Source organism: Oncorhynchus clarkii, chromosome 25, assembly GCF_045791955.1.
Source record: "Oncorhynchus clarkii lewisi isolate Uvic-CL-2024 chromosome 25, UVic_Ocla_1.0, whole genome shotgun sequence".
Taxonomy (NCBI): Eukaryota; Metazoa; Chordata; class Actinopteri; order Salmoniformes; family Salmonidae; genus Oncorhynchus; species Oncorhynchus clarkii.
In genome coordinates, this window is record NC_092171.1 from 36,791,483 (window position 1) to 36,905,440 (window position 113,958).

The 113,958-nt window shown below is 41.3% G+C and overlaps 4 protein-coding genes and 1 non-coding gene across 6 annotated transcripts; 3 read left to right on the forward strand and 2 right to left on the reverse strand.

Moving 5' to 3' along the window:
• Positions 1-594: 594 nt before the first annotated feature.
• LOC139383422 (taxilin beta b) lies at positions 595-14,709 on the forward strand. 2 transcript variants are annotated; one of them, XM_071127965.1, is made up of 11 exons: positions 595-688; positions 2,364-2,604; positions 3,008-3,099; positions 6,088-6,258; positions 8,390-8,584; positions 10,600-10,719; positions 10,968-11,042; positions 11,188-11,280; positions 13,592-13,687; positions 13,983-14,236; positions 14,270-14,709. In XM_071127965.1, exons 2-11 carry the CDS (start codon positions 2,373-2,375, stop codon positions 14,610-14,612), a joined length of 1,671 nt encoding a protein of 556 aa, XP_070984066.1. In that variant the 5' UTR covers positions 595-688; positions 2,364-2,372; the 3' UTR covers positions 14,613-14,709. The 2 variants fall into 2 exon arrangements, with proteins under 2 accessions (XP_070984066.1, XP_070984065.1); XM_071127964.1 differs by having other exon boundaries at positions 13,983-14,709.
• Positions 14,710-25,424: 10,715 nt separating this feature from the next.
• LOC139383783 (solute carrier family 22 member 3) lies at positions 25,425-41,415 on the forward strand. The gene is made up of 11 exons (XM_071128354.1): positions 25,425-25,856; positions 30,415-30,518; positions 30,816-30,970; positions 31,960-32,128; positions 32,514-32,631; positions 33,056-33,171; positions 33,890-34,104; positions 34,764-34,872; positions 40,471-40,583; positions 40,896-40,995; positions 41,273-41,415. Exons 1-11 carry the CDS (start codon positions 25,425-25,427, stop codon positions 41,286-41,288), a joined length of 1,647 nt encoding a protein of 548 aa, XP_070984455.1. The 3' UTR covers positions 41,289-41,415.
• Positions 41,416-55,082: 13,667 nt separating this feature from the next.
• Positions 55,083-57,063, reverse strand: LOC139383717 (dual specificity phosphatase 23b). Its single transcript, XM_071128272.1, has 4 exons — positions 56,888-57,063; positions 56,054-56,335; positions 55,342-55,834; positions 55,083-55,275 (listed from the first exon to the last, which is right to left on the reverse strand). The coding sequence occupies exons 2-3, from the start codon at positions 56,321-56,323 to the stop codon at positions 55,649-55,651; spliced, it is 456 nt and encodes a 151-aa protein (XP_070984373.1). The 5' UTR covers positions 56,324-56,335; positions 56,888-57,063; the 3' UTR covers positions 55,083-55,275; positions 55,342-55,648.
• A 9,483-nt stretch (positions 57,064-66,546) lies between these two features.
• On the forward strand, positions 66,547-66,629 carry trnal-cag (transfer RNA leucine (anticodon CAG)). Its single transcript has one exon. It is a non-coding gene; the product is annotated as a tRNA-Leu (tRNA).
• Positions 66,630-68,349: 1,720 nt separating this feature from the next.
• LOC139383371 (guanine nucleotide-binding protein G(I)/G(S)/G(O) subunit gamma-2) lies at positions 68,350-96,098 on the reverse strand. The gene is made up of 3 exons (XM_071127889.1): positions 95,659-96,098; positions 76,146-76,267; positions 68,350-69,460 (listed from the first exon to the last, which is right to left on the reverse strand). Exons 2-3 carry the CDS (start codon positions 76,230-76,232, stop codon positions 69,332-69,334), a joined length of 216 nt encoding a protein of 71 aa, XP_070983990.1. The 5' UTR covers positions 76,233-76,267; positions 95,659-96,098; the 3' UTR covers positions 68,350-69,331.
• Positions 96,099-113,958: the final 17,860 nt, after the last annotated feature.

Sequence of the window (113,958 nt, forward strand, 5' to 3'; positions counted from 1 at the left end):
TTGGTGTCAGTAAGTTTCCCTGTCTTTCTGTGTTCGTGTCAGTTGCGTCCCTGTCCCTCTGTGTTGGTGTCAGTATGTTCCTCTGTCCCTCTCTCTGTGTTGGTGTCAGTTGTGTCCTTGTCCCTCTCTGTGTTGGTGTCAGTTATGTCCCTGTCCTTCTCTCTGTGTTGGTGTCAGTTGTGTCCCTGTCCCTCTCTGTGTTGGTGTCAGTATGTCCTCCTGTCCCTCTCTCTGTGTTGGTGTCAGTTGTGTCCCTGTCCCTCTCTCTGTGTTCGTGTCAGTTGCGTCCCTGTCCCTCTGTGTTGGTGTCAGTATGTTCCCCTGTCCCTCTCTCTGTGTTAGTGTCAGTTGTGTCCTTGTCCCTTTCTGTGTTGGTGTCAGTTGTGTCCCTGTCCTTCTCTCTGTGTTGGTGTCAGTTGTGTCCCTGTCCTTCTCTCTGTGTTGGTGTCAGTTGTGTCCTTGTCCCTCTCTGTGTTTGTGTCAGTATGTTCCCCTGTCCCTCTCTCTGTGTTGGTGTCAGTTGTGTCCCTGGGGTTTATTTTGAGGTCTTTTCACAGCTGTTCTATATGTGGGCCAGACCTCCCCCCCCCCCCCCCCTCTCTCTCTCTCGCTCTTTTCCTCCTTCTCATTTCTCCTTGTCTTTCTCATATACCCAGGACCTTCTGGTAAGACCTTCCAGGACCTTCCGGTAAGAATCATTTCAATATCTCGTATGCGTTTTGTGTTTTGGGTGGGATGTTTTCCTTGGTGTTCCTGTGGCATTGTGGGGATTTGTTTGAAAGTATTTTGGATAAGCTATTTGTATTTTTTGGAATGGGTAACAGATTCGTCATATTTGTGAAGTAGTGTACAGTTTGTGTTGCGGTGGACCACTTGTTCTTTGACATTTTTACGTGAACTTGTCAATTACAATATAGGCCTACTGTTGTATCAAATTAGTGTTCGGTTCCAAAAGTCATTGGTGGAATGGATTAGGCAGGCTGCTTGGAGGGCGATGTCCAATCACACTGCTCTATCTGAAAGATTCATTAGAAATACACACACATGCAAAAGAGTCACATTTTTAGACAGGAAGCTGTGGAATATAGTATCACAATAAAAATGGATGTGTTACTTCTTCTGGGCAAAATGCAACTGCAACACTGCTGTGTACTCACTGTTCTGGGTATTAGTTTCATCAATCCATATACTACTACAATTTACACCAACTAAAGTGAGGTTTTGAAATAAATAAATAACATGACCATATTAAGAAGTTCCTAAAATAGCATGTGTGCCCAGAACAGGTGGCAAGTGCTCTGACAACTCAGCTCTGCCTGTGAAAGCACTGAGCAGCGGGAAGTGGAGAATGAGTAGAGGCTTTGCACCCAGGCAGCAGACTAATTATATGCACATAAACAGGCCACAGTCAAGCTCTACCACCAGACTTCAGTTGATATATTATAAGTTGTGAATCTGATTGACTATGTCATTTAGGGTCATTAAATAGATACACATCAAGAGAAAACAGTTTTAATAATATTGGAAATGATGTTAAAGCTATTCTGTTGAAGTTTGGATTGACCTTGGCTTGAATGTTTTCCCCTTATGCAGTAGTATAATAGTAGAAGTATATTAGTATATACTGAGTGGACAAAACAGTAGGAACACATGCTCTTTCCATGACGTAGACTGACCAGGTGAATTCAGGTGAAAGCTATGATCCCTTATTGATGTCACTTGTTAAACCTACTTCAAATCAGTGTAGACGAAGGGGAGGAGACAGGTTAAGTAAGGATTTTTAAGCCTTGAGACAATTGAGACATGGATTGTGTATGTGTGTCATTCAGAGGGTGAATGGGGAAGACAAAATATTTAAGTGCCTTTGAACAGGGGTATGGTAGTAGGTGCCAGGTGGACTGATTTGAGTGTGTCAAGAACTGCAACGCTGCTGGGTTTTTCACGCTCAACAGTTTCCCGTGTGTATCGAGAATGGTCCTCTACCTAAAGGACATCCAGCCGACTTGACTCAAATGTGGGAAGCATTGGAGTCAACATGGGCCAGCATCCCTGTGGAACACTTTCGACACCTTACAGAATCCATGACCAACTATTTAAGGCTGTTCTGAGGGCAAAAGGAGAGTGCAACTCAATATTAGGAAGGTGTTCCTAATGTTTTGTACACTCAGCGTATTTGATTGCTTTTATTACCCGAGCATGAGGAACCAATCGGGGGATTTGCATTGTGAGTGTGTGTAATAGCGCATAGTCTCTAGGTCTTGTCTCATTAATGACCATCCTTCATGGGAACATTGAACTAGAATATAACCACATTAGTTTTAGTCATTCTAATTATATTCTGTATCATTCTCTTTTGTTGTTAGTCTATCAGAATGGAGACTTGTCAGGTGAGTGGCCAGGGGGAGCCAGCCCAGGGTCAGGGTCAGGTGGACTTGACAGAGGACCTGAGCAAGCAGCTAGAGGACATCATCAGTACCTACCAGGAGGCCAGCGAGGAACCCACGGAGCAGGAGGAGGTGGAAGAGGAGGCACTGAAGGAGCAGGTCACTAAGAAGAGCTCTGCTAAGGACCAGAAACTAGAGAAGAAGATGCTGAAAAGCCTAGGTGGGTTCTTTTCTTCTTCTTCTTTGGTTTTATTCAGCTTCAACAGTTCTTGTGTTACAGTGTATCAATAGTTCTAGTGTTATAGTATCAATAGTTCTAGTGTTGCAGTATCAATAGTTCTAGTGTTGCAGTATCAATAGTTCTAGTGTTGCAGTATCAATAGTTCTAGTGTTGCAGTATCAATAGTTCTAGTGTTGCAGTGTATCAATAGTTCTAGTGTTACAGTGTATCAATGGTTCTAGTGTTACAGTGTATCAATAGTTCCAGTGTTACAGTGTATCAATAGTTCTAGTGTTACAGTGTATCAATAGTTCCAGTGTTACAGTGTATCAATAGTTCTAGTGTTACAGTGTATCAATAGTTTTTGTGTTATTAACTGTACTATAACAAGATCTCTGTTCAGGTAAAGAGGCCATGCTATTGATGCAGAGTTTGAACAAGCTCGGCACTCCAGAGCAGAAACTGGAGGCCATCATCAAGAAACATGCTGAGCTGGTGAGCGGGGCATGCTGATCCATGAGGCAGTGTTGATCCATGCTTCAGAGTTAGTGCTGATGGAAAAAGTACCCAATTGTCATACTTGAGTAAAAGTAAAGATATCTTAATAGAAAATGACTCAAGTAAAAGTGAAAGTTACCCAGTAAAATACTACTTGAGTAAAAGTCTAAAAGTATTTCTTTTTAAATATACTTAAGTAGCAAAAGTAAAAGTAAAAGTATAAATAATTTCAAGTTCCTTGTATTAAGCAAACCAGACGGCATCATTTTCTTGTTGTTTTTTAATCTTGGAGCACCGATCCCTTTAGTGGGATCATTTTCATCAACATCCGGTGAATTGCAGAGCGCCAAATTAAAATTAAATAACTACAAATATTTAATTTTCATGAAATCACAAGTGCAATGTACCAAAACACAGCTTAGCTTGTTGTTAATCCACCTGGCGTGTCAGATTTCAAAAAAGCTTTACGGTGAAAGCAAACCATGTGATTATGTGAGGACAGCTCTCAGCAGACAAAACATTACAAACAGCTAGCAGCAAAGTAGATTGGTCACGAAAGTCAGAAAAGCAATAAAAATAATTGCTTACCTTTGATGATCTTTGTATGTTTGCACTCACGAGACTCCCAGTCACACAATAAATGTTTGTTTTGTTCCATAAAGATTCTCTTTATATCCAAAAAGCCTGAAACTATGTCTAAAGACTGTTCACACCCTGTGTGAAGGGGTGTGGCAGTTTGAGAGAGAGGGAGAGGGAGAGGGAGAGAGAGAGGGGGAGAGGGAGAGAGAGAGAGAGAGAAATGGAGAGAGGGAGAGAGAGAGAGCTATGATCCTTCCCACAGGGCACGTCATGACAGCGGAGAGAAATGTTTGTAGTTTTTAGTGTGATATCTGAGTGAGACTGACTAATAAAATCAATCCAGGCCCCCCGGGTGGTAATTCAACCGGGATTACCAAATTAAGATAGCTTGCCGCTAGACTAACGTACTGATCTAAAAAATGTTAGCTGACATGGGCTAATTGAGTGACTATCAGTGACTGACATAACAAGAGAGAACTGCTGATGCACAACAACATTTCGAAATTGCACCTTGTGTATTCTACTATTATATTTCGCAACATTAAACAGAGACCCCGACTGATTCCAAATAAATATAACATTTAATCCGAGGGTTTTCAAAAGGTGGGCCATCTCTGGTCTAGACGTACAGTGGATTCAGAAAGTATTCAGACCACTTGACCTTTTTCACATTTTGTTACGTTACAGATTTATTGTAAAATGGATTAAATAGTTTTTTCCCCTCATCAATCTACACACAATACACCATAATGACAAAGTGAAAACAGGTTTTTAGACATTTTTGCATGAAAATAAACTAAATATCACATTTACATGAGTATTCAGTCCCGTTACTCAGTACTTTGTTGAAGCACCTTTGGCAGCAATTACAGCCTTGAGTCTTCTTGGGTATGAAGCTACAAGCTCAGCAAACCTGTATTTTGGGAGTTTCTGCCATTCTTCTCTGTAGATCCTCTAAAGCTCTGTCAGGTTGGATGGGGAGCGTCACTGTACAGCGTCACTGTACAGCTATTTTCTTATTAATTTTTTTTTTTAAATACATTTGTTTTACCCCTTTTTCACAGCTATTTTCACGTCGCTCCAGAGATGTTAGATTGGATTCAAGTCCGGGCTATGTCTGGGCCACTCAAGGACATTCAGAGACTTGTCCTGAAGTCACTCCTGCGTTGTCTTGGCTGTGTGCTTAGGATTGTTGTCCCGTTGGAAGCTGAACCTTCGCCCCAGTCTGAGGTCCTGAGCGCTCTGGAGCAGGTTTTCATCAAGTATCTCTTTGCTCCATTCATCCTTCCATCAATCCTGACTAGTCTCCCAGTCCCTGCCTCTGAAAAACATCCCCACAGCATGATGCTGCTACCACCATGCTTCACTGTAGGGATGGTGTCAGGTTTCCTCAAGACATGACGCTTGGCACTCAAGCCGAAGAGTTCAATCTTGGTTTCATCAGACCAGAGAATCTTGTTTCTCATGGTCTGAGAGTCCTTTTGGCAAACTCCAAGCAGGCTATTGTGTGCCTTTTACTGAGGAGTGGCTTCCATCTGGCCACTCTACCCTAAATGCCTGATTGGTGGAGTGCTGCAGAGATGGTTGTCCTTCTGGAAGGTTCTCCCATCTCCACAGAGGAACTCTAGAGCTCTGACAGAGTGACGGTCAGACTCTTCGTCACCTCACTGACCAAAGCCCTTCTCCCCAGATTGCTCAGTTTGGCCGGGCGGCCAGCTCTAGGAAGAGTCTTGGTGGTTCCAAACTTCTTCCATTTAAGAATGATGGAGGCCACTGTGTTTTTGAGGACCTTTAATGCTGCAGAAATGTTTTGATACCCTTCCCCAGATCTGTGCCTTGACACAATCTTGACTCGGAGCTCTACGGACAATTCATCCGAACTCATGGCCTGATTTTTGCTCTGACATGCATTTTCAACTGTGGGATATTATATAGACAGATGTGTGCCTTTCCAAATCATCTTTCCAAATCATGTCCAATCAATTGAATTTACCAAAGGTGGATTCTAATCAAGTTGCAGAAACATTTCAAGGATGATCAATGGAAACAGGATGCACCTGAGCTCAATTTAGATTTTTTTTAGCAAAGGGTCTGAATACTGATGTAAAAAAGGTATTTCTGTTTTTTTATTTGCAAAAAAATCATTTTTTTTTCTCGCTTTGTCATTATGGGGAATTGTGTAGATTGATGAGAAAAACAAATCTGTAACGTAACAAAATGTGGAAAAAGTTAAGGGGTCTGAATACTTTCAGAATGCACTTTATACTACATAGATTTGTTTTGTTTGTGAAGAGGAAAAATTATGTATGTGTGTGGGTTTGTGTTTCTGTGTCTTTATTTGTGTGTGTGTGTGTGTGTGTGTGTGTGTGTGTGTGTGTGTCTTTATTTGTGTGTGTGTGTGTGTAGCTGGATGAGCACCGGGGTGACCAGAAGCAGCTGAAGTTTCTGCAGAAGAAGCTTCTCCAGGTGATGAAAGAGAAGGACCAGCTCCAGAGTGAACACAGCAGGGCTGTTCTGGCCCGCAGCAAGTTGGAGTCCCTGTGTAGGGAGCTGCAGAGACACAACAAGACCCTCAAGGTGAGCCTCTCATTGTAGCATGATTTACACTACATGACACTACACTACAAAAGTATGTGGACACCTGCTCGTCGAACATCTCATTCCAAAATCATGGGCATTAAAATGGAGTTGGTCCTCCCTTTGCTGCCATAACAGCCTCCACTCTTCTGGGAAGGCTTTCCAATAGATGTTGAAACTGTCACGACTTCCTCCGAAGTCGGCTCCTCTCCTTGTTCGTTCGGCGGTCGACGTCACCGGCTTTCTAGCCATCGCCGCTCCATTGTTCATTTATCCATTTGTTTTGTCTTGTTTTGCACACCTGGTTTACATTCTCTAATCACACTGCATGTATTTATTCCTCTGTTCCCCCCCTATGTCTTTGTGTGAAATTGTTTGTGTGTTAAGTGTTTTGTAACGCGCCAGTTTGGCGTTCGTTATTTCCGTGTATTTTCACGAAGCTTGTTTGAATTGTTAAACATTTACGATTTGTGACTGTTTTTGCGCGCTTTACACTTTGCCTTGTTGGCTGGAGGTTTTTGAAGCAGCTGCGCCCGTCTGTAATCTTTCTCCTGCCGAAATAAAGTGTGCGCCTGTTCACAATTCTCTGCTCTCCTGCACCTGACTTCACCACAAGTACGCACACGCCTGACAGGAACATTGCTGCTGGGACTTTCTTCCATTCAGCCACAAGAAAATGAGTGAGGTTGGGCGATATGGCCTCGCAGTTCCAATTCATCCCAAATTTGTTCGATAAGGTTGAGGTGGGGGCTCTGTGCAGGCCAGTCAAGTTCTTCCACACCGATCTCGACAAACCATTTCTGTATGGACCTCGCTTTGTGCACGGGGGCATTGTTATGCTGAAACAGGAAAAGGCCTTTGCCAAACTGTTGCCACAAAGTTGCAAGCACAGAATCGTCTAGAATGTCATTGTTTGCTGTAGTGTTAAGATTTCCCTTCACTGGAACTAAGGGGCCTACCCCAAACCATGAAAAACAGCCACAGACCATTATTCTTCTGGCATCTGCCAAGCCCAGATTCGTCCGTCGGACTGCCAGATTGTGAAGCGTGATTCATCAATCTAGAGAACCCGTTTCCACTGCTCCAGAGTCCAATGGCGGTGAGCTTTACACCACTCCAGCCGACGCTTGGCATTGAGAATGGTGATCTTAGGCTTGTGTGTGGCTGCTCGGCCATGGAAACCTATTTCATGAAGCTCCCGACAAACAGTTATTGTGTTGATGTTGCTTCCAGCGGCAGTTTGGAATACGGTCGGGAGTGTTGCAATCGAGGACAGACGATTGTTAGGTGATACGTGCTTCAGTACTCGGCGGTCCCATTCTGTGAGCTTGTGTGGCCTATCAATTCGCAGCTTAGCTGTTGTTGCTCCTACACGTTTCCACGTCACAATAACAGGACTTACAGTTGACTGGGACAGCTCTAGCAGGGCATAAATTTGAGTGACTGACTTGATGGAAAGGTGGAATCCTATGACGGTGCCACGTTGAAAGTCATTGAGCTCTTCAGTAAGGCCATTCTACTGCCAATGTTTGTCTATGGAGATTGTATGGCTGTGTGCTTGATTTTATACACCTGTCAACAACAGGTGTGGCTGAAATAGCCAAATCCACTAACTTGAACGGGTGTCCACACACTTTTGTATATACAGTATAGTGTGCCTCAGTACCCATTACACTGTGTAACATGTCCAAGGTGAGGCTCTCCTCTCACTGACTAGTACTGCCAACCAGAATTGCATCAAATACTACTTTGAAATACCTGAACTGCTATTGATTTACTTTGCCCTTTAAAATGGAACCAATGGATTAGCCTTGAATGTTCAAACATCAAGCTAAATCAAAGTGTATCTCAAATACTTTTACATATTTATTTGATCCGGGTCTGATGCAACAACCAGTGGCCCTCACTAAGTTAAAATGATATGGCAGGTGTATGGTTAGTATGTAAATACACTGTCTGTGTATTCACTCCTTACATGAGTTTGTCTGGGAGTCCAACTGGCATACTTTTCCCTATGTAATGCACTACTTTTGACCAGAGTCTGGTCAAAAGTAGTGCAATACATAGTGAATAAGGTGCCATTGGGGACAAACCCTAATGGTGCATCATCTTGTATTCTGTGATTGTTCAGGAGGAGACCCTCCAGAGGTGTAGGGAGGACGACCTGAAGAGGAAGGACATCACCACTCACTTCCAGAGCACGCTGACGGACATCCAGGTCCAGATCGAGGAGCACAGTACCCGCAACACCAAGCTGTGTCAGGAGAACAGTGACCTGGCAGAGAAACTCAAGAGCCTCATCTCCCAGTACGACGCAAGAGAGGCGGTACGGAGCCCTGTTACAAACGTTCTGGATACTGTAGTGCAGTTTAAACTGAATGTGTTTACTTACAGTACCAGTAAAATGTTTGCACACAGCTACTCATTCAATGTTATACATAGTAGAATAATAGTGAAGACATCAAAACTATGAAATAACACATGTGGAATCATGTAGTAACCAAAAAAGTGTTAAACAAATCCAAATATATTTTCTATTTGAGATTCTTCAAAGTAGCCATCCTTTGCCTTGAAAACAGCTTTGCACTCTCTTGGCATTCTCTCAACCAGCTTCATGGGGAATGCATTTCAACTGTCTTGAAGGAGTTCCCACATATGCTGAGCACTTGTTGGCTGCTTTTCCTTCATTCTGTGGTCCAACTTATCCCAAACCATCTCAATTGGGTTGAGGTCACATGATTGTGGAGGCCAGATCATCTGATGCAGCGCTCCATCACTCTCCTTGGTCAAATAGCCCCTACACAGCCTGGAGGTGGGTTTTGGGTCATTGTCCTGTTGAAAAACAAGTGATAGTCCCACTAAGTGCAAACCAGATGGAATGGTGTATCGCTGTAGAATGCTGTGGTAGCCATGATGGTTAAGTGTGCCTTGAATTCTAAATAAATCACTGACAGTGTCACCAGCAAAACACCCCCACACATCACACCTCCCCTCCATGCTTCACGGTGGGAAACACACATGCAGAGATCATCTGTTCACCTACTCTGCATCTCACAAAGACACGGCGGTTGGAACCAAAAATCTCAAATTTGGACTCATCAGACCAAAGGACATATTTCCACCTGTCTAATGTCCATTGCTTGTGTTTCTTGGCCCAAGCAAGTCTATTATTCTTATTGGTGTCCATTAGTAGTGGTTTCTTTGCAGCAATTCAACCACAAAGGCCTGATTCAAACAGGCTTCTCTGAACAGTTGATGTTGAGATGTGACTGTTACTTGAACTCTGAAGCATTTATTTGGGCTGCAATTTCTGAGTCTGGTAACTCTAATGAACTTATCCTCTGCAGCAGAGGTAACTCTGGGTCTTCCTTTCCTGTGGCGGTCCTCATTAGAGCCAGTTTCATCATAGCGCTTGACGATTTTTGCGACTGCACTTGAAGAAACTTTCAAAGTTCTTTACATTTTCTGCATTGACTGACCTTCATGTCTTCAAGTAATGATGGACTGTCGTTTCTCTTTGCTTTTACCAAATAGGGCTATCTTCTGTATATCACCCCTACCTTGTCACAGCACAACTGATTGGCTCAATGCATTAGGAAGGAAAGAAATTCCACAAATTAACTTAAAAAGGCACACCTGTTAATTGAAATGCATTCCAGGTGACTACCTCATGAAGCTGGTTAAGAGAATGCCAAGAGTGTACAAAGCTGTCATCAAGGCAAATGGTGGCTACTTTGAAGAATCTCATATTATTCTACAATGTAGAAAAATAGTTTAAAAAAAAAACCTTGTAAGTAAGTGTTTGGCCAAACTTTTGACTGGTACTGTCTATTAACACACAATCACACATGTATTTTAAATAGTGTTTTTCATTACAATGATAATCTCAAAGATGCTTTAAAATAAAACAAATGTTACAATGTTAGGATTAAATTGTACACAACTTTTGTGTATTTTTCTAACATCCATCACACACACTTCACATCACACACATTTCACACACTTATAATCAATCCAATACTCAACTGAGATAGAAACCCATCATGATTGAACACAACAGGCCCATGCAACAATAGGGGTCACTGTGTGACAATATAAGCTTGCTCCTCCTTGAGTCAAGGCCATGCTCAGTGGTTCATTTGTCTCATTTCTCATTATTGTTAGTGTCTGATGAGCTTGGCTCGGGTTATGGGATGTCAAAGTTCACATTTCAAGCAAAAATATTACCACTAGGAATACACCAATGATACAAACCAGCCATTGCCACTCTTTTCCTGTGGAAACGCTGTGTAGTGTTTGTCTCAGTGAAAGTGGCCCAATCTACCTCTTGTTACCTCACAGAACCTGGAAAAGGTGTTTAAACATAGAGACCTGCAGCAGAAGCTGTTGGAAACTAAACTTGAACAGGCAAACATGATCATTGCAGAGGGAGAGGAGAAGCACAAGCGAGAGAAAGACCACGTAAGTTAGCATCTTGCAGCACTTGACTGACTTAATAGATTTTTACACAATTTAAAAATATTTTTTTTTCAGGTCATATTGACTATGAGAAGAGTTTCATCACATACAGTGTATTCATATGCTGTCAATTATTGAAGATCAGTGCATGGAATAAGCTACACACATTAAAAAACATAATGGAAAAATGTTATTCAGTGACAAGGTAAAGAATTCACAACTGATATATTTTCATTTTAAATTTTTTGAAGTTGATAAATAAGGCTGCACGGTCGCAGGTGAAGGTGCAGATTCTGAAAGAACAAGAGGAAGGGATGCAGGCCCAGGTAAATGGAGACGGTTTCTTTATCTCTGTCTTTCTTCCCTCTCTCTCTCTCTCCCCTCTTTCTCTCTCTGTCTGTCTCCCCTACCCTCTCTCTCTCTCTTTTACATACTGCTGCACACACTTAACTTTCTAATTTCTCCCTCCAGATTTCCATGTACTCCGAAAAGTTTGATGAAATCCAGGGGACGGTGTCAAAGAGCAATGGAGTGTACGCCAGCTTCAGACAGGACATGGAGAAGGTAGCCAAATGCTTACTCTCAGTATATCTCCTATAGTGATGACCTTATGTATAATCTTAGACCAATGGTGTTGCCATGGCACAAATACGTTCCATTTATTTATACCATGGCATTGTTGAATACTACTATCTGATTGGCTCTAAGGGCATTCTAGAGCTTGCATTATTGAAGTGACAATGTCCGAGAAGCTGGTGTTTGGAGGATATTGTTATGGGTGTTGTTAGAGCAAACCGTGCCAATATATCTTCCAAACACCGGCTTTGAGGGCATTATCACTTTCATACAACGGGTTACCAACATATTCAAATAATAATTGACGTATTTTCATTAAAAACGTTATTTTTATGAATTTATTCATACTATTTCATCCAAAAGATATAGTCCCGACTCACAAATGTAAGGTTGTTACCAAAGCCGGCTGGTCGTTCGTTCTATTGGTACGGTTGCCAGAGACACGACCCAGTCGTTCAGTCTTTTTGTTCTGTATCTATGGACGGGACCCAGTCGTTGGTTCTAAATGTTACATTGCCATACTGGCTGGCGACGTTCTCATCCCTTGTTTGCTAGCTACTTACAGTCACGTGAAAAAGTCCAGCCAGAAAAAACGCTAAGTAGCTGCATTTGCATTTGTTTAAGCTGTTTTCTAGTGACATTTATTTGGGTACATCCATAACAATGACCTAATGAGGTGCGATTTCGGCTGGCATAGAAAATCTGCACACTTGTCTTGTTCAGGGGAGCTAGCCAACAACACAGCTAACACAATCACTTCGAACTGAAGCTGGAAAGACTGCAAACTAGCTGCACTTGGTTTTGATGATGCCAGCTGATTCATGATTTTGACTGGCTGAGAAACGCTGCCTGCCTGTGTGTCTCATCCAGACACGTTCATTACTATGGGACAGCTGGAGATCGAATTTGAATATTGAAACAATGTTGCAAAGGTCGGAGAGACAGAAAACAAGGTTTAAACAAATTTCCGCTGTTGAACGCTAAATGTTAGTCTAAAAGAAATGTGAGATAATGTCTAGATGCCTTTTGTAGTGGAGATCAAGTTTATAATTTCCCTGGCTGGGCTGATGAGACAGTGGATTGTAAATAGACATTTTAACGTCATAGATTTAGCCGGTGGTAACTTGTGGAATAGACACCGGCTGGAATGTGTTTTCTTAATTAAAAGAATATCCAATTGGTAGTTACAGTCTTGTGCCATCGCTGCAACTCCCCTACGGACTCGGGAGAGGCGACGGTCGAGAGCCACGAGAGCCTCCGAAACATGACCCTGCCAAGCCGCACGGCTTCTTGACACACTGCTCGCTAAACCCGGAAGCCAGCCTGCACCAATGTGTTGGAGGATACACCGTACAACTGTTGTTGACCGAAGTCAGCATGCATGCACCAGGCTCACCATAAGGAGTCACTAGAGCGCAATGGGACAAGGACATCCTGGCAGGCCAAACCCTCCCCTAAGCCGGATGACGCTGGGCCAATTGTGCGCCGCCTCATGGGTCTCCCGGTCACAGCCGGCTGCGACACAGCCTGGGATCGAATCTGGGTCTGTATATGTCAGACCCAGAGGCTGGAAAGCAGTTTTAACCATACAGCATTCAGGATTAGAACCATGGGTATAATACCCATTATAAACTGGGTGGTTTGAGCCATGAATTCTGATTGGCTGATAGCGTGGTATATCAGACAGTATACCACGGGTATGACAAAGCATTTATTTTTACTTCTCTAAATAGGTTGGTAACCATTTTATAATAGCAATAAGACACCTCATGGCTTTGTGGTATATGGTCAATATACCCCCCCGTGCCTTATTTCTTAAATAAAGCACGGTAGATGCATGGTAGGTGGCTATAGTTCATTCTTACATGTTCTTTGTTTGAGCTGCTTTTGAAAGCAAAAGTCAAATTGAAAACATTATTGGCATTGTCAAATTCGATATTCATAATAGCAAGCTAGGACAGATGGTTTGGTTAGCTAAACTAGCAGCTGACAGTTACTGTCGTATCTAGTAAACTTGTGAGCTATTTCAGTAGATGTTTAACAGATTTCTACGTGCAAATGAACAAATTTCTAGCGGCAAATGTGTTCAATAATAGCCATTTTATAACAGCGATAATCAACTCTGGGCTCTATGCGTTCTCTGGAAAATAATGCAACTCCGTGGAAGGTTGGTTGAACTCTGCAAGCGTGTCGTGGAACATACCTTCCACGGAGTTCATTATTTTCTGTAGAGCGCATAGCCCCTTGTTGATTATCCCTTACTTTTAAATTGAACTGTCTTTTTTTTGTTGTCTTGTAGATGTCCAAGAAGATGAGGAAGCTGGAGAAAGAGTCTATCCAATGGAAAAGCCGTTTCGAGGGCTGCAACAAAGCTCTTATCGACATGCTCACAGACGTAAGACACCATACGCGTTTCATCCATTACCCAGTGTGCTTTTATGTTCCCCCTCTATCAAAGACATGAAAGACAAACAAGCAACAAAGACTTAAATATGACTGTAGATCTTCTTTGACTCATGGTGGAGATCGTGTTTGCGTACCAAATGGCACCCTATTCCCTCGTGCAGTGCACTACTCTTGACCATAGCCCTATTGGCTATAGACACCACATAGGGAATAGAAGGACATTTGGGATGATGGCTGTGATTTATCTTGACGAATCTCACCCTATATCTTTTTACCCCATTCAGAAAACTTTGAAGGAGAAGGAGTTTGAGCTGTTCACCTTGAAGACTCAGAAGCTGGAGAAACTGTGCCGGGCACTGCAGGAGGAGAGGAACAGTCTCTCTCATAAGCTCCAGGAAGCCAATCCAGCGGCTGCCACCAGTGTAGTGGAGACAAAAGAGAAGGAGAATCCAGGGGTACCTGCTACTGAAAAGCCCAGTGAGACACCCTCTGAAAAGCCGAGGGCTACTGAACCCCCTGCTCCTGAAACCCCTGCTCCTATAGAGACCCCCGCAGTCGTAACCCCTGTTCTTATAGAGACCCCCGCAGTCGTAACTCCTGCTACTGAAAATCCCGTTCCTGCAACCCCCCTGACCAGAGAGCTGGCTGACCTGAAGGCCCAGAAGGCCCGTCTACAGGAGATTCAAATGTCCTTCACCCTTTCCAACGTCGTGCCGCCTGAATTCTTTGACAACGAGGAAGAGGAGGAGACCACCACAGAGCCACATGGACACACTGAGGCCCCAGAGGCCAGTAACGAGGCAACCAAGGCCCCAGAGAAGAATCACATAGAGGGGTGTAACGGAGACAAGACAGCAGCTGAAGAAGACGAAGCCCAGGAGCAGAGAGATAGGGATATGGAGTCAGTTGACTAGACTAGGGTCGGTGTAGTTACAGTAAGTTACAATCAGAGATGGAGACCATGTGATCATAACTTGTTTGAATGGAATTTTTAACAATAAACAATAAAAACGTGTTCTTGTCCATTCATAAATCATTTATATTCACTTGTGTGCTGATACTAAATTAAAGCCCAGTCTTTCAGGCACTGGTGATGCAGCTTCTAGCCTACATAGATTAAATGATTATTATTGTACGTGATTACCAGATATGTTTACAAACAATAAAATACATGGATTATTATTCACCACCAGCCTCTTTGTGAACAAGAAAAAGGAAGCTGAGGAACTATGGACGAGAAACTACCAGTAAGACATCTAGCATAGCTACCTTTCCTAATGAGAACCATTAACTTTGAATGTAAACACCTTTGTGAGATCGACTTTATTAGAGCCAATGCATTTAGTAATAATCAACTTTATCTCATTCATCACATTATATTAACCTTTGAACAGCACACACAGAAGTTACGCAGATTATCTACTGTTATTGCTCTCTATCTCTCTCTACATGTAAGGAAATGCAGAATGTTGTTGAGGACTTTATACAGCTGGGAGTAGGCTGATATACAGTACCAGTCAGAAGTGTTTTTCTTTATTTTTAAAAATTTCTACATTGTAGAATAATAGTGAAGACATCAAAACTATGAAACAACATGGAATAATGTAGTAATAACCAAAAAAGTGTTAAACAAATTAAAAATATATTTTATATTTGAGATTCTTCAAAGTAGCCACCCTTTGCCTTGATGACAGCTTTGCACACTCTTGGCATTCTCTCAACCAGCTTAACCTGGAATGCTTTTCCAACCATCTTGAAGGAGTTCCCACATATGCTGAGAACTTGTTGGCTGCTTTTCCTTCATTCTGCGGTCCAACTCATCCCAAATCATCTCAATTGGGTTGACGTCGGGGGATTGTGGAGGCCAAGTCATCTGATGCAGCACTCCATCACTCTCCTTGGTCAAATAGCCCTTACACAGCCTGGAGGTGTGCTGGGTCATTGTCCTGTTGAAAAACAAATGATAGTCCCACTAAGCGCAAACCAGATGGGATGGTGTATCGCTGCAGAATGCTGTGGTAGCCATGCTGGTTAAGTGTGCCTTGAATTCTAAATAAATCACTGACAGTGTCACCAGCAAAGCACCCCCACACATCACACCTCCCCCTCCATGCTTCACGGTGGGGACCACGCATGCAGAGATCATCCGTTCACCTACTCTGCATCTCACAAAGACACGGCGGTTGGAACCAAAAATCTCAAATTTGGACTCATCAGACCAAAGGACAGATTTCCACCAGTCTAATGTCCATTGCTCGTGTTTCTTGGCCCAAGCAAGTATCTTCTTCTTATTGGTTTATTTTCAGCAATTCGACCATGAAGGCCTGATTCACGCAGTCTCCTCTTAACAGTTGATGTTGAGATGTGTCTGTTACTTGAACTCTGTGAAGCATTTATTTGGGCTGCAATTTCTGAGGCTGGTAACGCTAATGAACTTATCCTCTGCAGCAGAGGTAACTCTGGGTCTTCCTTTCCTGTGGCGGTCCTCATGAGAGCCAGGCTACTTTGAAGAATCTCAAATATAAAATAAGTTTTGATTTGTTCAACACTTTTTTGGTTACTACATGATTCCACGTGTTATTTCATAGTTTTGATGTCTTCACTATTATTATACAATGTAGAAAATAGTAAAAGTAAAGAAAAACCCTTGAATGAGTAGGTGTGTGCAAAACCTGCTGTATAGATCATACTAACAGCCCTATAAACAAACCTGCAGTACATACTGACAGCCCTATAGACAGACCTGCAGTACATACTAACAGCCCTATAGACAGACCTGCAGTACATACTAACAGCCCTATAAACAAACCTGCAGTACATACTAACAGCCCTATAAACAAACCTGCAGTACATACTAACAGCCCTATAGACAGACCTGCAGTACATACTAACAGCCCTATAGACAGACCTGCAGTACATACTGACAGCCCTATAGACAGACCTGCAGTACATACTGACAGTCCTATAAACAAACCTGCAGAACATACTGACAGTCCTATAGACAGACCTGCAGTACATACTGACAGTCCTATAGACAGACCTGCAGTACATACTGACAGTCCTATAGACAGACCTGCAGTACATACTGACAGTCCTATAGACAGACCTGCAGTACATACTGACAGTCCTATAGACAGACCTGCAGTACATACCTACAGTCCTATAGACAGACCTGCAGTACATACTGACAGTCCTATAGACAGACCTGCAGTACATACTGACAGTCCTATAGACAGACCTGCAGTACATACTGACAGTCCTATAGACAGACCTGCAGTACATACTGACAGTCCTATAGACAGACCTGCAGTACATACTGACAGCCCTATAGACAGACCTGCAGTACATACTGACAGCCCTATAGACAGACCTGCAGTACATACTGACAGTCCTATAGACAGACCTGCAGTACATACTGACAGTCCTATAGACAGACCTGCAGTACATACTGACAGCCCTATAGACAGACCTGCAGTACATACCTACAGTCCTATAGACAGACTTGCAGTACATACTGACAGTCCTATAGACAGACCTGCAGTACATACTGACAGTCCTATAGACAGACCTGCAGTACATACTGACAGTCCTATAGACAGACCTGCAGTACATACTGACAGTCCTATAGACAGACCTGCAGTACATACTGACAGTCCTATAGACAGACCTGCAGTACATACTGACAGTCCTATAGACAGACCTGCAGTACATACTGACAGCCCTATAGACAGACCTGCAGTAGTGGACATTTGGACAGTCCTATAGACAGATATGCAGTACATAATGACAGTCCTATAGACAGACCTGCAGTACATACTGACAGTCCTATAGACAGACCTGCAGTACATACTGACAGTCCTATAGACAGACCTGCAGTACATACTGACAGTCCTATAGACAGACCTGCAGTACATACTGATAGTCCTATAGACAGACCTGCAGTACATACTGACAGCCCTATAGACAGACCTGCAGTACATACCTACAGTCCTATAGACAGACCTGCAGTACATACCAACAGCCCTATAAACAAACCTGCAGTACATACTGACAGTCCTATAGACAGACCTGCAGTACATACTGACAGCCCTATAGACAGACCTGCAGTACATACTGACAGTCCTATAGACAGACCTGCAGTACATACTGACAGTCCTATAGACAGACCTGCAGTACATACTGACAGTCCTATAGACAGACCTGCAGTACATACTGACAGTCCTATAGACAGACCTGCAGTACATACTGACAGTCCTATAGACAGACCTGCAGTACATACTGACAGTCCTATAGACAGACCTGCAGTACATACTGACAGTCCTATAGACAGACCTGCAGTACATACTGACAGCCCTATAGACAGACCTGCAGTACATACTGACAGTCCTATAGACAGACCTGCAGTACATACTGACAGTCCTATAGACAGACCTGCAGTACATACTGACAGTCCTATAGACAGACCTGCAGTACATACTGACAGTCCTATAGACAGACCTGCAGTACATACTGACAGTCCTATAGACAGACCTGCAGTACATACTGACAGCCCTATAGACAGACCTGCAGTACATACTGACAGTCCTATAGACAGACCTGCAGTACATACTGACAGTCCTATAGACAGACCTGCAGTACATACTGACAGTCCTATAGACAGACCTGCTGTACATACTGACAGTCCTATAGACAGACCTGCAGTACATACTGACAGTCCTATAGACAGATCTGCAGTACATAATGACAGCCCTAGAGACAGACCTGCAGTACATACTGACAGCCCTATAGACAGACCTGCAGTACATACTGACAGTCCTATAGACAGACCTGCAGTACATACCTACAGTCCTATAGACAGACCTGCAGTACATACTGACAGTCCTATAGACAGACCTGCAGTACATACTGACAGTCCTATAGACAGACCTGCAGTACATACTGACAGTCCTATAGACAGATCTGCAGTACATAATGACAGCCCTAGAGACAGACCTGCAGTACATACTGACAGTCCTATAGACAGACCTGCAGTAGAGGACATTTGGACAGTCCTATAGACAGATCTGCAGTACATAATGACAGCCCTATAGACAGACCTGCAGTACATACTCCCGGGTGGAGCAGCGGTCTAAGGCACTGCATCTCTGCTTCTCAGTGGTAGAGGTGTCACTACAGACCCTGGTTTGATTCCAGGCTCTATCACAACCGGCTGTGATTAGGAGTCCCATAGGGTGGCGCACAATTGGCCCAGCTTCGTTAGGGTTTGGCCGTGGTAGGCCATCATTGTAAATAAAAATGTGTTCTTAACTGACTTGTCTTTTTTAAAGTATGCTGTTGGGGTACTGTATATTATTCTGTTTTAATCTTACTCCTGAATCGATAAGATAAATATAATAGTTTTTCTTCCGTGTATTTTTTAACAAAGATGATAGTTACATTGAAGTGCAAAGTGTAGGGATAAGCCTACAGATGAAATCATTCTTCAGTACAAACAAGGTGGTATAGCAAGGAGATTAGAATGCCATGAACCAAGAGGATGTGAGTTCAAATACCAGGTGAGAACATGTCAATTAATCATTACTTTATGAATAAGCACACACAATGTAGTCAAAGTTGGTCATATTTGTAAATTGAAAACACTATGTTAAAAGCACTATGTGTGTCCCTAGTGTTGCCCAAAGACAAAGAGATGTGATTGGATCAGTGGTTCACCATTCAGGGTCTTGTTGTCCTTGGCAACAGTAACAAGGGGTGATGTGTAATGAAACTAGGGCGCACGTGTCCTAGGTCAGTTTTTTGAGTGGGGAGAATATTTTTTTGCGACAATCAGGTGACGTCCCCGGAACAAACCAGGAACTAGACAAAAAACCTCCAGAGGACCATGACACAAGGTCCCAAGAACGTTCAAGGGGCCTTTAGGGGACCATGACATAACGTCCCAAGAACGTCCTAAAAACGTTCACGGGACAAACCGGGATCTAGGCAAAAACCTCCAGGGGACCATGAGACAACATCCCAAGAATGTCCTAAAAATGTTCACGGGACAAACCGGGATCTAGGCAAAACCTCCAGGGGACCATGAGACAACATCCCAAGAACGTCCTAAAAACGTTCACGGGACAAACCGGGATCTAGGCAAAACCTCCAGGGGACCATGAGACAACATCCCAAGAATGACCTAAAAACTTAATTGGGGACATCACCAGACAAAACCTCCAGCGTAACATGACACAATGTCCTGACGACTTATTAAGGCAAACATTTTGTGACGTCCCAAGGACATTGAAGCCAGATCACTGCTTTTTTGAATTCTTTCCCTCGAATAAGGGACTGATTTAGACCTGAGACACCAGGTGGGCGCAATTAATTATCGAGGGAGAACAGCAGTACTTGTAGAGTAAGATTTGAATACCCCTGGACCGTGGTCTCCAGTGCCAGAGAAGAACAGCAGCTGTTAGGAGACTACAGTACCTAGCTAAACTAATCTCAGAAGCGAGAACCAAATCTCACATGGTCTAACAGTCTTTTACAGCGCCTTCAGAAAGTATTTACACCCATTTACTTTTTTCACATTTTGATGTGTTCCAGCCTGAATTTAAAATGGATAACATTGAGATGTTTTTGTCACGGGCCTAACACAATACCTCATAATGTCAAAGTGGAATTATGTTTTTGGAATTTTCTATCAATGAATAAACCATGAAAAGTTGAAATGTCTTGAGTCGCAGATTCAACCACTAACACCAAGTAGTTTTTCCAATGGCTCACAAAGAAGGGCGCCTATTGGTAGATGGTTTAAAAAACAAAAAAAGCTGATATTGAATATCCCTTGGAGCATGGTGAAGTTAATAATAACACTTTGGATGGTGTATCAATACACCCAGTCACAGTCACAAGATACAGGTGTCCTTCCTAACTCAGTTGCCAGAGAGGAAAGAAACCATTCAGGGATTTCACCATGAGGCCAAAGGGGACTTTAAAATAGTTTCAGAGTTTAATGGCTGTGATAGGGCATAATTGAGGATGGATCAAAAACATTCTAGTTACTCCACAACACTAACCTAATTGACAGTGAATAGAAGGAAGCCTGTACAGAATAAAAAATATTACAAAAAATGCATCCTGTTTGCAACAAGGAACTAAAGTTATACTGCAAAAAAATGGCGCAAAGCAGTGATTTTTTTTGTCCTGATTACAACATTTGATGTTTGGGGCAAATTCAATACAACACATTACGTGTCGCGGCCGTCGTCGGAATGAGACCAAGGTGCAGCGTGGTGAGCGTACATTTTACTTTTATTAAAATGTCGCCAACAAAACAAGAAATGAAAAACAACCGTGAAGCTTACAGGGCTATAGTGCCACTAACAAAGATAACTACCCACCCTGAAAGGAGGGAAGTATGATTCCCAGTCAGAGACAATGATAGACAGCTGTCCCTGATTGAGAACCATACCCGGCCAAAACAAAGAAATAAAGAAACATAGAAAAGAAAACATAGAAATAAAGAAACAGAAAACAAAACATAGAATGCCCACCCCACATCACACCCTTACCTAACCAAATAGAGAAATAAAACGGCTCTTTTCAAGCATAGTGGTGGCTGCATTATGTTATGGGTATTCTTGTAATCGATAAGTACTGGGGAGTTTTTTAGGATAAAAGTTCAACGGAATGGAGCTAGGCACAGGCAAAACCTTGTTCAGTGTGCTTTCCACCAGACACTGGGTGTCAAGCCCTGACCATAGTTTGCTTTGTATGTTTATATGTTTTGTCTGTCCAGAGCTGCTAGAGCCGCCAGTCTGTCCTGAGCCGCCAGCCAGGAGCTGCCAGAGCCGCCAGCCAGCCAGGAGCTGCCAGAGCCGCCAGCCAGCCAGGAGCTGCCAGCCAGCCAGGAGCTGCCAGAGCCGTCAGCCAGTCCTGAGCTACCCTTCAGTCCCGAGCTGCCCCTCAGTCCCGAGCTGCCCCTCAGTCCGGAGCTGCCCCTCAGTCCAGTGGGGCCCTTTAGTAGGGTTGCCAGTCCAAGGTCGGTGGCGAGGGTCGCCGTTCCTAGGAGGCCACAGAAGTGGACTAAGACTATGGTGGAGTGGGGTCCATGTCCAGCGCCAGAGCCGCCACCGCGGACAGATGCCCACCCAGACCCTCCCCTATAGGTTCAGGTTTTGTAGCCGGTGTCCGCACCTTGTGGGGGGGGGGGGGGGGGTACTGTCACGACTTGACCATAGTTTGCTTTGTATGTTTATATGTTTTATTTGGTCAGGGTGTGATCTGAGTGGGTATTCTATGTTGTGTGTCTAGTTTGTCTGTTTCTGTTTTTGGCCTGATATGGTTCTCAATCAGAGGCAGGTGTTAGTCGTTGTCTCTGATTGGGAACCATATTTAGGTAGCCTGTATTGTCATTGTGGGTTGTGGGTGATTGTCTATGTTAGTTGCTTGTGTCAGCACAGTTCTTATAGCTTCACGGTCGTTATTCGTTTATTGTTTTGTATTCAGTGTTCGGTGCTTTCTTTAATTAAAATATCATCATGAACACATACCACGCTGCATTTTGGTCCGCTCCTTACGATGATCGTGACACTGGGAGATTAATTCACCTTTCAGCAGGACAATAACCTAAAACACAAGGCCAAATCTACACTGGAGTTGCTTACCGAGAAGACAGTAAATGTTCCTAAGTGGCCGAGTTACAGTTTCGACATAAATCTGCTTGAAAATCTATGGCAAGACTTGAAAATGGCTGTCTAGCAATGATCAACAACCAACTTGACAGATTTGAAGAATTTTCTAAAGAATAATGGGCAAATATTGTACAATCTAGGTGTGCAAAGCTCCGAAGACCTACCCATAAAGACTCAGAGCTGTAATCACTGCTAAAGGTGACTCTAACAAGTTTTGACTGAATACTTATGTAAATGAGATATTTCTGTATTTTATTTTCAATAAATTTGCAAAGAAATTGAAAAACATGTTTTCACTTTGTCATTATGGGGTATTGTATGTATAATGGGTGCGAAAAAAAGTCTGTAACAGAAAAAAATGGTGGAATAAGTCAAAGGGTATGAATCGTTTCTGAAGGCACTGAAAAGACTATCAAGACCCATGACAAAACAAACATGTTCTGTAATAGCTGATCAGTCCAGAGATAAATCATATGATGTTCCCTCATTTCTTGTCAGATACCCTTGTGAATTATAATTTTTTTGTATTGCTTACAGATTTTAACTTATGCATTTGAATAAATAGAATTTGAATATCAGAGCTTTGCTTTGACTTATAAATAGATTCAAGTCTTGGTAAATTGCATTTGTTATCATTAATTGCTTGCTGTTGTATACCTTTTTGAAAGTGTTTTGGATACCGTAGATGTCAGTCATGTACCCATGCTCTACTTTTGAGCTTGGTTCTTCTACTGTACCTACTATGGTACATAAAGGTGCAGACATGCGGCACAGTTTTGATTGTTGTTGTTTAGATCATGATTACGGATAACCTGGGTCAATTATTTCTAGGTAGTTCTTTAGTATCTTTTTTTAGTCTAGTGATCATTATGTATAAAATACTAATAAAACATTGTATTATGAAGAGCAGTACACCTGGGCATGTTATATTGACACGCTATTCTTTACGATATATTCAAGACAGCTGTATCTTAGAGAATGTGAATTCAGTGAATCTGAAATATGTCAAAGCACACAACTTTCAAAATGAGTCCTCAGATCTTTTATTGCCTTTAATGTAAAGAAGATCTAGAAGTTATAAAACTTAGACTTTAATAACAGTTGTGACCATTAAAGCCAGATGTAGTAAAAGGGCAACTCTGCTGAAGAGCAGTGACCCGTGTATGGTCTGTCATGCAAAATGAAGAGTCCTGTTTATTACATCCAGATGGGTAACACATAGCTTCATATGAGGACAAGGTCTCCTTTGAACGTCCATGTTATCTACAGGGGCTGTCTCAAATGTCACACTATTCCCTATAGCCTAGTGCACTAGTTTTGACCAGGCACCTTATTACCTATTTAATGTGGGAATAGGGTGTCATTTGTAAACATGCAAGGTTTGTCCTTGTCGAATAAAGAAATGTAATATCGTCCTGGAATATTGTTCCTTGTTTTGTTTCGGTACCATGACAACGCAGTGTGTAGGAAAGACAAAAAGGAAATGAACTTCAAGGGGATTTTTGGGGGGCATTTATTTGTATTCAATCTCACATTCTGTACAAATCCTCAAAACAGTTATGTATTGACTTGTGGTTGTCTTATTATTATGTCCCGTGCCCCGGTACTCAAGGCCAAGTTAGGAAAATAAACAAGCTGTCCGTATCTCTCTTGAAATGTTGCGCAACTGGACAGACGAGATAGATTTTTTAATTGTTTTATTTTATTTTTTATTTTACCTTTATTTAACTAGCCAAGTCAGTTAAGAACAAATTCTTATTTACAGTGATGGCCTACCAAAAGACAAAAGGCCTCCTGCGTGGAAGGGGGATTAAAAAATAACAAAAATAAATAGTCAAGATTACCTATTGAAACAGCCTTTGAATGCTTCGAATGGACTCTTGTGAGTTATATTGTCATGCTTTATATATTGAATTAAAGAAAGTTGTGACATTTAGTCAGTTGTTCTATGAAATGATTTTATGAAATAAATAAGTCTGAGGGGATATTGTAGTCTGCATTATTTGTAGACTGAATATGTTTACTTTCATTTGATGTTCAACTCATTATTGTATAATTTCTGTCACATATATTGTAAAATGTTCATGTTACATATTGCATGTTATATAGGCTAAATGCAATATGTTGCATATATATGTTGCATAGTGTACAGTGTATGGGCAGAGCACCAAGAAAAGGTCTCTCCCTTGAAGTCAACCACAGGCAGAAAACACTTCAGACTGTCAACCTATACAGATGTAGGATCTTAATTTGAGCCAGTTTGCTACAGCAGGAAAATAATAATGTAGCAACAGGACATTAGGATTATTATGTGGATTGTAATTAATGTACATTTCTGTTGGGGAAAATCAATTCTGAAATTTCAGAAAGTGTAAATTACAACCTGCAGAATCTTAAAAAAAATCTCAAATACACTACGAGTTTTACATTTCTTGCACTGCAGAAAAGTTCTGCAACAGGGTGATCAAGTTAAGATCATACATCTGTACACATCAAGTTCAATTTACATTAGCCTACTGAGCCCACAGTTCTGCTTAGGTCATGAAGCCCCTTTCTTGAGTGTCTTCTCCTTCTCTTTGAGGGACTTTGAACAAGTCTCTAGACTAGCCCCACCTCTACTTCTACATATGTAGGATATTCATTTGAGCCAGTTTGCTACAGCAGGAAAATGATCCTGAAGAAAAAGGAAATGTGAATTATTATAATTAAATGTTTTTTTTTTTTACGGGTTGTTAACATTTTGTTAGGGCAAATCAAGTCTGACATTTCAAAGTTGAAATTACAAACTTTAAAAGCATTTTTAAACATTGAATACGCTACAAGTTTGCATTTCCTGCTGTGCAGGACAATTATCAGCAGCAACAGAGTGATCAAATTAAGATTCTACATCTGTAGTAAGGTACAATTACGCATGGAGTCAACCTAACCAAATGATTGACTTGAACAAAAGAAGTGCCTTGTCAAATTACTTGACCCTCTCTTTAAAAGGATGATGAGCCCTCCTCGCCACCAGTGACATCTGTCAACCCAAGATAAAGAAATAAAACAATGCCGAATTTAGATGACCTGCTCGTCCACATCGGAGATTACGGACCATACCAAAGGAGAATCACTGTCCTCGGATCTCTGCCGGTGCTGACCTTCGCGTTCGTCCTCGTAGGAGTCGTGTTCTTGGGGAACACTCCCGTGCACTGGTGCCGGACCTCCGGGACAGAGCACATCCAGGATGAATGTGACTGGACAGACAAGGAGCTGCGTGAACTCACCGTCCCGCTGTTGGATGAGTCGGGACAGGGCGCATTGGGCACCTACAGCCGCTGCCAGAGGTTCGATGTGGCCTGGAAGTTCTGGAACGGCAGCCAGAGCAATTGCAGTGACCTCATCGACTGGCCCTTGATTTCTAATCTCACCCAGTTACCGGTAGTCGCGTGCGATAGCGGCTGGGTGTTTGATCCGTCTCGCACTACTATCGTTTCAGAGGTAAATTTGGTCTTCAAAAAACCCCGCTGTGTCTGGAAGTTCAGGAGCTCAAATTCTACTAAGAAATAATTGAACGAATGAATTAATGAATTCCTTTTATTTAACCTTCATTTTATCAGGGAGTCATAGTGAGATGAAATGTATATTTTACATGAGCCCTGAACTAAATTACAGAAAATACACACATCAATTTAAATACAAAATGCAAGAAGAAAGAAAAACATGGTCATAAAAAACAAAGATATTCATCAGTAAAAAGGTCCTCAATCAGCCTTCTGAATTGACCTATAGGCATCAAAACAGCACATTTCAGTACATTTTGAAGATTGTTCCTCAATTATGATGCAAGAACTAAAAGCTGATTTACCTAACTCAGTAGAGACCAACGGAATTTACAGAGTTATCCATCCCTGAGACCAGGGGTGGTAACTCGTATGTCTAAAGTTTAGTGATGATGTTAGGTACAGTGGGATTTTTTTGTAAAGGAAAACATAGCAATGTATCACCCCACATGACATCAAAGAGGGACAACCAACTTTCTAGAATGCAGTGATGAGTGCTAAACTGTTGCCCATAATGAAGTGCAGTGCATTATGATAAACTGCATCTAACAGCTTTAATGAAGTAGCAGCTGTGTTCATATAGATGACAGTGGAGGATGATGAGGGGAGGATGGCTCATAATAATGCCTGGAACGTCGCAAATGGAATGGCAACCGTGTGTTTGATACCATTCTAATAATTTCGCTTCAGCCATTACCACGAGCCCGTCCTCACAAATGAACGTGCCACCAACCTCCTGTGATAAATGCTGTCGTCGTAGTCTTGGACAGATAGGAACTTTGACTGAATAACCTGCTTTCTACTACTTATCGAGAGGCAGAACCTATTTCTATAGAAAATTATTTTTATTATCAGCTTCTTAAGTATATTTAAAACCAAATCATTTTAGACTTATTTACTGGGTGACTTTCACTTTTACTTAAGTCATTTTCTATTAACCCCTCAATATGCTTTTTAAAAGACAGCGTTTCATCTATCCAGGGACATGATCAATATGGACACCATCCAAAGTACATATGCTCAAATCATCAGAACTGTTTTTATGGTGCTCTAGACCTATATTCACTAATGTAGTACTACTGCACCGAGACTGCCGTGCAGAGCACAGAATAAATATCACTCCACAGAGAGAAGCACCAGATTGAATTTCACTCAACTTTCTAGAGTTTTCCCTGTTAGTTAAGACAATCGACGTTTCTCTTAACTGTGACAATTGTGATCGAATCAACACAATATTAACCTCTCTTTCAATGCAACATACCGAAACAAAACGAACTATGCAAGATATTTTGTTGTAGGCAGAACGCATCAGAGTTGGATTCTATTGCACCTGACTCAGCTGTACTGTGCACAGACTCGTGCGGAATAACCAATCAGCGCTGCAAGTAGGCCTTTATGCAAATAGTCCATTGCCATATATGGATCTGTGTCTTTTACTTGTACAGCAGGAGCGGTCGCAGGTAGATGCGCTTGTCATGAGATCAAAGAGAGAGCGGCATGTAGCCACATGTGCACATTTTGTTCATATCCTTTGCTAGCTAGTGAGTTATTAGCTCAGTTATATATCATTTGTAGTCAGCAATGGAAGTGATTGCTTCCTACAAGAGCACAAAACATGTGCATTTCTAGACATCTTTGAAAAGCAGTACAGGTGAATATATATTTTTTGTCTTAAAGGGGCAGTGTTGTATTTTGAGACTGGCTTGAATAAACTAAGTAGCCAATAGGCAGAGGGTAGAATAATTTGTCTTATTCTCTGTAATACTTGTGGTTTCTTCCATAAAACAACACAACAACATTTTCTGTCACCTCGTTATCTAAAGGAAAAGTGGATAAACAGGTTTATGTCAAGCCCTGCATATCTTTTTTCTTCAAAAGTCTCATGGACACCACACATTGGCTGCTACTGTAGGCTGAATGATAGAACAGCTATTTCCATGTTCAAATATTATGGGATGCATTTTCTCTATAGTTTTTGATGGTAGTCCAGTCTGGTATGCCTACATTACGATCAAATAGCCACGGTAGCCTACTTGTTAACTGTTAAAACTGTAACTTAAAGCAGGTACAGCCTCAGTGTTCACAGTAAAACTGTAACTTAAAGCAGGTACAGCCTCAGTGTTCACAGTAAAACTGTAACTTAAAGCAGGTACAGCCTCAGTGTTGACAGTAAAACTGTAACTTAAAGCAGGTACTGCCTCAGTGTTCACAGTAGAACTGTAACTTAAAGCAGGTACTGCCTCAGTGTTCACAGTAAAACTGTAACTTAAAGCAGGTACAGCCTCAGTGTTCACAGTAAAACTGTAACTTAAAGCAGGTACAGCCTCAGTGTTGACAGTAAAACTGTAACTTAAAGCAGGTACTGCCTCAGTGTTCACAGTAGAACTGTAACTTAAAGCAGGTACTGCCTCAGTGTTCACAGTAAAACTGTAACTTAAAGCAGGTACAGCCTCAGTGTTCACAGTAAAACTGTAACTTAAAGCAGGTACTGCCTCAGTGTTCACAGTAGAACTGTAACTTAAAGCAGGTACTGCCTCAGTGTTCACAGTAGAACTGTAACTTAAAGCAGGTACTGCCTCAGTGTTCACAGTAAAACTGTAACTTAAAGCAGGTACTGCCTCAGTGTTCACAGTAAAACTGTAACTTAAAGCAGGTACTGCCTCAGTGTTCACAGTAAAACTGTAACTTAAAGCAGGTACAGCCTCAGTGTTCACAGTAAAACTGTAACTTAAAGCAGGTACTGCCTCAGTGTTCACAGTAAAACTGTAACTTAAAGCAGGTACTGCCTCAGTGTTCACAGTAGAACTGTAACTTAAAGCAGGTACTGCCTCAGTGTTCACAGTCAACACGTGCTGGAAGTTGCACAGATTAATTTTTTTTACAGACATGTCGATATAGTTCGTCTAAAAAGTAAAGGACCCAAACCTTTTGTAATATCCAGGAAACCTGATTTAGCACCATCAGTAGATATGCATTGAGTTCTGTCTGTCAAGTAATTTATTAGCCAGTTACATGCAGCCTGGTCTAGGCCAATTAAGAAATGCCTCTGAATTAGCAGTGAGTGATCATCAGTACCCAAAGCCTTTGACTGGTCAAGGAAGAGGGCAGCAGAATGTTGCCCTTTATCCATACAATTAAGCACATCATTTATAACTAGGGCTGCAGCAGAGATAGTGCTATGACCTGGTCTAAAACTTGACTGGTGTACATTTAGAATAGATTTGAAAGATAACATAGACACAGACACTTGCATACACACAAGTGATAACATACACACTATACACACACATGATAACATATGCACTATACACACGATTACATATGCATAGGCCACTCTACTATAAAGGCCTGATTGGTGGAGTGCTGCAGAGATGGTGGTCCTTCTGGATGCTTCTCTCATCTCCACGGAGGAACTCTGGAGCTCTGTCAACATAGGTTTTTGCCAAGGCAGCCATCATTTTTTTTGCCAAGGACCCATAATAAATACAAAAAAATATTTAAAAAATCATAAATGGGTTAATGGTTCAGCAATGAGGGGGGCAGAGAGCTGCTGCGAAAATGGATCAAGCATATCGGATCAAGCATATCAGCCCAAGTGGATTGTTTTATATACATCAATCACAAGCACGGCATCTAGCACATCACAGATAGTAAATTGCTGAAATGAAAACAAAGATTCACTAGAAGTTGATGTGTTAACCGACAAGTCAGCTAGAGGCTGGGAGTGGGAAGAGCAGTCGATTGACTGACCAACGTCAATTAGACCACGGTTTCTCTCAAATAAAAATACTTCTGAGATAAAATGATGATTAAAAGCATCACTCATCCCATTCTTCTCATTTATGATGCCAGCGTCAGACAAAACTCGCTTAGGCAGGGAAGGAGAGGAATTTATACGCTTTAGTGCAATTTACTGTTTTCTAACATTTAGAAGGATCACCAGCAGAGTCAGAGATGGAGCTTTAAAAGTAGCTTGATTTAGCTTGTTTAATCGAGATAGTACATCTGTTTCTCAATTGTCTGAAAAATGACCAGTCCACTACAGAGTCTTTGGCCCAGGCCTGATTTCTCATCTGAATAAGCTCAGATAACTCAGAACAAAACTAAGAGTTAGATCTATCTTTCACTCTGAATTGTTTAAAAGGGGTGTGTTTATCTGCCAGAGAAACAAATAGGAAGGATACATGTTCTAGAGCCAAGTCAGGGTCAGGAATGAATTCATTACAATCTGTTGCAAGTGCATGGTCAGTAAATTTACTGAATAGCCTATTATTCAGGATAACTACAAATACCAACAAAAGTTAAAGTGCAACATTTATCATTGATAATTTGACAGCATGTCAGCATCAGTGAGAAGGGTCACTCCTTCATCTTAAACTAAGCATGACGTCACCCCCTTGAGCAAGGATCTGTTTTCTCAGCAATATAAAAGGTGCATTTGTCACCAATATACATCATGTTATCTATGTATTTACTCGTTTCTTTATCTATCCCAGTTTTCCTTAGTGTGTGAGGATTCATGGCTTGCAGATTTGATTCAGGTGTCCCTGGCTGGAGGGTTCTTCATTGGTGCTTTTGTCACTGGATACTTGGCAGACAGGTACACCAGCATTTTGTTTCAACACTGTGATGATAATAATACATAGCATCAATCAATGTAAATGCCACCAAAGCAGCTGTTTATATACTGCAAATAAATACTGTCAATATAACCTGTATTGGTATTATGGGATCATTCCCCTTATGCAGCAGAGTAAAAACACAGTTAGGTAGGTTACTACTGCCTTTCTGAAGTAGTAGCCTACCTTTCCTTAAAAGTAGTTATTCTGACATGCTACTTAATCGTTTAAATGATGTCAGTTGCATTCTTCCACTTTCATTATTCCTCCTCCAACAGGTTTGGAAGGAAGCCCTGTTTCATCCTGTCTATGTTTGGCCTGGGGGTGTCAGGGATAGTTGTGATGCTGTCACCCTCTTACCCCCTGCTGCTGCTCTTCAGAGTTCTCCAGGGCTTCTGTTGCAAGGGAGCATGGACAGTCAGCTATGTGTTTAGTAAGTTCTTTATTGAAATCACAGTGACTGGTATGGAAGCACCAGAATCCAGCCTTAAATGTGAAATACTGCTATGTAAAGGAGGTGTTCTGTGCTCTTTGTTGACTAGAAATGCAGTCACACATAACATCACTGAAACACATGGGTATTGTTTTTACAAAGTAAACATGTATTAATAATATATGCAAATGATAAATCACGGAACACAAAAACAGAACACAGAAACACAGAAAAATAGGAACACAGGAACACAGAAAAATAGGAACACAGGAACACAGAAAAATAGGAACACAGGAACACAGAAAAATAGGAACACAGGAACACAGAAAAATAGGAACACAGGAACACAGAAAAATAGGAACACAGGAACACAGAAAAATAGGAACACAGGAACACGGGAAAACAGAAAAATAGGAACACAGGAACACAGGAACACAGAAAAAACAGGAACACAGGAACACAGGAACACAGGAACACAGGAACACAGAAAAAACAGGAACACAGGAACACAGGAACACAGAAAAAACAGGAACACAGGAACACAGGAACACAGGAACACAGGAACACAGTCCATACAAGGTTTTTTATTATTATTTGTATGTATTTTTTAATTGAACCTTTATTTAACCAGGAAGGGCTCATTGAGATTTAAAATCTCTTTTTCAAGAGCGTTACAGACAAATAACATGAATTACAGACAAACAACATGAAAAACTACAAGTAATCTAGTAAAAACCAAAGAATTCACAAGAGTGTAACAAAATCAAAAACAGCAAATTAAAAACATTGACAGGTCAGGTAATCAGTCTCAAGATCATTCATTGGTGATTTAAAAATACCAATCGGGACAAGTTCTTCCAGTTTTTAGGTAGAAAGTCAGCGTCCATGTATTAGTGTTCAGAGGAATGATATGGGAGGTTTTGTGCTCCGTTCTGCTCCTGCTTTGACGTTTCTGTTATTGTGGTCTTTCTTGTTTTTGTCTTTGATAGTCATTGAGTTCTTTGGCTCAAACAACCGGAAGTTTGTCTCATTGCTGTCCCGCACCTTTTATTCCACTGGGATGGCCATCCTACCTCTCTTGGCATACTTATTGCCCTCCTGGAAAACCTTGCAGCTGGCCATGAGTCTCCCCTGCTTCATCTTCATCACTTACTTTTGGTAATATGTCAATATTTCCGCACGCACGCACGCACGCACGCACGCACGCACGCACGCACGCACACACACACACACACACACACACACACACACACACACACACACACACACACACACACACACACACACACACACACACACACGCACGCACACACACACACACACACACACACACACACAGCTGACAGGTGACAGGTGACAGTTGTTGTTCTGGCCACCAACCATTGTGACATGACTTATGAAATTGGAATGCAAAATTATACTTTATAAAAATGCAATCTACCTTGATGATCCTATAGTGTGTGGTGTCCAGGGGTTTGAGTAAAACCTATGAAATTAAGCTGATTATTATTAGAAAAGTATAAAAATATATTTTCCATTTCAGGCTCATTCCAGAATCTCCTCGCTGGTTGTTGTCACAACGAAGAACCAAAGAGGCTATGAGGATCGCTAAAAACATTACCAAGTGCAATAAGAGAACTGTCCCTGAGAATTTTAGAGAGGTTGCCTACTTTTGATGTCTGAAACATCTTGATGTGCTTCAGGGAGCACTCTTCGGAGTAGTGTCTGAAACATCTTGATGTGCTTCAGGGAGCTCTCTTCCGAGTAGTGTCTGAAACATCTTGATGTGCTTCAGGGAGCTCTCTTCCGAGTAGTGTCTGAAACATCTTGTTGTGCTTCATAGAGCTCTCTTCGGGGTAGTTTCTGAAACATCTTATTGTGCTTCAGGGAGCTCTCTTCAGAATAGTGTCTGAAACATCTTATTGTGCTTTAGGGAGCTCTCTTCGGAGTAGTGTCTGAAACATCTTATTGTGCTTTAGGGAGCTCTCTTCTGAGTATGGTTATGGTTAAATTATACACACACTGGGGGGTATCATCAGGCATATCGTCAGGCATATCACTTATCACATATCAGTCTTTTTTCAGTTTGATCTTCTGGAGGAGAAGCAGGAGCAGGAGGCAGAGATAAGTCGTCCGTCATTCATGGATCTGTTTAGGACGTCCAACATGAGGAGAAACACTCTGATCCTCATCTACGCTTGGTAAGAGACAAGCCAACTGGGCAACAAGATATCACAGTCTCACTTAAGTATTTAACGTTTGTCCAGTGCGGGGGTAAACGTCAAATTTGGAAGGTAAGGGTTAAGGTTTGAGACAGGGTTGAAACATAACAAATTTAAACCAGTGCCGAGCTCTGGGATTGAACCTGTGACCTTTCCTCTATCCCATCCACAACACATATATATTTTTTTGTCAATGGTTGTGTGGTGATGTCTACAAACAAAATGAATGCACAATGAAAGGTTTTGAATGTATAATTGGTTTCGTTACAAGTGTTTACCAGCTTGGATGTTTGTACTAAGAGTTTAGAAAATTCACCACATACACCAAATAACTGTCATGGCTGGTCCCAGACACATTGGAAATGGAATGTGCACTGTACATGATGTTTACTGTTCCACTCAAAGAGTTTATTTGTAAAAGACTAGGCTGCATACAGATGCCATTTGTATCATATCATGCTGCACTCAACTGTAGAAAAATATTTTACTTCATTTAATTGAACAAATGCCACACATCCTCCTCATCACCATGGAAATGAAATGATGTTGTGCCAGGTGAGTGTCGCATGCTGTGACGCCCGTCAAATAATACTTTATCTGTACATGAAGTCCTCAGATCAATTAATCCAAAACATCACCCTGTCTCTGTCATGGGCTACATTCCACATGAACCTCTTCCTGCTGATCTTCCTCCAAGGTTCACGAGCGCAGTGGTTTTCCAAGGGTTGGTTCTCCGCCTGGCGATCACTGGAAACAATATCTTCCGGGATTTCTTCATCTCTGCAGCCGTGGAGCTGCCCACCGGCCTCATCTTCTACCTGTTGGTGGACAGGGTTGGACGGAGACCTCTCATGGCTGTGTCTAACTTCATAGGAGGAGTCGCATGCCTCATAGTGCCCTTCGTCTCAGTAGGTGAGTTGGTATTTGAATGTATTATTTGAAATAGGAGAATGGAGACTTGTCCACTTTCTGCATTATTATATTATTAAGCTCAGAATGCAGATGTTATGGTAGAGGGGAGAAAGTGAGAAGTGGTTGGGGTGGGATTCAATCCCACGTTGCTCCTGGTGGTGGCATTTCAAGCTGAAGATGGAGGTCAACCAATTAAAACTCAATTACACAACTCTGATGATAACTGACATGGTGAAGCACCAATTAAAACTCAGTTACACAACTCTGATGATAACTGACATGGTGAAGAACCAATTAAAACTCAGTTACACAACTCTGATGATGACTGACATGGTGAAGCACCAATTAAAACTCAGTTACACAACTCTGATGATAACTGACATGGTGAAGAACCAATTAAAACTCAGTTACACAACTCTGATGATAACTGACATGGTGAAGCTCAGACTGAAAATGATGGATTCTGAGAGTTGCTTTTCCTTCCCCCTTTTATTCGTTTTTATATTCCTCTCTTTATTTCTGATCGTTTCCTTTCGTTATGAGATTATCTGTTGTATTCCCATCCTTAACATTTCTGGGATGACCATTCTGCATAATTTGGCCGTTAAAATATGATGGGTAGTTTAATCTATTCACCTTTCTTTTTTCATCTTCTATAGACTATCTGTGGCTGAAGAAAGCCATAGCAATCATTGGGAGGCTTTCTGTCGCCATTGGATTTGAGACGGTCAATTTTGCCAACTCTGAGCTGTATCCAACACCTCTCAGGTGAGAGTAGGACCAAATAACAACATCAAACTCAAGTCATTAATGCTGCTCAACCCTAACGTTCTTACAAACTGGATTACATACTGGTAGTCAATGCTGTAGTACTCGGTCTTGACTCGGTCTCGTTACCACATTATGACTCGGTCTTGTCTCGGTGTCATGCGGTCTTGACTCGGTCTTGTCTCGGTGTCATGTGTTCTTGACTCGGTCTTGTCTCGGTGTCATGCGGTCTTGACTTGGTCTTGTCTCGGTGTCATGCGGTCTTGACTCGGTCTTGTCTCTGTGTCATGCGGTCCTGACTCGGTCTTGTCTCGGTGTCATGCGGTCTTGACTCGGTCTCGTTACCACATTATGACTCGGTCTTGTCTCGGTGTCATGCGGTCTTGACTCGGTCTTGTCTCGGTGTCATGCGGTCTTGACTCGGTCTCGTTAACACATTATGACTTGGTCTTGTCTCGGTGTCATGCGGTCTTGACTCGGTCTTGTCTCGGTGTCATGCGGTCTTGACTCGGTCTTGTCTCGGTGTCATGCGGTCTTGACTCTGTCTCGTCTCGGTGTCATGCGGTCTTGACTCGGTCTTGTCTAGGTGTCATGCGGTCTTGACCCGGTCTTGTCTCGGTGTCATGCGGTCTTGACTCGGTCTTGTCTCGGTGTCATGCGGTCTTGACTTGGTCTTGTCTCGGTGTCATGCGGTCTTGACTCGGTCTTGTCTCTGTGTCATGCGGTCTTGACTCGGTCTTGTCTCGGTGTCATGCGGTCTTGACTCGGTCTCGTTACCACATTATGACTCGGTCTTGTCTCGGTGTCATGCGGTCTTGACTCGGTCTTGTCTCGGTGTCATGCGGTCTTGACTCGGTCTCGTTAACACATTATGACTTGGTCTTGTCTCGGTGTCATGCGGTCTTGACTCGGTCTTGTCTCGGTGTCATGCGGTCTTGACTCGGTCTTGTCTCGGTGTCATGCGGTCTTGACTCTGTCTCGTCTCGGTGTCATGCGGTCTTGACTCGGTCTTGTCTAGGTGTCATGCGGTCTTGACCCGGTCTTGTCTCGGTGTCATGCGGTCTTGACTCGGTCTTGTCTCGGTGTCATGCGGTTTTGACTCGGTCTTGTCTCGGTGTCATGCGGTTTTGACTCGGTCTTGTCTCGGTGTCATACGGTCTTGACTCGGTCTCGGGCAAATGAGGACTCGCAATTTCTTCACGAGATCAGCTGAGACCAGCGGAGTAAAAAACTCAGTCAGCACATAAAACCGCCTCACCAGTCCAAACATATACACCTTTCTTTAAACATTAATATCTTAACAGCTTTGTCTATTATAGACATGTTTGTGAAGTGGCGAACCTATAGGCCTTCAGTAAGTGACAGGTTGGTGATTCTGAAAGGACAGCATCCGTAATACCAGCGCGCTCATGTAGGAGAGGGCACTTTTTGTAAAACAGAAAGGGACAGTGTAGTAGAGGGTATACACAGGTATAACCGTGTACCCACTTTTTTTCAGTGGGCATTGCGTAAACTCACTTCTTAATCCCCACTGACGTGTATCAAAGTAGTGTAGTGGAGGTGTATAATTAGTACAAAAGAGAAATTGTGCACAAAGTAGCCTACCCAATCGCAAAGCACGTGGAATATATTCACATAGCCTAGTTTCAACAGAATCTGCAGGCAGCAAGAGTGTTTAGCTCTCAACTGGTTTGGGCATGGAATGACATCGATGTCAATCAGCCAGGACCTGAAAGACCCACCCACTGGGGAGTCAGGATCGGACAGGCCCACCTACTGGCTGGCTCCCCATTGGGTGGGCCTGCCAGGTCCTGAGTCCCCATTGGGTGGGCCTGTGTCCACCCAGGCCCATCCATGTCTACACCAACCATTGTTGCCTTAGTTAGCATTTACTGGTCGATATCATGAACTGAAAGGTCTTTCCTACCCTACCGGCTACCGATGTCATTCCATGCCAAAATCAGCCAGAACCTGACAGGCCCACCCAATGGGGGTCAAGACCTGACAGGCCCACCCAATCAGATTGATGTGGTTTAAGCATTGTTGAGGACTTAGACCATAAAATGCTTGCATTTTTTCTATAAAAACAAAATGGTGATTTTGAGAGTGAAAATCTGACAAATCTATAGGAAAACACAGGATCTTTCACTCAGGGGGCCTTTCTCTGTTATGGGCTACATTCTACATGAACCTCTCACTGCTGGTCTTCCTCCAAGGTTCACGAGCAAAGTGGTTTTCCAAGGGAGGTCCACATGAACCTCTCCATGATTGATTGGACATTGATTGGACATGACCGTTTGGTAACTTTCTGGCAAAATTAGAGTATACCCACATCTCCAGGCACCACTACACCACTCCACAGGGCTGATGGAAAGACAGCAGTCACACACAGCATGATGTTAAAGCACCACTACTCCATTGGATAGGGCTGATGGAAAGACAGCAGTCACACACAGCATGATGTTAAAGCACCACCACTACTCCATTGGATAGGGCTGATGGAAAGACAGCAGTCACACAACAGCATGATGTTAAATCACCACTACTCCATTGGACAGGGCTGATGGAAAGACAGCAGTCACACACAGCATGATGTTAAAGCACCACTACTCCATTGGATAGGGCTGATGGAAAGACAGCAGTCACACACAGCATGATGTTAAAGCACCACTACTCCATTGGATAGGGCTGATGGAAAGACAGCAGTCACACAACAGCATGACGTTAAATCACCACTACTCCATTGGACAGGGCTGATGGAAAGACAGCAGTCACACACAGCATGATGTTAAAGCACCACTACTCCATTGGATAGGGCTGATGGAAAGACAGCAGTCACACACAGCATGATGTTAAATCACCACTACTCCATTGGATAGGGCTGATGGAAAGACAGCAGTCACACACAGCATGATGTTAAAGCACCACTACTACATTGGATAGGGCCGAAATGTACAACTATTACTTCCCATTGCACAACAATGTCACATTTAGCACAAAGTAACCGGTGAGTTTGAAGTGGAACTGACAATGTTTTAAATACTTTGCAGATATGAAACAAACAGACAGTCATAATATCAGTCAAAAAGATACAATTCCCAATTTATCCTACAAAACTAACTTCATAAGAGGTTTTAAAATGTGTCCTATTTGACTAAACGTTCCATGACGTACAGTAAGGCATTGTTGTCAGAATAGATGGATGCAGTTTAATGCATGATTCATATAATTCACCAATACAAAACAAATATTGCTATCAGGTTGTAAATCACAGCTGGTCTGGGACATAGTTTGTTGCCTCCATTCGGGTTGCACTGTTTCAGTTTCAATGACTCAATATTCTGGACAAAAACGGACGAATGTAACTAAGGCTGGAAATGTCAATACAATCTAACTAGCAAGGGCAATGATCACAAGTCTCTTCAGTGTTAACTCTTTCCTTTCCAATAAAACCTCAAGAGATTAAATCAGAACATCATTGAAAATAATAATCTAATGATAATTATTATTATAATAATTATTTGGATAAATCCTTAGCCCTTCTCTAAAGGAGTAGAAGGCCCATTGTTCCCCACTGTGTTTGGGTTAGTAATAATTTGTAGAGTGGCTCTATTTTCCCCCAGAATGCATTTTTTCACTATTCTAAATGTCTAAAGAATCCACATGTTGTTGTGAAATATGAACACAGAAATACTGGACATTTAGAACTCTTATTATGGTGATTATTTGACAAAATTACAATCATGGTCTTGAAATGGACTCCCATTTTTTTGGTCTCGGTCTTCTCCGGTCTTGGTCTTGAGTCTCGCTTTAGGCGGTCTCGAACACAACACTGCTGTCATATATACAGTTAAAGTCAGAAGTTTACATACACCTTAGCCAAATACATTTAAACTCAGTTTTTCACAATTCTTGACATTTAATCCTAGTAAAAATTCCCAGTCTTAGGTCAGTTAGGATCACTACTTTATTTTAAGAATGTGAAATGTCAGAATAATAGTAGAGAGAATGATTTATTTCAGCTTTTATTTCTTTCATCACATTCCCAGTGGGTCAGAAGTTTGCATACACTCAATTAGTATTTGGTAGCATTGCCTTTAAATTGTTTAACTTGGGTCAAACGTTTCGGGTAGCATTTCACAAGCTTCCCACAATAAGTTGGGTGAATTTTGGACCATTCCTCCTGACAGAGCTGGTGTAACTGAGTCAGGTTTGTAGGCCTCCTTGCTCGCACACGCTTTTTTAGTTCTGCCCACACATTTTCTATGGGATTGAAGTCAGGGCTTTGTGATGGCCACTCCAATACCTTGACTTTGTTGTCCTTAAGCCATTTTGCCACAACTTTGGAAGTATGCTTGGGGTCATTCTCCATTTGGAAGACCCATTTGGGACCAAGCTTTAACTTCCTGACAGATGTCTTGAGATGTTGCTTCAATATATCCACATAATTTTCCGCCCTCATGATGCCATCTATTTTGTGAAGTGCACCATCCCTCCTGCAGCAAAGCACCCCCACAACATGATGCTGCCACCCCCACAACATGATGCTGCCACCCCTGTGCTTCACAGTTGGGATGGTATTCTTCGGCTTGCAAGCCTCCCCCTTTTTCCTCCAAACATAACGATGGTCATTATAGCCAAACAGTTCTGTTTTTGTTTCATCAGACCAAAAGACATTTCTCCAAAAAGTACCCATTGTCCCCATGTGCAGTTGCACACCGTAGTCTGGCTTTTTTATGGTGGTTTTGGAGCAGTGGCTTCTTCCTTGCAGAACAGCTTTTCAGGTTATGTCGATATAGGACTTGATTTACTGTGGATATAGATACTTTTGTACCTGTTTCCTCCATTATCTTCACAAGGTCCTTTGCTGTTGTTCTGGGATTGATTTGCACTTTTCACACCAAAGTACGTTCATCTCTAGGAGACAGAAATTCCTGAGCGGTATGACGGCTACGTGGTCCCATGGTGTTTATACTTGCGTACTATTGTTTGTACAGATGAACGTTGTACCTTCAGGCATTTGGAAATTGCTCCCAAGGATGAACCAGACTTGTGGAAGTCTCAATTTATTTTCTGAGGTCTTGGCTGATTTCTTTTTATTTTCCTGTGATGTCATGCAAAGAGGCAATGAGTTTGAAGGTAAGCCTCCAATTGACTCAAATTATGTCAATGTGCCTATCAGAAGCTTCTAAAGCCATGACATCATTTTCTGGAATTTTCCAAGCTGTTTAAAGGCACAGTCAACTTAGTGTATGTAAACTTCTGACCCACTGGAATTGTGATACAGTAAATTATAAGTGAAAAAAATCTGTCTGTCAACAATTGTTGGAAAAATTACTTGTGTCATGAACAAAGTAGATGTCCTAACCAACTTGTCAAAACTATAGTTTGTTAACAAGAAATTTGTGGTTGGTTGAAAAACTAGTTTTAATGACTCCAACCTAAGTGTATGTGAACCGTAACAGTAATATGCAATGATACACATTGGAATATGTGTAAACACTACTGTATGATCAAGTGTTTGAAAATAATAATGAAATCATATTGATATGACGTAGTGTACTGTATATCAAGACTAATATCGCTTGTATTTGACAGAAACCTGGGCGTGTCTGTGTGCTCATCAGCCAGTGATATAGGAGCTATAGTTGCCCCTTTCTTGCTCTACAGACTGGCCAGTATCTGGCAGGAACTGCCTCTCTTCCTCTATGGTATTTCACAATTGTATTTTACATTTTTCAAATATATATATATATATATATATTTGCATTTATTTTGTATTTTTGTGCCTTTTCCTTTGCAAAGATTCCTTTGCACCCCCACTCCCCTTTGTTGAGTGCCCTCCTCTTCTTTGCATATTTTGTATTTTAGAAATACATGCAGATAAATTGATGAAGAACATATTATTAAACTCTCACATTGACGTCAAAAGATTGATCTTACTGTGATATACAGCTCATATCTCTGCATCTCAGAACGGTCAGCTCCACTGCTTGATAATACCGTACCATGTCTATCTGTAGGTGTCATGACCGTGTTGTCCAGTGGACTGGTCATGCTATTACCAGAGATGAGAGGCATCGATTTCCCTGAGACCATAGAAGACGTGGAGAACTTAAATGGGTATGTTTGTGCTTATGTTAATGTTAATGTTACTGTTACTGTTACTGTTTATGTTAATGTTAATGTTAATGTTTGTGTTTATGTTTGTGTTTATGTTAATGTTTGTGTTACTGTTTATGTTAATGTTTATGTTTATGTTTGTGTTAATGTTTGTGTTAATGTTAATGTTTGTGTTTGTGTTAATGTTTGTGTTAATGTTAATGTTTGTGTTTGTGTTTATGTTTATGTTTATATTAATTAGCATTAGTCCCTTATTATGCACTCTCTGTGTTACCAGGAGGAGATACAGATAAGTCTCAAAAGGAAACGACGCCAACAGAAGTAACAGAAAATAATACTTCATCTAACATATTTCATATATTTTGGTGAATTTCATACAGTATACACACACATTTATACACGTACTGCTATCTGTTACTCCGCGAGTCTTGGGAGGAAGTGACATGTAAAGTAGAATTAAGAGGAGAGAGGAGCAAAAATGAAAAACTTTTTGTCTGTAAAATGTTTATAGCATCATAAAATAAAATGTTTCATACCATAACAATTGTTTGTTTAATTTTATACCTATGATAAATGTGATATTGAAAGTAATTGTGTACTGTAATACATTTTGGAAAATTAAAACTGATGGAATGATGGAATACAATAGCATTTTCAACATCCAGACGACAGTAGCAAATATTTTTTTTTTAAAATTAGGGAGTAGATCAGCTTTATTATTGCAGATAGATTGTGGCTTCTATCAATGTAATCGTCTGCAGCATTTCCAATCCCTCATATATAAACTACCGTTCAAAAGGTGTAGAACTCCTTCTCATTTAAGGGTTTTTCTTTATTTTTACTATTTTCTACATTGTTGAATAGTGAAGACATCAAAACTATGAAATAAAACATATGGAATCATTTAGTAACCAAAAAAGTGTTAAACAAATCCAAATATATTTTATATTAGAAATTCTTCAAATAGCCACAGATGACAGTTTTGCACACTCTTGGTATTCTCTCAACCAGCTTCACCTGGAATGCTTTTCCAACAGTCTTGAAGGAGTTCCCACATATGCTGAGCACTTGTTGGCTGCTTTTCCTTCACTCTGCGGTCCGACTCATCCCAAACCATCTCAAATTGGTTGAGGTCGGTAGATTGTGGAGGCCAGGTCATCTGATGCAGCACTCCGTCACTCTCCTTCTTGGTAAAATAGCCCTTTCACAGCCTGGAGGTTTGTTGGGTCATTGTTCTGTTGAAAAACAAATGATAGTCCCACTAAGCCCAAACCAAATGGGATGGCGTATAGCTGCAGAATGATGTGGTAGCCATGCTGGTTAAGTATGCCATGAATTCTAAATAAATCAGACAGTGTCACCAGAAATGCACCCCCACACCATAACACCTCCTCCTCCATGCTTTACGGTGGGAAATACACATGCAGAGATCATCCGTTCAGCCACACTGCATCTCACAAAGACATGACAGTTGGAACCAAAAATCTCAAATTTGGACTAATAAGACCAAAGGACAAATTTTCACTGGTATAATGTCCTTTGCTTGTATTTCTTGGCTCAAGCTATTTTTCTTCTTGTTGGTTTCCTTTTAGTAGTGGTTTCTCTGCAGCAATTCAACCATGAAGGCCTGATTCACACAGTCTCCTCTGAACATTTGATGTTGAGATGTGTCTGTTACTTGAACTCTGTGAAGCATTTATTTGGGCTGCAATTTCTGAGGCTGGTAACTCTAATGGACTTATCCTCTGCAGCAGAGGTAACTCTGGGTCTTCCTTTCCTGTGGCGGTCCTCATGAGAGCCAGTTTCATCATAGCACTAGATTGTTTTTGCGACTGCACATTTTCCGTATTGACTGACCTTCATGTTTTAAAGTAATGATGGACTGTCATTTCTCTTTGCTTATATGAGCTGTTCTTGCCATAATATGGACTTGGTCTTTTACCAAATAGGACTATCTTCTGTATACCCCCCTACCTTGTCACAACACAACTGATTGGCTCAAACACAATAATAAATAAATAAATTCCTCAAATTAACTTTTAAGAAGGTGCACCTGATAATTGAAATGCATTCCAGGTGACTGACTACCTTATCTTTCATGCATGTTAACATTAGAAGCCTGAATCTTGGTTTAGGAAGACCACCAAAAACACTGACATTTTCATCCCTAACTATAACATTTTCCGACAAGATAGAACTGCCAAAGGGGGCGGAGTTGCAATCTACTGCAAGGATAGCCTGCAGAGTTCTGTCTTACTATCCAGGTCTGTGTCCAAACAATTTGAGCTTCTACTTTTAAAAATCCACCTTTCCAGAAATAAGTATTTTACCGTTGCCGCTTGCTATAAACCACTTTCTGCCCCCAGCTGTGCCCTGGATGCCATATGTGAATTGATTGCCCCCATCTATCTTCAGAGCTCGTGCTGTTAGGTGATCTAAACTGGGACATGCTTAACACCCCGGCCATCCTACAATCTAAGGTAGATGCTCTTAATCTCACACAAATTATCAATGAACCCACCAGGTACAACCCCAAATCCGTAAACACGGGCACCCTCATAGATATCATCCTAACCAACCTGCCCTCCAAATACACCTCTGCTGTCTTCAACCAGGATCTCAGCAATCACTGCCACATTGCCTGCGTCCGTAATGGGTCTGCAGTCAAACGACTACCCCTCATCACAGTCAAACGCTCCCTAAAATACTTCAGCGAGCAGGCCATTCTAATCGACCTGGCCCGGGTATCCTGGAAGGATATTGACCTCATTCAGTCAGTAGAGGATGCCTGGTTATTCTTTAAAAGTGCTTTCCTCACCATCTTAAATAAGCATGCCCCGTTCCAAAAATGTAGAACCAGGAACAGATATAGCCCTTGGTTCACTCCAGACCTGACTGCCCTTGACCAGCACAAAAACACCCTGTGGCGTACTGCATTAGCATTGAATAGCCCCTGCGATATGCAACTTTTCAGGGAAGTTAGGAACCAATATACACAGGCAGTTAGAAAAGCAAAGGCTAGCTTTTTCAAACAGATATTTTCATCCTGTAGCACAAACTCCAAAAAGTTCTGGGACACTGTAAAGTCCATGGAGAATAAAAGCACCTCCTCCCAGCTGCCCACTGCACTGAGACTAGGAAACACTGTCACCACCGATAAATCCGCGATAATTGAGAATTTCAATAAGTATTTTTCTATGGCTGGCCATGCTTTCCACCTGGCTACCCCTACCCCGTCAACAGGCCTGCACCCCTCACTGCAACTTGCCCAAGCCTCCCCCATTTCTCCTTCACCCAAATCCAGGTAGCTGATGATCTGAAAGAGCTGCAAAATTTGGACCCCTACAAATCAGCAGGGCTAGACAATCTGGACCCCTCTTCCTAAAATTATCAGTCGAAATTATTGCAACCGCTATAACTAGTTTGTTCAACCTCTCTTTCGTATCGTCTGAGATCCCTAAAGATTGGAAAGCTGCCGCGGTCATCCCCCTCTTCGAAGGGGGAGAGACTCTAGACCCAAACTGCTACAAACCTATATCTATCTAAGGTCTTTGAAACCCAAGTTAACAAACAGATCACTGACCATTTCGAATCCCACCGTACCTTCTCCGCTTAGCAATCTGGTTTCCAAGCTGGTCATTGTTGCACCTCAGCCACGCTCAAGGTCCTAAACGATATCATAACCGCCATCGATAAGAGACAATACTGTGCAGCTGTATTCATCGACCTGGCCAAGGCTTTCGACTCTGTCAATCACCACATTCTTATCGGCAGACTCAACAGCCTTAGTTTCTCAAATGACTGCCTCGCATGGTTCACCAACTACTTCTCTGACAGAGTTCAGTGTGTCAAATCGGAGGGCCTGTTGTCCGGACCTTTAGCAGTCTCTATGGAGGTGCCACAGGGTTCAATCCTCGGGCCGACTCTTTTCTCTGTATACACCAATGATGTTGCTCTTGCTGCTGGTGATTCTCTGATCCACCTCTATGTAGACGACACCATTCTGTATACTTCTGGCCCTTCTTTTGACACTGTGTCAACTAACCTCCAGACGAGCTTCAATGCCATACAACTCTCCTTTTGTGGCCTGCAACTGCTCTTAAATGCAAGCAAAACTAAATTCATGCTCTTCAACCGATCGCTGCCCACACCTACCCACCCGTCCAGCATCACTACTCCGGACAGTTCTGACTTAGAATATGTGGACAACTACAAATACATAGGTGTCTGGTTAGACTGTAAACTCTCCTTCCAGACTCACATTAAACATATCCAATCCAAAGTTAAATCTAGAATTGGCTTCCTATTTCACAGCAAAGCATCCTTCACTCATGCTGCCAAACATACCCTGGTAAAACTGACTATCCTGCCAATCCTCGACTTCAGCGATATCATTTACAAAATAGCCTCCAACACTCTACTCAGTAAATTGGCTGCAGTCTATCACACTGCCATCCATTTTGTCACCAAAGCCCCACATACTACCCACCACTGCGACCTGTATGCCTCGTTGGTTGGCCCTCGCTTCATATCCGTCGCCAAACCCACTGGCTCCAGGTCATCTATAAGTCGTTTCCAGGTAAAGCCCCGCCTTACCTCAGCTCACTGGTCACCATAGCAGCACCCACCCGCAGCACGCACTCCAGCAGGTATATCTCACTGGTCACCCCCAAAGCCAATTCCTACTTCGGCCGCCTTTCGTTCCAGTTCTCTGCTGCCAATGACTGGAACGAACTGCAAAAATCACTGAAGCTGGAGACTCATATGTCCCTCTCTAGCTTTAAGCACCAGCTGTCAGAGCAGCTCACAGATCACTGCACCTGTACCTGTACAATAAGTAAATAGCCCATCCAAGTAAATAGCCCATCCAACTACCTCATCACCATATTATAATTTATTTTGCTCCTTTGCACTCCAGTACTGCTACTTGCACACTCATCTTCTGCACATCTACCACCCCAGTGTTTAATTTGCCATACTGTAATTATTTCGCCACTATGGCCTATTTATTGCCTCACCCCCCTTATCCTACCTCATTTGCACATGCTGTATATATACTTTTTTTCTACTGTATTATTGACTGTATGTTTGTTTATTCCATGTGTAACTCTGTGTTGTTGTTTGTGTTATTGGCTTGTTTATTGTTTATTCCATGTGTAACTCTGTGTTGGTGTTTGTGTCGCACTGCTTTGCTTTATCTTGGCCAGGTCACAGTTGTAAATGAGAACTTGTTCTCAACTAGTCTACCTGGTTAAATAAAGGTGTTCTCAACTAGCCTACCTGGTTAAATAAAGGTGTTTTCAACTAGCCTACCTGGTTAAATAAAGGTGTTCTCAACTAGCCTACCTGGTTAAATAAAGGTGTTCTCAACTAGTCTACCTGGTTAAATAAAGGTGTTCTCAACTAGCCTACCTGGTTAAATAAAGGTGTTCTCAACTAGTCTACCTGGTTAAATAAAGGTGTTCTCAACTAGCCTACCTGGTTAAATAACGGTGTTCTCAACTAGTCTACCTGGTTAAATAAAGGTGTTCTCAACTAGCCTACCTGGTTAAATAAAGGTGTTCTCAACTAGTCTACCTGGTTAAATAAAGGTGTTCTCAACTAGCCTACCTGGTTAAATAAAGGTGTTCTCAACTAGTCTACCTGGTTAAATAAAGGTGTTCTCAACTAGCCTACCTGGTTAAATAAAGGTGTTCTCAACTAGTCTACCTGGTTAAATAAAGGTGTTCTCAACTAGCCTACCTGGTTAAATAAAGGTGTTCTCAACTAGTCTACCTGGTTAAATAAAGGTGTTCTCAACTAGTCTACCTGGTTAAATAAAGGTGTTCTCAACTAGCCTACCTGGTTAAATAAAGGTGTTCTCAACTAGCCTACCTGGTTAAATAAAGGTGTTCTCAACTAGTCTACCTGGTTAAATAAAGGTGTTCTCAACTAGCCTACCTGGTTAAATAAAGGTGTTCTCAACTAGTCTACCTGGTTAAATAAAGGTGTTCTCAACTAGCCTACCTGGTTAAATAAAGGTGTTCTCAACTAGCCTACCTGGTTAAATAAAGGTGTTCTCAACTAGTCTACCTGGTTAAATAAAGGTGTTCTCAACTAGCCTACCTGGTTAAATAAAGGTGTTCTCAACTAGCCTACCTGGTTAAATAAAGGTGTTCTCAACTAGCCTACCTGGTTAAATAAAGGTGTTCTCAACTAGTCTACCTGGTTAAATAAAGGTGTTCTCAACTAGCCTACCTGGTTAAATAAAGGTGTTCTCAACTAGCCTACCTGGTTAAATAAAGGTGAAATAAAAAAATACCCTATGAAGCTGGTTGAGAGAATGCCAAGAGTGTGCAAAGCTGTCATCAAGGCAAAGGGTTGCTATTTGAAGAATCTCAAATATAAAATATATTTGGTTTGGTTTAACACTTTTTTGGTTACTACATGATTCCATATGTGTTATTTCATAGTTTTGATGTCTTCACTATTATTATACAATGTAGAAAATAGTAAAAGTAAAGGAAACGCTTTAATTAGTAGGTGTTCTAAAACTTTTGACTGATGTTGTATATATATATATATATATATATATATATATATATATATATATATATTATATTTAAGCTTATATATCCACTAGTTACAATTAGTAATTTCCTTAATTAGGTGCATGAGGGTGATAGTTTGTAGTGTTATTTCCCTTACGGTCCATTGAGGTACTTAAAACCACATTATAATCTCCCACCATAATAACAGAGTCATGTATTGCCTTTCAAAGACACGTGGATCATCCTTATTTGGACCATATAGAGTAATGAGCCAAATGTGTTTATGGTCCAGTAGCACATTTAAAAGGATCCACCTTTCTGGTGAACTAATCCCCCCCCCTCTCTGTTTTGAGATGAAGTTTTTACTAGTTTCTGTCACTCCCAATTCCTACCACCAGATGGCGTACTGAACATGTATGACATGTATGTGCTGCTGTGCTGCCAGGTCAACACAGCCCTCACCAGCTGTTCTCCCAGCTCTTCCACTCCACCAGCGCCTGGCTCTATGCACACTCACAAGACCATATATTCACACTATATACACACACTCACACACTACACTGACACTCTCACACAAAACCCCCACCCACTGACACTACATACAGTGCATTCAGAAAGTATTCAGACCCCTTGACTTTTTCCACATTTTGTTACATTACAGCCTTAATCTAAAATGGATTAAATGGTTTTTCCCCCTCATCAATCTACACACAATGTCCCATAATGACAAAACAAAAACAGGTTTAGACATTTTTGCAAATGTATTACAAATAAAAAACTGAAAAATCACATTTACATAAGTATTCAGACCCTTTACTCAGTACTTTGTTGAAGCACCTTTGGCAGCGATTACAGCCTCGTGTCTTCTTGGGTATGACACAACAAGCTTGCCACAATTGTATTTGGGGAGTTTATCCCATTCTTCTCTGCAGATCCTCTCAAGCTCTGTCCAGTTGGATGGGGAGCGTCGCTGCACAGCTATTTTCAGGTCTCTCCAGGGATGTTTGATCATGTTCAAGTCCGGGCTCTGGCTGAGCCACTCAAGGACATTCAGAGACTTGTCCCGAAGCCACTCCTGCGCTGTCTTGGCTGTGTGCTTAGGGTCGTTGTCCTGTTGGAAGGTGAACCTTCGCCCCAGTCTTAGGTCCTGAATGCTCTGGATCAGGTTTTCATCAAGCATCTCTCTGTACTTTGCTCCATTCATCTTTCCCTCGATCCTAACTAGTCTCTCAGTTCCTGCCTCTGAAAAACATCCCAACAGCATGATGCTGTCACCATAGGGATGGTGCCAGGTTTTCTCCAGGCGTGATGCTTGGCATTCAGGCCAAAGAGTTCAATTTTGGTTTCTCTTGTTTCTCATGGTCAGCGTCCTTTAGCTAACTCCAAGCGGGCTGTTATGTGCCTTTTATTGAGGAGTGGCTTCCGTCTGGTCACTCTCCCATAAAGGCCTGATTGGTGGAGTGCTGCAGAGTTGGTTGTCCTTCTGGAAGGTTCTCCCATCTCCACAGAGGAACTTTGGAGCTCTATCTGAGTGACAATCAGGTTCTTGGTCACCTTCCTGACCAAGGCCCTTCTCCCCCCGATTGCTCAGCTCCAGGAAGAGTCTTGGAGGTTCCAAACTACTTCCATTTAAGAATGATGGAGGCCACTGTATTCTTGGAGACCTTCAATCCTACAGACATTTTTTGGTACCCTTCCCCAGACACATTTCTGTCTCGGAGCTCTACAGACAATTCCTTCGACCTCATGGCTTGATTTTTTTCTCTGACATGCACCGTCAACTGTAACGTAACGTATAAGGCTGTAACGTAACAAAATGTGGAAAAAGGGAAGGGGTCTGAGTACTTTCCCAATGCACTGTACATGTTTAATTTGATTAGATTTGACTGTTACTTGTCTTGGCTTATTTGTGTTTTTTTTATTATATTATATTAATCGATTTATTGCCTCCTGTTGTTTTTATCCTGCTTATTTTATTTGACTGTGAAGGTCATAACATCAGATACATTATAAAGAAATTAGAAGGATTTATAATGGTTTATTCATGGAAGTTATTGTAAAGTGTAACAAAAAAAAAACAGGTTTGCTCAAATACCACTCATGTCTTCCTATATACCATGAACCCTGCGCTCCAGGGTGTGATTGACAGGGTGGTGTCTGCTGCCGAGGCCAGTGCTGATGAGGTGGTGCATAGTGAAGGGCGGGACCTCCAGCTGGAGGAGGGGCCAGACCTCCACCTCCCCTTCCTGCTCTCTGAGGATGGCTATGACACGGTCAGAGGCATCCCACAGGGCTTCAGAGAGTTCCAAGAGCATATCTTTAATGTACTACTTAAGTAGTTTCTTGGGGTATCTGTACTTTACTATTTATATATTTTTTAAACATTTTACTTTTACATCACTATATTCCTAAAGAAAATAATGTACTTTTTACTCCATTCGTTTTTCATGACACCCAAAAGTACTCATTACATTTTGAATGCTTAACAGCAGGAAAATGGTCAAATTCACACACTTTTCAAGAGAACATCCCTGGTCATCCCTACTGCCTCTGATCTGGCAGACTCACTAAACACAAATACTTTGTTTGCAAATTATGTCTGATTGTTGCAGTGTAAATTATCCGTAAATTAACAAAAAATTAAAAAATTGTACAGTTTGGTTGATATAAGCAATGTGAAATAATTTATAGTTTTACTTATAAAACTTGAGTATATTTTAGCAATTGCATTTACTTTTGATACTTACGTATATTTAAAAGCAAATACTTTTAGACTTTTACTCAAGTATTATTTTACTGGGTGACTTTCACTTTTACTTGGATAATTTTATTTTAAGGTATCTGTACATTTACTCAAGTATGACAATTGGGTACTTTTTCCACCACTGTAAAAGAGAATATGATTATGTTCACTTGTCATTAAGGTTTTCTGAACTCAGTAGGCTATAAAACAGTGAATTACTTTTAAAAACTGGTGTAAAACATCTGCATTGTTTGTCGGCTTTATTCAGGATGGAAAAAAGTAAACATCGTAAGTAAAATGCATGATATACATGTCACAAAACAACGCACTGTACAGCATGTATTGTGTATTGTGTGTTGTGCCTGTGTATAGTTATCTAAAATGTTCTCTCTTCCTGAATTACAATCTCTCACCCCCAATCTGGATTATCTTCTCCAACAGAGAAAACCATTTCTCTACCTCGAACCAAAACAGGTCCCTCATATGGGGAAAGAAGTCTGTTAGAAGCCCTTTTCTGAGTGTTTACAAACGCTAATGACATAGTTCTGTATCCGTTTTTAGCTTTATATCTCATTGTGATCTTTTCTCTGTTTCTTTCAATTATTAGACACCGGGAACATGACTATCTGGAGTATTTATCCCGTCTTAGCCGGTGTCCTGTGTGAATTTAAGTATGCTCTCTCTCTCTCTTTCTTTCTTTCTCTCTCTCGGAGGACCTGAGCCCTAGGACCATGCCTCAGGACTACCTGGCCTGATGACTCCTTGCTGTCCCCAGTCCACCTGGCCGTGCTGCTGTTCCAGTTTCAACTGTTCTGCCTGCGGCTATGGAACCCTGACCTGTTCACCGGACGTGCTACCTTGTCCTGGACCTGCTGTTTTCAACTCTCTAGAGACAGCAGGAGTGGTAGAGATACTCCGAATGATCGGCTATGAAAAGCCAACTGACATTTACTCCTGTTGCACCCTCGACAACCACTGTGATTATTATTATTTGACCCTGCTGGTCATCTATATAAGAAGGGCTTTATAAATCATTTTGATTTGACTATTACACTGAACAAACCCTTGAACAGAGGAATGTGGGTCAGCATCATGGCAGCAAAGGTACAAATTCATTAGTTCATCCATTCATGCAATAATCACTGATAATAATCTATATTTTTCCCCATCTAGAGAGCAGGATAAAACAACCGTGGGATTTATGTTGTCTATCAAGGGAGGACCAGCAGAAATGGTTAGAATACTACACTGAGTGTACAAACCATCTGGAACACCTTCCTAATATTGAGTTGCACCCCCTTTTGCTCTCAGAACAGCCTCAATTTGTCAGGGCATGGACTCTACAAGGTGTTGAAAGCGTTCCACAGGGATGCTGGCCCATGTTGACTCCAAGGGAAACTGTTGAGTGTGAAAAAAAACCCAGCAACATTGCAGTTCTTGACACAAACCGTTGCGCCTGTTGTGACTCAACAGGTTGCCAAGCAGAGGGCAGCATACCATGGTCTGGCTGACCTGCTTGATGAACCACCTTTGGTAACAACTAGATACAAGTAGAATAACTTCAGTAGCAACTATAGGTACAAGCAGAACAAGAATAAAAGGCAATATTTCTATTGCATTAGCGTTTTTTCCCTGAACAGTCCCTCAACAAAGGTTGAATGATCTAAGATCAAAGACAATTTGTATTTTTGATTCAGCTAATTGCATTTCATGGACTCCCATCATTCAGTAGTCGTTTTCCACAATGAAAAATGGTAGAGGAATAGCACACCTTGTAACTGGTGACATTTTCATGAATCTCTACGGACTGCTAGATGATCTGGATCTAACCAACTGGTTTATGATTCCCTCAGCATTGGATGGTAGTGGCCCTGCTAAGCCCAACGGTAAGACCCTGATCCTGTATGAGGGTTTGGAACAAAGCCCTGGGGGGTAATAAGGGGTAATAACCTTCACCATGGAGGGAACAGAACACAGAGAGAACAGGCCCTGCTGAAGAACAGACAGCTGTACTGCTCCAGCCCCAACATGATTAGTGAGTCTAACAATAGTGTTGTTATTGAAAATTGACTAACAATTAATTTAATGGGATAATTGCAATCTTATCATGGGTCGCATGTGAGGTAAATATAATATGCATGGTCTTGTATATCTGTATAGATAACCTACAATTGATCTTCTCAATAACAGGTGTGGGTTGCAGAGTCCAGGAGGACATCAGAGGTGATGCAGCCCCTGAGAATCGCACATTCAAGGAGCACCAACGTCTCTTATCCCTCAGATCAAATGACTCCACCGAAGTCAAAGCCTTGTAAGGAGGATCCTGAGAAGACGGGCTCAACATTCGATCAAGGCTTATCAATTAAGGCTCAACATTTTAAAAGCATAAACATATTTTGATTATTTAATTGACCTCCAACATGATTGGCACTACTTTTATTGATCTCACATTATTTCTGTATTTCGGCTGTCTTCTTTCAGGAATCTGTGGAGAAAATTGCTGCCCCACATCTAAGCCCAGGACAGACCTGTGCTGGCAGTGCCAGAAGAACAACTATCAGGTCTTCAGATCTGCCAATATGCCAGAAGCTGTTAAATCAGCCAAGCTGAAGAAGCAAGAGCAGCATCTCCTGCTTGTTCAGAGTGAGCGGTCTGTCTACCAGAAGATGGTTGCTGACAGTAAGACCACCTGTCAAGACCTGCAGTTGTCTCTGGGGGCCCTACTGAACCAGCAAGCAAAGTCATCAGGATACATTACAGCTTTGATTTTACTCAACAAGAAACATTTCCTCCTTTATACTGATTAAGGACATAGATGGATAAATAGATATACAGTACAATAAAATATAAAATAAAACATATTAATATATATATATATATTTGGGAGGCAGACAAATACATGTCACTAAACTGTGTAAAGACAGATTGACAGGGGTGAGACAATTAATTGTAATTTATCTTAATGTTCTTTTGTTGTTTGCAGGTGCACTATCTTTCTGACCCTATGCAGCCAGGTCCCATCTACTTTTTAACTTCTCGCAAGTGTGTCTTGTTTGGTGTCTGCCGTGAAGGAAAACCACAACAAGTCAACTACTTGATTGATGAAGGCATGTCATCCAGCACAGGCAGCAGCGCAGTCATCAACTACATGCACTATTTCTTCACCAACTACGGAGTTGGGGAAACACGTGTTGACCTGAATTGTAATAACTGCAGTGGCCAAAATAAGAACAAGTCAGTGTTCTGGTACTGTGCGTGGTGGACCATGCACAAGCTCCACCACAGTCTGGACCTTCACTTCCTGATCACAGGCCACAACAAGTTTGCTTCAGCCTCATCTAGCAGAGTGAACACTTCGTCTGAGATTACTGTGACAGGGGTCGACATCCCACAGCTGGTTGGACTGGAGGATGATACGGTGCTGGTGGAAAGCTATGGCTGGCAACAACACTTGACTCCCTACTTCAGGCCGTTGCCACAGATCAAGCAGTACCAGAACTTCAGGTGATTATAATTTTCATTGCATTGTATGAGGTTATTCTTCTTATCTAAACTTGGGAGGTGAATTGATGTTGTCAAAGAGGTTTTTGTTATTTCCTGTTTTACAACTTCGGTGTTCTGGAGCCTGGTGGTATTGTCGCCAAGGAGCATTCTGACTCAGTCGGGACCAGATTTCAGCTGCTGCGCAACGCTGACATCCTTCCTCCCATAGATGGTCTACCTGTACAAGCACCACCTGGACTGGACACAGCTAGACAAACTTATCTTTTTGAGAAGATATGGGAGTTTTGCAATGAAGAGGCTATGGGCATTTACATGCCCTGCACCAAAGTCAAGGGCAGGACAGGAACAGGCTCTCCGAATATAGATTATCTTATTCATGCGTGGTTCGGACAGACCACTCATCAGCACTATCTGTATTGCCTCACCACTTTACCCGATTGTATGCATACAACTACCTCGTCTATCACTACTGTTATTGTTCATGTACATACTGTATATCAGTTTATATTTGCACTATTTCTGATAATGCTGCTACGCATGTAACCGCTTGGCTGTATCATTTACACCTTCTGTAAAGACCCATCCACTTAGCAAAATATTGATATATAAAATGAATATTGATATGTGTGGTCGTAACATGATTTTGTGACATACCACACAGACTCACTAAACACAAATGCTTCGTTTGTAAATTATATCTGAGTGTTGGAGTGTGCCCCTGGCTATCCGTCAACAAAACATTGAAATAGGGCCATCTGGTTTAATCAAATCTGACTTCTAATTTTGATACTTAACGACCCAAAGAGGTTAATGTACTTTTGATAGTATTTTTTAAAAAGCAAATACTTTTAGACTTTTACTCAAGTAGTATTTTACTGTGTGACTTTAACTTCAGTCAATTTCTATTAAGGTATCTTTACATCTGGACACTTTGTTTACCTGGAATGTCTCCTTATTGTAGGCTACTACCACTTTAAGTCTTAATCTTTACTACACTACTCACTGTTCGGTGCATGACTGCACATGTGAATCCTTAAAAAGAGATGGGTGGGGCTGGCTTAAGAGTGTGTGAACAATGCTGAATGTGTTTAGACAATATAGACAAAGTAGAGCTCTTCAATAGGTACCAAAACATTCAAAGGCCATTTTCTCAAAAGTGAGTTTACAAGTATATCAACTTTCAAAGCAGAATGACTTGTTCCTCAAAAATACAGTGTATGATATGCCATGTTGTAGCTCTGGGTCTCTACTTTTTATCCAATGTAAAACACCCAATTTCAAATGGTGCTACATAAGACTGAATCCAGGTGATGAGTCACAAATGCTTATTGCATGAGTCTGTTGTTTAATTGAACTCAAATCAAAACTTAGGTACATTATTAATGGATTTTTTGGTAATAAATTAATGGTTATTTTTGGCAAATTTACAACAGCAATCAAATGTGTTTTATAAAGCCCATTTTACATCAGCAGTTGTCACAAAGTGCATTATAGATACCCAGCCTAAAACCCCAGAGAATGAGCAATGCAGAGGCACAGCGGTCATGGTACACATTATAGATACCCAGCCTAAAACCCCAGAGAGTGAGCAATGCAGAGGCACAGCGGTCATGGTACACATTATAGATGTACCGTATACTTCCCATACAATTCAGGACACCTTCCCAGAGTTAAAAACAGGCACTCCTAAAAAAAATCCATGTAGTTCCAAACCTGAGTAGCAGCTTTAAAGAAGAAATGCAGCTACAATATATAAAAATGTGTCCCCCATTTTAAATGTGGCCACTTCAATAGGTATAGATGTGTACAGTACAGGTAAACAAGTTGATTTCCCCTTTAAAATGATTTAAACGTAAAATATTTAAACCAAAAACAGTTATTTAATGCGCTGGTAAAACTGCACCACTGCTTTCTCCTGGTCGTGTGTCTCAATAGAGCCGTGACGTAGTCTCCTGACCTCACTGATGGCGTCGATGCCTGAGATCTGCCTGGTCTTCACCAGATAGCAGGCCAACATGGTCCCCGTCCTCCCATGGCCATGCATACAGTGAACAGCTACACCCTACGGCAGCGAGAAATACATGTGGTTGACTTACATAGATAAAGGTACAGAAGGCTGTGTGTTAATGTACATCAATGGTTGACAATAATTCAACATTTTGACTGTGAACTCAGTGGTCAATGTTTGTTTGGTTTCGTGTGTCAGAACAGGCATAAGGAGGTCCTCTGATGTAGTAGCTGAATAATGGGTAACTGAACACTTCTTAAACTGAACCCTTACCTCGCCTTTAGCATTCGATTCCTCCACAATAGACAGAAACCTCTGAATTTGTTCTGGAGTTGGTGGGGTGAAGTCTATTATCTTGATGTGGTGTAGTTTCACTCCTGGGACGGTATCATAGTTGGGAGGTTTTTTCTCACACAAGCAGACCAGGTGTTGAATGCCATTGTCCAGAAGGTATTGGTAGTGGGCAGTCATTCGAGGGAGAGCCAGTCCTGCCAACTTTTTAGGTTCGACCCAGGAGAAATTAGGGGGTGGACTACAGGCCATGGCAAAGTCAATCTGAAATATTGTGAAATGTAGAGATTGTTTTACCATTCAATAATCTCATATTCACAGCCAGTCACAATGTGCATTCAGATGCCCATAAACCCATTGCTGTGTTAACGTTACAACGGTGAAACTGTTTTGCCTCAGTTGTGTAGTATTTAGTAAAGATGACTGAAATCTGGCCGAGTTGAATTGTACTCCACTTGGAGACCGCATGATACTCGAACAAGGTTTATTATAAACAAACGGTTGGTATAACTAGTTAACTAAAGATTTCCCCTTTCATCTGTGACTTTGACACTTCAAACCACTCAAATGCAGCTAGTTAGTAGTAGTAGTTACTAGTTGAGTTAGCTAAATAAATCCATAAGCGTCCATGACAAACGGTGGGCGTCAACTCTGTGTACAAAAAAAAACAGATGATAAACTAACATTTTCTATATTGCCAAAAATCCAAATGTAATATAAAGTTTGCTTACTAGCTATCTTTACGTGAAGTTTATAAAATAGGTTGCTAGCTAGCATGCTACTGGCACCTGTCAATTCATTCATGCATTTACTTACATTCAGTATTGTTTTCTGAAGAAATCCGTGTATAAAAACGTCAGATCTGGTGGGGAAAAGGTTTCGTAGCTAGCTAAACGACTAAAGTCAGGGTGTGGTGGGTGATGTCCCGTTAAACAACATAGAACACAACCTACACTGGCGCTTAATCCGTCTTTAGAACGACGACGACAAAGATGTGTAAAGGGCGGTGAACAATAATTTATACATACACTAGACAATATTATGGGGGCACTGTTTTGAGGCCACGGCACCTCCATCTTGGCTCTCCTCACCGTGGTAAAAAAAATGTTTGGGAATTTACTGTACAGAAATGCATTTATAATGTCTACATTTGTTTTTGCCACGTTTATTATATTACAGACACCTAAATGCATTATTATTATCTGAACGAAACATACAAATAAAATCTTAAAATAATGATAAAAAAAAAAAAATACTGTAACGACCCTGCGTTTATAATCGCGGAAATCGACTCTGCCGCAGGAGCATGCTTTTACGGCACAGTCGATAGCGCGCCGGACCTCGGGCTAGAAGGTCGAGGCTTTGAGACCTGCTCCCTGCCTGTTTCATTGGTGTAAATCCAGGGTCGTTACAGTACTAATGTTACTGTCAACAACAAAAATACTTAAATGCATGTAATTTTGTGCTTGAAACATTTAATTGAAATACTGTATAATTCCATAAATTCCGACAGAGGACTGCTTCTGCTGAGGAGTGCCAATATGGCGTCATCAGTGGCTTTAAAGCCTCCCATTAGCCAATACATAGCAATAACAATCTAGGGTTTATATACATCATTGGTTGGAACCTTTTGTAGTTAGGGGGGCATTTTAGCGAACTCTAACCCCTTTCCTATACTTAAAAATAAGTCTCCTAACCCCTCACGGTAATTATTCTAACCTGCTGCGTAAATTCTTCTAACCTGCTTTGAAAAGTCACTTCTGGTCGTAGATGTACTCCTTGTAGTCAGAACTTGTTTATAGCTCCTTATTCTGTGATGACATGCGCGGCGGAAGCCATTGGTTTTTAATTGGACCGTTGTGGCAGAGAGGTTGCAGTAAGGGTCTGGAGCTGGCCTCCAACTGCCACCTTAGCGGCATCATACAGGTCCCAGTGTCCCATTTCTAACTAAGCATAGTCACTTTAATAACTCTACCGACATGTACATATTACCTCAATGACCTCGACTAACAGGTGCCCCCGCACATTGACTCTGTACCGGTACCCCCTGTATATAGCCTCGCTATTGTTATTTTACTGCTGCTCTTTAATTATTTGTTACTTTTATTTATTTTTCTTAAAACTGAATTGTTGGTTATGGGCTTGAAAGTAAGCATTCGGCGCATGTGACAAATGACATTTGATTTGATTGAACAAATAACTTTGTGAAAAGACGTCAAAATGACGTCTTTTTATGATGTCTTATTCTGGTCGCAAACTGGTTGAAAAAAAGTTATTTTTTAACGTCTTTTTGTGACCACCATACGACCAGTTGGTCATAATTGTGAGCTCTATCTGACCTGCTGGTTATAATTCTGACCAATATATTATGTGCTATATTATGTTGCCTACTGGTTATAGTTAAGACCTCATCATAACCTGGTAACGACCACCTGACTACAGCGTATTACCTACAGTAAAAAGTATTGCAGAGGATAAAGTTGGATATTGAAAATATGGTTCATTACATTTCTATCTGTTTCCATAGTCACCAATTAAAGTTTAAATCTGCTAAATCATCTTACATTTAAAACAGATAGCAAAACAATAACAAGCAATAGCAAAACAAAATCTTCATCAAATTTTTTTTGCACATCTGCATACAGTAATTGATTCGTAATTCACCCATAGAGTGAGCGACACAGAGTATATAAAGGCCCATTGTTTTATTTTATTAATGAACAATATGAGTGGTATGATAGGGTAGATCCTCAACAAGGACCTCTGAGGACAGAAGACAATCTGGAGCGTAGTGGCCCTCTTGAAGAGTGGTGTGATGGGTCAGATCTGCAGTGAAGAGTGTCAGCGTATTACAAATGTATTAATTTAAGATTATAAAAGAAAACGAGAAAAGGACATTCCTGAAGAAACTTTCTGAACTCAGATACCTAAAAGTCATTCCATGGTACAGGTTGAAGAAGTTTGTCGCAGTTATCACTTAGAGATGCTTTCAAAAAAGAGCAACTTGCTCATATACATACTTTGCATCCTCAGGGGCATATTTTAGGACTTTACAGACGGCCCACAACACATCAACCTCCTGTTTTCTGGCTTGTCTTGACACTTACTGCAAGAACAAAAAGAGAAGAAAATAAATTATCATTTTTTAGAAAAGGTTCTAGATTGAAGCAAAAATGCTTCTTCAAAGGGTTCACCTATGTGGACAGCCGATGAACCCTTTTAGGTTCTAAATATAAACTTTTTTTCTAAGAATGTAAGATCAGGAAATCATAGGCAGCTGAATAGCATGTCTCTTGGGGAAAGTCTCAGTGAAAAACACATTCATGATAATCAGCATTGCTAGTACAAACCTAGCTCTTACAAAGCTGGTTAGTAGGAATCAATACACATTACATATCAGATTATCAAACATATGGGGAAAAAAAAAACATTTTGCACACAAAACTTACTGTCAATGACTATGGATTTAAGGAGGGGTAGTTCTGCTCTCTCAGTTCCCTGGGATGTGGCAGAATAGATCACTGGTAACTTAGTGGGTGGCCAAGCACTGCTTTAGAGGACATGCATTAGGCCATTGACATGTTCCAGGACCTGTAAAGACAGAGACGAATCATGATTAACCATTACCTAAGTTCTTTACTAAGTTAGACTTAGCCTAGCAAGTACAATGACTATGTTGCCCCTCGGCAATCTGGGAGTCAGGCAGACATACGGAGAGAGATAGAGAGACAGCAACATAGGATATTTCCTTTCTCAGTCAGCAGGCTGATTAACTTCTGTACTCCTTCCCTTTTGTTACCGTTCCTGCATCGCCTCCAGCAATTTACAGATGCTCTGGGGTAATTCACACACACACACACACACACACACACACACACACACACACACACACACACACACACATACGCACACACACACACACACACACACACACACACACACACACACACACACACACACACACACACACACAGAGCTACAACAGGTAAACATTTAAACTTACCATATCCATGGAGGATTAGTCAAATAGCTGATGTTAGCTAGCTAAAGTTGGCCAGCTAAGTTAGCTAGTAAGCAAATCGTTGCTTGAAGTTCTTCTCCTCAACAAACCACCACTTTATTTACAAAAGTAAAACAAGAATGCTACCACTTAGCAGTCAAATATTTTAGAAGTTTTTTGTGTACATTTTTTTTTTATACACATTTGTATTCCACAAAAACAACACATAGTTAAAATGATTAGAGCATTTGTTATGAAAGAGCACATGTAATCACGATTTATAACAGACTGTGGGCTCGGTCCCAACTCAGCTGGAGCTGCATGGCAAATTGTCCAGGAACACAAGGAAAGCACAAAGGACAATGCCCCATGACTAGTCAACTCTTCCCCCTCTTGTTACAGTATTCAGAGGACTGACTAATGTTATTATGTCCATGTTTGGTCTCTATCTGACACTTGTTCACTGAAGATAACTGTGATAGCTTTATGGATGTATTGTTACCTGAAATGTGTTCACTGAGGATAACTCTGATAGGATAACCCTGATAGGATAACTCTGATAGGATATCTCTGAAGGCTTTATGGATGTATTGTTATCTGAAACTTGTTCACTGAGGATAACTCTGATAGGATAACTCTGATAGGATAACTCTGAAGGCTTTATGGATGTATTGTTATCTGAAACTTGTTCACTGAGGATAACTCTGATAGGATAACCCTGATAGGATAACTCTGATAGGATAACCCTGATAGGATAACTCTGATAGGATAACCCCGATAGGATAACCCCGATAGGATAACCCTGATATGATAACCCTTATAGGATAACTCTGATAGCTTTATGGATGCATTGCGTCTATGGTTACTTGTATCTGAACAGGTGAACTCTGAACTTTTATTTAACCTTTATTTAACTAGGCAAGTCAGTTAACAACAAATTCTTATTTACAATGATGGCCTATCAAAAGGCAAAAGGCCTCCTGCTGGGACGGGGGCTGGGATTCAACATAAAAAATACATTAAATAAAGAATATAGGACAAAACACACATCAAGACAAGAGAGTCAACACAACACTACATAAAGAGACACCTAAGACAACAACATAGCATGGCAGCAACACATGACAACACAGCATGGTAGCAACACAACATGACAACAACATGGTAGCGACACAACATGCCAGCAGCACAAAACATAGGACAAACATTATTGGGCACAGACAACAGCACAAAGGGGAAGAAGGTAGAGACAACAATACATCACACAGAGCAGCCACAACTGTCAGTAAGAGTCCACCCACACAGACAGTGTGGTGAAGAAGGTAGAGACAACAATACATCACACAGAGCAGCCACAACTGTCAGTAAGAGTGTCCATGATTGAGTCTTTGAATGAAAAAGATTGAGATAAAACTGTCCAGTTTGAGTGTTTGTTGCAGTTCTATGCAATGGAGTTGATTGTCTTCTCAGGAATTCTGTCTTATTTACATTGGTACAAAAGCTGAAGAACATACGCCCATCTAGGTACTTTCCGCAGGTGCTGGAGTTGTAGGCAAACTCATGGAAAACAGAAAGGAAAACGCTGCACACTGCCACTCATGCTAACAGGGGATTTATTATATATTCTAATTTCCTAGGCATTTCATTGTTCATGCTTTGTCTTATAAGTTAACCTTATGATCCATATGACTAGAATTATGCTTTGTTAATGTCAGTATAAAGCTTCATGCTTTGTATGTGAACCCATTCAGTTTACAAAGCAATTAAATACACCTGTATTTAGAATTCCATTTTCAGAAATTGTTTCATTGCCTATTACTGTAACTCAACCAGTGTTCTATTACTGTAACTCAACCAGTGTTCTATTACTGTAACTCAACCATAGTGCTCTATTACTGTACTCAACCATAGTGTTCTATCACTGTAACTCAACCATAGTGTTCTATCACTGTAACTCAACTATAGTGTTCTATTACTGTAACTCAACCAGTGTTCTATTACTGTAACTCAACCATAGTGTTCTATCACTGTAACTCAACCATAGTGTTCTATTACTGTAACTCAACCAGTGTTCTATTACTGTAACTCAACCAGTGTTCTATTACTGTAACTCAGCTATAGTGTTCTATTACTGTAACCATAGTGTTCTATTACTGTAACTCAACCATAGTGTTCTATCACTGTAACTATAGTGTTCTATTACTGTAACTATTTAAAAAAATATATATATTTCACCTTTATTTAACCAGGTAGGCTAGTTGAGAACAAGTTCTCATTTACAACTGCGACCTGGCCAAGATAAAGGATAGCAGTGTGAACAGACAACAACACAGAGTTACACATGGAGTGAACAATAAACAAGTCAATAACACAGTAGGAAAAAAAAGAGTCTATATACATTGTGTGCAAAAGGCATGAGGAGGTAGGCAAATAATTACAATTTAGCAGATTAACACTGGAGTGATAAATGATCAGATGATCATGTGCAAGTAGAGATACTGGTGTGCAAAAGAGCAGAAAAGTAAATAAATAAAAAAAACACTATAACTATAGTGTTCTATTACTGTAAATATAGTGTTCTATTACTGTAACTATAGTGTTCTATTACTGTAACTATAGTGTTCTATTACCTTAACTATAGTGTTCTATTACTGTAACTATAGTGTTCTATTACTGTAACTATAGTGTTCTATTACTGTAACTATAGTGTTCTATTACTGTAACTATAGTGTTCTATTACTGTAACTATAGTGTTCTATTACCTTAACTATAGTGTTCTATTACTGTAACTATAGTGTTCTATTACTGTAACTATAGTGTTCTATTACCTTAACTATAGTGTTCTATTACTGTAAATATAGTGTTCTATTAATGTAACTATAGTGTTCTATTACTGTAACTATAGTGTTCTATTACTGTAACTATAGTGTTCTATTACTGTAACTATAGTGTTCTATTACTGTAACTATAGTGTTCTATTACTGTAACTATAGTGTTATATTACTGTAACTATAGTGTTCTATTACTGTAACTATAGAGTTCTATTACTGTAACTATAGAGTTCTATTACTGTAACTATAGTGTTCTATTACTGTAACTATAGTGTTCTATTACTGTAAATATAGTGTTCTATTACTGTAACTATAGTGTTCTATTACTGTAAATATAGTGTTCTATTACTGTAACTATAGTGTTCTATTACTGTAACTATAGTGTTCTATTACCTTAACTATAGTGTTCTATTACTGTAACTATAGAGTTCTATTACTGTAACTATAGTGTTCTATTACTGTAACTATAGTGTTCTATTACTGTAACTATAGTGTTCTATTACTGTAACTATAGTGTTCTATTACTGTAACTATAGTGTTCTATTACTGTAACTATAGTGTTCTATTACTGTAACTATAGTGTTCTATTACCTTAACTATAGTGTTCTATTACTGTAACTATAGTGTTCTATTACTGTAACTATAGTGTTCTATTACTGTAACTATAGTGTTCTATTACTGTAACTATAGTGTTCTATTACTGTAAATATAGTGTTCTATTACTGTAACTATAGTGTTCTATTACCTTAACTATAGTGTTCTATTACTGTAACTATAGTGTTCTATTACTGTAACTATAGTGTTCTATTACTGTAACTATAGTGTTCTATTACTGTAAATATAGTGTTCTATTACTGTAACTATAGTGTTCTATTACCTTAACTATAGTGTTCTATTACTGTAAATATAGTGTTATATTACTGTAACTATAGTGTTCTATTACTGTAACTATAGTGTTCTATTACTGTAAATATAGTGTTATATTACTGTAAATATAGTGTTATATTACTGTAACTATAGTGTTCTATTACTGTAACTATAGTGTTCTATTACTGTAACTATAGTGTTCTATTACTGTAACTATAGTGTTCTATTACTGTAACTATAGTGTTCTATTACTGTAAATATAGTGTTCTATTACTGTAACTATAGTGTTCTATTACCTTAACTATAGTGTTCTATTACTGTAAATATAGTGTTATATTACTGTAACTATAGTGTTCTATTACTGTAACTATAGTGTTCTATTACTGTAACTATAGTGTTCTATTACCTTAACTATAGTGTTCTATTACTGTAACTATAGTGTTCTATTACCTTAACTATAGTGTTCTATTACTGTAAATATAGTGTTCTATTACTGTAACTATAGTGTTCTATTACTGTAACTATAGAGTTCTATTACTGTAACTATAGTGTTCTATTACTGTAACTATAGTGTTCTATTACTGTAACTATAGTGTTCTATTACTGTAAATATAGTGTTCTATTACTGTAACTATAGTGTTCTATTACCTTAACTATAGTGTTCTATTACTGTAAATATAGTGTTATATTACTGTAACTATAGTGTTCTATTACTGTAACTATAGTGTTCTATTACTGTAACTATAGTGTTCTATTACCTTAACTATAGTGTTCTATTACTGTAACTATAGTGTTCTATTACCTTAACTATAGTGTTCTATTACTGTAAATATAGTGTTCTATTACTGTAACTATAGTGTTCTATTACTGTAACTATAGAGTTCTATTACTGTAACTATAGTGTTCTATTACTGTAACTATAGTGGTCTATTACTGTAACTATAGTGTTCTATTACTGTAACTATAGTGTTCTATTACTGTAACTATAGTGTTCTATTACTGTAACTATAGTGTTCTATTACTGTAACTATAGTGTTCTATTACTGTAACTATAGTGTTCTATTACTGTTACTATAGTGTTCTATTACTGTAACTATAGTGTTCTATTACCTTAACTATAGTGTTCTATTACTGTAAATATAGTGTTCTATTACTGTAACTATAGTGTTCTATTACTGTAACTATAGTGTTCTATTACTGTAACTATAGTGTTCTATTACCTTAACTATAGTGTTCTATTACTGTAAATATAGTGTTCTATTACTGTAACTATAGTGTTCTATTACTGTAACTATAGTGTTCTATTACCTTAACTATAGTGTTCTATTACTGTAAATATAGTGTTCTATTACTGTAACTATAGTGTTCTATTACTGTAACTATAGTGTTCTATTACTGTAACTATAGTGTTCTATTACCTTAACTATAGTGTTCTATTACTGTAAATATAGTGTTCTATTACTGTAACTATAGTGTTCTATTACTGTAACTATAGTGTTCTATTACCTTAACTATAGTGTTCTATTACTGTAAATATAGTGTTCTATTACTGTAACTATAGTGTTCTATTACCTTAACTATAGTGTTCTATTACTGTAAATATAGTGTTATATTACCTTAACTATAGTGTTCTATTACTGTAAATATAGTGTTCTATTACCTTAACTATAGTGTTCTATTACTGTAAATATAGTGTTCTATTACTGTAACTATAGTGTTCTATTACCTTAACTATAGTGTTCTATTACTGTAAATATAGTGTTCTATTACCTTAACTATAGTGTTCTATTACTGTAAATATAGTGTTCTATTACCTTAACTATAGTGTTCTATTACTGTAAATATAGTGTTATATTACTGTAACTATAGTGTTCTATTACTGTAACTATAGTGTTCTATTACTGTAAATATAGTGTTATATTACTGTAACTATAGTGTTCTATTACTGTAACTATAGAGTTCTATTACTGTAACTATAGTGTTCTATTACTGTAACTATAGTGTTCTATTACTGTAACTATAGTGTTCTATTACTGTAACTATAGTGTTATATTACTGTAACTATAGAGTTCTATTACTGTAACTATAGTGTTCTATTACTGTAACTATAGTGTTCTATTACTGTAACTGTAGTGTCCTATTACTGTAACTATAGTGTTCTATTACTGTAACTCAACCATAGTGTTCTATTCACTGCCAGTCCCAATGTGAATTCAGATGCCCCCCTCTGGCCTCGTTGATGTATAGGATTTTGGACAGATTACTGAGCCTAAACCTAAATTAGTAGACCTGCACTCCACTGGGAGAGAGCATGATACTTGGACAAAGACTAACAAACGGTTGGTATAACTGGCTAGCTAAAGGTTTCGTCTTTCATCTGTGACTTGGACACACTTCAAGCAGCTAAAGTTAGTTAGTAGCTAACGTTACTACTTAGCTAGTTAGCTTATAAAGAGCATATATAGCTAGTTATCTCTGCTAATAATGGGACTAGCTAGCTAAAGAAATCCCCACAGTAAACGCCCATGCCAAAAAGTTGGCGTCCCTCGGTGAACAAAAAACATGATAAACTAGCTAGCTATATTGCCAAAAGACCAAATGTAACACAGAACATTTGCTCGATATCTTTCAAGTGAAGTTTATTAGGTAGGTTGCCAGCTAGTTAGTAACGTATACTAACCACTGTCAATTGAATTAATTCAAGCAATATTCACTTACAAGAAGTACATTTCTCGAGAAATAAGGTTAAAATTATATACATTCGCAATTAATTGTATGTCAGGATGGCCGAGCGGTCTAAGGCGCTGCGTTCAGGTCGCAGTCTCCCCTGGAGGCGTGGGTTCGAATCCCACTTCTGACAAATATTTTTTTTCCCCCCGAACTGAATCAGACAAGTGCGTCGATGTTAGTAAGATCCCCTGCAACAAGTAAGTTATTTTATCGTAGCAACGAACGCAATACTAAATCAGTATAAATAAAATGTTGAAAATTATGTGGGGGCTGTTATCCACACGAGGGCACTAAAGTGCAACAAATAGAAGCTCATCAAACTGCAAGGGTGAAGTTTCTCCTAAAAACAGATTTAGGATCAGCTTCTTATCCTTAACCATTAGTGGGGAACATGCTAAATGGACCCAAGATCAGTGACTAGAGGCAAATTCACCCTATTCCCTTAAAGAAAAGCTTCAGATTATTTTCATTTTTATTTGAACTTTTTGTAATTTTATGCTCACGGATTATCCAAATATGATATAATTATATTATATTACAGCCTGGCCTCAGAGCTATATGAAATATACGTTTACATATTTCTGAGCACCTCCAAGACATGTTATGTTACCTACTTATGGTCTAGTTTAGGGATGGGCAACAGGCGGCCCATGAAGGCCCTTGGATAGAGGGACCAGGACATTTTGTCACAATGCAGACACAGTGGACAGATAACAGACACATTTTAATACTATGTGTAGACACTTTTCAGAATGTAGGCAAGGTCAGGACAAAGGACCCATGTTAGCACCGGGTGATAAATGGGGCTTTAGAGATGAGTTTTATAAAAAAAAAAAAATTTTTTTACACACAACAGTTTTCTGCAATGCTGCAGTGCACCCCAAAAAGAATCACTTCTTAGGTGCTACTTTGTTAATTTATTTGGGCATACAGTATGTTCACTTGCCAAGATTATAAATATGAATGATTATGAATATGGTAGGATGCCATGTTTCTCATGAAATGTGTAAAACCTATGTCAGTTTCTGCACAGTCTGCAATGTCTACTAGATTTCTCCTTGCAGTTTAAATGGTTGATGTAAACATGTTTATATAGTTTTATGAATAACCTACATAGTCTGGCCCATGTGAATGTGAATGTTCAATGATGTCTTATACTCCAACTAGCTAGTAGCTTTATGTGCAAAGTGCTATGGAAATATACCTTGCCAGTCAGAGCCAGGTATTGCTATAGCATGAGAGGGGAGACCAAATTAAAGGGACTTTTCTGACCAGCATCCGACTAGCCAAAATCTAAAACGGACAACCTATGCCCTAAACTTAACGAAACAGTTAAAGCTAGGGATAGATCCATGCTTTGGTTTAATCTCCCTGGCTCTGTTTCCACATGCTAACGTTTTAGCATTTGTGGCACAAATTCAAGTCATGGAACCGATATTAGCATTTTCATGTTCAAAACATCTGTAAGTGACTTTGTTGAGCTTCACAATCATTTTTTAGATACTTTTAGATGATTTGGACATGATGTGTGAAAAAATGCTAATATCGGCCCCATGACTTTAATGGGATTTATGCCAAAATGCTAAAACGTTAGCATGTGGAAACAGTGCCATGGAAACTAAACCAAATCATGGATTGCTGTCATACATGGTCCATAGACTGTTTGGAGGGTTAGGAAACCAATGTGTCATTTTGTAATTTGGCTGAACTATCCCTTTAACCCTAAATCTAACCTTTAACCCTAACCATAACCTATTTTTAAACAATTTGGGAAATTAAGCATCATCGGCTTGCAGCTCAGTCTTGTCCCTTTCGTTTTTCCTATGACAAAGATGTCCTTATGGAGTCCATTTTGAGTCATTGTTATCTTTTTAATACAGTTGGCACTGCCAGATGGAGGCTGCCTCGTTCATACAATCCCCACATTAAAAATAAAATTAAAAAATAGTTAATTTCATGCAATTATTAATGATAAACACAAACATTCAGAACGCACAGCACAACACAGTTTACTTGCTAGTATTTTTATACAAATAGTAAAAAGAGAGCTTGTATCTGAAGGAAACACATACTGTACCACATTGCCAGATATATATGTTGTATACTTCTCTCAGAAGAAGTTAAAAGAAACATGTCTGTAAAGAATATCACTTAATTGAACGTCCAAACTTTCCATTAAAACAGCTTTCACCAATTCTAACGATGTAAAAAAAAAAAAAAAAAGAAGTTAAAATAGCTGTTTCAGTAATCACATACAGTATAGAAAGTTGTCTAAGTGATATAGCCAAACCAATTCATCCCAGAATCAAAATCTGCATAAAATAAACAACAGCAAAAAGAAAAACATTCCGATAAACAGGCGTTAGTATCTGGTGGTAAGCAGCTCATCTACCCAACCCAACCCACCATTTAACGTAACACTTGGATTTCATGTTCCAAAAGAACCACAACATTTTTTTTGTTATTTTTTTTCCTTCATTCTTTTTATTTTATTTTAAACACAACCTGAAGACTTGGTTGATTGGTTGTCCATCATGTTTCTGGGTGGATAACCATACTATCTTCGGTTGTCCTCTGACTACACGGATGGATCCATCAAACATGCTGCACAGCCCTCAAAAACTGCCCTCAGATCAGGTCAGATCAGACCGTTGTAAATGGTTACGTCTTACTCTGTGGTTTTTAAATGCCTGCTTTAGATTCCATTGTAGAGAAAGAGACAGTACTACTCCTCCATGCCCTTCTGTTAGAAGATGTCTACATATTGAACGTCCTCGTTCAATGTCCCAAGATGAGCAGACCTCCTGTCAGACCAAATAAACCACACCCCGTTTACAGGATGGCACAGAAGAACTTCTTCTCCCTAAAAGGGTTTTCGGATGCGGGCACCGGCGACAGGAGCGGGTCCTCTTTGGCATGGGCTTCGCAGTACGACATTAAGTCTGCTGCTGCTTTGGACACCTGTATTGAAAGACACACACACACACAGACACACACACACACAAACACACACACACACACACACACACACACACACACACACACACACACACACACACACAGTGGTAATATCATAGTAACACACTTTGACTTCGACACAATAGATTTGTTGGTACTTTTACATTACAGTGTGGAATAAAGTGGTAATATCATAGTAACTAAACCTGTATTGAAAGACACACACACACACACACACACACACACACACACACACACACACACACACACACACACACACACACACACACACACACACACACACACACACACACACACACACACACAGTGGTAATATCATAGTAACTATAACTTGTTACCATACTATCACCATGTTAATACCACTGTATTCTGTGCTGTAATGGAACGGGCAACCAATGTCTCATTCTGTATATCCCTTACTTTCCTATATTCTCATATTTCGGTTATATGCTTTTAGGCAGTGATGCTACCTATTTATTATATTTCAGTTGTATGCTTTTAGGCAGTGATGCTACCGATTTCTCATATTTCTGTTATATGCATTTAGGCATTGATGCTACCAATTTCTCATATTTCAGTTATATGCTTTTAGGCAGTGATGCTACCTATTTATTATATTTCGGATATATCCTTTTAGGCAGTGATGTTACCGATTTCTCATATTTCGGATATATCCTTTTAGGCAATGATGTTACCGATTTATCATATTTAATGTATGCCAGTAACCAAAAGATGCTGGATCAAGTCCATGAGGTAAAAAATCTGCCATTCTGCCTCTGAACAAGGCAGTTAACCCACTGTTCCCTGGTAGACTGTCATTGTAAATAAGAATTAGTTCTTAACTGACTTGCCTAGTTAAATAAAATGTCCTTTGGGTGGTGGACCATTTATGAAACACACAGGAAACGGTTAGGTGTAAAAACACAGCAGCGTTGCAGTTCTTGACATACTTAAACCAGTACACCGGGCACCTACTACCATACCCTGTTCAAAGGCACTTAAAACCTTTGTCTTGCCCATTCACCCTCTGAATTGCACACATACACAATCCATATCTCAAGGCTTAAAAATCCTTCTTTAACTTGTCTCCTCCCCTTCATTTAAGTATATTTAACAGGTGGCATCAATAAGAGATCATAGCTTTCACTTGGAATCACCTGGTCAGTCTATGTCATGGAAAGAGCAGGTGTTCCTAATGTTTGGTCCACTGAGTGTACATCTATCTGTATTATCCTTTTGGGCAGTGATGCTACAGATTTGTCATATACACAACCGGTCAAAAGTTTTAGAATACCTACTCATTCAAGGGCTTTTCTTTATTTTTTAATATTTTCTACATTGTAGAATAATAGTGAAGACATCAACACTATGAAATAACACATATAGAATCATGTAGTAACCAATAAAGTGTTAAATAAATCAAAATAGATTTTCCATTTGAGATTCTTCAAATAGCCACCCTTTGCCTTGATGACAGCTTTTCACACTCTTGGCGCTCTCTCAACCAGCTTCATGGGGTAGTCACCTGGAATGCATTTCAATTAACAGGTGTGCCTTAAAAGTTAATTTGTGGAGTTTCTTTCCTTCTTAGTTCATTTGTGGAATTTTTTTCCTTCTTAATTCGTTTGAGTCAATCAGTTGTGTTGTGATAAGGGGGGGTTACCAGCCGTAGAAATTTCAGCCCAAATAAATGCTCCTCAGACTTCAAATAACAGACACATCTCAATATCAACTGTTAAGAGGAGACTGTGGGAACCAAGTAGGCCAGTTGAGAACAAGTTCTCTTTACAACTGCGACCTGACCAAGATAAAGCAAAGCAGTGCAACAAAAACAACAACACAGACTTACACATGGGATAAAGAAACGTACAGTCAAAATAACAAAAGAAAAATCTGTGTACAGTGTATGCAAATGTAGTAAGGTTAGGGAGGTAAGGCAATAAAAAAGGCCATAGTGGTGAAATATGTACATTTTAGCATTAACACTGGAGTAATGGATGTGCAGATGATGATGTGCAAGTAGATATACTGAAGCGCAAAAGAGCCAAAAAATAAGTAACAATATGGGGATGGGATAGTTATGTGTGCTATTTACAGATGGGCTGTGTACAGGTACAGTGATCGGTAAGCTGCTCTGACAGCTGATGCTTAAAGTTACTGAGGGAGATATAAGTCTCCAGTTTCAATGATTTTTGCAATTCGTTCTAGTCATTGGCAGCAGAGAACTGGAAAGAATACCGGCCAAAGGCGGTGTTGGCTTTGGGGATGACCAGTGGAATATACCTGCTGGAGCGCGTGCTACGGGTGGGTGTTGCTATGGAGACCAGTGAGCTGAGATAAGGCCGGGCTTTACCTAACAAAGACTTATAGATGACCTGGAGCCAGTGGGTTTGGCGACAGATATGTAGCAAGGGCCAGGGAACGAGATCATACAGGTCGCAGTGGTGGGTAGTATATGGGGCTTTGGTGACAAAACGGATGGCACTGTGATAGACTACATCCAATTTATTGAGTAGAGTGTTGGAGGCTATTTTGTAAATGACATTGCTGAAGTCAATGATCTGTAGGATAGTCAGTTTTACGAGGGTATGTTTGGCAGCATGAGTGAAGGAGGCTTTGTTGCGAAATACAAAGATTCTAGATTTAATTTTGGATTGGAGATGCTTGATGTGAGTCTGGAAGGAAAGTTTAGAGTCTAACCAGACACCTAGGTATTTATAGTTGTCCACATATTCTAAGTCAGAACCGTCCAGAGTAGTGATGCTAGATGGGCGGGCAGGTGTGGGCAGCAATCGGTTGAAGAACATGCATTTCGTTTTACTAGCATTTAAGAGTAGTTGGAGGCCACGGAAGGAGTGTTGTATGGCATTGAAGCTCGTTTGGAGGTTTGTTAACACAGTGTCCAAGGAAGGGCCAGATGTATACAGAATGATGTCGTCTGCATAGAGGTGGATCAGAGAATCACCAGCAGCAAGAGCGATATCATTGATATATACAGAGAAAAGAGTCGGCCCGAGAATTGAACCTTGTGGCACTGCCATAGAGACTGCCAGAGGTCCGGACATCAGGCCTTACGATTTGACACACTGAACTCTATGTGAGAAGTAGTTGGTGAACCAGGCGAGGCAGTCATTTGAGAAACTAAGGTTGTTTAGTCTGCCGATAAGAATGTGGTGATTGACAGAGTCGAAAGCCTTGGCCAGGTCGATGAATACAGCTGCACAGTATTGTCTCTTAACACTGGCGGTTATGATATCGTTTAGGACCTTGAGCGTGGGTGAGGTGCAACAATGACCAGCTTGGAAACCAGATTGCATAGCGGAGAAGGTACGTTGGGATTCTAAATGGTTGGTGATCTGTTTGTTAACTTAGCTTTTGAAGACTTTAGAAAAGCAGGGCAGGATGGATATAAGTCTGTAACGGTTTGGGTCTAGAGAGTCTCCCCCTTTGAAGAGGTGGATGACCGCGGCAGCTTTCCAATCTTTAGGGATCTTAGACGATAAGAAAGAGAGGTTGAACAGGCTAGTATTTGGGGATACAACAATTTCGGCAGATAATTTTAGGAAGAGAAGGTCCAGATTGTCTAGCCCAGCTGATTTGTAGGCATCCAGATTTTGCAGCTCTTTCAGAACATCAACCATCTGGATTTGGGTGAAGGAGAAGCGGGGGGAGGGGACTTGGGCAAGTTGCTGCGGGGGGTGCAGAGCTGTTGGCCAGGGTAGGGGTAGCCAGGTGGAAAGCATGGCCAGCCGTAGGAAAATGCTTATTGAAATTCTCGATTATCGTAGATTTATCGGTGGTGACAGTGTTTCCTAGCCTGTAGAAGATACGTTCATTAGAGTTAGTGGGTAGCTGGGTGGAGGTGCCCTTATTCTCCATGGACTTTACGGTGTCCCTTTTTGGAATTAGTGCTGCAGGACGCACATTTCAGTTTGAAAAAGCTAGCCTTTGCTTTCCTAACTGACTGTAGATTGGTTCCCGACTTCCCTCAAAAGTTGCATATCGAGGGGACTATTAAATGCTAATACAGTACGCCACAGGATGTTTTTGTGCTGGTCAAGGGCAGTCTGGAGTGAACCAAGGGCTATATCTGTTCTTTGTTCTACATTTTTTGAATGGTGCATGCTTATTTAAGATGGTGAGGAAATAACTTTTAAAGAATAACCAGGCATCCTCTACTGACGGGATGATGTCAATATCCTTCCAGGATACCCGGGCTAGGTCGATTAGAAAGGCCTGCTCGCTGAAGTGTTTTAAGCAGCATTTGACAGTGATGAGGGGTGGTCGTTTGACAGCAGGCCCCTTACGGACGCAGGCAAAGAGGCAGTGATTGCTGAGATCCTGGTTGATGACAGCAGAGGTGTATTTAGAGGGCAAGTTGGTCAGGATGATATCTATGAGGGTGCCAATGTTTACGGATTTAGGGTTGTACCTGGTAGGTTCCTTTATCATTTGTGTGAGATTGAGGGCATCTAGTTTAGATTGTAGGACGGCCAGGGTGCTGAACATATCCCAGTTTAGGTCACCTAACAGTACGAACTCTGAAGATAGACTGGGGGCAATCAATTGACACAAGGTGTCCAGGGCACAGCTGGGGGCTGAGGGGGGTCCATAACAAGTGGCAACAGTGAGAGACTTATTTCTGGAGAGATTGATTTTTCAAAGCAGAACCTCGAACTGTTTGGGTATAGACCTGGATAGTATGACAGAACTCTGCAGGCTATCTCTGCAGTAGATTGCAACTCCACACCCTTTGGAAGTTCTATCTTGACGGAAAATGTTGTAGTTGGGGATGGAAATGTCAGAATTCAGGATTCAGACATGGCTATGACACCAGGGTTGGCGGAGTGTGCTAAAGCAGTGAATAAAACAAATTTAGGGAGGAGGCTTCTGATATTGACATGCATGAAACCAAGGCTTTTACGGTTACAGAAGTCAACAAATGAGAGCGCCTGGGGAATAGGTGTGATGCTGAGGGTTACAGGGACCCAGCATCACAGAGGAACAGAGGAGGAGTATGATAAGGGTACAGCTAAAGGCTATAAGAACTCGTTGTCTAGTGCGTTGGTAACAGAGAATAAAAGAGGAAGATTTCTGGGTGTGGTAGAATAGATTCAGGGCATAATGTACAGACAAGGATATGGTAGGATGTGAGTCCAGTGGGGGTAAACCTAGGCATTGAGTGACAATGAGAGAGCTTGCATATCTGGAGACAATAGCTAAGCCAGGTGAGTTCTCCCCATGTGTGGGGTGTGTGACAAAAGAGCTATCTAAGGCATGTTGAGCTGGACTAGGGGCTCTACGGAGAAATAAAATAATAATTAACTGAAACAGCAGAAGACAAGGCATATTGACATTAGAGAGAGGCATGTGTAGCCGAGTGATTATAGGGTCCAATGAGCAGCAATAGGTGAGTCCGGGAGCCGTTTGGTAGTCGCTACTATGCTAGGCGAGCGGGAGGCACGGTGTTCAGAAAGCTAGCGGGCCGGGGCTAGCCGTGGTTAACAGTGACTACTGGCTAGTAGCTAGTTAGCTGGATAGCTTCTGATGGAGGTTCCAGTTATAACGTATAAAAATAGCAGATCCGTACCACATTGGGTGGGGCGGGTTGCAGGAAAGTATATTTAAATCGTAGGTGGAAAGTGAGATTAAAATATATCAGAAAAAAGAAACGATGAGACCGACTATTTATATGGGACAAGACAAGACAAAAACACATCTGACTGCTACGCCATCTTGGACTGACAATAGAATCAGGCCTTCATGTTTGAATTGCTGCAAAGAAACCACTACTAAAGGACACCAATAAGAAAAAGAGACTTGCTTAGGCCAAGAAACACGAGCAATGGACATCAGACTGGTGGAAATATGTCCTTCGGTCTGGAGTCCAAATTGAACATTTTTGGTTCCAACCGCCATGTCTTTGTGAGATGCGGTATGGGTGAATGGATGATCTCCGCATGTGTATTTCCCACTGTAAAGCATGGAGGAGGAGGTGTTATGGTGAGGGGGTGCTTTACTGGTGACACTGTCTGATTTATTTAGAATTCAAGGCACACTTAACCAGCATGGCTACCACACCATTCTGCAGCGATACGCCATCCCAGCTGGTTTGGGCTTAATGGGACTATCATTTGTTTTTCAACAGGACAATGACACAACACACCTTCAGGCTGTGTAAGGGCTATTTTATCAAGAAGGATAGTGATGGTGCTAAATCAGTTGACCTGGCCTCCACAATCTCCCGACCTCAAACAAATTGAGATGGTTTGGGATGAGTCAGACCGCAGAGTGAAGGAAAAGCAGCCAACAAGTGCTCAGCATATGTGGGAACTCATTCAAGACTGTTGGAAAAGCATTCCAGGTGAAGCTGGTTGAGAGAATGCCAAGAGTGTGCAAAGCTGTTATCAAGGCAAAGGGTAGCTACTTTGAAGAATCTGAAATATAAAATATATTTTGATTTGTTTAACACTTTTTTGGTTACTACATGATTCCATATGTGTTATTTCATAGTTTTGACGTCTTCACTATTATTCTACAATGTATAAAATAGTACAAATAAAGAAAAAGCCTTGAATGAGTAGCTGTTCTAAAACCTTTGACCGATAGTGTATCTGTTAGGTTTTTTATCTTCTTGGCCAGTGATATAGACCTAATTCCCCCTCACCTTTATCCTGTCAATGTTGGCCTCCATCTTCAGCTGCTCTACCAGTTTCCTGGCCTGGGCGATGCTTGCTGTGTTGTTGGACGCCATGATAGAGATTCTCAGCTAGGCCTGGTATAGGCTGTCTGTAGGGAAGAGAAGAGGTTGTTTTAGGGTTGAAGCTTAAGGTTAGTCTGTTTGTCTGTCTGTCTGGGGTGGCAACCTGGTCTCAGGGCATTTCTTATCATTCTGTATGTACAGTGCATTCGGAAAGTATTCAGACTCCTTCCCTTTTTCCACATTGTTTATAACGTTTCAACTTTATTCTAAAATGGATTTTATAAAAGAAAATCCTCATCAATATACACACAATACCCCAAAATGACAAAGTGAAAACAGGTTTTTATAAATTGTTGCAAATGTGTTAAAAAAAACTGAAATACCTTATTTACATTATTCAGACCCTATGCTATCAGACTCGAAATTGAGCTCAGGTGCATTCTGTTTCCTTTGATCATCCTTGAGATGTTTCTACAACTTGATTGGAGTCCAGCTGTGGTAAATTCAATTGATTGGAAATGATTTGGAAAGGCACGCACCTGTCTATAAAAAGTCTCACAGTTGACAGTGCATGTCAGAGCAAAAACCAAGCCATGAGGTCAAAGGAATTGTCCATAGAGCTCCGAGGCAGGATTGTGTAGAACCTCAGATCTGGCGAAGGGTACCAAAACAATTATGCAGCTTTGAAGGTCCCCAAGAAAACAGTGGCCTCCATCATTCTTAAATGGAAGAATTTTGAACTACCAAGATTCTTCCTAGAGCTGGCCACCCGGCCAAACTGAGCAAGGGCCTTGGTCAGGGAGGTGACCAAGAACCCGAGGGTCACTCTGACAGAGCTCCAGAGTTCCTCTGTGGAGATGGGAGAACCTTCCAGAAGGACAACCATCTATGCAGCACTCCAACAATCAGGACTTAATGGTAGAGTGGCCAGACGGAAGCCACTCATCAGTAAAAGGCACATGACAGCCCTCTTGGAGTTTGCCAAAAGGACTCTCAGACCATGAGAAACCAGATTCTCTGGTCTGATGAAACCAAGATTGAACTCTTTGGCCTGAATGCCAAGTGTCACGCCTGGAGGAAACCTTGCACCACCCCTACAGTGAAGAATGGTGGTGGCAGCATCATGCTGTGGGGGATGTTTTTCAGAAGCAGGGACTGGAGAAATAGTCAGGATCGAGACAAAGATGAACGGAGCAAAGTACAGGGAAATCCTTGATGAAAATCTGCTCCAGAGCGCTCAGGACCTTAGACTGAAGCGAAGGTTCACCTTCCAACAGGACAAAGACCCTAAGCACACAGCCAAGACAACGCAGGAGTGGCTTCGGGACAAGTCTCTGAACGTCCTTGAGTGAACCCGATCGAACATCTCTGGAGAAACCTGAAAATAGCTGTGCAGCGACGCTCCCCATCCAACCTGACGGCTTGAGAGGATCTGCAGTGAAGAATGTGAGAAACTACCCGAATACAGGTGTTTCAAACTTATGTTGTTATGTTGTGTCATGCCAAAATGACTCAAGGCTGTAATCGCTGCCAAAGGTGCTTCAACAAAGTACCGAGTAAAGGGTCTGAATAATTATGTAAATGTTATATTTAAATTTGTTATTATACATACATTTGCAAATATGTTTTAAAAAAACAGTTTTTGCTTGGAATTTCAAATCAAATCACATTTTATTTGTCACTTGCGCCGAATACAACAGGTGTAGGTAGACTTTACAGTTCAAGAAATAGAGTTAAGAAAATATTTACAAAATAAAATAAAGTAAATAATCTACTAAAAATAACAATAAAATAACAAGTATGAGGTTACATACAGGGTGTACCAAGTCAATGTGCGGGGGTACAGGTAAGTCAATTTAATTTAGGTAGTGGGAAAGTGTAGGTAATGGGAAAGTGACTATGCATAGATGATAAACAGCCAGTTTCAGCAGAGTAAAAAGAAAGGGGGGGAGGGGGTCAATGCAAAAAGTCTGGTTGGCCATTTGATTAATTATTCAGCAGTCTTATGGCTTTGGGGTAGAAGCTGTTAAGGAGCCTTTTGGACCTAGACTTGACACTCCGGTACCGCTTGCTGTGCAGCTGTAGAACCTTTTGAGAATCTGGGGACACATACCAAATATTTCCAGTCTCCTGAGGGGGAATAGGTGTTGTTGTGACCTCTTTACGACTGTCTTGGTGTGTTTGGACCATGACAGTTTGTTGGTGATGTGGGCACCAAGGAACTTAACTCTCGACCCGCTCCACTACAGCCCAGTCGATGTGAATGGGGGCCTGTTCGCCCCTCCTTTTCCTGTAGTCCACGACCAAACTCCACTACAGCCCAGTCAATGTGAATGGTGGCATGTTCAGCCCTCCTTTTCCTGTAGTCCACGATCAGCTCCTTTGTCTTGCTCACATTGAGGGAGAGGTTGTTGTCCTGACACCACACTGCCTGGCCTCTGACCTCCTCTCTATAGGCTGTCTCATCGTTGTCGGTGATCAGGCCTACCACTGTTGTGTCGTCAGCAAACTTAATGATGGTGTTGGAGTTGTGCTTGGCCACGCAGTCGTTGGTGAACAAGGAGTATAGGAGGGGACTAAACAAGCACCCCTGAGTGAGTGTTTAAGATATGGGGCATTGTGTGTAGATTGATTGGGAAAAAGACAATCAAATCCATTGTAGAATTAGGCTGTAACAACACAATGTGGAAAAAGTCAAGGGATCTGAATACTTTTTGAATGCTCTGTAAATCTGAGGCACTCCATTTAGTATGAAAAGTTTTGTATAGTTGTGGATGTGCATCCATTTCGTATAATGATATATTACGATTTACAATTCATAGGATATATTATGGATTCCAATTTGTTGTGGCTAATGTTAGCTAGGTGGATAACACTAAAGTCAGCTAGCTGGCTAATGTTAGCTAGGTGGATAACACTAAAGTCAGCTAGCTGGCTAATGTTAGCTAGGCTAGGTGTTAGGGTTATGGGTTAGTATTAGGATCAGGTTAAAGGGTTAAGGTTAGGGGAAGGGTTAGCTAAAAGGTTTAAGGTCAGGGTTAGGTTAAGGGTTAGATAACATGCTAAGTAGTTGCAAAGTAGCGAAAATGTAGTTAAAAAGTGGCTAATTTGCTACAGTTGTCCACGATGAGATTCAAACACTCAACCTTTTGGTTGCTAGATGTTTGCATGATACATAGTGCACTACTTTTGACCAGAGGCCATAAAAATACAGGATAAACTCACTGCAACCATCTAAAACACTGACTGCCTAGAGTCTAAGGGCCGGGGCTGGGTTTCTACTAAGCTAACATATGGAATTGTTTTAAGATGGTCATACCAAGGATCATTTAGCTATTTGATTTGGAATTCTAGCACCCTTGTAGGTACAACATTTAATGAAACATTGCATTTGGCCTTACTCCTATTAGCCCATAGAAATGTATTGAATAACATCTTCATATATGGCAAAACAGTTAGTCAAAACATTTATTCAAATAAAGTATATTTGGGCCTCTTGAGAGGCACAGAGGTCTAATAAGGCACTGCTTGGCAGGGCTAGAGGCATCACTACAGACCCAGGTTCGATCCTTGGCTGTATCACAACTGGCTGTGATCGGGAGTCCCATAGGGTGGTGCACAATTGGTCCAGCATCATCTGGGTTAGGGGAGGGTTTGGCCGGGGGCGCTTTACTTGGCTCATCGCGTTCTAAGGACTTCTTGTGTCGGGCCGGGCGCCTGCAGGCTGACCATGGTCATCAGGTGAACGGTGTTTCCTGACACATTGGTGCGGCTGGCGAGCGGGTGTTAAGAAGCGCGGTTTGGCAGGTCATGTTTCGAAGGACGCTTGACTCGACCTTCAATATTGATGTCCCACAGTGGCACACCTGTCCATGTCACAGCGCCCCACCTGTCCATGTCACAGCGCTCCACCTGTCCATGTCACAGCATCACACCTGTCCATGTCACAGCGCCCCACCGGTCCATGTCACAGCGCCCCACCTGTCCATGTCTCAGCGCCTTCACCTGTCCATGTCACAGCATCACACCTGTCCATGTCACAGCATCACACCTGTCCATGTCACAGCATCATACCTGTCCATGTCACAGCATCATACCTGTCCATGTCACAGCGCCCCACCGGTCCATGTCACAGCATCATACCTGTCCATGTCACAGCATCATACCTGTCCATGTCACAGCATCATACCTGTCCATGTCACAGCGCCCCACCGGTCCATGTCACAGCATCACACCGGTCCATGTCACAGCATCACACCTGTCCATGTCACAGCATCACACCTGTCCATGTGGATGCCTCAAAAGGGACAGCCCTGTAGCACGGTCAGTTTTCACTGCTGTCACAGCCTGACTACACCCTGTCTCCTCCATTAAACTCATACTGTCTATGTGATGTGCTGTCTCCTCCATTAAACTCATACTGTCTATGTGACGTGCTGTCTCCTCCATTAAACTCATACTGTCTATGTGACGTGCTGTCTCCTCCATTAAACTCATACTGTCTATGTGACGTGCTGTCTCCTCCATTAAACTCATACTGTCTATGTGACGGGCTTTCTTCTCCATTAAAAAACTCATACTGTCTATGTGACGTGCTGTCTCCTCCATTAAACTCATACTGTCTATGTGACGTGCTGTCTCCTCCATTAAACTCATACTGTCTATGTGACGTGCTGTCTCCTCCATTAAACTCATACTGTCTATTTGACGTGCTGTCTCCTCCATTAAACTCATACTGTCTATGTGACGTGCTGTCTCCTCCATTAAACTCATACTGTCTATGTGACGTGCTGTCTCCTCCATTAAAAAACTCACACTGTCTATGTGACGTGCTGTCTCCTCCATTAAAAAACTCATACTGTCTATGTGACGTGCTGTCTCCTCCATTAAACTCATACTGTCTATGTGACGTGCTGTCTCCTCCATTAAAAAACTCATACTGTCTATGTGACACGCTGTCTCCTCCATTAAAAAACTGCATTGTCCCCACAATAAGTTGGAGAAGTTGAAATAAAGCAATTTATTTTCGTGAGGCAAAGGACCAGCTACCATAGTGGATTTATAGTGACTGTAAACAGGCTAAGTTGTATCAACAGTGTAATGTAAACTACAGGCTTTTACTGAGTCTAAGGCTCTCAGGACATGGGCTGTTTCAGAAATGGCAGCCTATTCCCTATGTAGTGCACGTATTTTGACCTGGGCCCTGGTCAACAGTAGTGCACTACATAGGGAACAGGGTACCATTTCAGACGCAACCCTGGTTGCTCTGGTTGTTCTCACACACACACACACACACACACACACACACACACACACACACACACACACACACACACACACACACACACACACAAAGTAGCAACCACCTAATAGACCTTGTCTGGTACCTGCTAGCGGTGAAGGAGAACAGGCTACAGAGGTTGACTGGTAGTTGACCTAGAAGGGCAGAATGAGGTGCCAACAGAAGGAGGTGCCAACAGAAGGAGGTACCAACAGAAGGAGGTACCAACAGAGACTACTCCGGGACCACTCTAGGGACCACTCCAGGACCACTCTAGGGACCATTCCAGGACCACTCTAGGGACCACTCTAGAGACCACTCCAGGACCACTCTAGAGACCACTCCAGGACCACTCTAGTGACCACTCCAGGACCACTCTAGGGACCACTCTAGAGACCACTCCAAGACCACTCTAGGGACCACTCTAGAGACCACTCCAGGACCACTCTAGAGACTACTCCAGGACCACTCTAGAGACTACTCCAGGACCACTCTAGAGACTACTCCAGGACCACTCTAGGGACCACTCCAGGACCACTCTAGAGACTACTACAGGACCACTCTAGAGACTACTCCAGGACCACTCTAGGGACCACTCCAGGACCACTCTAGAGACTACTCCAGGACCACTCTAGGGACCACTCCAGGACCACTCCAGGCCCACTCTAGAGACTACTCCAGGACCACTCTAGAGACTACTCCAGGACCACTCTAGAGACCACTCCAGGACCACTCCAGGACCACTCTAGGGACCATTCTAGAGACTACTCCAGGACCACTCTAGGGACCACTCCAGGGCCACTCTAGAGACCATTCCAGGACCACTCTAGGGACCATTCTAGAGACTACTCCAGGACCACTCTAGAGACTACTCCAGGACCACTCTAGGGACCACTCCAGGACCACTCTAGGGACCATTCTAGAGACCATTCCAGGACCACTCCAGGACCACTCTAGGGACCACTCCAGGACCACTCTAGAGACTACTCCAGGACCACTCTAGTGACCACTCCAGCATGTGTCACACTGATGGGGTGGGTGGGCAGTTGAGTTCTACCATGAAACCAGTTCACCTTGAACAGTAAATACTTGAATAGCAGAACTGAATACTAGAACTGAATATAAGAATAGCCTACTGAATATATAAATTAAATAGTATAATTGGGTATTATTCAATACTATACTAGAATTAGTGAATACTATAATTATAATTATTACAGAGAGATAACACAGAGAGGTCCGTTGGATGTTTTCATATTTGTTTTATAATCTTTAACCCGGCTGGGACACTATATCATTCATTTTTATTTAACCAGCTTAGTCTTATTGACATATAAAATAGATTTTTCAAGACAGACCTGGATAAATCTTCCATACTTATAATCTGTTATAACCTGGGTCCCCTCTGTGGAGGTCATATGCCTGTCCTTCTACACATTGGCCTCTGATGGGTGTCAGGAAGACCAGCATTGTGAGGGTGAGGCCCCCAGGGGCCTCGTTATATGTTGGATGGTTAATAATGATTTAGGTATTTTAAATATTTACTGTGAATGTGCTGTTTGTGAACATCGGAACCATTGCTTTTAAAAGGTGCATTGTTGACAGACCAATGCTGTTCTCTACAACGTGCCTTGGATTGAAATCCAGACTTGGTCTTCCAAATGAACATGAGAATGTAATTTAAATTGCCCCACTTGTTCAAATAGGGCAGACACTACAACAGCATCATTGACAAAGCTCTGAACAACTCTAAAAGAAACTGATTTTTCCATAATGGGGCCACAATATCATAATGGTCAATACTCATGTGAGATGTCGAAACAGGTCACAATACTGTTTCATTGGGTGACAGCAGTATGATATCAACACTGTCTGCACACTCTTTGAGGACTTGTGCTTATATTGTACACTGAATAGTGAGAGAGAGAGACAGAAAAGGAGAGAGAGAGACAGAGAAGGAGAGAGAGAAAGAGAGAAAGTGAGAGACAGAAAGAGAGAGAGTGAGAGAGAGGGCGAGAGAGAGGAAGAGAGAGAAAAAGAAAGTGAGACAGAGAAAGAGAAAGAGAGACGAGAGAGAGAGAGCGAGAGAAAGTGAGAGGGAGAGAAAGTGCGAGGGAGAGCGAGCGGGAGAGAGAGGACCCCAGCTGTGCTTAGACACACCATCATGTCCCCCTCCAAGCTACCAATTACTTCACACTGGAGGAAGTTAAGCTACACTAAAGCTAGGCTTAAGAAATGTATAGTTTACTGAACTAAAGTTACTTTGAAAAAGTAGTTCACGACATCCTAACTACTTCTTGATATGATAATATGATAATATGTCAATCTGAAATGTCATAGAATATAAATGTTAACAAAATGTGTAATTTAGCATCCACCCACTGTTGCAATAATACAAGGTTTCCTAAATTGCATTCTGTACCGGTCCTAAACAAAAACATCATGGCACTCACTACATAGGTGCCTCTCTTCAGACCCAGATGTATCCTTTAGTAGTCTGTGTTGTGTGTCAGTATAATTATTGTGGGATCAGTAGCCTCTGAAACATTAGACACCTGTCCACCTGTCCACTCGTCTGACATCACAGTTGTCCCCTACACAAGCGTACAGTTCGTTCGGAAAGTATCAGACCGTTTCCCTTTTTACACATTTTGTTACATTACATTCTTATTCTAAAATGGATTCAATTTGTTTTTTCCCTCATCAATCTACACACAATACCCCATAATTTGGGGGTCTCCCCAGTGGTGCAGTGGTCTAAGGCACTGCATTTCAGTGCTAGGAACATCAATACAGACACCCTGGTTAAAATCTGGGCTGTATCACAACGGGCTGTGATTGGGAGTCCCATAGCGCACACGTTTGGCCAGTGTAGGTCATCATTGTAAATAAGAATTTGTTCTTAACTGACTTGCCTAGTTAAATAAGAGGTAAACAAATATTTAAATGACAAAGCATTTGAGGACTTATTACAAATAAAAAACAGAAATACCTTATTTACATAAGTATTCAGACCCTTTGCTATGAAACTCAAAATTGAGCTCAGGTGCATCCTGTTTCCATTGATCATCCTTGAGATGTTTCTACAACTTGATTGGAGTCCACCTGTGGTAAATTCAATTGATTGGTCATGATTTGGAAAGGCACACACCTGTCTATAAAAGGTCCCACAGTTGACAGTGCATGTCAGAGCAAAAACCAATCATGAGGTCGAAAGAATTGTCCGTAGAGCCCCGAGACAGGATTGTGTCGAGGCACAGCTCTGGGGAAGGGTACCGAAACATTTCTGCAGCATTGAAGGTCCCCAAAAACACAGTGGCCTCCATCATTCTTTAATGGAAGAAGTTTGGATCCACCACGACTCTTCCTAGAGCTGGCCGTCCGGCCAAACTGAACAATTGGGGGAGAAGGGCCTTGGTCAGGGAGGTGACCAAGAACCTGAGCTCCAGAGTTCCTCTGTGGAGATGGGAGAACCTTCCAGAAGGACAACCATCTCTGCAGCACTCCACCAATCAGGCCTTTGTGGTAGAGTGGCCAGATGGAAGCCACTCCTCAATAAAAGACACATAACAGCGTGCTTGGAGTTTGCCTTGGTCAGGGAGGTGACCAAGAACCCGATGGTCACCTGGTCTGAAGAAACCAAGATTGAAGTCTTTGGCCTGAATGCCAAGCGTCATGTCTGGAGGAAACCTGGCACCATCCCTACGGTGAAGCATGGTGGTGGCAGCATCACTTTTATTCAATAAAAAAAGTGATACATCCTAGACGTCGAGTTATCAGCAGCAGCTGTAAATGTGTGTGGCCTAGAAAAGGATGAACAATCACTTCAGAACGACAGGGTACTACAACGTATCCGTTCTACTACAAGACGACGGTACTACAACATAACTCTTCTACCACAAGACAACAGACTACAATGTATCTGCCCAGAAATATTCTTCAAAGGACAATGGAGATCTCTGCTGGGCAACCCAGCCTCAATCTTCGACCAATCTATCGAAGCGTTGCTCAGAGTAAATATATTTCTTGCATTTTCCTTTTCCGAATGGGCAGTTATTTAGAATGCATATGATTCTGTATTTACGATAGCATAGCTTCATAAGGTCCGATAGAGACCTAATCCTTTTGTTCCTCAGTCTTCCCGCACTTTCATTCAAACCCAACCCCCTTTCTTTGTGTAACCAGCCGTCATATCGGTTTCATCGGCTAGGGATGTTTTCTTGTATGACATAATTAGTAATCAATTTATGATCCATCCTGTGTATATGCAATTCTGTGTGATTATTTCGGTATTTAGTAAATAAATAATTAAACCAAATTTGGTATTGCTGTTCCAACTTGTTAGCCAGGGTTCATGAAGATAACCAATCATTTTCCGATGTTCAGATGAGACTGAATAAGGTGACGATTAGTAATAGGCTGCTATTGATATAAAATATGACAAGGTCTTTAAGACTTTATTCGGAAGACAACAGCTCTATAAACATTATTCCGTGGTGCCCCGACTTCCTCGTTATTTACATTTACACGATTAGTTTAATCAGGTAATATTAATTACAGAGAATTGATTTGATAAAATAGCATGTCATATATCACTTAATCCATAGTAAAGACAGGAGTGGCTTCGGGACAAGTCTCTGAATGTCCTTGAGTGGCCCAGCCAGAGCCCGGACTTGAACCCGATCAAACATCTCTGGAGAGTCCTGACAGAGCTTGAGGATCTGCGAAGAAGAATTGGAGAAACTCCCCAATTACAGGTATGCCAAGCTTGTAGCATCATTCCTAAAAAGACTCGAGGCTGCTTCAACAAAGTAAAGGGTCTGAATACATCTGTAAATGTGATAGTTACGTTTTATAAATGTGCAAAAATGTAAAAATAACTGTTTTTGCTTTGTCATTATGGGATATATGTGTGTATATTGATGAGGGAAAAATGATTTAATCCATTTTAGAATAAGGCTGTAACCTAACAAAATGTGGAAAAATGCACTGTACTGTATATATATATATATATATATATTTTTTTTTTTTAATATGCGGTCAGAACACTGCCATTGACGACCATTCATTTCAAGGTAAAGAAGTAAGATACGATCTCTTCTAAAGAACCCAGATAGGAAAACCCAATATTACTTAAAGTAAGTTAGATATTATCCATACATAGAAAAAAACACAGAAATATGTTTTGTTATTGCAAAAATGCAATTGTGTGAATTGGTCAATTTGATCAATTTGGCTTTTTTCAGACAGAATATGACTTTATTTCAGATGTATATAACATTAGAAAATATTTTCCATCACACGTAAATGGTTTTAATCCATTTTGATGTGATATTGATAGAGTTTCACAGGTTTCTTACCACCCATTTTTCCTACCATTTTCCTATGATTCCTACCACCACCCCCCCCCACCTCCACCAGCTGACCCTCCTAATTTAATATTTCATCCACAGAGTTCCAGATGGCTCTGTGAGGGACAAACACACACACACAGCGAGGGACAGATTTTTAATTACCACGCTCTGATTTCACACCCTGGGCATCGCAGCATGGGGCAGGGGTGGGGGACTGTGTGTGTGTGTGTGTGAGTGTGTGTGAGTGACGAGGCCATCCACAGATGTGATCATGGCTGGTGTTTGACTCTGGATGTCACTGACTTAAAGGGTGATTCATTAAACCTACAGGACTAGATCCTACAAAGGGCATGGCGAGACAGATAGAGAGAGAGATTAATCATTGATTAGTTAATGCTGTGGGAGGGATGAAGCAGGATGAAGGATGAAGCGTGCTGGGTGCTTTTTGAATCATCCATAAACACCTGTCTGTGTTGGAGGGGGAGAGAGGAAGCAGGATGAAGGATGAAGCATGCTGGGTGCTTTTTGAATCATCCATAAACACCTGTCTGTGTTGGAGGGGGAGAGAGGAAGCAGAAGGCCTGGGACACAGGGGAGGAGCGGACCGAGATGAGAGGAGAGGGGAGGATAGGAGACGGGGAAGAGAGGAGAGGAGGGGAGGGAAGGAGAGGGGAAGAAAGAGAGGGAGGGAGGGGAGGGGAAGGGAGGAGTTGGGACACAGGGGAGGGGAGGATGGAATTGGATCACTTGTCATGATGCCCCTTGTATATTAATCTCAGTCCAAATCCTACTACTCTGCTCTGCCTGGGAGCATGACTCAACAATGATGACGACATGCACAAAGAGTAAAAACAAGTAGAAACTAGAATTTTCCCTTCAGAAAAATGGTGTGCTTTCTTCAGAATAATAACTATAAGTCAGAAGCTTAGCAAGCAGATTAATGACAACATGATTCATTCTGCTACCTCCACTAGTGTAGTTCTCTATACAGTCTGTAGTGGTTGGCCTGCAGGCCTTCCTACTGTACTGTATCCGTCCCAGACATCACATTTCAGATTTTTCCCTGTTTTGTACACTCATGGGACAGAGTTGTGATCGATGTTGATATGGGTGTGTTCTAAAAGAGTCAAGTAACGAGAGGACACACCTCTCTTGTCTCTTCACTTCCTTCCTTCCGTTAGGATTCCAGACTATTTTTAGATTATTTAGAACTCCTTAGGCTGCAATCCAAATAACACCCTATCCCCTACATAGTGCACTACTTTTGACCAGGGCCCATAGGGGTTGTGCACTATGTAGGGAATAAGGTGTTATTTTGAATGCAACCAAAGGAGTTGCAACCAACTATAAGGTTCCATTTGAGACACAATCTTTGTTTCTATGATGCTCGATATGAACGTCGATGCACAAAGAGATGCTGTCCTATAGTGTCCCCATCACAGTCAGACGACCACAACCCACAACTATTAGATTACCCCAGACATCTGTGCCCTCCCCTGGCCTCAGCGGGCACTGTCCTGCCCAGCCTGGTTCTGCTCTACATGACGAGGCGGAGGAGGTAGAACCTGGGGCTCCAAGGTTTAGGGGAGGGGTGAGGGCAGTGGCCCAGGAAATGATGCCTCCCATGGGATGCGAGGAGACAGCAGGCAAGGTCCTTTCTCCAGGCCATTGCCTTATGTCTGTGGTTATTTTAGGCTATTTTAGGCTATTGTTATCATCAACTGGTCTAGGGCCTGTCTTACGGATAGGATTGTAATGGTGGAGCGACAGAGAGACAGAGGACTTATTCTAGATCAGGTGCGAGAGAGAGAGAGAGCGAGACCATGGAGGGTAGAGATACAGAGGACTGATTCTAGATCAGGTGCTAGAGAGAGAAATCGTGACCATGGAGTTTAGCGATACATAGGACTGATTCTAGATCAGGTGCTAGAGAGAGAGAGAAATAGTGACCATGGAGGGTAGCGATATAGAGGACTGATTCTAGATCAGGTTCTAGATAGAGAAATAGTGACCAAAGAGGGTAGCGATATAGAGGACTGATTCTAGATCAGGTTCTAGAGAGAGAAATAGTGACCAAAGAGGGTAGCGATACAGAGGACTGATTCTAGATCAGGTGCTAGAGAGAGAAATAGTGACCATGGAGGGTAGCGATACAGCTAGCTGGACAGGGCTGCGGGTGAATGGGTGCATGTGGCCTTACAGCTGGCCTATACACTGAGTGTACAAAACATTAACACCACCTGCTCTTTCCACGACGAAGACTGATCAGGTGAATTGATGATTATTGATGACACCTGTTAAATCCACTTCAATCAGTGTAGATGAAGGGGAGGATACAGGTGAAAGAAGGATTTTTAAGCCTTGAGACATGGATTGTGTATGTGGGCCATTCAGAGGGTGAAAGGGGCAAGACAAAATATGTAAGTGCCTTTGAACAGGGTGGGGCAGCAGGTGTCTTTGAACAGGGTGGGGCAGCTGGTGTCTTTGATCAGGGTATGGTAGTAGGTGCCTTTGAACAGAGTGGGGCAGCAGGTGTCTTTGAACAGGGTGGGGCAGCAGGTGTCTTTGATCAGGATATGGTAGTAGGTGCCTTTGAACAGAGTGGGGCAGCAGGTGTCTTTGAACGGGGTGGGGCAGCAGGTGTCTTTGATCAGGGTATGGTAGTAGGTGCCTTTGAACAGAGTGGGGCAGCAGGTGTCTTTGAACGGGGTGGGGCAGCAGGTGTCTTTAAACAGGGTGGGGCAGCAGGTGTCTTTGAACAGGGTATGGTAGTAGGTGCCAGGTGTACCGGTTTGTGTCAAGAACTGCAACGCTGCTGTTTTTTTCACGCTCAACAGTTTCCTGTGTGTATCAAGAATGCTCCACCCAACTTGACACAACTGTGGGAAGCATTGGAGTCAACATGGGCCAGCATCCCTGTGGAACGCTTTCGACACCTTGTAGAGTCCATCTCCTCGACTCAGCATTAGAAAGGTGTTCCTAATGTTTGGTAAACTCAGTGTACAGACTACGTGAAGAATCTAGATGTAATTCTATACCAATTGACCCTACCTTAAAGGAAGTAATAATGTACAGTAGTATGTAGATGCATCCCTTGGGCTCTTGACTGATGGACTATAAATGAATGGTGAAAAAGTTTACGTTCATGCTAGAAATTTTGCAGAGATGATCCATTAAGTCGAAATATCTTTCAAATAAAATGTCATGTAATATAAAAATCCCAAAGACACAAAAACAAATAATAAGAAAAGTTGATTGGATGTTCTGGCATTAGAAGGTGTTCTCCTGATGGGAGTACAGGGAATTGGTTGATCCAGCTCACCTGGCAGGCACTGTGTATGTGGATGTAAACAGGAAATACTTCTCTAACTGTTCTCATTTACTTGGCATCATACCCTTCGCTGGAAGCCAGGCCAAAGAGTTGGCTTGCATCCCAAATGGCACCGTATTCCCTACATAGTGCACTACTTTTGACCAGAGCCCCTCCCCCTATTCCCTACATAGTGCACTACTTTTGACCAGAGCCCCTCCCCCTATTCCCTACATAGTAAACTACTTTGACCAGAGCCCCTCCCCCTATTCCCTACATAGTGCATTACTTTGACCAGAGCCCCTCCCCCTATTCCCTACATAGTGCACTACTTTTGACCAGAGCCCCTCCCCCTATTCCCTACATAGTGCACTACTTTTGACCAGAGACCCTCCCCCTATTCCCTACATAGTGCACTACTTTTGACCAGAGATCCTCCCCCTATTCTCTACATAGTGCACTACTTTTGACCAGAGCCCCTCCCCCTATTCTCTACATAGTGAACTACTTTGACCAGAGCCCCTCCCCCTATTCCCTACATAGTGCATTACTTTGACCAGAGCCCTTCCCCCTATTCCTTAGTGCCCTACTTTTGACCAGAGCCCTTCCCCCTATTCCTTAGTGCCCTACTTTTGACCAGAGCATTATGGGGAAGAAGGGGGTCATTTGGGACGTGTCGATGATACTGCCTGGTTATATGGTCTAATTCTCTCCTTTCATCTATAAGGATCACATACCTTTAGTGTAGCCATCAACTGTACATAATGGTATTCAAACTCATTCCTGAACAATGTTTAGTGACTGCAGTGAGTTCCAGATAGCATCTGCTACACACACTTTCACACACACACACACACGCACGCACGCGTCACACACACACACACACACACACACACACACACACACACACACACACACACACACACACACACACACACCAGCGTTGGACTGGTCAGCAGTGAGGGGAATGTAGTGTTATGCTACGTTGCTCTGGGTGAGTAGGAACAAACACAGCTTCCTCAGCCACCAATAACACTTCCTGACTCCCTCCGCTAGATGGTTAACGGTCACGTCTGAGTCCCTAATGGCACAGGTTGCTGTGGGCCCTGGTCAAAATTAGTGCACTAAATATGGAACAGGGTGCCATTTTGGGACACAGACAGTATTACAAACATCCGGACTTGTTTAGAGTCTGCAGGACAGTTTATAACCTAAACATAACCTAAGCATGCTGTCTAGATAGATATGGATACACTACCCAGAGGGAATCATGAGCTAGTACAAACATTTGACAGAAAGACTGCAAAGCATATACAGTACCTTTGGTTGTTTGTTACCTTGAAGAGAAAAGAAGGAAGGAAAGCGTTGCTAGGATACGATAGTAGATCTTAGTAGGTAGAAGGTGCTTTTAGGTAAGGGGGTTAATTGGTCATAACATTTTTTTTTTTTAAACATGGAAGACCAATGCACTGTTCATATAATTAAAATAGCTTAATTGTTACGGAATGTTCAATAGAACAAACCTTTTAAAAACGCTGAAGCGTTAGGTCATAGCCTTCATTTTAAACATGATCTTTGACCAGCATAGAAAGATACACAAGTGCATCATACTGTAGTAGTTCAGTAGTGGAATGCTGAGTCTCCTCTAAGGTTATAAAAGGGCAGTCGTAAACAGAGCCTTCAGAAAGTATTCAGACCCCTTTACTTTTTCCACATTTGGTTACGTTAAGACCTTATCCTAAAATGGATTGAATATCCAAAAAATTCTCAGCAATCTACACACAATATTCCATAATGACAATGTGAAAACAGGTTTGTAGAAGTTGTTGCTAATTTATTAGAAATAAAAAACTGAAATACCTTATTTACATAAGTATTCAGACCCTTTGCTATCAGACTCGAAATTGAGCTCACATGCATCCTGTTTCCATCGATCATCGTTGATATTTTTCTACAAAAACCAAGCCATGAGGTCATAGGAATTGTCCGTTGAGCTCCGAGACAGGATTGTGTCGAGGCACAGATCTGGGGAAGGGTACCAAAAAATATCTGCAGCATTGAAGGTCCCAAGAGGTCTCCATCATTCTTAAATGGAAGAAGTTTGTGACCACCAAGCCTCTTCCTAGAGCTGGCCGCCCGGCCAAACTGAGGAATCGGGGGAGAAGGGGCTTGGACAGGGAGGTGACCAAGAACCTGATTGTCACTCTGACAGAGCTCCAGAGTTCCTCTGTGGAGATGTGAGAACCTTCCAGAAGGACAACCATCTCTGCAGCACTCCTCCAATCAGGCCTTTGTGGTAGAATGGCCAGATGGAAGCCACTCCTCAGTAAAAGACACATAACAGCATGCTTGGAGTTTGTCAAAAGTCACCTAAAGACTCTCAGACCATGAGAAACAAGATTCTCTGGTCTGATGAAACCAAGATTGAACTATTTGGCCTGAATGCCAAGCGTCACATTTGGAGAAAACCTGACACCATCCCTACAGTGAAGCATGGTGGTGGCAGCATCATGCTGTGGGGATGTTTTTCAGAGGTAGGGACTGGGAGACTAAAAGTAAAAGTAAAAGTTGTCAAAAATATAAATAGGAAAGTAAAGTACAGATATCGGAAAACTACTTAAGTAGTACTTTAAAGTATTTTTACTTAAGTACTTTACACCACTGGCCTTGAGTGGCCCAGCCAGAGCCCGGACTTGAACCCGATCAAACATCTCTGGAGAGACCTGAAAATAGTTGTGCAGCAACGCTCCCCATCCAACCTGACAGAGCCTGAGAGGATCTGCAGAGAAGAATGGGAGAAACTCCCCAAATTCAGGTGTGCCAAGCTTTAGCATCATACCCAAGAAGACTCACGGCTGTAATCACTGCCAACGGTGCTTTAACAAAGTACTGAGTAAAGGGTCTGAATACTTATGAAAATGTGATATTTCAGTTTTTTTTTATTTTTAAATTAGCAACATTTTATAAAAACCTGTTTTGGAATTGTCATTATGGGGTATTGTGTATAGATCGATGAGGGAAAAAAACAATGAAATCAATTTTAGAATAAGGCCGTAACGTAACAGTTTGGTCTGCATACTTTCCTAAGGCACCGTATATCCTCCTCTCAACCTGTCACATGACGTGTCACATTTACCACAGACGTGTCTCAAATGAAACCCTATTTAGTGCACAACGTTTGACCAGGGCCCATGTGTAGGAAATAGAGTGCCATTTGGATGGAGTGCATATGCAGTACATCACTGTGATGAGCTAACGTCCCCATCAGGGAGTCTCATTGACTTTTGACTCATAGCTACTACGGTGTAAGTGGCTACAGTTAAACAATGAGAAAGTTTAAAAAAATGTTATTACTCTCTACTTACAGGAATAATTACACAGGATGTGTTCCAAAATGGCACCCTATTCCCTATATAGTACACTACTTTTGACCAGGGAGGCAGACACAATAATGAGAACCCTAACTATAATGTATGACCCTGATCTCTACCAGTCCAGCCAGAACTAGGCCAGTGACTCAGCAGTCAGTGGGTTTTAGAGAGTGTGTGTGTGTGTGTGTGTGTGTGTGTGTGTGTGTGTGTGTGTGTGGCTACTGACTCAGTCGTAATTCGGTTTTAGAGAGAGCCACACCCCAAAGCAGGGTCCAGCTGGGAATGGAAAGCAACAATGGGTTTTCGGTGGACAGAGAGGAAAAGTCTTTAACTGGGAAATCATTAGCATTTTATTAAAGTCTTTTGTCTCCCTCTCTCTTACACTCTGTCGCTGTCTGTCTGTCTGTCTGTCTGTCTGTCTGTCTGTCTGTTACACACACACACACACGCACGCACACACACACACACACACATGCGCGCGCGCACACACACACGCACACACACACACGCACGCGCACACACACACGCACGCACGCACGCACACACACGCGCACACACACACGCACGCACTCACACACACACACACACACACACACACACACACACACACACACACACACACACACACACACACACACACACACACACACACATACACACACACACACATACATATCTACAAACATATGCACACTTCCCTTCTCCGACATCTCTGTTCTGTTCTGTGTCACGAGAGCTGAGCAGCCTGTAACGGAGCAGTTGCATAATTATGATGCTGGACTTGTTATGTGCCTTTATAATACCCTGGCAGAAAACACTCATCTATTTCAGCGGTTAAACCATTTCAGTGTAATGTAATCAGGGCTAACGCCTGAGAAAATAACAACGTGAGAACATGGTCCTTCTTACCACACAGTGAAATACAGTAGGAGATAGTAATACATGCACACCTAACATGGCTGACTGGGTGTGACAGTGTGAAGGTGTGTGTGTGTGTGTTTGTGTGCGTCTGTAAATCTGAATGTGAATCTGGCCGTGCGCTTGAATGTCTGCTTGTATCAGTGTGTGTTCCCAAATATAGCCTTTCCCAGAGAGAAGAGAATGTATCCAACATGGCCAACACTAACCCTGCTGCTTCACTGAGAAGACAGCTCAGCCTGTGGTCAGCTGATATTTTACAATAGTACCGAACAGTGACTGCCTTCTGAATAGGAACGACCAGAGAACCCAAGGGAGGGTTGAGGGATTCCTAATCCATTCTCAGCCCCCCCCCCCCCTGTCTCCAGCAGCATCTATCCTCCAGTCCTCTCCCTTCCCCCTAACCTCCTTCTCTCTCCCCGTCTCACTCTCTCTTCCCCCACTCATGCAAATGTTCCCTAAACAGATGCTCCTAATTTATCCCTCTCCATATAACAGACCTGTCCAATGTGAAATGAAAACATTCCATTCTCTCAATCCCTCGCTCTCTCACATACACACAGAGATCAGAAATCCAAAGGCAGTAAATGCAAAACCCACCTCAGAGAGAGAAAAAGGGAGATGGAGGGAGAGAGAGAGGGAAAGAGGGAGTGAGAGGGATAGAGAGAAAGAGAGAGAGGGAAAGGGGGAGTGAGAGGGATAGAGAGAGGGAGGGAAAGACGGAGAGAGAGAGGGAAAGAGGGAGAGAGAGAAAAAGAGAGAGAGGGAAAGAGGGAGTGAGAGGGATAGAGAGAGGGAGGGAAAGAGGGAAAGAGGGAGAGCGCGAGCGAAAGGGAAAGAGGGAGAGAGAGAGAGAGAGGGATAGAGAGAGGGAGGGAAAGAGGAAAAGAGGGAGAGCGCGAGCGAAAGGGAAAGAGGGAGAGAGAGAGAGAGAGAGAGAGAGAGGGAAAGAGGAAAAGAGGGAGAGCGCGAGCGAAAGGGAAAGAGAGAGAGAGAGAGGGAAAGAGGGAGAGAGAGAGGGAGAGAGACAGGGGGATTACATGATGTAGAGACCAGCTGAAGGGAAGACGGGAACAGAACAGACCTTTTTCTCCCCTGCAGCACTGACACAACCACTGACTGTAAATCAACAGACCCACCGCCCCTGTGAAGCAGACACTCCCTAACAATCCTTTTTCTTACAACCAAACAAAGGGAAAGCCAACAATACATGGTTAGAATATGGTGGCAATGTGTGTCTTACCTCTGTAATGTGTGGACTGCTCCCCTAGTGATGCCAGAGACATGCAGTCTGGTGGAGTAGTATCCACAAGCTCCCTGACTCTCCCTCTCCCTCTCTCTCTCTCTCTCTCACACACACACACAAAGTCAGTCAGGCAAGCAAGCAGGAAGGCAGGCAGGCAGGCAGGCAGGCAGGCAGGCAGGCAGGCTCATACACACACACTCTTTCACTGTGCTGTGGCTCCCTCTCTAGCTGCTCTCACTTGCTGATCCAGCTGACATACGCCCTCCCCTCCCCTCCCCTCCTTCGCTAGCTGCTCTCACTTGCTGATCCAGCTGACATACGGCCTCCCCTCCCCTCCTTCTCTAGCTGCTCTCTCTTGCTGATCCAGCTGACATACGCCCTCCCCTCCCCTCTGCTGCTCTCAATCTCTACCCTTCAGCCAGCACCAACACTACACTACACTGTGCCTACAAGGAGCCAGTAGGAGCCCCTCTCCTCTCTGCCTCACTCCCTCCCCGTACATCTCTCTCTTCCCCCCCTTCTTTCTCTCTCTCCCTGTTTGACACTTAGACACAGTGCTTCTGTGGGGCCACAGGAAAAGGCTTGACTGTCTTTTTAATCACAGACTGTAAACAAGCACAGACTGTAAACAAGCACAGACTGTAAACAAGCACAGACTGTAAACATACACAGACTGTAAACAAGCACAGACTGTAAACATACACATACTGTAAACATACACATACTGTAAACAACACAGACTGTAAACAAATGTATAATGTAAATAAACACAGACTGTCAACAAACACATAATGTCAACTAATACAGACTGTAAATAGACAAATACTGTAAACAAACACATAATTTAAGAGCAGATGACAGTGACACCCATGGCTTTTTCCATCTTTGCATGTAGATGATGTAGCTGATGTAGCTGATGATGATGTAGTGAAGGTAGATGATGTAACTGATGTAGCTGATGATGATGTAGTGAAGGTAGATGATGTAGCTGATAAGGATGTAGATGATGTAGCTGATGCTGATGTAGATGATGTAGCTGATGATGATGTAGTTAAGGTAGATGATGTAGCTGATAATGATGTAGATGATGTAGCTGATGATGATGTAGATGATGTAGCTGATGCTGATGTAGATGATGTAGATGATGTAGCTGATGATGATGTAGTGAAGGTAGATGATGTAGCTGATAAGGATGTAGACGATGTAGCTGATGATGATGTAGTGAAGGTAGATGATGTAGCTGATAAGGATGTAGATGATGTAGCTGATGCTGATGTAGATGATGTAGCTGATGATGATGTAGTTAAGGTAGATGATGTAGCTGATAATGATGTAGATGATGTAGCTGATGCTGATGTAGATGATGTAGCTGATAATGATGTAGATGATGTAGATGATGTAGCTGATGCTGATGTAGATGATGTAGCTGATGATGATGTAGCTAAGGTAGATGATGTAGCTGATAATGATGTAGATGATGTAGCTAAGGTAGATGATGTAGCTGATGTAGATGATGTAGATGATGATGATGTAGAAGACATAGTTGATGATGATGTAGCTGATGATGATGTAGTGAAGGTAGATGATGTAGCTGATGTAGCTGATGATGATGTAGCTGATGTAGCTGATGATGATGTAGTTAAGGTAGATGATGTAGCTGATAATGATGTAGATGATGTAGCTGATGATGATGTAGTGAGGTAGCTGATGATGATGTAGTGAGGTAGCTGATGATGATGTAGTGAGGTAGCTGATGATGATGTAGTTAAGGTAGATGATGTAGCTGATAATGATGTAGATGATGTAGCTGATGATGATGTAGTGAGGTAGCTGATAATGATGCAGATGATGTAGCTGATGATGTAGATGATGTAGCTGATGATGATGTAGATGATGTAGCTGATGATGATGTAGCTAAGGTAGATGATGTAGCTGATAATGATGTAGATGATGTAGCTGATGATGATGTAGTGAGGTAGCTGATAATGATGTAGTTAAGGTAGATGATGTAGCTGATAATGATGTAGATGATGCAGCTGATGATGATGTAGAGAGGTAGCTGATGATGATGTAGTGAAGGTAGATGATGTAGCTGATGCTGATGTAGATGATGTAGCGGATGATGATGTAGCTAAGGTAGATGATGTAGCTGATAATGATGTAGATGATGTAGCTGATGATGATGTAACTAAGGTAGATGATGTAGCTGATGTAGATGATGTAGCTGATGATGATGTAGAAGACGTAGTTGATGATGATGTAGTTGATAATGATGTAGATGATGTAGCTGATGATGATGTAGCAAAGGTAGATGATGTAGCTGATGATGATGTAGTGAGGTAGCTGATGATGATGTAGTTAAGGTAGATGATGTTGATGATGATGATGTAGCTGATGATGATGTAGTTAAGGTAGATGATGTAGCTGATGATGATGTAGTGAGGTAGCTGATGATGATGTAGTTAAGGTAGATGATGTAGCTGATGTAGCTGATGATGATGTAGCTGATGATGTAGTATGGTAGCTGATGATGATGTAGTGAAGGTAGATGTTGTAGCTGATGATGATGTAGATGATGTAGCTGATGATGATGTAGCTAAGGTAGATGATGTAGCTGAAAGTGATGTAGATGATGTAGCTGATGATGATGTAGCTAAGGTAGATGATGTAGCTGATGTAGATGATGTAGCTGATGATGATATAGAAGACGTAGTTGATGATGATGTAGCTGATAATGATGTAGATGATGTAGCTGATGATGAGGTAGATAAGGTAGATTATGTAGATGATGATGATGTAGCTGATGTAGATAATGTAGCTGATGAAGCTGTAGCTGATGTAGATGTAGCTGATGTAGATGATGCTGATGGTGATGTAGATGATGTAGCTGATGTAGCTGATGTAGATGATGTAGATGATGCAGCTGATGTAGCTAATGTAGCTGATGTAGATGATGTAGCTGATGATGATGTAGATGACTTAGCTGATGTAGATGTAGCTGATGCAGCTGATTATGATTTAGCTGATGTAGCTGTAGATGATGTAGATGATTTAGCTGATGATGATGTAGATGTAGCTGATGTAGCTGATGTAGATGTGGTTGATGTAGATGATGTAGATGTAGTTGATGTCAATGATGTAGATGATGTTGCTGATGTAGCTGATGTAGATGTAGATGTAGCGGATGTAGTTGATATAGTTGATGTCGATGATGTAGATTATGTAGATGATGTAGCTGATGATGATGTAGATGTAGCTGATGTAGATGTAGCTGATGTAGATGATGTAGATGTAGCTGACGTAGTTGATGTTGATTATGTAGATTATGTAGCTGATGTAGATGATGTAGTAGATGTAGATGATGTATCTGATGTAGCTGATGTACAGTTAAAGTCTGAAGTTTACATACACCTTAGCCAAATACATTTAAACTCAGTTTTTCACATTTATCCTAGTAAAAATTCCCTGTCTTCGGTCAGTTAGGATCACCACTTTATTATAAGAATGTGAAATGTCAGAATAATAGTAGAGAAAATGATTTATTTCAGATGTTATTTCTTTCATCACATTCCCAGTGGGTCAGCAGTTTACATACACTCCATTTGTCACGACTCCCCCCGAAGGTGGCTCCTCTTCCTGTTCGGGCGGCGCTCGGCGGTCGTTGTCACCGGTCTACTAGCTGCTACTGATCCCTTTTCCCTTTTCTGATGGTTTTGTCTTATTGGTTACACCTGTTTCTTGTTTAGGTTTTAGTTGGGCTATTTAAGCCGGTAATGCCCGCCTGCTCTTTGTGTGGGGTTATTTTACATGTTTGTGGTTGTGCGTTTTTCTTGTTTTTCTCTCGAACTGGTTGTGTCCTGGTTTTGGGCCGGTCTTGTTATTGCGCCTGGTATTTTGGGGTGACCATTTTCCTGTGCCGGAATAAAACATTGTCCTTTACCCTCTGCTTCGAGCGCCTGACTCCGCACCCACTGCGCATAGAAGTGCGTTACACAATTAGTATTTGGTAGCATTGCCTTTAAATTGTTTAACTTGGGTCAACGTTTCATGTAGCCTTCCACAAGCTTCCCACAATAAGTTGGGTGAATTTTGGCCCATTCCTCCTGACAGAGCTGGTGTAACTGAGTCAGGTTTGTAGGCCTCCTTGCTCGCACACGCTGTTTCAGTTCTGCCCACAAATTTTGAGGTCAGGGCTTTGTGATTGCCACTCCAATACCTTGACTTTGTTGTCATTTTGACATATCTTTGAAAGTATGCTTGGGGTCATTGTCCATTTGGAAGACCCATTTGCGGCCAAGCTTTAAGATCCTGACTGATGTCTTGAGATGTTGCTTCAATATATCCACATAATTTTCCTACCTCATGATGCAATCTATTTTGTGAAGTGCACCAGTCCCTCCTGCAGCAAAGCACCCCCACAACATGATGCTGCCACCCCTGGGCTTCACGGTTGGAATGGTGTTCTTCGGCTTGCAAGCCTCCCCCTTTCTCCTCCAAACATAATGATGGTCATAATGGCCAAACAGATATATTTTTGTTTCATCAGACCAGAAGACATTTCTCCAAAAAGTACGATCTTTGTCCCCAATGTGAAGTAGCAAACCGTAGTCTGGCTTTTTATGGCGGTTTGGAGCAGTGGCTTCTTCCTTGCAGAACGGCCTTTTAGGTTATGTCGATATAGGACTCGTTTTACTGTGGATATATAGACTTGGTACCTGTTTCCTCCAGCATCTTCACAAGGTCCTTTGCTGTTGTTCTGGGATTGATTTGCACTTTTCGCACCAAAGTATGTTCATCTCTAGGAGACAGAAAGCGTCTCCTTCCTGAGCGGTATGACGGCTGTGCGTCCCATGGTTTTATACTTGCGTACTATTGTTTGTACAGATGAATGTGGTACCTTCAGGCGTTTGGAAATTGCTCCCAAGGATGAACCAGACTTGTGGAGGTCTACATTTTCTTTTCTGAGGTCTTGGCTGATTTCTTTTGATTATCCCATGATGTCAAGCAAAGAGGCACTGAGGTTGATGGTAGGCCTTGAAATACATCCACAGGCACACCTCCAATTGACTCAAAGAATGTAAATTAGCCTATCAGAAGCTTCTGAAGCCATGACATAATTTTCTGGAATTTTCTAAGCTGTTTAAAGGCACAGGCAACTTAGTGTATGTAAACTTCTGATCCACTGGAATTGTGATACAGTGAATTATAAGTGAATAAATCTGTCTGTAAACAATTGTTGGATAAATGACTTGTGTCATGAACACAATATATGTCCTAACCGACTTGCCAAAACTATAATTTGTTAACAAGAAATTTGTGGAGAGCTTGAAAAACGAGTTTTAATTACTCCAATCTAAGTGTATGTAAACTTCAGACTTCAACTGTAGATGTAGCTGATGTAGATAATGTAAATTTTGTAGCTGATGTAGATTATGTAGATGATTTAGCTGATTTAGCTGATGTAGATGTAGCTGATGTAGATGTAGCGGATGCAGATGTAGCTGATCTAGATGATGTAGCTGATGTAGATGTAGATGTAGATGTAGCTGATCTAGATGATGTAGCTGATGTAGCTATGTAGCTCTAGCTGATGTAGATGTAGATGTAGATGTAGCTGATCTAGATGATGTAGCTGATGTAGCTGATGTAGCTCTAGCTGATGTAGATGTAGATGCAGATGTAGCTGATCTAGATGATGTAGCTGATGTAGCTATGTAGCTCTAGCTGATGTAGATGTAGATGCAGATGTAGCTGATCTAGATGATGTAGCTGATGTAGCTATGTAGCTCTAGCTGATGTAGATGTAGCTGATGTAGATGTAGATGTAGATGTAGCTGATCTAGATGATGTAGCTGATGTAGCTATGTAGCTCTAGCTGATGTAGATGTAGATGTAGATGTAGCTGATCTAGATGATGTAGCTGATGTAGCTGATGTAGCTCTAGCTGATGTAGATGTAGATGCAGATGTAGCTGATCTAGATGATGTAGCTGATGTAGCTATGTAGCTCTAGCTGATGTAGATGTAGATGCAGATGTAGCTGATCTAGATGATGTAGCTGATGTAGCTATGTAGCTGTAGCTGATGTAGATGTAGCTGATGTAGATGTAGATGTAGATGTAGCTGATCTAGATGATGTAGCTGATGTAGCTGATGTAGATGTAGCTGATCTAGATGATGTAGCTGATGTAGCTGATGTAGATGTAGCTGATCTAGATGATGTAGCTGATGTAGCTCTAGCTGATGTAGATGTAGATGATATACAGCGGGGCAAAACGTATTTAGTCAGCCACCGATTGTGCAAGTTCTCCCACTTAGAAAGATGAGAGAGGCCTGTAATTTTCATCATAGGTACATTTCAACCATGACAGACCAAATGAGGAAAAAAAATCCAGAAAATCACATTGTAGGATTTTTAATTTTGTCTGTCATAGTTGAAGTGTACCTATGATGAAAATTACAGGCCTCTCTCATCTTTTTAAGTGGGAGAACTTGCACAATCGGTGGCTGACTAAATACTTTTTGCCCCACTGTAGCTGATGTAGATGATGTTGCTGATGTAGATGATGTTGCTGATGTAGATGATGTCGCTGATGTAGCTGATGTATGTACACCTTTGATTCTGACACGGTGCTGGTACCTGCTATGCACACACAGGCAGACAGCCCATTGTGACCTCCTGTAATCAAAGGGCTTTCATCTTCAGACCACTGGATTATTAAAGACACAGAAGATTAAACCCCCCAAAATGCCAGCATGCATCCCAGAGTGGAATCTCCCTAACAAATACACACACACACACACACACACACACACACACACACACACACACACACACACACACACACACACACACACACACACACACACACACACACACACACACACACACACACACACACCAAGGCTTTGTGTGTGTGTGTGTGTGTGTGTGTGTGTGTGTGTGTGTGTGTGTGTGTGTGTGTGTGTGTGTGTGTGTGTGTGTGTGTGTACATGGAGTCAAACCCTTAGAGATATTGTCTTCCTCATTGTTATCAGAATAAAATAAAACATGGTCCGTTCTGGCTCGGACAAGGCTGAATAATTCTTCATTCCCCAGACCTTGTTGTGTATCACACATTTTCTTTTAATCACTATTTCCTCAGCTCCATTCATACTAGTGTTATCCTGTTATCCTGTCTTATCCTGTCTTATCATGTTATCCTGTCTTATCCTGTTATTCTGTCTTATCCTGTCTTATCCTGTTGTCCTGTCTTATCCTGTCATCCTGTCTTATCCTGTTATCCTGTTATCCTGTCTTATCCTGTCTTATCCTGTTATTCTGTCTTATCCTGTTATTCTGTCTTATCCTGTTATTCTGGCGTATCCTGTTATTCTGTCTTGTCCTGGTATCCTGTCTTATCCTGTTATTCTGTCTTATCCTGTTATTCTGTCTTATCCTGTTATTCTGTCTTGTCCTGGTATCCTGTCTTATCCTGTCTTATCCTGTTATTCTGTCTTATCGTGTTATTCTGTCTTATCCTGTTATTTTGTCTTATCCTGTTATCCTGTCTTATCCTGTTATTCTATTATCCTCTTATCCTGTTATCCTGTCTTATCCTGTTATTCTATTATCCTCTTATCCTGTTATCCTGTCTTATCCTGTTATCCTGTCCTATCCTGTTATCTTGTGTGGAGAGTTACTGTATGTACTACAAAGCAGTGGTGGAAAAAGTACATAATTTTCATACTTGATTAAAAGTAAATATACCTTAATAGAAAATTACTAAAGTAAAAGTGAAAGTGACCCAATAAAATACAACTTGAGTTAAAGTATAAAAGTATTTCCTTTTAAATATACTTAAGTATCAAAAGTAAAAGTATAAATCATTTCAAATTGATCGTATTAAGCAAACCAGACGGCAAAATTGTGATGTTTTTTTACATTTACGGATAGCGAGAGGCACACTCCAACACTCTGACATAATTTACAAACAAAGCAGCATGTGTTTAGTGAGTCTGCCAGATCAGAGGCAGTAGGGATGTGTGAATTTAAATAAAAAAAATATTATTTTCTTTAGGAATGTATTGAAGGAAAAGTAAAGGTAATCAAACATATAAATGGTAAAGTAAAGTACAGATACACCAAAAAACTACTAGTACTTTAAAGTATGTTTACTTACTGTAACTACTTTAGACCACTGCTATAGAGAGAGGGGTGGAGAAAGAGAGACAGGGAAAGAGTGAGAGAGACAGAGAAAGAGAAAGAGTGAGAGAGAGAGAAAGAGAGAGAGAGAGAGAGAGAAAGAGAGCGCGATAGAGATATAGAGAAAGAGAGAGAAAGACATAGAGAGAGACAGAGTGAGTCATTGTTCCAGCAGCATAAAATAAAGGAATACTGGAGAAGACCAGAGAATATCTACACCATGAGATAGCTAGCGGTATTTGGAGTTCATTCCATTAAAATTCAGTCAATAACCTGAAATTCAATACTTTTAAAAGAAAATTGGAATCAGAATTTTGGTTTACTTCTAGAATCGACTGAATTGAAATGGATCTGACCCCAGACCAGATGGTGTATAATCCACCCAGTAATGCTTCCTCTGCCAGAGGGATTGGGTAAAGCCAGTCTGCTTCCCAAATGGCACTCTATCCCTCTTCCCTGTGTAGTGCACTACAAAACTAGTACACTACATATGGAATAGGGCACCGTTTGGGACGTACCTTCAGAGAGATTGACATCACAGTGACAGGGCACACCCTCCTGCCGAGAGAGATAAATCGTGAAAGTTGTTGATTTGTAATCTGGCTATCATGTTTTATTATTGGCTCATAGGATCATCTCTGAACCCTGTTTTGGTGTCACTAAGGCCGTTTTAGTTAATGAGCTGGTTTAATAAGTACTAGATCACTAATCCCTCGGACAGAGGACACTCCCTCCTAGATATACTGTTGGCCACAACAATTCCAGAAATTGGTACAGTGGGGTAGACTAGGGTTTGTGACAGAGGAGATAGAGTCGAGACAAGGAGCAGAAATAGGTCAACTACAGGCTTCCTCGGTTGTATTTCTATCATTACTAGGCTACTACTATTATAAATAAGGTATAAAGACCGTAGGCTAGTGTTTATGGTAGAGGAGAGAGACAAGGAGCAGGAAGAGACATTCCTGAAACATAACAACAAAAATACTAAAAGAAGAAAAAGAAGCCAAAAAAGAAAAGAAGCAACCAAAAAATGTAAATAAATGTATTATATCAACATCAAAAAATGTAAATAAATGTATTATATCAACATCAAAAAATGTAAATAAATGTATTATATCAACATCAAAAAATGTAAATAAATGTATTATATCAACATCAAAAAATGTAAATAAATGTATTATATCAACATCAAAAAATGTGAAAATAAGTCTAGAAGTTTGAATGGGTCTCCCGGTGAAGAGTGTGAGTGTTGCAGGCCACAGGTTACAGGCCACAGGCCACAGGCCACAGGCTACAAGCTACAAGCTACAGGCCACAGGTCACAGGCCACAGGCCACAGGCCACAGGTCACAGGCTACAGGCTACAGGCCACAGGCCACAGGCCACAGGCCACAGGCTACAGGCCACAGGTCACAGGCCACAGGCCACAGGCCACAGGCTACAGGCTACAGGCCACAGGCCACAGGCCACAGGCTACAGGCCACAGGCCACAGGCCACAGGCCACAGGCCACAGGCTACAGGCTCAAGCTACAGGCCACAGGCCACAGGCCACAGGCCACAGGCTACAAGCTACAGGCCACAGGCCACAGGCCACAGGCCACAAGCCACAAGCCACAAGGCACAGGCGGACCACAGGCCACGGGCCACAGGCCACGGGCTACAGGCCACAGGCCTTCCATTCTGCTTCGTGGTCATCTGGCTCCTGCAGCAGCTGTTGTACAGGGCAGGGTTTACACGGGTCTCTAATGATTCGCCAGCTGCCTTTGGGCTGAGTTTCAGAATCATCCTGCTTCGCGTAATAATATGATTGTTAGTTTTAATTTGTAATCAAAAAATGGGCGTGTTTAGTGTAAATTACATCTTAAAAGGAGAGAGCAAGAAATAAAGAGAAGAAGGTGAAAGGGAAGCAGGTGAAAAGAATAACAGAGAGAAAAGGAGGAGGCTGATAAAATAGATTTCCCATCTGTGTTGCCATGGCGACAGTGGTGGCTGGTGGATGACTGATTTCCTGTACAGCTGTGTAGCTGGGAGGAAAAGGGTGAGCGAAGGAGGAGGAGCAGCGAGAGAGAGAGAGAGAGAGAGAGACTGTATTGATGTCATAGGCTGGGGGAGGAGCTTACTGAAGAAAGCAGTCCATGTTTTCTCTAGATTTTAAACCACATCTGATTTCCCCACTCCACTGTATTTCTACATGTTAATATCGGGTTATTGACTTGACAGTTATTACAATTCATGACGAATTTGGTTGACTACAATAGCAAATATACTGATGATGGTTTAGGGTAATTTTTTAACTTGGATTTATGATGTTCCCTACACATTACTAACAACAGTGAAGACTAAAAGAGAGAAAGAGAGAGAGAGAGAGAGACAGAGAGAGTGAGAGAGAGAGAGAGAGAGAGAGAGAGTGAGTGAAAGGGAAAGAGAGAGAGGGGAGGGGGAGAATCAGAGAGAGAGTGAGAGAGAGTGAGAGAGAGAGAGAGAGAGAGAGCGAGAGAACGTGTGTCCCTAGCTTATTAAAGCCGACTGTGTACAATGTGATTAATGTCATCTCTTTAACCTGCCCACCCACACACACACAGCATCCCCCTCCATGAGAAACACTCATTCAACGCACAACACAACTCTCCATCCCACTCAGAGCAAAACTCAACAATTGGGAACAATTACTCATACACTCACACACAAAGTGTAGGGGAGACTGGGGTTGGTTGTCACACTTTTTAGTCTCGTGTATTTCTCAGCACCAGTATATCTTACAAGACTATTTTCAAAATTGAAATGGGAACCCTTTTTATCCTAATATCTTATTCAAACATGGAGTTTTAAGCCATCAAACACACTGTGTCCACTTGTGACAACCAGCCCCATTGGATGTCACATAGTACGGGGTTGGTTGGTTATGATAATGAGGTTAATAGTGACAAACAACCGCACATTCCATGTGACAAACAATCCATAACCACCCCCCAATGCTAATTAAGATGCTAGTTACCACATGGTTTGATTTGGGAACTCAGAAATCTGTGTGAAATATGGCTCTCTCTTTCCTCTTTTCAACAAAGATAATTGTTTATGGATCCGTTAAATGTTTCTGATTTTATTTGTATCTAGTTTTTTTTAAACTGCTCTATGGATATTATTAATGCTTGGATAACATATGTATTGATTTATTTTACATTCTTTATGCGGTGGGTACTGCACAAAACCCCCAAAGTATTATCACTGTTGTTATAGTATCTGTGTGAATCATTGTAATGTTTGTTTATGTGTCAATCCTGTAAGGGATTAACTGGTGATTCAACACAAAAATAAAATGTAATTAATTAATTAGATTCCCCCATAATTCAAACATTTACAAAGAAAACACAAACATATATATATTTTTTTAAACTTTCACTTATGAAAAACACAAATTCCATTCAGCTCAATGTTTTGTCATTCTAACATGAATTGACCAGGTAGACGAGTTCTTTCAAAGAATTCACACATTTTATCCTTAAAAATATTGCCCAGCTCCATTTAGATTGGGAGTAATTAGTACTGTGACAACCAACCTGGTCTGCCCTACTACACACAGTTCCCTTACAGTGCATTCAGAAAGTATTCAGACCCCTTGACTTTTTCCACATTTTGTTATGTTACAGCCTTGTTCTAAAATTGGTTAAAAATAATGTATTTCCTCATCAATCTACACACAATACCCCATAATGACAAAGCGAAAACTAAGGAATTGTCCGTAGAACTCCGAGACAGGATTTTGTCGAGTCACAGATCTGGGGAAGGGTACCAAAAAATATCTGCATGTCTGAATACTTACGCAAATGTAATATATATATATATTTGCAAACATTTCTATATTTTTTTTGTTGCTTTGTCACTATGGGGTATCTTATGTACATTAATGAGGGGGGGAAACAATTGAATCAATTTTAGAATAAGGCTGTAAAGTAGCAAAATGTGGACAAAGTCAAGAGGTCTGAAAACTTTCAGAATGCACTGTATACACGTGCTTATAGTGAGCTACAAGAAACAACTATGATTATAGTTCTAACCTGGGTTCTGTAACAGCTTTTCATCACACTCAAGTACTAAATATAAACACAACATGTAGTGTGTTGGTCCCATGTCTCATGATCTGAAATAAATGATCCCAGAAATGGTCCATACGCACAAAAAGCTTATTTCTCTCATGTTGGGCACAAATTAGTTTACATCCCTGTTAGTGAGTATTTCTTCTTTGCCAAGATAATCCATCCACCTGACAGGTGTGGCATATCAAGAAGCTGATTAAACAGCATGATCATTACACAGGTGCACCTTGTGCTGGGGACAATAAAAAGCCACTCTAAAATGGGCCATTTTATCACACAACACAATGGCACAGATATCTCAAGTTTTGAGGGAGCGTGCAATTGACATGCTAACTGCAGGAATGTCCACCAGAGCTGTTGCCAGAGAACTGAATGTTTATTTCTCTACCACATTGCCTCCAACATGTTATAGAGAATTTGGCAGTATGTCCTACCGACCTCACATACATAAACACTATTCATGCATACACTGACATATATAAACACTAGTCACTCACTCACACACTCACATGAACTCAGCAAAGAAAGAAACGTCCCTTTTTCAGGACCCTGTCTTTCAAAGATAATTCGTAAAAATCCAAATAACTTCACAGATCTTCATTGTAAAGGGTTTAAACACTGTTTCCCATGCTTGTTCAATGAACCATAAACAATTAACGAACATGCACCGGTGAAACGGTCTTTAAGACACTAACAGCTTACATACGGTAGGCAATTAATGTCACAGTTATGAAAACGTAGGACACTAAAGAGGCCTTTCTACTGACTCTGAAAAACACCAAAAGAAAGATGCCCAGGGTCCCTGCTCATCTGTGTGAAGGTGCCTTAGGCATGCTGCAAGGAGGCATGAAGACTGCAGATGTGGCCAGGGCAATAAATTGCAATGTCCGTACTGTAAGAAGCATAAGACAGCGCTACAGGGAGACAGGACGGACAGCTGAGCGTCCTCGCAGTGGCAGCCCACATGTAACAACACTGAAATAGGATCAGTGCATCCGAACATCACACCTGTGCGACAGGTACAGGATGGCAATAACAACTGCTTGAGTTACACCAGGAACGCACAATACCAATACCTGAGGGCTTGTAGGCCTGATGTAAGGCAGGTCCTCACCAGAGATCACCGGCAACAACGTCGCCTATGGGCACAAACCCACTACAAACTGGACCAGACAGGACTGGCAAAAAGTGCTCTTCACTGACGAGTCACGTTTTTTTTCCACCGGGATGAGAGTCGGATTTGCGTTTATCATCGAAGGAATGAGCGTTACACCGAGGCCTGTACTCTGGAGCAGGATCGATTTGGAGGTGGAGTGTCCGTCATGGTCTGGGGCGGTGTGCCACTGCATCATTGGTCTGAGCTTGTTGCCAATGCAGGAAATCTCAATGCTGCGCGTTACAGGGAAGACATCCTCCTCCCTAATTTGGTACCCTTCCTGCAGGCTCATGCTGACATGACCCTCCAGCATGACAATGCCACCAGCCATACTGCTCGTTTTGTGCGTGATTTCCTGCAAGACAGGAATGTCAGTGTTCTGCCATGGCCAGCAAAGAGCCCGGATCTCAATCCCATTGAGCACGTCTGGGACCTGTTGGATCGGAGGGTGAGGGCTAGGGCCATTCCCCCCAGAAATTTCCGGGTACTTGCAGGTGCCTTGGTGGAAGAGTGGGGTAACATCTCACAGCAAGTCTGGTTCAGTCCATGAGGAGGAGACGCACTGCAGTACTTAATGCAGCTGCTGGCCACACCAGATACTGACTGTTACTTTTGATTTTGACCCCACCCCCCTTTGTTCAGGGACACATTATTACAATTTCTGTAAGTCACATGTCTGTTGAACTTGTTCAGTTTATGTCTCAGTTCTGGAATCTTGTTATGTTCATACAAATATTTACACATGCTGAAAATAAATGCAGTTGACAGTGAGAGGACGTTTTTTGTTGTTGCTGAGTTTACATAAACACTATTCACTCACATTTATAAACACTATTCACTCACATACTCACATAGCCAGTGTAGAGAGGATAGCACTGGAGTAATATGATCACATTATTTGGTTCTATTTTACACATACATAAACACTATTCAGTCATACATAAACACTATAGCTCACATAAACACTATTCACTCATACATAAACACTATTCACTCATACATAAACACTATTCACTCATACATAAACACTATTCACTCATACATAAACACTATTCACTCATACATAAACACTATTCAGTCATACATAAACACTATTCACTCATACATAAACACTATTCACTCATACATAAAGATATGCACTCATACATAAACACTATTCACTCATACATAAACACTATTCACTCATACATAAACACTATTCACTCATACATAAACACTATTCACTCATACATAAACACTATTCAGTCATACATAAACACTATTCACTCATACATAAACACTATTCACTCATACATAAACACTATTCACTCATACATAAACACTATTCACTCATACATAAACACTATTCACTCATACATAAACACTATTCACTCATACATAAACACTATTCACTCATACATAAACACTATTCAGTCATACATAAACACTATTCACTCATACATAAACACTATTCACTCATACATAAACACTATGCACTCATACATAAACACTATTCACTCATACACAAGCTTTAAGAAAGTGATATCAGTAACAACGTTCTCTGACCTGTATCCTTGGAGACAGAGCACATAGTGAGGGGATATAGAGAGACTAAACATTATGTAGCTTCATGATCCCTCATGTCTCCATTAAAAAACCTGCAGTTATAGTTTGTCAACTTGCTACACAGACAGTGAATATATCATATTGAATGTTGAATTACATTGAAATATAATTTTAAAACTATATTCATTCAATTCAGTATCAAAACATGAAATACAAGTTCAATTTATGAATTCAATGATTCAATTTGTGAATTACAAATGCAACAATATTGAATTAAAATAGTTAGGGTTAAGGTTATTTTTGGGACACACACAGTCAATCCTTCTCAGACTGCACAGCTCTGGCACAGTGTTTTGGGACAAAAGACAACACTGCCACTTGGTGGCTAACTATAGTATGATGAGGCAGAAAACTAATGACTGCGGAGGTGAGATGTTTTCTACGGGCAGCATGTCTCCATGGATACAGAATATTGGCTTCTCCCAGTGTTCTCAGAATGTCAGTGGAGAGGAGAGGTCTCAGTTCCAATACTTCCCTCTTTTAAGTAGTTATTGATCTGACATTATTTGGACTCCACTACATATATTTGTTTTGATAAACCCACTGTTAGATCAGTGAAAATGTCAAGGAAGGTTTAGGTATAAGAGCATTAGTCATTTAGTATACACAATTTACAGTCAGTGGTGCATTCAAAAAAGTATTTGAGTAGGGCACTGCGCTTGACTCTGTTTTCATTGCTCCGTCTGTAATACACAGAGTATACCAAAAACTAAAGACAACTTCCTGATATTGTCACCTAAAACTGTCAGGAGAATTCTATACTCCTGTTCATTTACTAATTAAATTATGTTACCCTCGGTCTGTTATATCAGGATTTGTAAGATACTGATAGAAACAAAAACAGACAGAGTCCCAGTCTACCGAAGTTAAATGTTTATTCACGGGGACGTTCTGACGGGTACAGTACAGGACCTTCAATTTATAGCGACACACATACTTCCACACCAACCATCAAATCCGCCCACCAATAGAGCCTAGGGGAGTACGTGAGAATAGTGTCTTCCTACCCTCCCCTAAGATAGGGAGAGACCTGGGACTGGGAAGTGTGCCAGCCAAGGTCTCCCCGGATCTGGCTCAGACAGATAGTCTGTTCTCAAAACACTAGACACACTGTTCCCAAAACGTTGATTCTATCTAAAACCACACACAGTATTATAATATAATCATCGAATGAGTCTAACACTTACACACATGTATTATAATAATCTATTGACTCAAATTAATTTCATACAATCACATGGTATCAGACCTATGGTTTCAGGACTGTAACATTCTAATAATTTATTCAAACCAATTTCCTTATCAAACTTTTACAGATGCACAATTGAGAGCATCCAATTGGGTTATATCACTGCCTGGTATGGCAATTGCACCACCCTCAATCGCAAGGCTCTCCAGAGGGTAGTGCCGGGAGCAAACTACCTGCCCTCTTGGACACCTACAGCACCCAATGTCACAGAAAGGCCAAAAAGATCATCAAGGACAACAACCACCCAAGCCACTGCCTGTTCACCCTGCTACCATCCAGAAGGTGAGGTCAGCATAGGTGCATCAAAGCTGGGACCGAGAGACTGAAAAACAGCTTCCATCTCAAGGACATCAGCCTGTTAAACAGCCATCACTAACACAGAGAGGCTGCTACCTACAGTTGAAGTTGGAAGTTTACATACACTTAGCTTGGAGTCATTAAAACTAATTTTTCAACCACTCCACAAATTTCTTGTTAATTCTTGATGCACCCATCCCATTAGCGGGATCAAGTTCGTCAACATCCGCTGATTGCAGAACGCCAAATTAAAATTAAAATATTACAAACAGCTACCAGCCAAATAGATTGGTCAGAAAAGCAATAAATTAAATTGCTTACCTTTGATGATCTTCAGATGTTTGCACTCACTAAACTTCTAGTTACACAATAAATGTTCCTTTTGTTCCATAAAGATTATTTTTATATCCAAAATACCTCCATTTGGGTGGCGCGTTATGTTCAGAAATCCACAGGCTCGAGCGGTCACGACATCGCAGACGAAAATTCCAAGTAGTATCCGTAAAGTTCGTAGAAACATGTCAAACGCTTTTTTTATAATCAATCCTCAGGTTGTTTTTACAATATATAATTGATCATATTTCAACTGGGACTGTAGCTTCTTCAACAGGAGAGAGAGAGAAATGACTGCTCCAAGCTGCTGGCGCATGCAAAACGCTGCTGGCACCCAGCCATCCACTGACGCGATGTGATCTTTCTCGCTCATTTTTCAAAATAAAAGCCTGAAACTATGTCTAAAGACTCTGTTCACACCATGGGGAAGCCATAGGAAAAGGAATCTGGTTGATATCCCTTTAAATGGAGCGAAGGCAGGAAATGGAACAAAGCGCTTTCAGGAAAAACAGCACTTCTGGGTTGGATTTTCCTCAGGTTTTTGACTGCAATATCAGTTCTGTTATACTCACAGACACTATTTTGACAGTTTTGACTATTTTGACAGTGTGTTTTTCATCCAAACATCAAAATACTGCCCCCTACACTCAACGGGTTTTAACAAACTATAATTTTGGCAAGTCCGTTAGGAATTTTCCAACAACTGTTTACAGACAGTTGTAATTTTCCAACAACTGTTTACTGACAGTTGTAATTTTCCAACAACTGTTTACAGACAGTTGTAATTTTCCAACAACTGTTTACAGACCTATTATTTAACTTATAATTCACTGCATCACAATTCCAGTGAGTCAGAAGTTTACATACATTAAATTGACTGTGCCTTTAAACAGCTTGGAAAATTCCAGAAAATGATGTCATGACTATAGAAGCTTCTGATAGGCTAATTGACATAATTTGAGTCAATTGTAGGTGTACCTGTGGATGTATTTCAAGGCCTACCTTCAAACTCACTGCCTCTTTGCTTGACATCATGGGAAAATCAGCCAAGACCTCAGAAAATAAATTGTAGACTTCCACAAGTCTGGTTCATCTTTGGGAGCAATTTCCAAACTCCTGAAGGTACCACATTCATCTGTACAAACAATAGTGCGCAAGTATAAACATCATGTGACCACGCAGCCGTCATACCTCTCGGGAAGGAGACGCGTTCTCCTAGAGATGAACGTACTTGGTGCGAAAAGTGCAAATCAATCCTAGAACAACAGCAAAGGGCCTTGTGAAGATGCTGGAGGAAACAGGTACTAAAGTACTAAAGTAAACTAACTAAAGTATATTTCCACAGTAAAACGAGTCCTATATCGACATAACCTGAAAG

Bases quoted from the DNA above. Each gene is read 5' to 3' on its own strand.
- LOC139383783 (XM_071128354.1), top strand. From the start codon at position 25,425: ATGCCGAATTTAGATGACCTGCTCGTCCACATCGGAGATTACGGACCA. The intron at 30,519-30,815 runs GTACACCAGCAT...CTCCTCCAACAG, and splicing joins ACTGGATACTTGGCAGACAG to GTTTGGAAGGAAGCCCTGTT. The intron at 34,873-40,470 runs GTGAGAGTAGGA...TGTATTTGACAG, and splicing joins CTGTATCCAACACCTCTCAG to AAACCTGGGCGTGTCTGTGT.
- LOC139383371 (XM_071127889.1), bottom strand. From the start codon at position 76,232: ATGGCGTCCAACAACACAGCAAGCATCGCCCAGGCCAGGAAACTGGTA. The intron at 69,461-76,145 runs GTGAGGGGGAAT...CTTTCAATACAG, and splicing joins CCAACATTGACAGGATAAAG to GTGTCCAAAGCAGCAGCAGA.
- LOC139383717 (XM_071128272.1), bottom strand. From the start codon at position 56,323: ATGGCCTGTAGTCCACCCCCTAATTTCTCCTGGGTCGAACCTAAAAAG. The intron at 55,835-56,053 runs GTAAGGGTTCAG...TCGCTGCCGTAG, and splicing joins AATCGAATGCTAAAGGCGAG to GGTGTAGCTGTTCACTGTAT.
- LOC139383422 (XM_071127964.1), top strand. From the start codon at position 2,373: ATGGAGACTTGTCAGGTGAGTGGCCAGGGGGAGCCAGCCCAGGGTCAG. The intron at 3,100-6,087 runs GTGAGCGGGGCA...GTGTGTGTGTAG, and splicing joins TCAAGAAACATGCTGAGCTG to CTGGATGAGCACCGGGGTGA. The intron at 11,043-11,187 runs GTAAATGGAGAC...TTCTCCCTCCAG, and splicing joins AGGAAGGGATGCAGGCCCAG to ATTTCCATGTACTCCGAAAA.